Source organism: Oryctolagus cuniculus, chromosome 17 (genome assembly GCF_051225735.1).
Source record: "Oryctolagus cuniculus isolate XC-2025 breed Fujian yellow rabbit chromosome 17, ASM5122573v1, whole genome shotgun sequence".
NCBI lineage: Eukaryota > Metazoa > Chordata > Mammalia > Lagomorpha > Leporidae > Oryctolagus > Oryctolagus cuniculus.
Window position 1 is genome coordinate 32459779 of NC_142883.1, and position 129455 is coordinate 32589233.

The 129455-nt window shown below is 49.1% G+C and overlaps 3 protein-coding genes and 1 long non-coding RNA gene across 7 annotated transcripts; 2 read left to right on the plus strand and 2 right to left on the minus strand.

The window, feature by feature from the left end:
* Positions 1–12738: 12738 nt before the first annotated feature.
* Positions 12739–31406, minus strand: TRIM25 (tripartite motif containing 25). Of its 2 annotated transcripts, none has more exons than XM_070060915.2 (9): positions 30706–31406; positions 27763–27858; positions 25434–25667; positions 22712–22883; positions 21146–21211; positions 20339–20362; positions 19649–19750; positions 19459–19557; positions 12739–16913 (listed from the first exon to the last, which is right to left on the minus strand). In XM_070060915.2, the coding sequence occupies exons 1-9, from the start codon at positions 31297–31299 to the stop codon at positions 16390–16392; spliced, it is 1911 nt and encodes a 636-aa protein (XP_069917016.2). In that variant the 5' UTR covers positions 31300–31406; the 3' UTR covers positions 12739–16389. The 2 variants fall into 2 exon arrangements, with proteins under 2 accessions (XP_069917016.2, XP_069917015.2); XM_070060914.2 differs by having other exon boundaries at positions 19649–19753; positions 30706–31405.
* A 7953-nt stretch (positions 31407–39359) lies between these two features.
* COIL (coilin) lies at positions 39360–58093 on the minus strand. Of its 3 annotated transcripts, XM_089318596.1 has the most exons (8): positions 57827–58093; positions 54514–54636; positions 47158–48268; positions 46952–47038; positions 46355–46402; positions 43916–43985; positions 41181–41269; positions 39360–40336 (listed from the first exon to the last, which is right to left on the minus strand). In XM_089318596.1, the coding sequence occupies exons 3-8, from the start codon at positions 47992–47994 to the stop codon at positions 40247–40249; spliced, it is 1221 nt and encodes a 406-aa protein (XP_089174722.1). In that variant the 5' UTR covers positions 47995–48268; positions 54514–54636; positions 57827–58093; the 3' UTR covers positions 39360–40246. The 3 variants fall into 3 exon arrangements, with proteins under 3 accessions (XP_089174722.1, XP_002719145.2, XP_017204611.2); XM_002719099.6 differs by lacking the exon at positions 54514–54636; XM_017349122.4 differs by lacking the exons at positions 46355–46402; positions 54514–54636.
* Positions 58094–65028: 6935 nt separating this feature from the next.
* Positions 65029–93745, plus strand: SCPEP1 (serine carboxypeptidase 1). The gene is made up of 13 exons (XM_008271257.5): positions 65029–65148; positions 68238–68386; positions 72330–72419; positions 73913–74068; positions 75155–75229; positions 76112–76184; positions 81977–82014; positions 82879–83007; positions 83624–83717; positions 85048–85161; positions 87183–87320; positions 88321–88484; positions 92977–93745. The coding sequence occupies exons 1-13, from the start codon at positions 65055–65057 to the stop codon at positions 93037–93039; spliced, it is 1377 nt and encodes a 458-aa protein (XP_008269479.3). The 5' UTR covers positions 65029–65054; the 3' UTR covers positions 93040–93745.
* A 3861-nt stretch (positions 93746–97606) lies between these two features.
* Positions 97607–102835, plus strand: LOC149121168 (uncharacterized). Its single transcript, XR_016224412.1, has 2 exons — positions 97607–100688; positions 101379–102835. It is a non-coding gene; the product is annotated as an uncharacterized LOC149121168 (long non-coding RNA).
* The last annotated feature ends 26620 nt before the right edge of the window (positions 102836–129455 follow it).

Genomic DNA, 129455 nt, shown 5'->3' on the forward strand with positions numbered 1-129455 from the left:
GTGACCTGGGGCCTTGGGAGGCCAGCCTGACCCACACACCACTCCCTCACTCTAGCGAGTGAAGCTGTGAGGAGTGGACTTGCAATCCTCAAAGTAGGAACAAAGGAACTGGAAGCTATAGAAGGGAAGCTAAGTCGGCATCAAAGGCACTGAGGAGAGGGGGCTTGGTTTCCCATTCACCTTATTTTTTGACTGGTTGGACGTGGAAGAGAATAGAATTTATGTGAAATGTCTATGTTGGAAACCCAGCCACCAGCACTGTTTGACATCAGGCAAGTTAATGCCTGACCCTCAGTCTCTTATCGAAGCAGGAATCAACCACCAGGGGCTGCAGCCACCAAGGCTTGTGGAATCTAGGCCAGCGACGATGGTGGAGATGTAGGGTCTGTGTACACTAAAAGCATCTGACCACAGGAACGGGCCCCGTGGGACACAGCTGATTTTCCTAGAAAAGATAGAAAGTCAGACTTTTTCTGGGACACCTAGTTTTAAAATATTGGTTGGCAACTTATTGACTACTTCTAGCCTTCCATGGGGTTATATGCTGATAGTGGGGAGGTGGGGAGTGGTGAATGCATATTAATGTGTTTTCTTCCATTTGGATTTTCATAAAACTTTATGGTTTATCAGATAGGGCTCGGGTTTCACATAACACTGTGTGGCATGTAACTTTTATTCATTTCAGTTGGTATCAGAGGGAGGTGATTCTGTGATTCCAGGTTATTCTGTAATCTTTACCCAGAAATCTGTTTTTACAAAATTGGTTGAAATAACTAAGTTCTCAATCACTTGCCTGCTTTTTTAAAACACTGACAAGCACGACATCCCTTTTCCTGATCCGTGATTTTAAACATGAGTGATACATGGCCATGATGGCCACTAAATGAACTTCACCAGGAGGTCTCTCATTTTAACTAAACAACTGCGGGACAATCCCATTCCTAAACAGCATCCACACACACGTATTGGGCCCTAGGTGTTGTGCTAGATGCTGTCACTTCTATCAGGTAATGGTTTAGGATTCTGTGAGGTAGGCATTCTTAATTCCATTTTATAGGCTTTTCATCAGCAACTTAAAAGAACTGTTATGTATTGGGAACCACATCTTTGTCCTGGGCACTAGGGATGCTGCGGTTGAGGACACAACCCTGTACAGGGAAACAGATGCTATGCAAAGAAGGAATTTGGAGATTTTGGTGAGCTGAAAGTAAAACATTACCTATAAATAACCATTTTTTTCTGTAGAGTTTTTTTTAAAAAAGATTTATTTATCTATTTGAAAGTCAGAGTTACACAAAGAGAGGAGAGGCAGAGAGAGAGAGAGGGAGGTCTTCCATCTGCTGGAATTGGTTCACTCCCCAACTGGCTGCAATGGCTGGAGCTGTGCCCATCTGAAGCCAGGAGCCAGGAGTTTCTTCTGGGTCTCTCATGTGGGTGCAGGGGCCCAAGGGCTTGGGCCATCTTTTACTGCTTTCCCAGGCCCTAGCAGAGAGCTGGATCAGAAGTGGAGCAACCAGGTCTTGAACCAGTGCCCATATGGGTTGCCGGCACTGCAGGCAGTGACTTAACCTGCTACACCACATCACCAAACTCTTCTGTAGAGTTTTGAGACTAGGAAATAAAAACATTTTTCTCACCTTTGACTAGACAGAAAAACGTGAATTCGTGAGAAATATGCAGACCCAGAGCTTCTGGAGGGCAGAGAATTCACTTTGGGCACCTTTGCATTAAAATCGATGACTTCTCTGTGTTGTGCAACATGCACTCCTCAGGACATTAAACTAGGCCTCCAGTCGCCAGAGCTGGGAGGAATTCAGCAATGTTTGGATCACTGAAGGTGCTGTGCACTGCATTCAAACAGCAAGGTTGCGTGCCTGGGTCTACTGCCATGTTCTCTGGGAAGTGCCCCCAACTAAAGACTGCTAGCAGGCTCTTTTTATACCGTGTGACCACGCCTACCTTGTAGCTGATTGGACCAGGGGAACTCATCTATTGAACTGCAATCAATCAGATAATCCATGAGGCTTCATTTCATGAAATGCTTTTTTATCCTTTAAATCTGTATGACTCAAGGTATGGCATGGATGCTAGGCTTCTAATCAACCAGGAAATAAGTCCAGAAATTGAGAGTATGTGCTTAGAGATTTTTGATAGTTATTTTGGCTGTTGAGTCTAATCCTTTAAAACTGTAGCACAGATTGTACATGCCTCTTAATATTAAAAAAAAAAATGTATTTATTTGTTTGAAAGGCAGAGCAGCAGAGAGGGTGAGAGAGAAATGCCAACCACATCTAGGGCTGTACCAGGCTGAAACCAGGAGCCCATAACTCCATCCATGACTTTCGTGTGGGTGTAGCCCTCATCCACTGCCTCTCAGGCACATTAGCAGGAAGCTGGATCGGAAGCATGAAGCAGTCAAATCCAGGCACTCACATGGGATGCAAATGTCCCAACCAGTGGCCTAACCCAATGTACCATAACACACACCTTTCTTAATTTTCATGGCATTTTTTAAAAAAGATGTGTATTGTTTATTTGAAAGTCAGAGTTACACAGAAAGAGGAGAGGCAGAGAGAGAGAGAGAGAGAGAATCTTCCATCTGCTGGCTCACTCCCCAGTTGGCCACAATGGCCAGAGCTGTGCTGGTCTGAAGCTAGGAGCCAGGAGCCTTTTCTGGTTCTTCCACACGGGTGCAGGCTTTCCCAGGCCATAGCAGAGAGCTGGATTGGAAGTGGAGCAGCTGGGACTTGAACCAGCACCCATATGAGACGCTGGCACTGCAGGCAGTGGCTTTACCTGCTACGCCACAGCGCCAGCCCCAAATTTTCATGGCATTTTAAATGTGATGTTTCAGAAAGTAAAACAAAAAATAAAAACCACCTGGTCCCTTAACAGCTGGTTGGAGAGGCACCATTTGTAAGTAATCTGCTCACTTCCTGCAAGGAGTGGCGGCCCAGCTGCAGGAGTTTCTAGTCCTTATAGACAGATCAACTCCACCCAGAACATCACGGGAGACTTGCTTTGCTTTGGTAAGAGGAAAAGTGACCTTCAGTGTCTGATACCAAAGCTTGTCTTGTAACCGTGACTCAGGTCATGGCAATCAACTTGGACCAGTGCACACCCAGAGGCCCAGGAGAAGAAGAGAAGGGACTAAAAAGAACCTATTATTTCACAATAAGAGAGATACCATGTAAACTGGAACATGGGAAGTGAGAACGGTGTGGTGTGAAGTTAAATTTCATGGTAATATTTATAGGGCATTTGATCATTCGCAAAGCCATTTTATATAAAGTATTTTACGTATTTCTCTCAAAAATCCAGTGAGTAGGCAAAGCAGATACGATTTCTGTTTTCCAAAAGAGTACATTATAATTCCAAAGGGCTAATGACATGCCAGTGTTGTACAGAGCTAGGGTACCAGTCCAGTCCCGTGGCTCTGAAGTCTGGGTGGAGGGCACGCATTTGGTGTAGTGATTAAGACATTGCTTGGCCACAGACAGGGAGGAAATATTTGCAAACCCACCTAGCAATAAACTATTTATGTACAACAACAAAAAAGACACCGCTCGGGAGGGCCCGGGTTAGTTTCCCTGCTGTGCTCCCACTCCAGCTTCCTGTTCTTGCGCTCCCTGAGAGACACCAGATGTTGGATCAAATGCCTGGGTCCCTGCCACCCACTTGAGAGACCCACATTGAGTCCCAGGCTCCTGGGTTTGGCCTGGCCCAGCCCTGGCTGTCGCAGGCACTTGGGGGGAGTAAAACTGTAGATGAAAGATCTCTCTTTCTCTCTTTCAACACAAATACAATCAGTTAATTAAAATTAAAAGAAAATTTAAACAAAATCTAGTGGGAGTTGTTTTTGTCTTTTTTCACTAGGTTTACCATCTTCCGTCCAGGTCAGGGGGTCCTAGCCTTTGCTGGATCAAAAGCAGACCTGTGCAGGAAACCGGCTACAGAGGTAACTCTTCCCTCGCTTACACCTGCAGAATTTTCAGTCAATTTCAGCAGCCTCCCAGACTCCAGTAAAGAACCTCTGAACCAAGAACACCCATCCTAACTGGGGTACCTCACATATATTGAGTACAAACTGGCCATGAGCCTGTTCTGCCTGGTTATCTTTTGCTATGTCCGGTTATTCTCTATGCTGGCCTATCCACAAGCCCACAGAGAACTCAACAGTCTGCAGGTTCAGAAAGGCCAATGGTGGAGGAACATTTTCAGAGAGAGAGTGGGACTTAAGGCTGTTTATCAAAAGAGCTGCTATGGGGCTGGCGCTGTGGCGTAGCTGGTAAAGCTGCCACCTGCAGTGCCAGCATCTCATATGGGCGCCAGTTCAAGTCCTGGCTGTTCCACTTTCGATCCAGCTCTTTGCTACAGCCTGGGAAAGCAGTGGAGGATGGCCCAAGTCCTCGGGCCCCTGTACCCACGTGGGAGACCCAGAAGAAGCTCCTGGCTCCTGGCTCCTGGCTCCTGGCTTTGGATCAGCACAGCTCCGACCATTGCAGCCAATTTCATAGTGAACCAGCAGATGGAAGACCTCTCTTCTCTCTGTGTAACTCTGACTTTCAAATAAATAAATCTAAAAAAAAAAAAAAAAAAAAAAAAAAGCTGCTGGTGCTGGAATATTGAAAGAATGCCATGTTGGACAAGGTGGTAAAAAAGATAAGATTTGAAAAACAGAAAATGCAAGGAATTAAAGATGGTGAATTTGGATAAACAGCAACCAACCAAGTGATAGGATTTTGAATAAGAAGCTAACGCAGGTCAGCCTTAGTCTCTGACTTGCAGGGTGACATATACAACCACGACCTTCTAAGAATACTCCAGGAGCACTCTGGGAATGATTTGTAAGGGGAAAGCTTGGAAGCAGGAAGAGAGGCAGGAATGAGAATATTCTAAATAATTTATTCAGCCAGCGCCGTGGCTCACTAGGCTAATCCTCTGCCTGCGGCGCTGGCACAGCGGATTCTAGTCCCAGTCGGGGCGCCAGATTCTGTCTCGGTTGCTCCTCTTCCAGGCCAGCTCTCTGCTGTGGCCTGAGAAGGCAGTGGAGGATGGCCCAAGTGCTTGGGCCCTGCACCCGCATGGGAGACCAGGAGAAGCACCTGGCTCCTGGCTTTGGATCAGTGCAGCGCACTGGCCGTAGCGGCCATTTGGGGGGTGAACCAACGGAAGGAAGATCTTTCTCTCTGTCTCTCTCTCACTGTCTAACTCTGACTGTCCAAAAAAAAAAAAAAAAAATGTGAAGGAAGAATTAAAGAATTGACAGAGATACAGACCTAGACGAAAGAGTTATGCAATTTTTTTAAGATTTGGAGCCTTGGAAGAATGAATTTGTTCAATAAATATTGACTGTGCACACTCCATGTGGTGACAAAAAATAGGGTAGCACCCAGAGTGTCAAGTTTACACATGCAAGACTGAGGCCACGTCTGACGGAGACGAGCAAGAAAGTCACAAGGGGCCTCTGGCAGCCACTGCTGAACAGGCAGCAAAAAGACGCCAAAGGTGCCAGCTCCCCATGGCTTCTTCTTTTTTTTTTTTTTTTAAAGATTTATTTTATTTATTTGAAAGACAGAGTTACAGAGAGAGGTAGAGACAGAGAGGTCTTCCATCCGCTGGTTCACTCCCCAGATGGCCACAATGGCCAGAGCTGCACCAATCCAAAGCCAGGAGTCAGGAGTTTCCTCCGGGTCTCCCACGTGGGTGCAGGGGCCCAAGGACTTGGGCCATCCTCCACTGCTCTCCCAGGCCGTAGCAGAGAGCTGGATCGGAAGTGGAGCAGCCAGGACTTGAACCGGTGCCCATATGGGATGCCGGCACTTCAGGCCAGGGTGTTAACCTGCTGCGCCACAGTGCCAGCCCCATCCCTGTAGCTTCTGTCTCCCACACCAGAAAGTCCCACAGGCAGATAGAAGGAGATGTGGGACCCCGATGCTAAGGAGTGAAGTCCAAGTGACCACGTGATGTCCTGCAGCTCTGTTCTGAGGCTGGGGCAGGAAACTGCTGGCTTCACCAGGTCACCCAAGAGAGATGACAAACTGTCCCAGGACCGCTTCCCACGGGAGAGGAGGCAAATGGAAGATGGCCTCGTAGGATCACCTGACAGGCCTCCCAGCTTCCCATGTCCAGGAAGCTTACAGCCTTCTGCCAAGACCCAGATGAGCCGCAGTCCGTCTTTGCATGCCTGGATACGTGCAAGTTCCCCACGAGGCCATGGGGAGGTGCTGTTCCCCAGCAGAGCAGTCAGCCGTGCTCTTTACACTGGGACATCAGAACATGGAGAATGGATCAAGGCTGCTCTGATTGGAAGGTGTAGGTTCCTGTGTGGTTCTGTGTTGTTTGCCTAGAGGTGTTGAGTGACAGTTTTACAGTGCTATAGTCCTAGGTTCCAATCCTGGCTCCACTACTTACGAAGTGTATCTTTTGGTTACCATGGCTGTGTGACAAATTACCTGGAAACTTAGTGGCTTAGAATAACATTTATGGGGCAGGCATTTAGCCTAGAGGTTAAGACGCTCATGTCCTACATCCGAGTGCCGGGGTTCAACACCCAGCTCTGGCTCCTGATGCCAGCTTCCTGGTAACGGACCATGGGCGGCACTGGTGACAGCTCACATAGTTGGATCCCAGCCACTTTCGTGTTCACAGCTCCTGGCTCCAGCCCTGGCCCAGCCTTTTGGGTATCAGGGGAGTGAATCAGTGGATGAGATTCATTCTCTCTCTCTCTCTCTCTCTCTCTCTGTCTCTCTCTCTCTCCTTCCCTCCCTCTTAAATATATAATTTTTTAAACAAAATGTTAATTAAAACAAGGAGATAGATTCTTGGAGAGCAGAATGCTAAGGTGGAAAGAGCTGAGAGCCTGGGCCTGGGCGGGCACTCGCTGTCAGCAGAGCAGACAGGCGGAGTCAAAGAGGAAATGACAAATAACCAGGAAAAGAAAACAAAAGTGAGGCCGGCGCTGCGGCTCACTAGGCTAATCCTCCGTCTTGTGGCGCTGGCACACCGGGTTCTGTCCCGGTTGCCCCTCTTCCAGGTCAGCTCTCTGCTGTGGCCAGGGAGTGCAGTGGAGGATGGCCCAAGTGCTTGGGCCCTGCACCCCATGGGAGACCAGGAAAAGCACCTGGCTCCTGGCTCCTGCCATCAGATCAGCGCGATGCGCTGGCTGCAGCGCACCGGCCAGGCGGCCATTGGAGGGTGAACCAATGGCAAAAGGAAGACCTTTCTCTCTGTCTCTCTCTCTCACTGTCCACTCTGCCTGTCAAAAAAAAAAAAAAAAAAAAAAAAAAAAAAAGAAGAAGAAGAAAAGAAAAGAAAGCAGAAGTGAGACTTGAAGCAGACAAGAAAATGAGAACATCAACACTCAAGGAGCGGTTCTTCTGCAGTAGAAACCCCAGGAAGGCAGGGCTGTGGGTTTCATGTTCAGTGCTGTGTCTGCAGCTTGGGAACAATGCCCAACACACAGTAGGTACTCAAGAAGTATTCCCCCTGGGCCAGCATCATAGCACAGGGGGTTAAGCCACCACCTGCAGTGCCTGTCCCATATGGGTGCCAGTTCATGTCCCAGCTGCTCCTCTTCCTATCCAGCTCTCTGCTAATGCACCTGGGAAAGCAGCAGAAGATGGCCCAAATCCTTGGGCCCTGCACCCACATGGGAGACCCAGATAACACTCCTGGCTCTTGGCTTTATTGCAGTCATTTGAGGAATGAACCAGCAGACCAAGTGACCACGTGATGTTCTGCAGCTCTGTTCTGAGGCTGGGGCAGGAAGCTGCTGGCTTCACCAGGTCACCTGTGGCTCTGTCTCTGTTCCTCTGTCTCTGTGCAACTCCGCCTTTCAAATAAATAAACCTTAAAAAAAAAATTCTTCACGCCTCCAGGGAGGGGCCAGTCAGTGGTCCGAGTTCCAGGCAGGGAACCACAGAGGCATACCTGGGGCAAGGGGAAGGAAAAGTCGCACCAGGGACAGCCAACCTAACAACACAGCTGAAAATGACCGTGCCCCCGGGAGGTCACTCACACCCCACCAGGTGCAGCAAACCGACGGCGTGGCATCTGCTAGGGAATGCAGGGGCATTATCAGCCACACAGGAGAAGGAGATGCTGAAAATACAACGAGAACGCTGCAGACTAGAATTCCAGCCTTGCCTATCTTTTTTTTTTTTTTTTTAAATATTTATGTGTTTGTTTGAAAGGCAGAGCAATAGAGAAGAAGAGGAAGAGATCCTCCATCCACTGGCTCACTCCCCAAATGCCCAAAACAGCCGGGGCTGGGCCAGGCCAAAGCCAGGAGCCAGGAACTCCATCCAGGTCTCCCACATGGGTGGCAGGGGCCCACGCTGAGCCACGATGCCAGCCACCACCCCCCATGCTTACTTTCTCTCTCCTTTTGGTCTCTACCTTGCCATAAGGCTGGAATGATCACTTCTAAGTCTTCTCTCCCCCCAGCACAGCGCAAACACTGCTGCTTCCATCCGTGGACAGCAGCACCTACCCTGCCAACCTTAGTTTCTGGTTGTTGGCTACCTCCCCAGCTGGTGATAGATAAAAGGTCATGTGTCATTGTCAGGGCGTCTTTTAAATACCTCTGACTTGAGGCCTACTGAACAGTTAGGCACAGAGAGAAATGTCTCATGATGAGTCATGGGGAACAGGCAAGAAAAATCAAAACAGAAACTGCTCCACCTTGAAGGCGGAGCTCCTGTCCACAGGACAAAGTCCAAAACTGTGCAGCACCATATATTGGGTAATACATGCAGAACCTTTTCTGTTTACATTTCATTGATAGTTTTTTTTTTTTTTTTTTTGAGAGGCAGAGAGAGAGAGTGGAGGAGAGAGAAACAGGCAGAGAGAGAGAGAGGGAGAGGGAAGGAGGAAGAGAGGCCCAGAGCTCCCATCCATTGGTTCCCTCCTCAGACACTCTCAGAACTCAATCCATGTCCCACATGGGTGGCAAGGGCTCATTAACTTGAGCCATCACCCACTATCTCCAGGCTGTGCGTTAGCAGAAAATTGGAATTGATAGTGGAACTAGGACTTGAACCCAGGCACTTCAATTGGGATGCAGGCCCAACATCTTAAAGCTAGACCAAACAACTTCCCCCAATTTTAAAAAAATACTTATTTATTATTTGAAAGGCAGAGTGACGGAGAGAAGCAGAGACAGAGACGGAGCGAGAGGTCTTCTATCCACTGGTTTACTTCCCAAATGGCCACAATGTCTGGGACTGGGTCAGGCCAAAGCCAGGGGCCAGGAACTCCATCCAGCGCAAACACTGATGAGAGCTGATCGCAGGTGGAGCTCCGATATGGGAGCTGGCACGGCAAGCAGCAGCTTTACCCGCTATGGCACAGCACCGGCCCCATCCTTCTTTAATTCTACATCATGAGTAAGCAAAATCTTAGAAAAGCATTGACGTGACTGCAGGGGGAAAGGTGGTCTGATCCACCTTAGGACACTTCCTGGCTGTATTCACATTTATGCGATGACTGCATTGATGAAGGCCCCTAGAGGAGAAGGAGCAGAAGCGGTGGTTGGGGAGAGCAGGGAGAGGCCTCTCGTGGCTTTAAAGCCACCAGGGGAGGACAACCGTCTCCTTGGCGACCCCTTATCTGGGACAAAGGTCGTGGAAAGCAAACAGGGATCAGCACAGCCTGGGGATGAAAATGTCTTATCTGTGGCTCCCAGCACAAACTCAGCAAGTCAGGGATGGGAGCTGGAGGGGCGGGGAATGCAGTCAGGAGGAAGAGAAGGCGAAGTTTGAGTGCATATGCACAGAGAGGGAGCAGGCGGGACTCCCAGAAGGTCAGGAGAGCTCAGGTGCAGGGACTCTGTGTGGGGCGAGTCTAGGAAGGGAATGGTGGCAACACCCATATGCCTTAGTTGAGAATAGAAAATGGCCTTGTAGCTACCATGCTTTGCTCCAGCCTCCAGGGTAGTTCCACTTGAATTTCCCTGGGGGCAGGCATTTGCCACAGTGATTAAGACACTCCTTGGGATGCTTGTATTCCACACTGGAGGGCCTGGTGGGAAGTCCTGGCTCGAGGCAGTGGCTCCAATGGAGAGGCACAGACCTAGCCGGATGGGGGACCGGAAACTGAGCATTAAGGATGCTGTTCCATCCTATGCAGAGCTCAACACCATCCCAGGATTCAAGGCCAGCACACACGCATCAGCACAGGGACCCCATTTCATTCTTCATTCATTCATTCATTCTGGAACCAAGCCCCAGAACAGTGCCTCAAATGCAGATGCTAGCTCCCATCAGGCCCCAGCGCTCTCTAGCCACCCTCCCTGGCTGAACTCCCTGCATCGAGGGAGTGGTACAGCCAGCCCTGAAAGATTCCAGTCACCAGAATCCCCAGCTCATTCACTTCTCCAGTAAATAACAGTATTGTCCTTGGGGGGTTCGCTCAGGGGAATTCCAGATCCGGAGCAGAAAATAACTACCATCTGTGTGTAGCTCCCGGCTACATGTCCTATGTCCTAAGGCACGGATCACCCTGCTTCTTGTAGAAACTGCTTCTGCTAAGCTGGCGTCGCGGTTCACTAGGCTAATCCTCCACCTTGCGGCGCCAGCACACCGGGTTCTAGTCCCGGTCGGGGCGCCGGATTCTGTCCCGGTTGCCCCTCTTCCAGGCCAGCTCTCTGCTGTGGCCCGGGAGTGCAGTGGAGGATGGCCCAGGTGCTTGGGCCCTGCACCCCATGGGAGACCAGGAGAAGCACCTGGTTCCTGCCATCGGATCAGCATAGTGCGCCGGCCGCAGCGCGCCAGCCGCGGCGGCCATTGGAGGGTGATCCAACGGCAAAGGAAGACCTTTCTCTCTGTCTCTCTCTCTCACTGTCCACTCTGCCTGTCAAAAAATAAAAAAATAAAAAAAAGAAAGAAACTGCTTCTGCTGACAACCAGAGCATGAAACCGAAGGAATGTACAAGTCTTGGCACCCAACACCAGAGCTCAATTTCAAGCGCCCCACTCCTGTTTCCTTGTACCCCTTTGTAAATCCCAAACACCCCCCTTCAACACAGCAGCTCTCAAGACCCAGAGGTCTGCAACCCTCTCTTCTGCCGAGGTAAAATGTTCTCTTCTCTTCTCTTTACCCCCAAATCCACTCTTCATTTTCTTGCTGTGGCACCAGCTTTTGGTGACAATTCCAAATTCCCCCTCTAAGAGCTTCTTTCATGGGATCCCTGCCATCACTCTCAGACCTGTTTCTTTAGAGCCTTTCTATATTTTACATAGGGGAGTGCCCCTACACAGGTAGGCGGTCACGCCCAGGTTAACAGCAGTTGGGGTTCCTGTTAGGAAACTGGCGCAGTTGTAGCCAGGTGGCAGCATGGCCCTGCTACCCGAGCCAGGCTCCATCCCCAAGCTAATGGGATTCGCTGCTCCTGCTTCCCTGCCCGCCCTCAGGCGAAGTTTTAAAAGGGCCTGTTCCTGCACACGTGCTCTCTCAGTCCTTCTCTCCTGCGCTCTCTTGGTTTCTCTCCTCTCTCTTCTCCCTCCTCTGTCTCTCTCTCTCTTACAGTCTCCTTCTCTCTTTTTCCTTCGCCGCCCCTTCACTCCAGTCTGTGAAACCCTTTCCCTTACTCCGGTGTCCGGTGTGTTTTGCGACGGCTAACATTAATATATAACAGTTCCATCCATCATTCATGATGCTAGAGCATTTCAAGATCTCCTGGGAACAGGTGCAAAAATGCCTGGAAGGGCAGTACTAGTCAGTGCCTCCCTCCCACAGACCCCAGGGGACTTAGAAATCAGCCCCCCCCCCCCCCCCCGCCCTCTGCATGTACACACATACACACACTCAGCTTGGCTTTCCTAAGAAGTCACAAGGGACCATCCTGAACATTTCGTAAAAGCGTGTCCCATGACACTAACGGGGTGTCTCTGAATGGCTGGACTGTCTGCCACAGACAACCAGCTTCCCCCATCCTTTTTCACTGAATTTAGTTCAGAGATCAAAAGTAGGGATAGCAAAAGCAAGTCTTATTAAAGTATGTCCCAAGAAACAGAGTAGTGGAGAGAGCAAGCGACACCTTTTCTTCCCAGTCAGGGGCTTTTATTTCTAACGTATGAGGGGCGTCAGCCGGTGATGTGGCGGGGATGCTTTTGACTGGCATCGGTGATCAACATCCAGAAGCTGCCTCTCCTTCGGCTCTCTGTACAGGTGGCTACCAACTGGGCTTTTCTGGTCCAGCTGGGCTCCCATTTCATCAGGGTGCTTTAACCACACATTAAAATGCAAAGTGGGGAATATCAGGTGGGTCCCTGGGTCCCGGCCAAGGGCAGGTCCTTGGTTTCAGCCCTGGAGGGAAGTCTTGTGCCCTCCCCCGACCTCCCCATCACTCATGTCTAATTATCTGCCTGACACAATGACTGTGAGAAGGAAACTGCTGCAGCAGGAGGTGGGGCCCAGAGAATAAAACCTCGAAGCTGAACGCTAGGGATTTCCCTCGGGAGGGAACACCTCTGTGTGTGTGCATTCGCAGGGCTCCTGTTCAGAGCAGCAGGCTCAGGCCCCACCACCACCTGTTGTGACACCAGTGCTGTGCCACTCACCCTGCAGAGCTAGGTCAGATGCCACTGGCCAAAGGAAGGTCCCCAACGAGACGGCTCTTACTTCAGACAGCCCCTCTGGGGCCCAGGCCAGATGCCTCCACTACAAATCCCAGAGGCACTGCGCCCTCCCTCAGGTCGTCATCTCCTAGGAGTCACAGAACACAGGACAGCACCGTACTCGTGAGGCCAGTTTTATTCCACAGGACACAAAGGTCTGGAACACAAGAGCTTCTGTAGACCCTCGCGGAATCGGGGCCCGCCACCCTCCTAGCATCTCCACGCGTTCACAACAGGAAGCACCACAGAGCCCCCACGTCCTGAGATTTCATTGGGATTTCACTGTGTAGGCAGGATTGATTGCATTGTTGCCTATGTGACTGAACTCAATCCCCTAGCCCCCTCCCAGAATCCCTCCTTGGAGGTGGGAGAGGCTCGAAGCCCCAGCCTCTCATCACAGGTGGCTGGTGTTTCACAAACCCAGGGTATGATCCAAGGGGCTCATGTTTAACAAAGGAACTCTTAGAGCCCAGGAAATTCCAAGGACTTAGTCTCCCTCAGGAACCAGGGACAAAGATCAGCCCCGTTCTTTAACAGACCTCAAAGCCACACCTCCTCCAACTCCTACCCTTGTTCAGACAGGTATAAAATCCACTAAACAGGGCCCGGGTTGTTTTTCTTCCCAATTTTCATTCCAGAAATTTTCAAACATTACGCAAGAGTAGAAAAAACACAATGAGGGGCTGGCTCACTTGGTTAATCCTCCACCTGCGGCACCGGCATCCCATATGGGCGCCGGGTTCTAGTCCCAGTTGCTCCTCTTCCAGGCCAGCTCTCTGCTGTGGCCCGGGAAGGCAGTGGAGAATGGCCCAAGTCCTTGGGCCCCTGCACCCACATGGGAGACCAGGAGGAAGCACCTGGCTCCTGGCTTCGGATCAGCGCCGGCTGTAGCGGCCATTTAGGGGGTGAACCAACGGAAGGAAGACCTTTCTGTCTCTGTCTCTCTCTCACTGTCTAACTCTGCCTGTCAAATAAAAAAGAGAAAAAACACAATGAACCTTTCCTTCCCATCACTGTCCCCCGCATGTGCCTCGCCTACCAGTCTGAGAAAGCTTCGTGGAAAGCTCCCCAGGGGTGCTGCATCCATGGCCTGCCTCACGTGGACCAATCTGCAGCCCAGGGAGTGGCTGGGTGGGGCCCTGGGCCTTCTGATGATCACCTGTTGTCTCCAGCATGATGGACAGGTACCACTTTCCACCTGCACTGTGATGCCAGAACGGGTGTCACACACTGCTTGGTTGCACTCAGGTCTTCTAAGGCCCATCAGCCAACCTCGGCCCTGTCTCTAACTGTGATTATTTCCTTAAGAAAATCAACTCTAAATAAAATAAGCTCTAGAAATTATAGCTCAAATACTCCTGCTTCATTAAAATCCATAGTGAGAAGGGAAATGAGGCAAAAGAGAATATATTAGCATTATAGTCACAGATCACAGATCAACTTCAGAGTAATTACGGCAGGAATAATCGACCAATCAGTCTCGAATTGGACCTGCTTTACTGGATCAGTCCCCAGTCCCAGGACAGTATCTTGTGTTTCTAGATATTTCTGGTACCAGGGTTTTGCCTTGTGCTAGAAAGCGTCCGCTCCCTGTCGAAATGGTGAGAGTGGAACAGTGACTCTCACGTGTCTTACTCTGTGAGATGAGGACCCGGGTGGATTCGGTCCTCCAGCTCTAGGAGCTGAGGGCCATGCAGGGGTCGTGCAAGGCTGGCCGAGGTAAGGTCTCCCCGTTGCAGGCAGAACTTACAGCTCCAAAGCATTGTGCCCTGGGCTCAGCTTTGGTCTGCAGAAGGACCCCGGCTTTCCTAATCTGAGCTGCACGCTGGCCAGGGGAGAGTCGGCCCTGTTGCCTCCGTTTCTCCACGAGACAGCCACAGCAGCAGCCGTGGATGAGAGCTCTGGCTTTCTACTCCTCGAAGCCGGGCTGCTACCCAAGCATGAATGGGCATCAGGCAGGGCTTTTGTTTCAGGCCATCCATAAGGATGGACCCTTTCAAATGCAGACAAGGATCAGCAAAGATCTTTTCTTCCAAGAAGCAATAGAAGAAAAAAACTTTCAGCCATTGTAGGGATGTGTTCCCTACAAAGATTCTCTCTTCCAAGGAACTCAAAGTCCTTGTTGGGGAGATGACACAGACCAGACGTCTGTCGGGAATACCACGTGCTCTGAGCCCTGGGATTCCAACAAGAGGCCAGAGATGTGTCACATTTTCAAATATCCTCAAGAAAAGGTCTGGGGTATCTTCTTCCCCAGTGGTGACCTATTTGCATATCCTAAGAAGCCCGACCAGTGCTCTCCTCTTAGGAAAGCCCAGAACTGGACTCACGTCCCCAGAGATTCAGTTTCTCACACTTGTCAGGATGGGAACTTGCATCCTGACAATGGCAGGCTTAAGGAGCTTGAGAAAATTGCAGCAGTCCATTCACTCCTATCCCTTGACAGACTGGGTCATTTTCACCGCACAGAAACTCTGCAGGGAACACAGCCATCAGTTCGACCCTATTCGGCTCATTCCCTCCCTGGCCCGTGTCTTCCAGACCTCTAGCCTGCTCAAAGGAGGAAGACAGAAGGGGCCAGGGCCGCAACAGGCCTCTGACTCATGCAAAGGCCAGCGCTGGGTTTGCAGTCTGTCACCAGGGAGGAGCAGGAATGTTGCTGTTTCCCACGGCGCCTGCAGCGAGGCCCTTTGGGCCACCACAGGCAAGTCACCGCAGTGGCTGTCCTAGTACGGTCCCTGTGGCAGCCACCCACAGCCAGCCTGCACAACAGCAGGCTTCAGTTATCTGTGGCAGCTGGGTGCTAGCCAAAGTGGGATCGACACCAGTCAGTCCAGTATCTCACGGTCAGGGGTCGGGGGTTCTGCTGCTTGGGAGAGGCGTCAGTGAGAAGGGGAGACACCGTGCCAAGAGCAAGGCTGCCTGTCCTGTGCTGACCCAGGCCAGGGCCACTCTTACTGGGCAGAGCGCCTCGCCCTAGGTTACAAGAAGCAAGGCTCAGTGAAGGTTGCAGGGCAGCAGCAAGACGCCTCTTGTAACATTTAGGAGTGGGTCATCTTGACCTTGAACCATGAATTCCAGACAGGCCTGACTCAGATCTTAGTTTGAAGTCTTCATTAAAAAGCTGTTGGTTCAACTGGACATCTCAAAACCGTCAGTGGGGTCCTGGGGGCAACAGGGTGAGGACGGAAGCAGGGCCATTTTCCAGTGAAGGAAGAGGCTACACTTCTCTGGGCAACTCTGGTCTGGGAGGAGACCTGCTGTGGACGGTGTCCCTAGAACACAGACAATAACCAGGAGACCGGGCACCAACAGGAGCTGCAGGGGGTACAGCACATCGGGAATCAACGAGTCTGGAACTGAAACTCTGAACAGTCAACAAAACACCAAGATCTGAACCCTGCCCCAGAGATCCAAGAGCCACAGACCAAGGAGCCTGAGAAAGAGCCTGCAACGGACACAGACTTCTAAGAAGACAGGGGCGCTATGACTCCTCCCCAGAGCTCAGCCCAGAGCCTGGAGAACAGTAGGAGCAGTAGGAAAGAGGTCACCGTGCCCCAGGGGGCATAGGAGGAAGAAATCTCTCTTCACAACACAGGGACCCCCACCTCCTTCCCTGGCCAAATCCCTCCACATCCCATCTCCCCTCCCACCCTCCAGCTCCTCCGGTCCTTCCAGCCTTGGGGACTCTGGAAAGTTCTCTGAGGAGCATCCCCCATGCAGCATGTTCATCTGAGTCCTGGACGCCCGAATGTCCCCGGGCTGCCCACTAGAAGCAGATAGAGAGCGTGGCACCAGCAGAGAACACCCAGAAGGCTGGGTACACGGCTTCGGTAAAGTCCACCTTGAACTTATACAACAGGTGGACCTTCTCGGCAATGGCAAAGAAGATGACAAAGCCGTGGTCACAGTTGAGAAGCACGCCGACCTGCGTGGCCTTGGTGGAGGGCAGAGTTTTCTCCACGTTGTCATGCCAGGCTGAGATCTTGGTGTTGAACCACTCCACGCACCAGGAGGCACTGTTGCGACCAAGCCGGCTCTGGGGGCCCTGCCGTCCCATGCTGCCGTAGCAGATGCCTACCCCGCAGAAGTTGTTCTTCTGCAGCTTCACCTCCCAGTAGTGCACCCCTTTCTTGTAGCAGTGCAGGCCCAGCACCTGAGAGCAATAAGTGAACCTCTGGGGATGTGGCCGGTAATTCTGAGACTCCTCAGCCACGGAAGCCACGGTATACTTCTCTGACAGAGCCACCTTGTTGTGGGCAGTGTTGTAGTCCAGGATGACTTTCGTAGAATCTGAGGAAACAGCGCCCCAAGGAGTCAGTCACAAGGGGCCCAAGGTGCTCAGCTTTAGACCTTTCCCTGACTCCTACGATTTATTCGTTCACTTTTATCAGTCCATTCATTTCACCCATTCATCCATCTATCTGTCTGTTCATCCACATGTCCACCTACCTACCATCCATCCATCCAACCAACCAACCATCCATCCATTCATTTCACCCATTCATCCATCTATCTGTCTGCTCATCCACATGTCCACCTACCTACCATCCATCCAACCAATCAATCATCCATTCGTTTCACCCACTCGTCCATCTATCTGTCCGTTCATCCACATGTCCACCTACCCACCATCCATCCATCCAACAAACCATCCATCCATTTCACCTGCCTGTCTACCCATCCATTCATCCATCCCTCCCACTCACCCATTCTGTCCAACCAGCCAGTCATCCGCCCATCATTCTACCCAAATCTATTGACTGAGCACCTGATTCCACATAACATGTACAACCATGAACCAGAGACAAGATGCCTGGCCTCACGGAGTGGACATTCCAACAAGCAAGGCAAATCCATCAATAACAGCAGCACCGTAAGATCCATCTGTGCTGAATGGTGGGCACACAGCAGTAGGGTCACAGAGACCCATTCACAACTGATTCCACTTGAAGGGTGGGAGAGTATGGGGACAGGCAGGCTGGGATCTGAACCACGCCAAAGAAAGTGAGAAGAACCAGGTGGAGGAGGGAGAAAAGCTATTGCAACCTATGGTACAGGGAGCATAGAGCCACAGAGTCAGAGGATGGTGGGCACCTGCTGCTGGGTCAGGGAGGGTTGTGCAGTGGGAAACACAGACACAGGGGTAGGGGAAGAGAAATGGGGAAGGGAGAGAGGCCTGGACTTAACTGGAGGGAGCAAGGAGCCAACCACGATTTGAAAGCACACAAAAGGCCTAAACATGTCCTTGGCTGGGACACGAGCCTGCCCCCCTACCCTTCCTGCCACTTTCAACAAGTTCCAGTGTCGTCCCCACACTCTGCTGCCTCCTGGGACTCCCTGTCTCAGCCCCTCCTCTCACAGGCAGTACAGAACCCAGGGGAGCCAGGCTGCAGGGCAAGGCAGACAGGGTCAATCTCAGGAACCTGGGAACTAGGAGCCCCTGCTGCTGGCTGGCTGGCTGGACGCAGTACTTTTCGATGGGGCCTGAGTTTCCCCAGGGGAGAAGTGAATGGGCTGGGCAAATGTTTGCTGAGGTCCTAAGCTGCTAGACTTCTACTTTCCCTGTTTACGTGGCCCTGCCATGGAGCACCTGAGGCTCTGAACCACTGATGCGGTGGCAGTTCCAGCCTAGCACCGGCTCTGGCCTCCCATGGGAGGGGAGCTCATCCTGGCCCTGAAGAAGGAACTCCAACCACTTCCAAATGGGACAGGAAGACGAGTGTGCAAAGGAGCCCCAGGAGGCGGCGACTGGAGGGGTCATTGGAACCCTGAGGGAGTGTGGTGGCTCGGGGGCTCCGGGGAGAGACTGTGACAAGCAGGAGGAATGCCACTGGGAGGTTAAGGGAGACCAAAGTTTGGGATCGGGGCACAGAGGCCATTGATGAAGCGGCAGGGACAAAGCCTGCAGCAGGACGAGGACGTGACTTGGGGCTGTCACCTCAGCCACCCTTGGGCAGCCCTGAAGAGCACTTGAGGCTGAGTTAGAGCCGGGCTGCGGCCCGGGGCAGGGATTCGGAAAAGCTCCCAGGGGTGGGGGTGGGGGTGCAAACAGGCATGGGAGTGAGCCGCAAGTGCCCCAACTTCCCTCGCAAGAAGGGGCTCCGGGGCAATGAGCCGAACACCCAGCCTTCTGCGCTGGCCCCGGGCCCCTGGCCTCGGAGGACCGGCCTGATGGGATCTGTATTTGTAATGAGTATTCGGGTGAAATACAGAGATACAGCCAAGAAAGGTTTGTGGGGTGTGTTTCTGCGAAGAGAGGGAGATGGAAATGTGCCATGCATAGGCAGGCTCCGCTGGGGGAGGGGAGGACAGAGGGAGGGGCCCCACGGAGAGTGTGACTGTGCAGAGAACAAGAGCGGAGCTCCAGGGTGGGGGCCTTGGGATGAGGCGAGGAGGGCAGTGGGAGGACAGTGAGTGGTGAAGGGTGCCCTCTGGGCATCTGAGCGTGCAGCACTGTGCGGGGGGGGGAGGGGGGGGGGAGGGACACGGCGGCTGAAAGGCTTTGGAATGGAGGCTGGGGTGGGTGATGCGGGAGGCAACGGGACTCCCAGGGCAGGGCTGCTGGCCCTGGGACCACGAATTGCCCTCCTGCTCCTGCTCGGCAGTGCATGTCTCGGACTCAAAGAGGGGCCGGCAGGGTTCAGCCAGGCTGGGCAGCAAGAGGGAGACCACAAGGACTGACCACGGACTCACAGCTGCCTAGGGAGGGAGGGGGGAAGGAGGGAGGCACATAGAGAGGCAGGGGATTGGGGAGGGCAGTCACTGACCACGCAGGCCACTGGGACTGGGACAGAGCCAAGGGCAAGGAGCCACGCCCCTCCCCCACACCACTCACACTCCAGGAGCTCGGGTCTGGACTTGTCCAAGAAGGCCTTCAGCTCGGTGGCCTTGACAGCTGCTGAGCTCGCTGCTGAGAGGGCAACTTTGGCTGTAGCTGCAGAGGACACAGAGGGCTGCGTTCAAGACAAAGTCCAAAGGGATACCCCTGGCTCCTGGCCCCTCGCCCCTGGCCCCCAGTCACTCACCCTCTGCGTCAGCTGGGTTCAAACTCACAACGTGTCCCAGGGCTCCGAAGATGGGAATCTTGGCAGGTGGGCAAGGGGCAGGAGACGGAGGGACAGTGTCAGCTGCTGAGGGAGAGGGAGGAGACTCATGAGTGGGGGATGTGCCGCACAGCAGCCAGGTGGCCTCGACTCCCTTCCAAGCCAACTATCGTGAGCCCTGCCACACACACACCTGCACGGCCAGGGCCACGCAGGACTACAGTCATCTGATTGTCCTTACTCAGTTTTGCTTGTCCTCACCTCCAACCTCAGGCCTGCCTGTGTTACAGAACAGAATCATAAAACCCAAATCCTCTTAAGGTAAGACAGAAAAGACAAAGGGGCTGGCGGGTTAAGCCACCGCTTGCGACACCGGCATCCCATATCAGAGTGCCAGTTCAAGTCCAAGCTGCTCTGCTTCTAATCCAGCTTCCTACTAATGCGTCTGGGAAGGCAGTGGATGATAGCTTAAATACTTGAGTTCCTGCTACCCATGTGGTAGAACCAGATGGAGTTCCTGGCCCGGCCCGGCCTGGCTATTGCAGCATTTGGGGAGTGAACCAGTGAATGGAAGATCTCTGTCTGTCTGTGTTTCCCTCTCTCATTCTGTGTCTCAAATAAATAAATCAATATTAAAAAAGAAAGAAAAAGATGCAGACATGCACAACTTACAAGGGTTCTTGGGTTTCTTGTCATCTGAAAAAGAAAGTTTTAGAATTAAGAAGTTTAAGTACAACCCAATGACACTTTCAAAAAATCATAATAACATTCCTTTGCATGAATTTGACTCATATTAATAAAGCTAGGTGGGGCCAGAGCTGTGGCGCAGCAGGTTAAGCCACAGCATGTGGCACCAGCATCCCATATGGGCACAGGTTCAAGTCCCGGCTGCTCCACTTCCAAACCAGCCCCCCACTAATGCGCCTGGGAAAGCAGCGCAAGATGATGGCCCAAGTGCTTGGGCTCCTGTACCCGCATAGGAGATATGGATGGATTTCCTGGCTCCTGGCTTCAGCCTGGCCCAGCACTGGCTGCCATGGCCATTTGGGGTGAACCAGCAGATAGAACATCTCACTCTCTCTCCCTCCCTCTTTGGCACTGTGCCTTTCAAAAAAGATGAATCTTAAAAAAAAAAAAAAAAAAAAAAAAAAAAAAAAAAAAAAAAAAAAACCCATGCTCACAGGTTCATGGAAGCTGCACTTCCAGTAAGCCAGGGGGCTCCAGATCATTGTTGCCCAAGTTTGACAGACAGAGCCTGAGGACCATCTTCCCACCCCAGCGCCTGCCCTGCCGGTGGGGGGCAGAAGTGGATGCCCCTCCACTCTAAAGCCAAAGCTTTCTCCAGTCAAGGTTGGGCTCCCCGTGGTGATGGAAGGAACTGTGCCCATCTGGAAGCAGCAGACCCCGTGAGTGTCTGAGCCAGGGCACAGGCCAGCCACGGCCTTGCTGTAGCTATGGGGACACAGCAGGGCTACTTACATGACACCTTCTTCCCAGGGTGTGAGGGTTTGCTCCTTTCCTTTTTTGTATGGTCTGTAGAGTCACCTGTGCCAGAGAAGAAGGCTCAGTACACACGGCTCTTCCCCACCCGCCCTCGCAGCCTGGTGTGCCAGGGCAGGCAGGCAGAGGGTTTGCAGGCAGCTGCTTCCACTGACTTTCCCCATCCAGTCACCAACAAGGAACAGAAACAAAGGAACAGCATGACCAGATCAGCGTGTTCCTTCTTTTCTCTGGCTTAAGGTGCAGCTGGGGTCAAGTATTACTGCCGCCAGCATCCAGCTCTGTGACCTCGAGACCTCTCTAACTTTGGGGATGACACCCACGTGAGATGAAGGTGCCTGGGGTGGCAGGGAGGTAGGGTCACTTCTGGTTCCCCCCACAGCAGCTGGAACCCCTACAAGTCACTCCCCCAGTAAAGCTGCACCACCACTTGTCTCAGAAGCCCTTCTGCAGGGACACTCAAGTGGCCAAGTTGAAGTTCAAGCCTAGGCCCTGGATGACACATGAGGTTCTGTGTGAGGCGCCGTGGGACAGTGTTGAATGAGAAACAGACATAGCCCCTGCCCTCAGAGACTGCAAGCTGGCAGGGCAGATAGACAGCAATCCAAGGAAGAGTAAAAGGACGCGTGTGCCGGAAAGCATGGTAAGACTGCAGGACCAAGCGTAAGGCGTGGCAGCGGTGGAAGGGACGTCAGCTGAGAAATGTGATGTCTGAGCCACGCTTCAAAGGGTGAGGAGTTAACGGTGAGGGTGGCAGCGTGTCAGGCTTCTGAGAAGTGGGAAGAGAGCACGTACCAAGGCCCTATGGCAGGAAGCTCCACATAGTGGAAGAACTGAATGCAGAGCGATGCATGGGGAGAGGATCGGGGCACCGTAGCATTGGAGAGACAGACAAGGCCTGACCTGGCTTGTGGGCCAAGGTCAAGGGTCTGGCAACCAACAGGAATGGAAAGCCTTTGAAAGGGGAAGAGATAGGTCCCAGGAGGTGAGACCTGAATCCCAACAAGCTCCCTCTGGCTATAGCAGTAGACGCACAGAGACCATTAAGGAAGCTGCCACAGCCATGGGGTGCAGGTGACGGCAGCAGAGAGCAGGCGAGTGAGAGGGGCACTGGGACCAGTGGACTAACTTGGGAAACATTAGAGGTGAAGCCTGCAATGGGTGGACATGGGGGACAGAATGAGGGGGGCTGCTGGGGAGGAAGTCCAGGTTTTATGGGTTCTCAAACTCATCATTCCCTCACCAAACGCACTGACAACCCTGAGTCTATTCAGAACCCGTGCAAGTTGGCTTCGGGGTCACAGACAGAGCCTGTCCTGGAAGTCCTATTATAACATCAAGCCTCATACCATGTTTCACGGCAACATCAATGTCAAGATAAAGCAGGGACTTCACCTGGCAAATGGAAGGCGACCCCTGGAATGCCAACCCCAAAGCTCTGGATCACGTGCCCCCACCCCTACCCCCGCCCCTGCCAAAACACCGAGCAGCTCACCCCGGGCTCAGAGTTCAGCAGGGGACAGCATCAGGGCTGCTAGGGGTTACCTGGGCCTGGGGCCTCCTTGGGCTTCCTCTCCTGGAGCTGCCTGGTAGCCCGCTTCAGCTCATTTTTTAAGTCCAAGGTGCCCTGGTAGACGCAATGTATCAGCTCATGATCCAGCTCCACCTTGGGGACGTACACTGGCTTCGTCACGATTCCTTGCAGTTTTGAGGCTTTCTGGAAGAAGCCAGGGGATTAGTGCAGGCAGCTCCAGGGAGGCCAGTGCCTCGGGAGGAGCTCCCCTGGGCCTACGGTGCTAACTTCAGGCAGCCTACTCCAGCACAGGCCGGAAGTCACCCAGAGCTGAGGCGCCACTTTAAGATCCAGGAACCTCAGAGGTTTCTCATCTTACAGGTGGGGAAGCTGAGCTCTAGGCACGATAAGCGGTCTCCTGGGAAATCCACCATTTCCCGGCACTGACACGACTGGGAGTGAGGCTGCCTGGGCCTCAGGACAAAGCTCTTCCCACTCCTCCTGCTGGGTATGGAGAAGAGGCAGTGGCGGCCAGGGCCAGGTCTATCCTGCAACCTCTGAGAATGGACAGCGCCATCATCCAGCAGGTGCAGAGTTGGGCCAGGACATGTCCTGGGGGAAGGCAGCGTCTGATGGAAGGTCACAAACTTTTAGACCAAACACAGCCACGCAGCATCAAGAGCCCTGGCTGTCAACTCAGAAACCGTCTCAGAGGTCGAGGCAGCGTCCTCGACTACAGGTGTGAGCACTTGGGATGAAATCGAACGCCCGCCAGCCTGGGCTTCATGCACAGGGAGAAGCTCCCACCGCTCCTGTACTCTCCCAGGACCTACGCCTTTCAAGGGCGGTGGCAGGGAACCCAGATGCCCCACCAGGCCCACTGTGCTGGACATTAGAGACGCAAGGAGCGAGGGAACAGGATGGGTTACCATGGCAACAGACATGCTACAATGCCACCAGTGCTCCAGGAGAGGCAGGGGGACGTGCTCCGCAATATCCATCAAGGTAAGAAAAACGGATCCCAAGAAGACGGGGAAACCGGAGCTGGCCTTGGAAGGAGGGCGCGGCGTCCAGGGACGAGGAGGTCAAGTGTGGCCTTTCGCCCAGTGCCCACTCCATCTGGGAATGGTGATTCCCCACCATGGTCATGGCACAGGACATGGGCTGGGAGAGCAGGTGGCAAGACACGAGGCAAGATCTGGTCGCCAAGAACCTTGTGGGCCACATGAAGAGGGATGGAGCCATGAAGGGCAGGGGTCTGGGGGCAGTGAAAAGAAAGGCAGGAAAGAGGAAGAGGATGGGGTGTGAAGAAGGCAGGATTCTGAGACAGCCCCCAAGATCCCCATTCCCTCTGGGGAGCACACCCCATATAATCCTTGGTCTTTGAGGGGGAGGCGTGGGGGATGCGGCAGGATATCACTCCCATGATTGGGTTACAAGCAGAGGCAGGAATGTTACAGGTGTAATTGAGACCCCCACTCAGGGGCCAGCATTGTGGCAAAGTGGGTTAATCACTGATTGTGAGGCCAGCCTCCCATAATGGAGTGCTGGTTCAAGTCCTGGGTCTTCTGCTTCCATCCAGCTTTCAGAGGGGTTACCTGGGCAACAGAGGCTGGCCCGAGTGTGTGCGCCCCTGCTACCCATGCGGGAGGCCTGGAGGGAGTTCCTGGCTCCTGCCTTTGACCCGGCCTACACCTGGCTGTTGTGGCCATTTGGGGAGAGAAACAACAGATGGAAGTTCTCTCTCTCTCTCTCTTTCTCTGTGTATGTGTGTGTGTATGTGTGTCTTCTTCTCTCTCTATCACTCTGCCTTTCAAATAAATAAATCTTTAAAAAGAAACAAACAGGGCTGGCGCTGTGGCTCAATAGGCTAATCCTCCACCTTGTGGCGCTGGCACACCGGGTTCTAGTCCCGGTCGGGGCACCGGATTCTGTCCCAGTTGCCCTTCTTCCAGGCCAGCTCTCTGCTGTGGCCAGGGAGTGCAGTGGAGGATGGCCCAGGTGCTTGGGCCCTGCACCCCATGGGAGACCAGGATAAGTACCTGGCTCCTGGCTCCTGCCATCAGATCAGCACGGTGCGCCGGCCGCAGTGCGCCAGCCGCGGTGGCCATTGGAGGGTGAACCAACGGCAAAAAGAAGACCTTTCTCTCTGTCTCTCTCTCTCACTGTCCACTCTGCCTGTCAAAAAAATAAAAAAAGTAAAAATAAATAAATAAAATAAAAATTAAAAAGTAAAAAAAAAAAAGAAACAAACAACAAGAAGACCCCGGATCAGTTGACCTGGAGTTCATCCAGAGGGGGATTTTTTCGGGTGAGCCAGACTTAATCAGGTAAAAGGAGGACCAGGCCTTCCTCGGGGGAGCAGCTCTCCTGCTAGCTTTGAGGAAGGAAGCTACCAAGCTGGGAGAGGCCTTGGCTGACAGCCAGCAAGGAGGGGGCGACCTCATTCCTTCAACCCTAAGGAAATGAATTCTACCAACAACGGCCACGCCATGTGCGCTCCAAAAGGAACGCAGCCCAGCCAGCCCCCAGATGCTGGCGTCGTGAGCTCCTGCGCAGACGGAGCCGTGCCCACACTCCAGGGCCAGGGAGCCGCTGAGCAGCTCTTCTAAGCCCTGGGGCTGCGGTACGTTCTTGAAGTCCTGTCGCAACCCAGCAAACTCAGAGATACTTCTGTTGACCTCTTGCAGCCCGACGGCACCAGGCCCCACCGTATCGCTAAGAGACCCGGCAGTCCCGGGCCCTGCCACCCACCTCCAGAAACTCAAACTCGTCCCCCTCCTTGAGGCCGTCCTCGATCTTCTCCTTCAGGGCCTGGATCTCGCTCTTCTTCTTGAGGAGCACCTGGTGAATGGTGTCCAACTTGCTGTGCACTCTCTTCTCCTCTTCCTTTATCTTTCGAGTCGAGCTGGCCTCCGAGGCATCGATGAGAGCCTTGATTTCCAGGTATTCTTGTCGCAGCTGCTCTATCTTCCTGTTTGTAGCCTCCTAAGAGGGCCGAGGCAAGAGAAGAACCGTGAGATGGGCAAAAAAAAAAAAAAAATTGCTACAGCTGCCATCCCAAGGTGGGTGAGAGGCAGAGCACCAGAAACTCTGACTTGTGCCCTGTAGCAGTAGGAGCCAGCACAGCCACCCTGGGCAGCAACCAGGCAGTCTAGGAAATTCGGAGGCATTTGTGCCCAATGACTCGGTGGCTGCGATCCTAGGAAAGCACTCTGGGAAAATGCCCTGACACCTGCCTCAGCGACACACACAAGAATGTTCATAAGTGACACGCTTTGAAACAGCGAGAACCTGGGAACAACCCGGAAATCTGTCAGCAGAAGACTTGAGACAGAGCTGTTCACAGGACGGAAAGCCAAATGGTTATGAGGATTAATAAACTGGAGCCATGCAGGGATAAAGCTCCAAGAGAGAAAAACAACTTGAAGAAGACACAGACTTGGAGAAGCAGCTGTTTATGTAAAGCTGAGAAACAAACAGAAGGGCAGAATCGATTGCTACAGAATGCATACGTGTATGAGATAGCACGTAAAGAAATGCATGGAGCGGCTGAGTACTGAGCCTCGCAGCTGAAGTGCCAGTCAAGATGCCCGCATCCCACACCAGAGTGCCTGTGCTCCATTCCCAGCCCTTGAGACGTGGCTAGTCCAAATCAAGATGTGTTAGCAGAGGCCAGCGTTGTGGTGCAGCAGGTCAACCTGCAGCCTGAGACACAGACATCCATGTGGGCACCGGTTCGAGTCCCAGCTCCCTGCTAATGCACCTGGGAAGGCAGTGGAAGATGGCCTGAGTGCTTAGGCACCTGGGCCTGTGGGAGACTGTGATGAATTTCTCAGCTCCTGGCTCTAGCCTGGCCCAGCCCTGGCCACTGTAGCTATTTGGGGAGTGAACCAGCAGATGACAGACCTCTCTGTCTCTCCCTCTCTCTGTCTGTAACTCTACCTCTCAAATAAATAAAAAATCTTTTTTAAAAAAATTCTCCCTTCCTATCTTTTCTCCTATACTCCCTGCAATGGATCCAATGCTGCCTTCCCTCCCTATCCCCCGACACCTGCCTCCCAGTAAAGGGTATTTGCAGATGTAATTAAATTGAGGATCTCAACATGAGATCACCCTGTATTATGCTGGTGGGCCCTAAATCTAAAGACAGGTGTTTTGTTTTTATTTGACAGGTGTTTGGAAACACAGAGGGGAAGGAGGGGGAGACTGGAGCCACACAGCCACAAAGCCATCAGCCTGAGGGGCTGGAGCTGGGAGAAGCAAAGATGGCCTCTCGGTCACAGCTGTCAGAGCAGTGTGACCCCACCCATGCTGCAACTGATCCCGCCCACGTTGTGATTTTGGACTTCCAGCCTCCAAAACCGGGAAAGAATGAGTTTCATTTGTTTCAGTCGCCAAGGTTGTGGCAATTTGTTACAGCGCCCCAGGAAACAACACTCTTTTTAGGGAAGATGCAACTCTAGTGGATATTGGCTTCCTGTTTTTCTCCCATTTCAGATCATAATCATTTCTTTATATTCCTACATTTTAGTTCTTTTTTTTTTTATGCTTATTTATTTGAAAGGCATAATAACACACAGAGAGGGAAAGAGAAAGAGAGCAAGCAAGCTTCCATCCACTGGTTTACTCCCCAAGTGCCTGCAACAGCCAAGGCTGGGCCAGGCTGACACCAGGAGCCCAGAACTCTGGGTCTTCCATGAGGACAGCAGGGACCCAAGCACTTCAGCCAATACCTGCTGCCTCCCAGGGTGCACACTAGCAGAAACTGGATCAGAAGCAGGGGAGCCGGGACTCGAACCAGCACTCTGACATGGGACGCGGGTATCCCAAGCAGTGGTTTAACCACTGTACCACAGCAGCCCCCCCCAGCTCAAGTTCTGAAGGTTCCCCCACGGTTGGGCCTGTGGGTGGTTTTCAACTTGGGTTTGCAAAGGGTCTCTCCTGAGCACACAGTGCTTTTGCTTGTTCTGCAAGGCTGGTGCTGAATTCTGATGCTTGTGAGTGCACCCAACACCAGCCTTGTCAAGGTCAGGGCTGCCCCCCATCCCGCCTGGTGGTGGACAAGGGCCTGGCCACTCACCTGCACACCCTGCTGCCTGGCTTGCACATCCTCTAGCGCTTTCGACGCCCCATTGATCTGACTGTACATGATGGTGAGTTTGTACCTCAGCTTGTTCTGCAGAGAAAACAAACAAGGGTGAGACAGCTCCTCGTCAGCCTCGCCCCCAACACCAGGGGCCATCCCCTGAGTCCATCCCACAGGGGCTCAGCCACCCCATGTCTCGCCTGTGTAGAGCTTTCTGAAGCAGTCCATCATCCTTTAGGGGGGCTGCACAGTAAGGAAGTTCAGAGAACCGGATGTGGGGTCAGACGGACCCAGCTCAAGTCCCAGTTTGCAGCTGTACAGCTCTCACCACCTCAGTTTCATTGGCCATAAAAGAGAAACAACTGCTCCCACCCCATAGGGCTATCAAGGAGGATTACCTGGAACAACACACCTGCCCATACCTGGGACTTCGCCAGGTAGGAAGTTAGAGATCAGCCCGTGTGTGTGTGTGTGTGTGTGTGTGTGTGTGTGTGTGGAGCCTAAAGTCAACAAAGCACCAGAGGAGGGAAGGGGGCAGCCTCCAGCAGCGTGGGTCTCCACACTGCAAAGTCCTGTCCATAGCCCTGAGAACTCTGCAGGTGATCCCCGCCTGCCCTCCTGCCAGCGCCAAGTGGGCCGCCCTGCCTGATGACACTGGGGAATAAAACCCTGGGAGGAACTGTACCTATTTCACCCAGCAAACTCTTTCCAGGAGAAGATGGACGAGCGGAAGGAGACAGATGGGAAGAACTGGACCCCACTCCCTTACAAACCCCAGTCTTCATGTAAACTGGACATTCTCGGATTCCATCTGGAGAGGGGCCCATCCGCTCCGACAGATGCCCTACCTTGCTACCTACCTTACTCACCACTACTCTGTCTCACGTCTGAACTCTTTCTTGTACAAACTTTTATTCCACTCATTACTGCTAGCATCTTCAGGCCTACCCATTTTACAGCTGACAACATCAAGGAGAGGAGAATAAAAAGGTGGCCACGCCGGCATGGAGACAGAGCCACCCGGGACCAGCTGCTGTCAGGGTGATGGCAGAGGTAGTTTAGCTCAATCCTCCCACGGCCAACAACCAGAAAAGCAGACAGAAAACCGAAGGGGGAGGCGGGAGGGGGGGACTGCTAAAGGAGAAGAGATTGTGGAACCACAATCCTGGAGCAGAGCTGGGCGAGCCTTTGTCAGCTTCAGGGCGACAGGGGACAACATTCCAAGGCTCACCTGGCCCCGCTGCGGGCTGGGACCACCAATGTTAGGAATAAGGCCGACACAGCCCACAGAGGCCGAAGTCCAGGCGTCAACAGTGCAGCCCCCGAAACTCAGTTAAGCTCATTCAGAACTGCCTGGCCCCAGCTGCCTCCGGAAACAAAGGCACGTTATGCATCACCAGTCTCCCAGACTGTCACACCTCTGCTCAGACGTCTGCGGCACAGAAGTGGGGAGGGAAGTCACGGCGTTTCCGACCTGCTGCGACTTCCGCGCCGCTTTCCACACGTTCATGTATTTACAGCTCAGAACAACGCCATGCGGTTGGAACAACCCAGCCTCCACAGAGGCAGGCACTGAGCCACGGGGCAATTAAGCGACTTGCCAGAGGCCACACTGCTATTAACTGGCACAGCTCAAACCCTGGGATTAAAATGAACACACACAACCCAATCTGAGCATGCCAGAAATTTCTAGGAAAAACACATTTCCTTCCCTTCGCAAGCTGTATCAACATTCCCTGGCCCTCCCTCCCTCCTTGCTGCCTCCCTCTCCCACTCTACCTGAGATATTTGGGACCCACCCTCATCTTAAATCTAGGACCGATGACGTGTCAGACTCAACCTCTGTGACACTGGCCCTCCTCCTGGCTTGGGACAGCGGCTGAGATAACGTGAGGGCCACAGGCCACACCCAGCCAGATCACATGCCTCAAAGCCAGCTTCTAGACTCAGGGGAAAAGACCAGAGGAGCCCAGCTCAGACCCAGGGAAGCAAAGAAGGGCTGTGGCCAGATGGGAGCCAGGCCTTTACCCTGGGCCCGGCAGCCTTGCCATCCCACCCCCCAGGCTCAGGTCTCCTTTGGCAGCGTGAGGCCAGGCCTTGTTCTTTGTCCTCCTGGATATAAAATGCAGTCAGACCCCGCCGAGGAGCTGGGACTGCATAAGCAAAGTGGGCGGGCGATTCCCCCCCCCCCCCCCCCGCTCTGCTGTGAGTCCACAGGGGGCAGGTATGGTTTCCCCAAACTCCCGAAACCGAAACCAGCACAGGTCTAGGAGGCCCTGAGTGACTCACCTAGTCCCTCCTCCTACCACCCAGGGGGACCCAGGAGCAGGGCCAAAGCCCGGCTCAGTCACACCAGCACAGCGTGGGTCATCTCCAGGGACTCTGCCCACCCTCCCAGGTCACTAGATGGAGGCTTGGGCTACTTGAGGATGTCCCCCACTCTGGACACCACAGACTTGGATAGGAAACTGGTCCATGGGGAGAAACTGCAAACTGTGTCAGACCTACACCTGCTGGGCCACAATGCCTACGCCCCAGCTAAATTAACATCCACGGACCTCGGTTCACTCAACTATGAAACGGAACTGAGAATAATCACCTCCCAGGTGCCGCCAGAAATCCATGAGGGCAGAGAGGTGAGCTCCAGGGTTCTTATATGACAGCTCAAAACCCTCTCCCAAAGACCTAAGCAGGTTTCAAGCAAGCCAGCTTTCCCCCAAGTACTCCCTCTGTTAAATGGGTTTATGGCTGGGGCATGGGCCATGAGCCGGGAGGGCTGCACAACCTCCCAGCTCTTTTCTGCTCTGTCGCTGGGGATGCCTCTACTCCAACTCAGGCCCAGCGAAGCCTCCCTCCCCAGGGGATCTGGGGCAGGGCGGCCTCTCTGCAGCGCCCAGCGGGCCCACGCTACCCACGCCCAGCCCCCCCACAGCCTACCTCCAGGTCAGCGCTGGCCTGACTCAGGGACATGGGCGAGCAGGTCTTGTGTTCTATCACGCAGACGTGACAGATGCACTCGCCGTGCTCCGGGCAGAAAAAGTCCCGCAGGCGGTTGTGCTGGGGACACTTGCGGCGCTGCAGATCGCGCACGGGCGGCTGCAGCGGGTGGTCCCGGAAGGCGGGGCTGTCGAGGTGCGGCCGCAGGTGCTCCTGGCAGAAGGAGGCCGTGCACACGAAGCACGTCTTCACGGCGGGCTCCTTCAGGCAGTGGTCGCAGGCCACCTGGGCGACCGTGCTGGGGGCCGCGGCGCGCACGGGCGGCGTCCAGCCGTCGCCGGGCGCCCGGGCCTGCTCCACTATCGCGAGCCGCTCGACCACGGAGCACAGCACCGTGTTCTTGTGCAGCTGCGGGCGCACCTGGTAGCTGGTGCGGCACTGAGGACAGCGGAACGGCGGGCCCTGGACGGCCCATGTCTCGTCCAGGCACGAGCGGCAGAAGTTGTGGCCGCACGGGGTGGTGACCGGCTCCTTGAAGGGCTCCAGGCAGATGGAGCACGACAGCTCTTCGGTTAAGGGCAGCAGCTCCGCCATGGCGGTCCTGGGGACGACACGGGACCCAGAGCGCCGAGCGACTGCCCAGAGGCTCCCGGGGAAACGAAACCTAGCCGGGGAAGGCGGTACCCGCGCCTACCAGGAAGTCGCTTGGGGGCGTGCACGGGGCGGGCCGTCGCGGCCCCGGGAAGCCCGAGCTCGCCGAGGTCCCAGTCGCCCCCTAGCGGGAGGGTCGGAGAGCGGCGCGAAGGCGTAGGGTGGGGTCAGGCGCCCAGCACTGGGACTTCCCGCGCGCCCTTACGCCCACCTTTGGGTCACTCTACGGTGAGTGCACGCAGGCTGGGGATCCTCGCGCCGTGCACTCCCAGCAGGGCCCGTCGGCCTCCAGCACAGCCTTGCCTCCACCATCAGGGTGGGGTCTCACTGTTTTTTCCTGCCTGTGTCTGTCTCCCTTTCTGTCTCTCACCTCCTTTCTCTCCTGTCTTCAGCTTTCTTGCCCCCTTTCCTTCTTTTCCTTCTGAGAGATAGGGGCCGTTTAGCCGAGTGGTGAAGACAACCGTGTCCCACGTTGGCGACCCTGGGCTCCGCTCCTGGCTCTGTCTCTGGCTCCTGACTCCAGCTTCCTGCCAGTGCAGGCCCTGGTAGGCAGCGAGTGATGGTCCCTGCCACCCACGTGGAAGACCTGGCTGGGGTTCCCAGCTCCTGGTTCCAGCCCCTGTGGGTCATTCAGCAGTTAATCAGCACATGGGAGCTCTTTTCTCTGTGCAAACAAGAGTTAGAAAGAGCAAGTAAGAACAACAGTAGAACTGTTTAAATGAGACTGCCTTATTTTCTTCCCTGTTATTCCACCTGTTACCCTCACCCAACTCTCCCCCTATGAACATGCAGTCCCTGGCGGCTGGTGCCAGTGGTCACAGTTCAGACTGGAACGGGATGACTTCCCTCTAGTGTAGAATACAGCATGCTTTATTTGGAATTCCCATTCCTACATGCCTGGGGCTTGGGGAAACCCAAACTTAACAAGTGTTTTGTCTCACACACACAGAACATCGGAACCTAAGCTCTTTCTTCCTGAAAATCACTTTGTTAGACTTCTTTCCTTATTTTAGCTCTGTTTCCTACCTCCCTGGACTGGGCGCAGGAAATGTGGGTGCACAGGAAGAGGGAAGTGTTCTAGAGGGGATAGGACAGGGGGAGGAGATAGCCGAAGTTTGCCCTGGAGCCAGGTTGGAGCTGTCATCGCCATCATGACTGCTACTTAGGGGGTTCCTGCCATGAGTTACACCAGTCTTGCTTTACCATCTTATAATCCAGACCAACCCTCCAGGTCAGTGTCAGTATGTCCAGCCTACAGGTGAGGACCCCACAACCATCCCAGGCCTGGGACTCCAGCTCAGGACTGCTGAACTCAGCATTCCAACCCCTGGCTTCCCCGAAATCCCCACTTTGTTCTCTTTTCTGTTTTGTTGTTGGTTGAAGGCAAAGGAGAAAGACAGAAGGAGGGGGGAGGCAGGAAGGGAAGAATGGAGAGGGTCCAGGAAAAGAAAGCCATGCAAAGCCCTTTAACTAGTTATCATGAGGGAGGTGGCCGGAATGTGGAATGCACTTTCCCGGGGGAGAGGGCTAGAAGGGCTGCTTAGAAAATGAAGATGACCAGAGGGCCACACCTTGCGCTCATGCATCCATGCAGTGTTTATGGACACCTACCATGCAGCAGACCAGTGCTGAAGGAGGGCATGCTGTGCCAGGAATACCTTTTGGGTGGGGGCACTGTGGGCATGAATAAAGCACACGCAAAGCACGCTGACGTCGGCAGGAATGGGCACCACCATGCATGTTAGCCCTTGCCACGGGCTTCCAGAGGGCCAGGGACTGCCCCTGGGCTGGAGGCTGTGCGATGATCAGGAACCCAGTAGAACAATGTCCTCAAGCCAAAGGTGACCCTGTTGGTCACAAGGGAGCTATGTGGCCCAGACTAGCCCATGGCTGGCAGTGTTAGGCAGATTCCCACTGTGTTGGAGCTTGGGAGAGCAGTGATAAACCTCCTTTGCCTGCAGATACAATCTGCCTTTTATTCCCACCAGTGCCACCCTCATGGAATTGAAATTCAGACTGTGGCCATGGCTCTAGCATCCAGCTTCGAGTCCTCAGCCCCGTGGGAAGGTCATCGGTTCTCGCTCCTGTTTGAAGGACGGCCTGGGAAGTCTAAGTGACAGAGGACGTCCACTGTCCAGAGATGGGGAAGGGCCCAGGATGGAGGCCTCCTGATCTCAGATGCTCCAGTGTGGGAAAGACCATGATGTCCACCTCCCACACCATGAGCCTACTCTTAACCCTAAGTGTAGAGTCTAAGAGTTCTTACTTTCTCCATAACTGCTATGATTATATTTTATTGAGGTACTCTTGATTATTTAATCGTGTTTCTTTCTAGCAAGTGATCCTGTTTCTTCTATATTTGGATAATGTGATGAATAAGCAGGTAGAAGATCAAACCAACCGTGCATTCCTGGAATAACCCCTGGTCCCGGTGTGTCACCTTTCCTGCACTGCTGGATTTCATTTGCTGCTCTTTAGTTAAGGGTGGTTTCAGCTGCTCATGAGGGGCAGGGGTCTCTCGTTTTCTTGCCTTTCTCAGGTTTTGCCATCAAGGTCATGCAGCCTTCAGAGAAATCATTTGGGAACTGTTCTTTCATTTATCGTCTCAGGGCGTGTGTGAATTTTGATCCTATTTCCTCCTTAAATGTTTGATAGAATGCACTGTTAAAAAACTGATGGCAGGAGTTTTTTCATGTGGAGGTTTAAAATTATTAATTCAATTTCTTTAACTCTTAAAGAAATATTCAGAATTTTTATGCCTTCTTGTGTCAGTTTTTGGTAAGGTGTGTTTTTCAAGGAATTTGTCCCATTTCCTCTAAATTAATGAGTTTATTGCCAGAAAGGTGTTTGTAAATCAGACCACATTATCAGTTGCCCTTTTTAATTTTTTAAGTTGAGAAGTAATTCATATCCCATAAACTCACCCCTTAGGGAGAGTGGACAACTCAGCATGTTTCAGTATATTCAGAAGGTTGTACAACCATCATCACTAAGTCCAGAACATTTACATCACCTCAAAGAAACTACCTACAGGCAACCACTCCCCATTCCCCCTGGGTCCCAGCCCCTGGTAATGAGTAAACCACCTCTGTCAGTATGTTCATCTGCCTCTGGCTTACTTTGCTGAGCATGTTTCCAAGGTTCCTCCACGTTGTAACTTTTTTTTTTTTTTTTTTTGTAATGGAGAACATTATTACTGCTCATAGTTTTGTTATTTATTTTTCTTTTTAAAAAGATTTATTTCCTCATTTGAAAGGCAGTGTTTGAGGCTGGCACTGTGGCTCAACGGATTAATGCCCTGGCCCGAAGTGTCAGCATCCCATATAGGTGCCGGTTTGAGACCCAGCTGCTCCACTTCTGATCCAGCTCTCTGCTATGCCCTGGGAAAGCAGTGCATACATGGCCCAAGTGCTTGGGCCCCTGCACCCACGTGGGAGACCCAGAGGAAGATCCTGGCTCCTGGCTTTGGATCAGTGCAGTTCTGGCTGTTGCAGCCAACTGGGGAGTAAACCATCAGATGGAAGACTTCTCTCTCTCTCTGCCTCTCCTCTCTCTGTGTAACTCTTTCAAATAAATAAATAAATATTTAAAAAGGAAAAAGAAAGAAAGGCAGTGTTACAGAGAGGGACAGAAGAAAGATCTTTCAACCACTGGTTCATTCAAATGGCTGCAACTGCCGGAGGTGGGCTGGTCCAAAACCAGGAGCCAGGAGCTTCTTTTGATCTCCTTCATGGGCGAAGAGGCCTTAGAATTTGGGCCATCTTCCACCGCTTTCCCAGGCTACCAGCAGGGAACTGGATCAAAAGTAGAGCAGCTGGGACTCAAACTGGTGCCCATATGGGATGCTGGCATCACAGGTGGTGGCTTTACCCACCACGCCACAGTGCTAGCCCCTGGACTCTCATTTCTATTCCATTTATCTATATCCTTATGCCAGTACCAGTCTTTCTTACTATATCTATATGATGTTTTAAAATCCCAAAGTGGGGGCTGGCGCTGTGGCATAGTGGGTAAAGCCACTGCCTGCAGTGCCGGCATCACATATGGGCACCAGTTTGAGTCCTGGCTGCTCCACTTCCGATCCAGCTCTCTCTGCTATGGCCTGGGAAAGCAGTGGAAGATGGCCCAAGTCCTTGGGCTCCTGCACCATGTGGGAGACCTGGACCCCTCCAGGTCCTGTCTTCAGATCGGCACAGCTCCAGCTGTTGCAGCCAATTGGAGAGTGAACCAGTGGATGGAAGACCTCTCTTTCTCTGTGTAACTCTTTCAAATAAATAAATCTTTTTTTTTTTTTTTTTTTACGAATCACGAAGTGTGAGCCTCCCAACTTTTTTCAAAATTACTTTAACTTAATTATATTTTAATTATATATTTTAACTATTTATTCTGAGTCCCTGTATTTCCATATGAATTTTAGCATCAACTCATCAATTTCTCCAAAAATTCTAGCTCAGATTTTGATAGGGATGATGTTGAATATATGGGTCAATTTCAGGAATATTTTCATTTTAACAGTATTACAATTTTTAAAAATTTACAACATATATTTCTTACATTTATTTTGTTGGCTTTTTCCTAAGAATTACATTCTTTTTGGTGCTGTTATAACGGAATTGTTTCTTCTTTTTTAGATTTTTCATTTCAAGGGGCTAAAATTGTGACTAGCAGGTTAAGCCAACACCTGCAACACTGGTATCCAATGAGTTCCATTTCAAGTCCCAGCTGCTCCATGTCTGATCCAGCTCCTTGCTAACAGCCTGGGAAAGCAGCGGAAGATGGCACAAGTGCTTAGGCCCCTGCCACCCTTGTGAGGGATCCATATGGAATTCCAGGCTCCTGACTTCTGCCTGGCCTAGCTTCAGGCCACTGTGGCTATTGGGGTAGTGAACTAGCAGATGGAAAATTTCTCTCTGCAACCTGCCTTTCAAACTGAAATGGCTGGGCCAGGTCAAAGCCAGGAGCCAGGAACTCCATTCTGGTCTATTCTCCCACATGGGTGGCAGGGACCCAAGAACTTGGGTCATCTGTTGCTGCTTTCCCAGGCACGTTAGTAGAGAACTGGATAGGAAGCGGAGCAGCCAGGACACAATCCAGCACTCATTCGGGATGCCAGCAGCACAGGCAGCACATTAACCCACTGCACCACAAAAGTGGCCCCTAAATAAATTTTTTAAAAGATTAACAATTTTTCATTTCTGTTGTATACAAATGCAATTGATCTCTCAAAAAATCCAGCACAATGCCGAATGTAAATGGCAACAGCAAACATCCCTGTCTTATTCTTGACCTTGGAAGAAAAGCTTTCAGCCTTCAGTCATTGTTTGATGTAGCTGGGAGGTTTTCAGAGATGTCCTTTATTAGGCTCAAGTACCAGGGTGTATTTATCATTACAGGGAGTTTGCCAGTGCTTTTTCTGTTTCTATTTAGGTTTTGTTCCCTACTGAAGTGGTAAAGTACACTGATTGATTTCCATATACATCTCCCTTGGTCACAGAGTATAGGTTCTGAGACTCAGTTCGCTACTGTTTTGTAGAGAATTTTTGTGTCTGTATTCATAAGGGACACTAGGGGGCACTTTCCTTGTGACATCTTTGGGTAATACTGGCCTCAAAGAACGAGCTAGGAGCTCTCCCTGCTCTTTCATGTCCTGCCAGTCTGTGAAGGTTTAATGTTTGGTAGAGTTCACCAGTGAAGTCACGTGGTCCCGGGCTCTTCTGGGGCAGATTTTAATGACTAACTCAATGTCTTTACTTGTTATAGGCCTGTTCAGATTTTCTATCTTTTTAAGCTAGTTTTGGTAGCTTGAGTTTCTAGGAATGAGTCTATTTACTCTATTTGTTGTCATGCAATTATTCATAGCACAGCAGTCCCTCCCTAGCCCCAGCTTCCGTTACCTGTTGTTAACTGCACTTCAAGAATATTAAATGGGCCGTTCCAATAGTAAGCGAGTCGTAAGTTGTAAATCGGGTGCCTGTGTGTAGCACAGAATCTCAGCAGTTCCCCCCTTTCTGCCCAGGATACAAATCACCCCTTGGTCCAGGGCATTCATGAAGTCCATGTCAGTCACTCAGATTGCGGCAGTGTTGGTTATCAGCCTGACTGTCATGATATTGCAGTGCTTGTGTTCAAGTATCCCTTATTCACTGACTAATGGCCCCCAAATGCAGGAGTAGGGATGCTGGAGATTTGGAAATGCCAAGAAAGCCATTAGAGGGCTTCCTTTAAGTGAGAAGGTGCAAGTTCTCCATGAACAGGAGAAAACACAGGGTTTGGCAATACCCAGTTTCAGGCATCCACTGGGGGTCTTGGAAGTATCCTCCCCAGACAAGGGAGGTCACTGTAATTCAGTTACCACCACAGTGTCCAAGATGAGAGGACAGCAAAGAGAACAGTGACGTCAGGGATGTGCTGAAGAGAGCTGGAGGGTTTCACCAGAGGGGGAAAGGCATGGTGGGACACGGCCTGAGCAAGTCAGCGTCAGTCTTTCTATTGGCAGTTGGTGCAGTTTACAATGGTGAGGAGACACTGAAGATGGACCAGGGTGAGTCGTGGGGGCAGGAGGGGGCTACACCAGAAGGTTCAGGTTCCCAAGGATAACGGCAGCGGACAGGAGGGAATGTGAGGCAGGTGCCCTGTTCCTGCCTACTCTCAAGGCCAGGACAAACTCCAAAACATCCTGGGGACAGAAAGCTGCTCTGAGGCTACACCAGGCTCTCCCTCTGCCAGCTGGGTGATCTTTGGCAAGTCGGCATTCAGCACTGGGTTGAGAAGGGTTGGAAGAACTACTTCTCTAAACCCACAGAACAACCCTATAGTAACAGGAGCTGGTATTTGAGTATTTCCCATTTTCCTCATCTAGAAGTGAGCTTCTGGACCACCAGCTCAGGAGCAGTGTAACAAGGTCCCTGGCACATACTTCTTATTTATTTTTCTTTGAGAGGCAGTGAGACAGCCAGCCAGCCAGCCAGCGTTCCCATTTGCTAGCTTACTCCCCAAATGCCCGCAATGGCTGGGTCTGATCAGGTTGAAGCCGGAAGCCAAGAAGGCAGTCCAGGTCTCCTCTGTGAGTGGCAGGGAGTCAACTACTTGAGCCACACCACTGCTTCCTGGGGTCTGCATAGCAGGGGGCTAGAGTCAGGAGCCAGAGCTGGGAACCAGACCCAGGCATGCCTGGGTTTGATGCATGGTGCAGGCATCTTAACTGCAAGGCCAAACGCTCATCCCTGCGTGTTCCTCTCATGCAACACCTGCATTTTCCTCTCCCCTCTCCTCTCAGTGCTGGTATACGGTATTGTTTAGACTCCCAGTCCAAAGAGAATACAACCCTGAGCCCTTGATCTCAAGCAGTGGGAAATGCATTTGCATCTCTGATGGTGATCCAGGACACAGGTGATTCTCTGAATGAAGTGTGAGTACTATACAGCAAACGTCAGTGTTTTGGGTGTGATGCACTTTTTATTTTTCTGAACTACTGTATTTTATTTTTTAAAAAAGCTGGTCATTGCCCCTAAATGGATTTTCTGACCCTCCTAGTGGACTCTTCATAGTTTGAAAAACATTGCGACAGAAGGAAAAGGTAACACACACGCTGAACCTTCACCTGAGGAAAACCTGTCCTCAGGCCAGCACTTCCTTTGCTCTAGTCATGTCTACCAGTGCCCTGAATTCGTCTTCCAAACCCTTCCAAATCCTGTGCTCCATGGAACCCCAGTGCCAAGACCCCACCATTCACATGAATCTCACTCTTTCTGGGGTACCCTTCCATTATAAACCAACAAACCCAATTCTCATACATATGCATGCCAAGCAAATTAAACCATGACGTCATCTTCACTGGACCCATGGCTCCCAGATCTGAAGAACGCCACTGGCCAAACCCTGCAATGCCAGACTCTTGGTCAAAGCAGAGCTTGTTAGAGAAAATCACAATCTACAGCACTACTTACTGTAGAACAGGAGCGCAAGCTGCAACGCTCAACTCAACACGAGGACCCAGCACGGACTTTCAGTTCAATATGATTTTATTTAAAAATTTGCAAAGCTGAAGGAGGGATATGATCTTTTGTTAAAAGAAAGCAATTTTTACAGCATATATTCAGCCTTTCTAGCTTTGTATTGAATAGAAACAGCAAAGGAAGTTTCCGTTTCTGATCCTCACTGCGGCACATGACCCAGGCACTTGGCGTCTTGCAGCACGGGGCCACTGCCTGCTCTGTGGCTCACAGTGAGTCCTCTCTCCAGGTGGAACGCCGTTCTCCTCTAGGCACACACACAGGCTCTGATTTTCACAGCTCTACACAGGGCCCCGAGAATCCTTCATTTAAATTTGGGAAAAATGTAAAAGGATTCCTTCACTCATTGTCTATAACAAACCCAACTAACTACTTGTGAATTCTCAACCATTTCAAGTATAAAATACTTGGAATTTATAAGATGTTCCACATTTAATGGAACAACTCAAATGTTAAAAAATTAGGTCAAGTAACACGCTTCAATACTTTAGAATGTTACTTAACAAAACTTATTGAGACAAGATACGCAGCACGTTGTTGTACTTGGTATTACCAACTCCTACTGAGGACTGCTAGTTGATGGTCAAAAAAATGGAGAAAGAGGAGAAACCATCCACACTGGATTACAACAATGCCTGCAGGGAATGTTGTGTCTGGAACTTTGTTAACCAAAATTAACCTGGGGGACAAAAAAGGAAGGCCTATAATACCAACACCCATGTTACTTGTATGATGAGGTAGATTTTTTTTTTCGTATGCAGTGAAGATAACAAAAAAAAATCCATAGAACTTTCAAATCCTCATTTTTTTTTTTTTTTAAATTTCAGGTTATGGCCACTTTCACAAACAAGACATTTATAGACTAACAAGTGGAGAGGTCATACTCTGACAAGTTCTGAACGCAAGGTGTTACTTGCAGGTTCAATAATCAGCCTTGGATCAATCAACTCTCTCCAAAAAACGGTGATCTGAGGAAAAACATAAAATAGGTCATATAGTTTTCAGTAAGTAAAAAAATTCAGTCAAATAAATTTTCATTTGTACTGAATGGGAAGAACTAGAATCATCTGAGTCCCAAGTAAGCTAAGTTCAATTAGGCTACAAGAACTGACTTAGGCAGGCTGCACTAAATTTTACATTAAACATAACTCATCTTCTTTGATCTAGGGCAAGTGTTGAGGGATGCTGCTGGCAGGGGGAGAGGGCTGGTTCCAGGGCGGTCAGGCATCTGCCCAGTGCGCGTGAGGCCCACAGACCTGGGAGCTGGATGTGGCCCAGCTGGATCACAAGACCCCTGGTGCCCTTTTGTGCAGCTCTACAGTGCTTATTCTTCACTGCCTACAGACAGGAACTATTTTACAACAGGAGAAAACAAGCGCTGATGCTTGGCCATATGGATATATGAATAATGAGAGCCATCTAGTGTCACAAAAGGTTACTACAGGCTTGTGCTTCTATTTCAAGGCTCTGTTTAATAATGGAGTAAGAAAGCCTACAAGGTTGAATTTTCTAATTCTGTTTCCAGGAATGGATTCAACAAAAAAAAGTGGGGCTGCGCATACTGTAAACAAACATGCACAGGAGACTGCATCAAACCTGCTGATCCCATCAAAGCCCTGTTTGTGCCACTTGTTACACAGGCTCTCTGAGGTCAAGATGGTGCCTTGATTTGCACTTAGACCTGTAACTGCCACTCTGCGGGAGGGGCACGCTCCCCTAGGGCTCGGATCCTTTATGGCTTTAACACAGGCGGCTTAGGAAGCTACGTCATGTCCCAGGACCCCAGTAATCAGCTGAGAGAGGCATGCCCACCTTCCTTTCCTGCGTCACGGCATACTCCACTACCTCGGTGCCATTTTCGTTGTGATAAACCAAATCAAATTTCCCAGGTTCTTTCAAGGCTGAAACCAGAAGGGAAGGAGGAAAGACAGTAAGCCACCTCTCAACAGTCCAGGTGTTCTGCAGGGACTTCTATTGCTGGGAGAACAGCTGTGGACAGTTGTGACGGCTGGGCACGTACAGGAAGGGGTGCTCTTCAGTAACGGGAACCCCTTAGAAAAGCCTGTGCCAGTGACAGCAGAGTTTCTTGGTCAGAGATGATCTCTCCTTCATCTAAAAGCAACGAGCTTGATGAACTGTCACCCATAGTCTCAGAACAGAATGTGAAACAAGATAATTCTCAAATATCATTTATATGTTATAATAAGGGGAGGGGTCACATGAAATGTTGTTCTGCCTTCACAAATCATATATGTAGTCCCTGCTTTGCACAGTAGTAAGAGATCAGAACAATGACCATGCAAGCAAAAACCATGCAAAATGATCTCAATGGTACAAACTATGCTGGTCTCATGAGCTTTAAAAATTTTCATCAAAACATTAACAACCTTTACTGTATAGGAAAGTGGAACTGGGATTTATGAGGTATACTTTAATATTAGAAACCGAAAAGTGGAAGTACTTTCATGTCTTTGTAAGAAACATGTCAAGCGTGGCTTGCACAGTGTTTGCCTTCTTGTATGACAGGACGCAGAGCAGGCATCTCCTCTACGCCTTGCAGAACTGCCACACTCCTTCCTAAGCTTAGATCAGCCCTGAACACTTCTATCCCTTGAACTTTTAATGTCATAAAGTAGCTATGAAAGCGCATTCCATTTTCGCTCTGTGCCATCTCTGTGCGGTTGTTTTGCTGGGTGGGGGCACTTCTGGGACCATCTGCATCCTTTTCCTCACAATTACTTTCTTCGTTTATGTCAGCAAGTTCACATTCCCGCCATTAGCTATTTCTTCTGTAATGCCACTAAAATTCAGTTTGATGGCACCTTCAGCTCTATCACTTGCTGTCCCATTTTGCTGTTGACCACACTTTTATCTTTGTTGGGCAATCCCCTTTCAGAATTACCCATTTGTGTACAATGTTGTGTGGGTTTGCCACTGTAAGACAAGGAGACAGCACAACTCCATGCTCTGCTGCGTATGTGAACCAAATGTCGGCTGCACAGCAACCCTTCTCGAAGTGACAAGACTGGTCACAGGTCACGATGCCTGTATATGACTGACACAGCCATCTGAGGACTGAAGAGCAGCAGTACTCTAGGGACTTACTCACACTTAACATTCCCAATGGCACTGGGGGACTGGTGTTATCTGGTTAAAGCATGGTAACTGAAAATCATATATAATAGTATCATGCAAATAGAGGGCTCCTTGTACTTCTACAGGCCAATTTCTTGATGCCCTGGAGAAGAAAAGTTCTGACTGGATGTCATCACCTGCAACAACCTGACTAGAAATGACCAGGTCGGGTCTGTGGAAACTGAGATGGACAAGTTTCTCTGTCCACTGAGAAAAGGGGCTTCTACCAATGAAACTTCACCAGAGGAAAGCTGGAAAGCTCTCGTTGTAAGTTACATCCGAGGTACAGAGGGTTAAACCACTGCTTACAACACTGGCACACCTCATCAGAGCCCTAGTTCAAGTCCCTGCTGCTGCACTTCTGACCCAGCTCCTTGATAATGCAGAGGAAGCAGCAGAGAATGGCCCCAGGATCTGGGCTCCTGCCACCCACGTGAGAGACCCAGATGGAATTCCAGGCTCCTAGCTTTGGCCTGGCCCATCCCCAGCCCTTGGGGCCATGTGGGGAGTAGAGCAGCAGGTGGAAGATCTCTTTTTCTCTGTCTCCCCCTTTCCCTTTCGCTCTGTCACTCTGCTTTTCAAATAAATAAAACTTAAAACAGTTATATCTAATCATTTATTTAATATCACATAGGAATTGAGCTAAAAACACTTGTGACATTTCTATCTACTAGAATTTTGAATCTCCTACTCCCTATCTTATTTAAAAAGAAACAAAAAACAATTAACTGCAGTAGGGTCTGCAAAAAAATAACCAAGAAAAGCAATCTCCCCTGCTCTCTAGCCAGGGACCCTCCGGCACAGCTCAGCTCTCTGTTCCAGGCTTTCAGAACCATTAATGGGTTAATCAGTGATAAAACAGGGAAACATTTTTTTAAAAATTTACTTTGACTTAATACATAAAAGTATGTTCACCTGTCAAACTTCTGAAATAACACTAAGTAGTTCTTTTGAGTTCATTAGGTAAACAATGCCCGTAATGTATTGTCTGCAATTTCCATTGTTTTGTTAATTAACATAAGAATGCAAAACTTTGCAAGGCAATTTAAGTACAGAATCTTCCTAAATTTTTACAGAATGTCTCCCAATCTTTTATAGCTGATCCACCCACACATAATTTAACAGCATTTTTAAAGTAGTGTTCCTAATTCCTGGAAATAATTCTTTTCCGTTTTCATCAGTTCATATAACTTTTGATGAAAGTACATATTAAAGCAGTTAGAATTTGCCCAACTCCTCTTAGACTGCCAGTGATCCAGCTAAGAGGAGCACAGCACAGAGGGGCGCAGATATCGCCAGTCAGTCGGCGAGGCCGGCTAAGTGGCGGCCATAGATGTTTCTTTATTGGCTATTTAGAAACCACCACAGGTATGTACAGGCTAAACGTTTAAATTCATTTCTAAAAGACTCACCAGGTAAGGATGAAAGAATTTCTATATCTACTTGCTGGGTCTCTGGATTGTGGCTTAGTATTTTTCCTTCCTTTCAAAAATAAAAGTCCGAGTCAAATATCAACACATATAACATGGTATGTATACTTAAAACCACTGAATTAGAGACTGTAAACTGGTAAATTCTTTGTTACATGAATTTTAACTCAATAAAAAAATTAAATAAATCAATGTGCAGGGGAAATTAAGCTGCTGCTCATGAAGCCGACATCCCACATCGGAGCACCAGTTCCAGTCCTGGCTGCTTCATTTCGAATCCAGCTCCCTGTTAATGTGCCTGGGAAAGCAGAGGAAGATGGCCCAAGTGTTAGGGCCCTGGCTGCCATGTGGGAGACCAGGATGGAGCTCGTGGCTTCTGGCTTCAGCCTGGCCCAGCCGTTTGGGGAGTGAGCCAGCAGATGGAAGATCTCTCTCCCTCTCTTAACCCCTCTCTCTGATAAACACTTTGAACACACAAAATTACCCTCAGAAGCAAAATAGATACATTTAAATCACAAATGGCAGACACTGACCTAAAGAACACAAAAGTAAAGATTAGACTAGGTCATCAAAGTGACTGAATAGAAGAAAGAGGAAAAGCATGGGCCAGCATGATTAACTCAGATGAGGTTTGCTCGTGACAACATCAGGGAAGGCCACACATGTCCCAACAGGGCCTCTTTTACAAGTGGTAGTAAGCTGCAAGCAGAAAGTCCCTTTGTCACTGACAGCATTAGAGATCCCTTCCTCCAGGTCCCCAGCTTTGGGAGCTGGTTTTCAAATGCATCAAGAGGGTGCACTGCCCTGTGCACGTGGGTGGTGGTGAGACAGACAGGCAGCCTTTGGAGGCACCCAGTGAGGCCCATCAGTCAGTTCCTCCTGCTTCTACCCAGCTTTTCTGGGCACAGCCAACAGTGGTGTTTAAAACCAACCAAATGGTGGCCAGGAGTCTGGGAGACTATATTCTTTGAGGATAGATCTGTCTTCTGGAGATGAGCTTAACGAATAAAGCAGATGATCAAGCTCGATTTCAGCATCTGAGGTCAAAGCAAAAGAGTGGGACCAACTGTAATTCTTAAAATGGTTTTGAATGTGATTTCAAAACTCTCCAAAAAATACTGGGAACTAAAGTAAGCAGACAGCCTCCCAAGGAAATAACTATGGTGACTAGTACCAATTTAATACACAATAAATCATATGATCTAGAACTATAATTGGCAGAGGTTATTAAATTTATCAATTCAATATTCATTGCCATTTCGTCAAATATCACAGAAAATCAGTTATCTATGGTGGGGTAACACAACACCCTGGGCTGTCTAAGATAGTCCAGAACAACTTTCCTTCCAGCATTACTAATTATTACATTAAAAATATAGACTGACAGGCTGGCATTGTGGCATAACGCATTAAGCTGCCACCTGCAACACTAGCATCCCGTGTGGGTACTGGTTCAAGACCCGGCTGCTCCACTTCTGATCCAGCTCCCTGTTAATGCACCTGGGAAAGCAGCAGCAGATGACCCAAGTGCTTGGGTCCCTGCATCTATGTGGAAGACCTGGATGAAGCTCCTGGCTCCTGTTGGTGTGACCATTTGGGGAGTGAACCAGTATATAGAAGATTTCTCTCTATCTCTCTCTATGTAATTCTACCTTTCAAATAAATAAAAATAAATCTAAATAAATAAAATTTTTAATGCTTATAATTCTACATATTATACCAAAAAAGAAAGTATACATTTTAACTTTTTAACTGACATATACCAAAAAAGAAAGTATACATTTTAACTTTTTAACTGACATAAAAATTGTACATATTAGGAGTATGTATTTATTTTAGTAAGATTATATCAAAATTTTGTTGGTTGAAAAAAAGGGAAGGAAACATAATCTCACTGAGACAAGCTTTTACTGAACAATGAAAAACTTGTATGACAGAGTCTCATACAGATATAAAGAGAGTAAATTCCAAGGATGACTGTGAACTACATGGTTAAGTGATGATGCAAAGATACCATATTAGACCATAATAATCAGAAGACATTTACAAATACATGAAATAGATGCTTATAATAAAAATAATCTTTTTCAGGTGAGAGCTATTTATTATTTTCATAATATGTTCTTTCAAAATTTAGGCTCATGAGGGAGTGGATTTTCAAATAAGTATGTGTTGAAATTGATTAGGAAAAAAAATCAAGCTCATCAATTTTTATTCTATATTCTTCTCAAGTGCCAGGAAAACAGCATGGACAGAATTCAGCTGTTCAGAAGTTTATAGGTTGATGTTTTCATTTTCTACATTACTTTATGACACTGTTCACTCAAAAAATTCTATACTATTCATTTAAGTAGCATTATCTACAATTTTCATTTTATTAATATACTGAAAACTTAATTATTTTTAAATAAACAACTTTACCTTGTAGTCAGAGACATCGGGAGAGTAATTGGATGTTAGTTCCAAAAGCTACAGAAGAAAAAAGTCACAAATACCAAGCTCTTGTACACTTCCACATTCCCACAGCTCCTCCCTCCTACCCGAGAAAATCGTGAAATGTAAAGGTGCCCACACAAGCCAGGGGAACTCTATCATCAACCAGTGAGAAGGGCTCTTATAAATATTATTTAATGTGACTAGACGAGTGAAGTTTGTTTGGAAATGGAGTTAACCATTTTGGTTACAATCACTGCTGTTTTAAAATATACCTTGGGGAGAGGCTTTTCATCTAACAGCTAAGACATCATTTAAGACAGTCGCATCCCCTTACTGGAATGCCTGGATTTGATGCCTGACTCTGGTTCCTGATTCCAACTTCCTGCCAATGCAGACCCTGAGAGGCACAGTGACAGCTTAGGGACTGAGTTTCCCGCCACCCACATTGGGTTGAGTTCCAGGCTCCCAGCTTTGGCCTGGCCCAGACAATGGGGGCATTTGGGGAGTGAACAAGTAGATGGGAGCTCTCTGTGTCTCTTAAATACATAAAATCTTTAAATAAATAAATAAAATAAAGCATACCTTAAATGCAATCTTTTCTCCAACCTGAGGGGCAGCTGCTAAGAGTGGTAACAGACTATAATCCTTCTTGTGTGTCTCTACTGGATTCTGAAAAACAGCATTAGTCAAGTGACTGGTACTCGTAAAAAAACGTAAACTCATGACATGAACTCCAGATACACTCCATGGGAAAGTGGGGGAGGTAAGCTACAATCAATCATACCTACCTGGATAAAAGTAGATGCGTTTGTTATCATTTCATTTAATTGCTTCTGCTTCTGATAGTCAGCATTTCTGTTTACAACACCAGACACAGCCTGCCCTCGCCCTCGCCCTCTCCCCCGCGCGCCCCGACCTCTGGCTCCCTTCCAAGAAAGAAGGTCCTCTCCTCGACCCCATCCTCTTCCTAGACTGGAGGGGAGAGTCGCAACAGAGGGAGGACCGGGAGCCTGTCTGCCACCGCTTAAGTCAGAATACTTCCAGCTGGCAGCAGGTGGCACCTGTGAGGACAGCCCTGGACCCGGGCAGCCTCTCCCTGGAAAGAGGCCAGCCGTCTTGAAGAGCCCCGAGGCACTCTCGGGAGTGCTCTTAGACAGCAGGCACTGGTCATCCGACTCTGAACTCGAGTCTGAACTAGACGAGGATGTTCTGGTGGTCTTGCCCTGGCTCGGAGTAAGGCTAAAGCCACCTTTTGCAGGCAGTTTGTTTGCAGTCGTATTTTTTGTAGAGGATCCTTCCTTTGCTAACTCAGTGGGAATTTTCTCTGAGGAATTTCTGGCCTCCGAAGTGACATTGCTGAGCCCATCACTGGTGGATTCGTGACAAGACTCCGACTCCGAGGAGGAACTGGGGCTGTCTTTTGAAACAGTGCCTACACCAGCTTTCCTTCTGGCTTTCGCCAGGCTGTTCTTAGCAGGACTTTTTGGAGTACTACAGTTCTGGGCGGTCCACTCTTTTACCACGGGCACTTTGGGAGACTTGGAATTCTTGGTCTGCTTTTTATATTCGCATTTCTCTTTTTTCTTTGGTGATTTCCTTTGGGTTTCTTCATCATTGTCATCCATCGTGCCACATGCCGCTTTGTTCTTTCTCTTGTTTTTTTTCCCCACAGCCTGCTCTGTGACTGCTTTTGTGTGCGGAACCAAGGCCTTCTCATTATTACTACTGTTTTCTTGCCTTTTCCAATGCTTCTTTGAATACTTGCAATCTATGTCACTTTCTTCGTTCTCCTCCAACTTAAATGCCCGCTTCTTTGCTTTTCTAGGTAAAAAATGAGTACTATCACCATTCCTGACTACTACAGAATTCTCAGCAACTCCTCTCTCTTCTAATTTAACTCTGTCAAAAGAACAAAAGAGAAAGCTAGAGTGAGCACTGCATAAATACATCCCAAGGACTTAGTTATACACCAAGATAATGCTACAAACTTAGTACCACCAGTCCATGAAAAAATGTTGCATCACTTAACACACAAAGGACGCCTTTTGACAAAATGGCCTAGACAGCATCACTTATGGTCAACTTTCAAATGGTTGGTCTTGTTTGAATACTGACTGCATCCCAAACATCTTCTATGGATCACCTCTCATCTAAACACCACTACAGAGGAGAGTCTGTCACGTCACAGAGTCTGTCACACGATTACATCTCAGACAAGCAACCTGCCCAGAATCCACAGCTGACAAGTAGCAGAAAAGCAATTTAATTCTCAATCTAATTTCAACACTCAACTTTCCACTACATGTATGTTACCAACCCTAAAAGATGATTATCCATTTTTGTTTTTGGAATGTTGAGTTGCCTTTTTATGTTGAGGGGCCAGTGTTGTGGCATAGTGGATAAAGCTGTCACCTCCAGTGCTGGCATCCCATATGGGCACTAGTTCGAGTCCCAACTGCTCCACTTCCAATCCAGCTCTCTGCACCCACGTGAGAGACCCGGAAGAAGCTCCTGGCTCCTGGCTTCGGATCGATGCAGCCCCGGCCGTTGCAGCCAACTGGGGAGTGAACCAGCAGATGGAAGACCTCTCTCTCTCTCTCTCTGTAACTCTGACTTTAAAATAAATAAATAAATCTTTAAAAATAAAAAACTTTAGGCAGGGGGCCAGCATTGTGGCATAGTGAGTGGGTAAAAGCTGCCACTGCCTGCAGTGCCAGCATCCTATATAAACTCAGGTTTGAGTCCCAGCTGCTCCATTTTCCATCCAGCAAAGCAGCTCTCTGCTGTGGCCTGGGAAGGCAGTAGAGATGGCCCAAGTCCTTGGGCCCCGAACCCTCGTGGGAGATTCACAAGAAACTACTGGCTCCTGGCCTCTGATTGGCCCAGCTCCAGCAGTTGTGGCCATCTAGGGAGTGAACCAGCAGATGGAAGACCTCTCTCTCTACCTGTCTGTAACTCTTTCAAATAAATAAATATTTTTTAAAAATTTAGGAAGGGCCAGCGCTGTGGCGCAGTGGGTTAAAGTCCTGGCCTAAAGCACCGGCATCCCATATGGGCACCAGTTCTAGTCCTGGCTGCTTCTCTTCGGATCCAGCTCTCTGCTATGGCCTGGGATAGCAGTGGAAGATGACCCAAGTCCTTGGGCCCCTGCACCCGCATGGGAGACCTAGAAGAAGCTCCTGGCTTCAGATAAGTGCAACCCTAGCCATTGTGGCCCTCTGGGGAGTAAACCAGCAGATGAAGACCTTTCTGTCTTGACCTCTCTCTCTAACTTTTTCAAATAAATAAAATAAATCTTTAAAAAAAGTTTAGTAAGATGCTAAACAATTCATGTTCTGAGGGATAGTTACAGTGACCCATAATATTCGATGACTTGTTGTGGTTAATTTTATGTGTCAACTTGACTGGGCTAGGGATGCCCAGATGTTTGGCCATTGCAGCCATCTAGGAAGCAAACAAGTGAATGATGATCTCTCTCTGATGTTTAAATAAATAAATAAATCTTTAAAAAAAGAAGCAGTAGTAGTAGTTTTAGAAAAGGTCAGACTATCAGTTTTCTCCTTTTTTAAAAAATTTAATTTGTTTTTACTTGTAGCAACGTTGTAATTCAAGGTTCAATTCCTTTTTTTTTTTTTTTAAGATTTATTCATTTATTTGAAAGAGTTACAGAGGGAGGAGAGGCAGAGAGAGAGAGTGAGAGGTCTTCCACCTGCTGGTTCACTCCCCAAATGGCCGCAATGGCCGGAGCTGTGCTGACCCAAAGCCAGCAGCTGGGAGCTTCTTCCGGGTCTCCCACGTGGGTGCAGGGGCCCAAGGACTTGGGCCATCTTCTACTGCTTTCCCAGGGCATAGCATAGAGCTGGATCAGAAGTGGAGCAGCCAGGACTAGAATTGGCACCCATATGGAATGCCAGCACTGCAGGCAGCGGCTTTACCCACAATGGCACAACGCCAGCCCTGCAACGTTTTTCATTCCTCTATCTGGATCCCCAACAACAAACAGAGCTGTCCTTTCACAAACAGAAGTGAATTGCTTATTTTATTAGCGATAAGAGATATGATAACCAAAAAACTTTTAAAACAGATCCTCCATCTGGGCAAATTATGTGGTATTAGCAAGATGCAAGTATTCCCTGTAAATCTGCAATGCTACTTTAAGGATTTCGATAAACAGAAACGGACATGTGGGGCTGATGTGAAGCAGCAGGTTAAGCTGCAGCTTGTGATGCTGGCATCCCAAACTGAAGTTGAGTCCTGACTGCTCCACTTCCCATCCAGTTCCTGCTAAAGTGCCTGGGAAAGCACCGCAGGATTGCCTAAGTGCTTGGAGCCTCTGCCACTCACATGGGAGACTCAGAAGGAGTTCCAGGCTCCTGGCTTTGGCCTGCACCAGCCCCAGCCATTGTAGCCATTTGGGGGAATAAACCAGTGGATGGAAGATCTCTCTTTCTCTTTCTGTCCCTCTAATTCCCTCCCTCCCAACATCTCTCCCTTCCTCTACCTCTCCTTTATGTCCCTCTAACTCCCTTCCTCTCTTTCTCTCTGTTGCTCTGCCTTTCAAATAAATAAATAAATCTTTTTAAAAAACAAACATACCCACCTACCCTGCCTAACACTTCCACTCACTGCCTTTCAAGGCCAAAGTGATTACATGGGTTCAAATCCCTCTTCTCAGTGTAATTCGATTATTTTAAAACCATTACCTCAGCCTTTCCTAGGTATACAAAGGAAGATAATGGTAATCACAGTTCTCAGTTGAGCTACTGTATATTTAGAGCACACCTAGCTCAGAGCAAGTGCTATTGGAACACCAGGTCTAATTTGTATTTAACAACCATCAGATGTTGCTGTCCTCTGAAGGAGACGCTAGTAGGTTTCTAATAAACCTGTCCCATCAACCGCGAAGGTCAAGGGGGACCCTTTACCCACTGTGAGTCTCACCTGTTTCCTGCAGCCTTCCTCTGGTCTGGCTACTGCCTGCATTATCACCTTCAGAGAGGTAAAATTTCTTCAACAGGGGCACACAATGAATTAGCTGGAGAGCCAAGTCAAACCCAAGGTTTAGATGGGAGGCCCTGAGCTCTCAATCACTCTGCTCCCCCACCTCTCACATGATAACAAGCAAAAGTAACTCATATTACTGGCAGAAATAGACCTGTACAACTTTTCTGGGGGTCGGTGTGCTGGTACCTATCAAACTGAAGATGCGTCCTCTCTTTGATGAAGGAGTACCTCCTCTTGGGATGTATCCTGCTGAATCAGTGCTCAAGCACAGAAAGATACATGAGAATACTCCCCACAGTGAGGAACCAACCTAAAACATCCATTAATAAGGAGCTGTCTAAATACTGGCATGGTCATATAAAGAAACACTCTACGGCATTTAAAAACAAAGATGCAGATCACCTACTATGTATACAGATGCTTCTCAACTTACAATGGAGTTATACCATGATAGACTCCGTAGAAAATATCATTGCATTGAAAATGTATTTAATAAACCTATCCTACCAAACAGCACAGCTTAGCCTTGCATACCTTAAAAATGTGCTCAGAACACTTACATGAGCGGAACTGTTGGGCAAAATCACCTCACCCAAAGCCTAGCTTGTAATGAAGTACTGCCAGCTCACTTCAGTCTACTGAATACTGTGCTGAAGGTGAAAGAATGGCTGTATTGGCCGGCGCCGCGGCTCACTAGGCTAATCCCCCGCCTTGCGGCGCCGGCACACCGGGTTCTAGTCCCGGTCGGGGCGCCGGATTCTGTCCTGGTTGCCCCTCTTCCAGGCCAGCTCTCTGCTGTGGCCTGGGAGGGCAGTGGAGGATGGCCCAAGTCCTTGGGCCCTGCACCCCATGGGAGACCAGGAGAAGCACCTGGCTCCTGCCATCGGATCAGCGCGGTGCGCCGGCTGCAGCGCGCCGGCCGCGGCGGCCATTGGAGGGTGAACCAACGGCAAAAGGAAGACCTTTCTCTCTGTCTCTCACTGTCCACTCTGCCTGTCCAAAAAAAAAAAAAGAATGGCTGTATGGTACACTGTACCAAGGCAAGTCACACTCAGCTGGGCACTGTCTGCTACTAAAATGAAAGACACTCATGACGTGTTGGGTGAAAGAGGAAGGCGCAGGACCAGGCGCATTGGCGACACTTGTGTTTAATACGCATCTGTGTCTGCACAAGTATGAAAAGGATCTGGAAAGACACACCCAAACTTAACTGAGCATACTCTGAGACTGTGGGGTATGGGAAAATAGAGGACTTTCTACCTTAGACTATTTTGAAGTACAATTTCCTTAACAACAAAAAATTTTTGCTTTAATAAAGTATGGGAAGAAATAGCTACAAATGTTCCAGAAATGAAGGCAGTCAATGGCCAACTTTAAAAAAAATAAAAAGATTTATTTGAAAGACAGAGTCACATAGAGAAGGTCAGACAGAGAGAGAGGTCTTCATCTGCTGGTTTATTCCCCAAATGGCTTCAATGGCTGGAGCCAGGCTGATCCGGAGCCAGGAGTCAGGAGCTTCTTCCAGTGGGTGTAGGGGCCAATGGACTTGGGTCATCTTCCACTGCTTTCCCAAGCCATAGCAGAGAGCCAGATCAGAAGAGGAGCAGGCAGGACATGAACTGGTACCCATATGGGATGCCGGCACCACAGGCGGAGACTTAACTTACTAAGCCACAGTACCAGCTCCTGGCCAACTTCATTGATCTCTATTTATCCATGGGCATTAGACAAGCAAGGTCCTTGACATGAGAGCAGCTCTCGGTATTTTATATCCCAGAAGCCATCAGCATGCTGTAGACAACATCCAGCGTCAGTGACTCAGAGCTGCACAAAGCTGGGAACCTTAATGGCAGCTACTCGAGGCTCCAGGAAACCAAACTGTCTCCTCAGCCCGGGTGAGACTGTCCTCCTAACTCCCACTACCTCCCTGACATGTCCTGAATGGATGTCCAAGGAATCTCTAACTACAGCAATATGAAATGAGAACCCATCCCTGATACCTCAACACGTACTAAATGTCACAGAGTTGAGAGAGAGAAGAGAATGCCCTCAGCTGCCTTCCAGGATGATTCTGCAACCGAGAAATCTTGACTCCACCTTGTCTCTCCAAATCAGCTGCTGCTACCAGGCCTCTGCGGAGCCCTCTTCAGAGTGGGTTATGAGCTAACCCACGTCCTGCTAAAATTCCTGTGGTGAGGTCCTAACTCCCAGCACCCCAGAATGTGCCTGTGTGGAAACAGGGCCTTTAAAGAGGTGATCAAGTCAAGATGAACTCACTGCAGTGGGTGCTAGTCCAACGTAGCCAGTACCAGGGTCCTTACGGGACGCCAAGACTGTGAGAGGACTCACTTGCAAACCAGTGAGAAAGCCTCAGAAGAAACCACGCCCGCCCACACCTCAACTTCCAGTCTCTGAAACTCTGAGAAGCAAATCCCTGTGGTGTAAGCCACAGTCTGTGGCAATTCTGTTTTAGCACCCCTGTAAAATAACATGGGGGCATCCAAGTCAATGGCAGCACTTCCGCCTCCCAGGAGACTCAGAGAACTCCTGCAGGAGCTGCCCGCAGTCTGGGAGCAGGTGAAGTCAAGCCCTCCAGCTTGAGAGAATGGGCTTTGAGCTGGCAGCAATGGCACACAAGTATGGCACTGCCTCTTGGGCCTCGCCCACCTGGCTTTACCATTCCTCACTGAACTTCTCTCAGCAGCCCCTGCACTCCCAACAGGAGCCTTCTGCGGGTCAGACGCATCTTTCACCAAGCCAGGCTAGTGTCTGCCCGTACGACCGCGTCCTGGCCGTCCAGCATCTCCTCCCCATCCTTAACGTACCCTGAGCACTTCTGTCCACAGTCTCTCTCCTTTCCCAACCTTTTCTGCAGTTAGCAGTGAAATCTAGTCTAACTCTTAGGCTAACTGCCTACGTCACATGAGAAAATAATATTTAGAAGCATGACACTAACTTTGGTCTACTCCAACATTAAGGTAACTTTGAGAACAGACATAGTATTGGTCTGTTTTCAGTTACTAAACATATTACCTGAAGTCAGATATTTTAAAAACAAAAGCAGAGAAGGTAATTAGCTTGGTAGTTAAGATACCAATTAAGATACCTGTATCCCATATTGGAATACCTTGGTTTAATACCTGGCTCTGGGGGCCGGCGGTGTGGCACAGCAGGTTGAGTCGCCGCCTGCAGTGCAGGCATCCCATATGGGTGCCAGTTCAAATCCCGGCTGCTCCACTTCTGATCCAGCTCTCTGCTATGGCCTGGAAAAGCAGTAGAATATGGCCCAAGTCCTTAGGTCCTTGCACCCCCATAGGAGCCCCAGAAAAAGCTCCTGGCTTCGGATTGGTCCAGCTCTGGCTGTTGTGGCCATTTGGGGAGTGAACCAGCAGATGGAAGATCTCTATCTGCCTCTGCTTCTTTGTAACTCTGCCTTTCAAATAAATAAATCTTAAAAAACAAAGCAAAACAAAAAAACCACTCTGGCTCCTGAGTCCAGCATTCCTGCTAATGCACACCCCAGGATGCTGCAATGATGGCTCAAATCATTGGGTTCCTTCCACCCATGGGGGAGACATACATGGATTGAGTTCCCAACTCCCAGCTTCAGCCTGGCCCCATCTTGGCTGCTGCAGGCAGGAAATGGGAGCTCTCACTCTCAAAAAAGAAAATTTATTTAGCTCACAGTTTTGAATGTTCAAGGAAGGACACAGCACTAGCATTTAGCATTTGCTGCACCTCACGAGGGCCTGGTGAGCACCAGCGTTAGCTGGACTCTGGCAGCAGGCACCACAGCAGGAGACTGCACAAGTGGAAAAGATTACACGGAGAGAAAGGAAACCAGAGCAGTCGGGGTCACACTCACTCTTTTATGACGCTCACTCTCAGGAGAATTAACTTAGGGTCCCAAGAGAATTCTCTTCATCCTTTTGAGGGCAGTACCGTCGGTGACCTACCAGCTACCACAGGTCCCATGTTTTAAAGATCTCAACCTTCCAATACTGCCACACTTGGGACTACGCTTTCAATATGCTGATTTGGGGGTACACACAACCACATCCAACCACAGCAGAGACTACGTTTTCTTTGGTAGCTATGAACAAAAGGTCAATCGGTCAAGGGAAGGCTGGATGATTGGAGGCAAGAAACAATCCAATATTTTTCAGGATTTTCCCAAGCTTTACCCATTTACCACTGAAGCCAGCTGCAAAAGGCATGTCTTGCCATGAGCTGACACACTCAGGGGAAATTTACGTGTAACAGTTTTCATGAGGTTTCTGACACTGCTAACTTCATTATAAAGAATATTATTTCCCAGATGACTCATCAACTGCAGTACAGCCATGGGTAGCTGGCAGCAAGTTATTAATCATTGGGCAGAGGAGAGTTTAGAAAGTACACCCTCTAGGAGGGGACAGTCCTTACAACTGTAATATTTAAATACTCCCTAAATTGCAGAGGGAATAAAGACCCATTTCACAGACAATAAATAGGATAAAGAACTCTGAATTTTAGGCTTTTTCAAGCTGTCATTTGAAACAGTGGAACATCATTAAATCACAGCATTCTTGATCTGAGAGAGAGCCAAAGAGGCGGTCATGTTCCAAACTGAATTCCCTAGTGTTCGGAAGAAATCCTGTGACTACGACGTGCTCTAGGTAGGAAAAGGAATAGTCAACGATATTCTGGGGAAGGGGCAAGCCAAAAGAAGTGGGCGGGTTCACCACTCTGGAGTTAATTCACCATAAGCTGAAGCTTACAGGGGAAGAGGGAGTGTGTATCCCGTCTAGTGCTTGAGAGCCCACATCCCACCCTGCAGTGCCTGGGCTCTAGTCCCAGCCCCCTCCTTATTTCAGCCTCCTGCTAATTCCTGCAGATTGTGGGAGGCAGTGTGATAGCTCAGGTGACTGAATGGGCCCCTGCCACTCATGTAGGTGACCTAAATCGTACTCCAAGCCCACAGCTTCAGCCCTGCCCTAGGCCTGGCTGTTGTGGACATTTAGGGAATGAAACAGTGGATGGGAGGCCGGCGCCGCGGCTCACTAGGCTAATCCTCCATCTTGGCGCTGGCACCACTGGGTTCTAGTCCCGGTCGGGGCGCCGGATTCTGTCCTGGTTGCCCCTCTTCCAGGCCAGCTCTCTGCTGTGGCCCGGGAGGGCAGTGGAGGATGGCCCAAGTGCTTGGGCCCTGCACCCCATGGGAGACCAGGAGAAGCACCTGGCTCCTGCCATCAGATCAGCGCGGTGCGCCGGCCGCACGCACCGGCCGCGGCAGCCATTGGAGGGTGAACCAACGGCAAAGGAAGACCTTTCTCCCTGTCTCTCTCTCTCACTGTCCACTCTGCCTGTCAAAAAAAAAAAAAAAAAAAAAAAGAAAGAAATAGTGGATGGTGAGCTTGCTCGCTCCCTCTCTGGCTCTCAAATAAATAATTTTCATAAGAAAAGAGAAACAGGAGTGGGTGTTTGGCACAGCAGTTAAGATGCTGGTTGGGATGCCCACATCCCACATCAGACTACCTGGGTTCCAGTCCCAGCCCCATTCTCGTTCCAGCTTCTTACAGTGTTTACCCTGGGAAGCAGCAGGTGATGGCTCAAGTTGTTGGACTCCTGCCACACACATGGGAGACCTGGATTGCATTTCTGGGTCCCGGCATTGGCTTGGCCAAGCCCTGGCTATTGTGGCTGTCTGGGGAGTGAACCAGTAGATGGGAGATCTGTCTTTCAAGTAAATAAAATAAATAAGTTTAAAGAGGAAAAAAAATAATAAGCCCTGAAACAATCAGTCCAAGACACGCATCTGAGCTGAAATGACCGCATCTCCACACCTCGCCAGCAGCTCCTACTGCTCTGGGACAGTCATCTCAGCGCCATCTTCTCTACATTTCCAAAAGCACACCTGGAATGACTCTGCCTTTCTCAAATCCACCTACTTGAACCCAAAAGGACCCAAACACCTATCTATGTGAGTGGACCCCAAAACGCCTGGGCGAGACACCGAATGCCCCCGGGGCTATCACAGAGCTAACGCCGGACAAGGCACACGGTTGAAGAAAACATGCCAGCTCCGGTCTGCCTGGCGTCCTGCCCCGAACCCTGCCCCTGCCCCTGCCCGCGGCCGAGGGAAGGCCGGTCCCTGGCACCGTGCGCACGACCACGGCGCCAGGCTGAGCGAGGGCTTGGGACAGCAAGGCTGCGCGAACTCCCGGCCGGCCGGCAGGCGCACAGCAGGGTTGTCCCGCGTCCCGTCCACCTGCGCTGGGGAGCATCCCAGGCTTGCAGGGCGCTCGTCAAAACGCAGGCTCCTGAGCCCCTCCTCGACCACACCGCTCCGGCCCTCGGGGCCCGCGCCCCGCCAAGCCCACGCCCCCGCCCCCCGCCGCCGACCCGTGCGGCCCCGCGGCCGGAGGCGCCCGGGCAGCGCAGGCGCGTCCCCGGCCCGCCGCCCACGCGCACCTGAGGCAGTCGTTGTCCCGCACCAGGCGCGCGCTCTCGGCTGGGGGCAGGAGCCCCCCCTCCAAGTAGAGGCCCAGGAGGGCCCCCGAACTGAAGCCGAAGCGCTGGCGGATGAGACTGATGAGATCCGTGACGACTCGGCATCGGTTCAAGTCGACCAGAAGCCAGAAGGCTGTACAGTGTGGAGTGGCTGGCGGTGGATAATCAAATTGAAGCCGTAACCTAACCGTGTCGGAAGCTGCCATCTTGCCGTCCTCAACGGAAGCCGAGAGATACCACAAAGCTCCCGTGCTCAGGCGGCCCCCGCCCCCTGGAGCCGCTACCGTGTGCCACCTTTCGGCAGTAAGTGGCTACTGCAGGAGCGCGGTTGATAAGAGTTTTGTTCAGGACAGGGCTAGGGAAGAGTACAAAAGAAATAAATGCTTTTATTCCTTTCTTATCAGATAAATGGAGGGCCCGAATTTAGGCAAGTCGCTGGACGAACAAGCACTTGACAACTCCCAATACGTCTTTCATCCCAAGGAGTTGAGAAAGATGTCATTTCTAGCGTGTCGTCGACATTGACATCTCTCTTCTAAATGTATCCAGTGAAAAAAGTACTCTAGCTGTTTAATGTCCACCACCATCCATATTTTAAAATGCAAAAATAAGTCCTTTTATTTACCTGTAGGTAGGTAAGTGCAAAATTTTACATTATTCCTTTAATATCCATTTTTCCTACAAAATATATACATGTTAACCCTTTAATTGTCATGTCAAAGGTATGAACTATTATCGTCATTCAGAATACATAACAAACCAAGGTTCAGAGAGGATAAGTAACTTCCCCAAAGTAGTAGGTGAGTAGGTGCAGGTTTCGGACACTCAGAAGATGCACTGAAAAAAACAGTTTTTCAAGTTTTTTTCCTAAAGCTCTATGTCTTTTGTATTAAATTATGCTATTATTACTGATACATAATTGATCTAAATAGCTTCAAACATTACATGTAATTATGCATCACTATTATGTAGGAAAAGAACAATGAAAGTATCAAAGGCAAAGCTGTGAGGGATTTTCCGTTAGTCCAAGTATGTAAGGATGAATATCACTAAACAGGGCTCCATATTAATTGTGGGTCTATGTTTTTATAGATGTAACATCCTCAGGAAACTTGCTCATGTAAATAAAATCAGAATGGAAAGACTGAGGTTCTGACAATGTCAGTTCCTTACAGTTTACGTAATGAAATCACATATTTATTTTTAAAAAATGTTTTCAGTACACCAGCAACCAAAAAATCAGTTTTTTGTTCAATATTGTCAAAAAGCAAAGAGTTAACAGTATATTTCACTTTGTGTTTCTATGTGGGTGCAAACTGTTGAAATCTTTACTTAATGTATACTAAACTGATCTTCTGTATATATAGAAAATTGAAAATGAATCTTGATATGAATGGAAGGGGAGAGAGAGCGGGAAAGGGGAGGGTTGCGGGTGGGAGGGAAGTCATCGGGGGGGGGGGAGCCAATGTAGTCCATAAGCTGTACTTTGGAAATCTATATTCATTAAATAAAAGTTAAAAAAAAAGCAAAGAGTTAAGAATCACCTTAAATAAATAAAAATCTTTTAAAAAAGGGGGAGGGGCCGGCACCGTGGCACACTAGGTTAATCCTCCGCCTGCGGCACTGGCATCACATGTGGGCACCGGTTCTAGTCCCGGCTGCTCCACTTCCCATCCAGCTCTCTGCTGTGGCCTGGGAAATCAGTGGAGGATGGCCCAAGTGCTTGGGCCCCTGCACCCGCATGGGAGACCGGGAGGAAGCTCCTGGCTCCTGGCTTTGGATCAGCACAGCTCCTGCTGTTGCGGTCACTTGGGGAGTGAACCAACAGAATGAAGACCTTTTTCTCTGTCTCTCTCTCACACACTGTCTGTAACACTGCCTGTCAAATAAATAAATCTTTTAAAAAAAAGTCACCTGACCTTCAGAAGGAATGTTTACTAACAGCTGCAATCATTCACTGTCTCATATCTGGGAAGACATCACTAAGTTATTTTTTTTTCTAATTTTTAATTCTTTTTTGTTTTGTTTTTTTTATTTATTTATTTGAAGGCAGAGTTACAGAGAGAGGAGAGACAGAAATCTTCTATCTGCTGGTTCACTCCCCAAATAGCCCCAATAGCCGGGGCTGGGCCAGATCTCTCAAGTAATTGGGCAATCTTCCAGTGCTTTCCATGGCACGCTAGCAGGGAGCTGGATTGGAAGTAGAGCAGCCAGGATTTGAACCGGCACTCATATGGGATGCTGGCACTGCAGATGGTGGCTTAATCTGCTGTGCTCGGTGCCATACCCTTAATTATTATTTTAATTGTTTATACTTGTGAGGTACAGTGTGATAATCCAATACATGTATTCAAGAAGTGATGATCAAATCTCATTAGTCAGCATTTCCATCTCAAACTTTTTTTTTTAAGATTTATCTTATAGAGAGCGAGAGAGACAGAGACAGAGTTGGGGAGGGGGAGATCTTCCATTCACTTGTTTGGCCCCCAAGATGGCCACAACAGCCAGGGATAGGTCAGGCCAAAGGCGGGAGTCAGGAGCTTCATCTGGGTCTCCCATGTGGGTGCAGGGGCTCAAGCACTTGGGCCATCTTCTGCTGCTTTTCCCAGGCCATTAGGGAGCTGGATCAGCAGAGGAGCAACCTGGACATGAAGCAGCGCTCATATGGGATGCTGGTGTCCCAGGCAGTGGCTTTACCCGCTATGCCACAATGAAAGCCCCCTCAAACATTTTTAAAATTTTTCCATTTCCTTAAACATTTTTTAATTTTGAAATTTGTTTAATTTATTTGAAAGACAGAGACAACAGAGATCTGCCACCTGCTGGTTCACTCCCCAAATGCCCACAATAGCCAGGGCTGGGCCAGGCTGAAGCCTGGAACCTAGAACTCAATCTGAGTCCCCTGCATCAGTGGCAGGGACCCAACTACTTGAGCCTTCATCTGCTGCCACCTAAGTGGTACATTAGCACGAAGCTGGATAGGAAGCAGAGCTGGGATTCTGATGTGGGATACAGGCACCCCAAACAGTAACTCAACTGCTATGCCAAATGTCTACTAAATATTTTTTTAAATTTTGATTAACACTCAAGTGATTATTATATCATTTATTCTTACATTTATTTATTTATTTATTTATTTTTTGACAGGCAGAGTGGACAGTGAGAGAGAGAGACAGAGAGAAAGGTCTTCCTTTGCCGCTGGTTCACCCTCCAATGGCCGCCGCGGCCGGCGCGCTGCGGCCGGCGCACCGCGCTGATCCGATGGCAGGAGCCAGGAGCCAGGTGCTTTTCCTGGTCTCCCATGGGGTGCAGGGCCCAAGCACCTGGGCCATCCTCCACTGCACTCCCTGGCCACAGCAGAGGGCTGGCCTGGAAGAGGGGCAACCGGGACAGAATCCGGCGCCCCAACCGGGACTAGAACCCGGTGTGCCGGCGCCGCAAGGCGGAGGATTAGCCTAGTGAGCCGCGGCGCCGGCCCTATTCTTACATTTATTAACATTGCTTTTAATAAAGCTGGGGGGCCTGTGCTGTGGCTCAGTGGTTTAATGCCCTGGCCTGCAGTGCCTGCATCCCATATGGGCGCTGGTTCGGCACCCGGCTGCTCCACTTCCCATCCAGCTCTCTGCTGTGCCCTGGGAAAGCAGTAGAAGATGGCACAAGTCCTTGGGCCCCAGCACCCACGTGGGAGACCCGGAAGAAGCTCCTGGCTCCTGGCTTCGGATCGGCACAGCTCCAGCCATTGCGGCCAACTGGGGAGTGAACCAGCAGATGGAAGACATTTCTCTCTCTCTCTGCCTCTCCTCTCTCTGTGTAACTCTGACTTTCAAATAAATAAATAAATCTTTAAAAAAATTTTAATAAAGCTGGATGGTAGGTACACAATACTTAACTGTATTTTTGCAATATTTATGCTCCTTTGTACTTTATAATTTTGCAATATTTTTTATTCTTTGCATTTATCTGTATTTTGCTATATTTAATTATAGAAAGGATCTATTTTTTAATCTTGGATACTTCTAAAAGGTTATCTGACATCACTTGTTTAAATTGTAAATACACAAAACAAAAAAGAAAAATTGTAGGTACATGTGTGCTCTTTTTTTGAAAGGCAGAGTGACGGGGAGAGAGAGAGAGGTCTTCTAACTGCTAGTTCACTCTCTAAATGTCTGCAGCAGCCAAAGCAGGGTTAGGCCAAAGCCATGACCCAGGAACACCATTCCAGTCGCACAACAGATGGCAGGAACCCAAGTACTTGGGCCTCTGCTGCCTCCCAGGCACATTTGCAGGAAGCTGGATGAGAAGTGGAGGCAAGACTCGATCCCAAGCACTCTGATACCAGATGTAGAGATCTCAACTCACTGCGCGACAGCACCCAGCCCTGCATGTACTCTTTGATCCAGCAATTCCACTCCTACAGAGAGCCTGACACCTCTGGGCAAAACCTTCCATGGGGTGTTGGTTTAGAATAGCGACTTCCTGGAAGCAAAGTAAATGCCCAGGACTAGGATGAAATAGGATAAACTAGTGTATGTCTATTTAATAGCTATATAAAATCCCGCTGCGGGGGGAATCATGATCTATTCAACCATCTTCCTGAGATGGTTCAAAATATATGGATATGAAAAGGTGTCCAGGACATGAGAGAAAAGCACAAAAGCCAAAGTGTGGCGAATGTTCTGAGAGCAGATCCTGTTCATTCTGTTTCAGCTGGCTTCCTCTGACACTGCTCTGGCTGGGGGGTGGGGGGACCCTCATCACTGCCTGGTGTGGAGAAAGGTTCATGGTCCCTAACCGGGTGTGTTGGCACCTGAAGAGGTGGGCGGGCTCATTATTGCATCATGGCGGTGAGAGACCCTGGCCCAAGGTCTCATCCTGCCAGTGTGTACACAGGTACTCTCAGACTCTGGTTCTTCATTTACTTAAATTTGAGTTTGGAAATGTAAGAATTAAACTGTGTTCTGATGCACCCACACCGCTTGGTACATGCCTGTTACTGTGCCTACAGGAATTTAAATTTAAAAACTGAAGCCAAAAATAGGGCTCCAAATTTCTTGTACTTGTCGTGGATCAGCATCACACATTGTGTGTGTGTGTGTGTGTGTGTGTATGTTATTCATGATGAATCCTTTTATTAACAGCTCACATTTATCACTTAAGACAAAGCAACCAGGGTGGCCATTGTGGGTGCAGTGGATTAACTTGAGGCTTGGGACACCTGCATCCCATTTCAGAATATCTGGTTCAAATCCTGGGTACTCCACTTCCCATCCAGCTTCCTGCCAGTGTGCATCCTGGGAGGCAGAAGATGATAGCTCAAATACTTGCATCCCTGCTATGCATGTGGGAGACCCAAAATAAGTTCTGGGCGCCTGGCTTCAACCTGGCCTATCTTGGCTGTTTTGGGTATTTGGGGAGTGAACCAGCAGATGGAAGATCTCTGTCTCTCTGTTTCTTTGTCTCTATCTCTCTGTATGTGTGTATCTCTACCTCTCAAATAAAATGAAAATATATTTTTTTAAAAAGAATAAAGCAACAACCAAAAAGCATATCATTTTTCAATGGTTCATGAAATGAGGCTTCTGCAAAACTGAGAAGGAAGAGGCACACAAAGCCCCACTGGCCTTCCTGGGTTTCTGTGACTCCCAAGAATGCTGTCTAATGCATTTCCTTGCCCAAGTATTCCCGCCCCCACTCAGCTCTGTCCAGCAGTTTCATCCTGCCTCCACCTCAGCCTGGGGGGCTTTGTGATTTCACATCATGGCTATTAGCCTGTTGGGGTTCTGATCATCCCTGTGGCAATTAGCCCTGAAGAAGAGGAAGGGCACCTTGTTTGGGCACCTGCACAACAAAATTGACAGACATACAGTTCGGGCTGTGTGACTGCCCGGATCCACATCACCTTTGCTAAATGCTGAATTGGTGGTGTGACAGCCTGTTGTACTCAGGACCCTGCATCCTGGTCCAGACTTACCCGAGTCCTCTGACGCTTTATTCCCCAACAACTTCCCCCATAACTTACTGGTCCCCAAATATGCCAGGGCTTCTTGGGCTCTGCACACCATAGAAGAAGAATCTCTCCCAAACTTGGTGACGTTATGGAAGATCATTTTCCAAGGAGCCTGCCTGGCTCACGTGTGACACTCTCAACGTTGCCTTGTGATCACAGTCTGTTTGGCCAACTGTCACTGACGGCCTGACCCTCAACCTCACGGAGCTGACAGTCTAGCAAGGAAGATCAAATGAGATAAATAGCCACACACATGATCATTTAAAAACAGTGGTGATGCGCGTGATGAAGGAGAGGTCAAGGATGCTGTGAGCCCCGCCTTAGCTGAGTCTGCAGCCCTAGGGAAGTCTTCCTGCCCAGGGCGCTGACAGCTGCAGGTTCAATGGCAGCTTGCCAGGAGGAGGGGGAGGAAGGATTTGAGGAAAGTTTGTTTGAAATTCCAGCATAGCAAAGTGCAAAGAAAGAGAACAAATTCAAGACATATTGATTTGAAAGAGAGACGGAAAGAGAGGGAAAGATCAAGAGAAAGATCTTCCATTTGCTGTTTGATTCCCAAATGGCCTCAATGGCCAGGGCCGGGTGAGGTGAGGCCAAGAGCCTGGAACTCCACCCAGGTCTCCCACATGGGTGCAGGCTTTGGGCCATCTTCCTCTGCTTTCCCAGGCACATTAACAGGGAGATGAATCGGAAGAAGTGTAGCTGTGACACAAACTGGCATTCACATGGGATACCAGTGTTGCAGGTGGCACCTTAATCCGCTGGGCCACACCAGTCCCAATACACATATCTTAAGGGTACCTTTGTTGAGTTTTGACCAATGCATGGGCTTATGTAACAAAAACACCTATCAAAAGACACAAAATATAGCCACAACATTACCAGAGAAGGGCGGGGCAGCAGGGTTATTTCTCTGTAGTCTCTCAGAGCCGTCGCACAGCCTTCAACTCGTCAGCCCCGCACCCGCACCCGCGGCCCTATAAGGGCCCTACAAGGAAGATGCCAAGGCCAGGCCTGCGGAACTGCCCCGGCCTGCCCGGCAGAGGGCGCCCGCGGCGGCGAGCCTCGGCCCCGCCTCGCCCGCCCAGACCCCGCCCCCGGTCCGCCCCCCGGCTCCGCCCGCAGCCGTCACGTGGTGGGACCCCGGGTACAGCCTGTTGCTGATGCTGCCGCGCGATATTCATCATGGAGCTGGCGCCGCCGAGCCGTCCCGGGCCTCGGTGGCTGCTGCTGTTGCTGCTGCTTCTGCCGCTGCCTCTACTGGGCCAGAGCGCGCTAGGTAGGTTCTGACAGAAGGTGCATCAGCGACACGGGCCTCGTCTCTCCTCTCGCCTCTCTCCAGAGCTGGAAGTTTGCTAGTGGGTTCCTACCTTGCATTTTTATAGTGCTTTTAAACCTTGCTTTTTTTTTTTTTTTTTTCGTATTTTTCATTCCAAGGGCTTTTTCTACCCTTTTCTGCTCTAGGTATTCTAGTGCCTCCTTCTCCCCTGGGCCTCGAAAGCAGCAGTTGTGTGAAAATGTCTGATTTGGGAAAGTGCTGTTAAGTGGCATTTCCACAGCGCTAAGCCCACGTCCCTTTTCTGCCACACTTGGCCATGACTGCTTAGTGAGGCTAGAGCGCCTTTTTATTTATATTCCGAAAGACCTTTAAAAATCCTACCAGGAAGGGCCCATTGTGTTGAGACAAGGCCTTTCTCCCCGTGCTGCTGGCACAGAACTGGGAAGACAAAACAAAAAAACGTTTTTAACAGGATGACTTGCAAATTGACTTTCACTCTTCATCCAGCAAAATGTTTCCCTGGTCTGAAACAAGAACAGAGACTTCCCGAGGGCCTTGTGGTCTTAGGCAAGTCACTCACCAGTTTTGTTTTCCCTCTTGTGCAATGAGGGCCGTCTCAGGGTCTTGTGTTTCAGCGGTAGGCATCCTCAGAGAAACATGCAGACAGAGGGGGTCTTTAAAATCCTGCCAGGAATGGGGCATCGCGTGGAGGTGAGGCCCTTCTCTGGGTGCTCCAGCTGGAATGACAGGGAGCTGCCTCCACCCACTCCACCCCCATCCGGGGTTTAGGTGAACACCTTCTCTGGCTTCCAGGGGCACTTGTGATTTCATGTGCTTAGAGAACTTTGCTGCCACACCTCCGGTTTTCTGGTCTTCTCACGCTTCGTTCTTATTTCCAGGACGGAACTGTCTCCTCGTCCAGTCACATCTCTTTCCTCTTGAGATCAATTTTTTTTTTTTTTTTTTACTTGCCAGAGAGGCTTGAGATTTGAGAAGGGAGGAAGCAGAAGGCAGACAATCCAGATGCTAAAGGACTCTTTCTTCCCCTCATCTTTGAAGGTGCTTAGCCTTTACACTTGTAGCCCCACAGAGTGATTTGTGAGGAAAAGAAAAGACACTGTAACTTGGACTTTGTTACTTGAGCTGATTTACTCTACTCTTTTGCAGTACCTATTTTTTTTTTTTTTTTTTTTTTTGACAGGCAGAGTGGATAGTGAGAGAGAGAGACAGAGAGAAAGGTCTTCCTTTTGCCGTTGGTTCACCCTCCAATGGCCGCCGTGGCTGGCGCGCTGCGGCCAGCGCACCGCGCTGATCTGAAGGCAGGAGCCAGGTGCTTCTCCTGGTCTCCCATGGGGTGCAGGGCCCAAGGACTTGGGCCATCCTCCACTGCCTTCCTGGGCCACAGCAGAGAGCTGGCCTGGAAGAGGGGCAACCGGGACAGAATCCGGCGCCCCGACCGGGACTAGAACCCGGTGTGCCGGCGCCGCAAGGTGGAGGATTAGCCCAGTGAGCCGCGGCACCGGCTGCAGTACCTATTTTTGCAAAGGCTGTAGAAGTTAAGGTAAGGAAAACTGAAGTTGGGAGGTGCAAGGAGTATAGATATATATCTATTTATATATGTATGTGTATACAGACATAGATATCTATCATATACATACGTATATGCAGATAAACATATATACACATTACACGTACACACACACACAAAAAAATCTCCACTGGAAAAAAATTGTTCTGAATGAATAAGGAAAATTACCCTTTTTTAGATTTACTACAGCTCTTTCATTGCTTTTTTCCTTTCAATTTTATGTTTGATGTACAGGAATTCTGCTACATAGAAATTTGACAAGTTTCTGTTCTCACCTCTGTTGATATTTTTCTTTACAATTTCTGAGATTTGCTTAAAACTTTTCCTCACCCAGAAGTCAGAAAAATATTCATCCATGGCTATTCCTCGGTGCCTCTGAGGGGGAGCTTGTTCCAGAACCTTCCTCAGTACCAAAATCCAAAGATACTCATGTCCCTTGCATAAAATGGGGTAATATTTGTACATGACCTACATATATCCTCCTGTGTACTTTTTTTTCCTCCTATATACTTTAAATCATCTCTAGGCAACTTATGATCCCAAACATGTAAATGTGATGTAAATAGTTGCTGTACTATATTTGTATTTTTATTTTATTTTTAGTTCCAAATTTTTTGAAGATTTATGTATTTACTTATTTGAAAGGCAGAGTGTCAAAGTGAGAAACAGAAGATCTTCCATCCACTGGTTCACTTCCCAAATGCTGGCAAAAGCCCGGGCTGGGCCAGGCCAAAGCCAGGAACCAGGAACTCCATCTGGGTCTCCCACATGGGTGGCAGGAACTCAAGTACTTGAGCCATCATCTGCTGCTTCCCAGGTGTACTAACAGGGCACTGGGTTGGAAGCAGAGGAGCCAGGCTTCTAACTGGCACTGCAGTATGGGATGCAGGCACCCCAAGTGGCAGCTTAACCCATGTGCCACACCTACTCCTTCATATATTCTTGATCCAAGGTTAGTTGAATCCACGGGTGTGGACTGTGTGGATTTAAAGAGCTAGCTGTATATTTTTGTATTATTTCTAATATTTAAATTTTAAATAGTCGATCCACTTGGAATTCATTTTAGCTTATAGTGTGATGGAACCAAGGTTGTTGTGCTAGAACCATGTATTGAATAGTCTCAGCTCCACTAATGGGTGATAAGTCTTTAACCACATAGTCAACATAATATTAAACACTAGTATATTACATTTTGAGGTGTTTATTTTTTTCTCAAAATGTCAAGCGCTCTCAGTTTTATAAAATTCTATTAAGTGTTCAGTGATTACAGAAAGATGGAGAGAAAAAAGTGAAAAATCAGCTGTCTTCCATGTGCTACTTTTTGGTTTCTTTTCTTGTAGCTTAGGTTTCTTTATTTCTATATCCCACATAATAGATTTGGGTGGGTAAGTTGTCTGAAATATAAAACCAGTCACATCCAACCTGGCATGGCCAGGTCTACCAGGCTTGGACTTGCCCTTGAACCTTTCTTCGGGAAAGTGAAACTGAGTTTCCGTTGCAGGAGCTGTCACTGATGAGCCCACGGAGGAGGGCAAGGAAGTGTGGGGCTATGTGACTGTCCGCCAGGATGCCCACATGTTCTGGTGGCTCTATTATGCCACCCACCCCTGCAAGAACTTCTCAGAACTGCCCCTGGTCATGTGGCTTCAGGTAATGTGGCTTCCCTGTGCAGCCTCGGGTTGAGGCCAGGTCTCCCCCTATTTATTCTTCAGAGCTGACAGCTCAGCAGGGAAGGGCTGATCTGGTCCAGCAGCCAGGCCCAGAGGGTGGCGGTGGGGGTCAGCATCTCGTTGACGCAGTGGAGATAGCCTAGGAGGCCAACCCAGAGGGTGAGGGGCTCTAGCCTTTTGCCACAGTCTTTTTTCTGTGAAGTGCAGATGGTTGCAGGAACCCTTATGGAATGATCCCACTGCTGTATTGGTGTATCCTTACTGATAAAGCTGTTCTGAAAGGTTCTGAAGCCAAGGTTGATGCACAGTAACCCTCCCTTCCTCTCTCATTGCCTATAATCCTTTGCTGGGCCCTCGACTTTTTTATTTTATTTTTATAAATGTTTATTTTTTCATCTACTTGAAAAGCAGATAGGGAGAGAGAGAGATCTTCTATCTGCTGTTTCATTCCCCAAATGCCTGCAACAGCCAGAGCTGGGCCAGGTAGAAGAAGTCAGAAGCCCAGAACTCCATCTAGATCACCCACGGAGATGGCTGGGACCCAGATGGCCATCATCTGCCATCTAAGACACACTAACAGGAAGCTGGATCGGAAACAGAGCAACCAGGACTCGAACTGCCACTCTGATATTGGATGTGGGCATCCCACGCAGCAGCTTAACCCACTGCACCACAGCACCTGCCCTGCACCTCGCTTCTTGACCCCAGAAAGCTCATCTTGTGAAAGGACCGCCAGCTCCCAGCCTTGTTATCTTAGTGTACATGTGAAGCTCTACCCTTCTCCCTATATGTGTTTGCATTTTAGCCTTGCATTCTGATTGTGGGACTGCAGGCAGGGTGCTGGTTGAAGGGCACTTAGAGATGGGCATAGGCCCCTTCCTGGCATTACTGCAGTGTGTGTCCGAAGGTGGCTCACATCTGCTGGAAGACCCGTCTCCAGGGAGGGGTTGCTTCAGCCTCGGGCCCAGCCTGGCTTCCAGGTCACTCACCAGTAAATAGGGCAGCCCTGCTCCTCACCTGCCTGGGGTGGGAATGAGACTTCCCGCCCGAATGCCAGTGTCCACAGGCAGCCTCCCAGGCCTAGGCTTCCGGGTGAGACAGAGTGAAGATGAGCATTCTCAGGCAGGGCCTTTCTCTCCTCCGCTTATCGTAGGTGACTTACTGAGGGCTAGAGGGGAGGCTTAGCCCAGGAACAAAGGTAAGAAAAGGACTCAGGGAGCCCTGTCCACCCCAGGCAGCTGGAGGGGGAGGTGCTGCTTGCCAGGGCCACGCTTCCTTCTCTGGGCCTTGGGTTTCAACCTCGTTATTTATTAATCAGAACAACTGTCTTCACACTCAGACTAAAGTCCACATCGGGAGCCAAAGCAGAGAAAAGCAGAAGTGCCCCAGCTGAGGTGGCGGCAGGATGCCCAGTCCCTCCCACTGGGCCTCCCCCTTGGTCCCTGGCTGCCCTGGGGACGCTTTCGGAGCACTCTGGGAAATAGTTTGAAGAACCTGAATTTTGGAAGTTGTAACTGTACTTTGGATTGACGTGGAGTGAGATGGTGGTTTTCATGGAATTGGTTGTCAGCATTTTCAAGGCAGGCCATTTCCTGACTCTTTCCAAATATCAAGATATCCGGCAACTCTGCCTTGAATTCACTGTCCCCAAATCTGACCAGTGATGGCCCCTTCCCAGAGAGAGCGGGAGAGCCTGGAGGTGGGGGAGGCGAGCCCTACCCATTCCCACTTGCTCTGCAGCCTCTACCCAGTGCCCCCGCCCCCACCCCCCAGCCACGTGCAGTTAACATGACCTTCTGCGTCTGAGGTTCTTTGAAGGTTATCAGCAGACACTCGGTCGCTCTCCTCCGGTTCCCTAGAGCCACAAGGAAAAAGGAGGAAAGAATGTTATGATTGAGATAGGAACAATTAATTTAGATGAAAAGGAGGTCTGTCTTCACAGCCTACTGAGGACTCAAGCACTGACTTCTTTGGGGGGAATCTGAGAATCTAGGTCGCATCATCTGAGTGGAGTAGAAGGCTATTTTAAGGACACTTCAAGTCACGTAAGCATTTTTGTAGTTCACTGCTACATTTACTGTATTTCAGAGTCACAGGATAGCCCCAGCTTAGGGTACCACCCCCTCCCAAAGTTTGAGTCAGAAACCGTTTGTAATGGGATCTGTTCATCAAGAACAACCACACATCTTTCAGCCAGCTTCCTCTTGCCATGGTGGTGGTAGTGGGGAGCCTGGGTCGGGGGAGTAGGGGGAGGGGTCATCTGCTGCCACTGTGGTCTCAAAAGCAGAACAGGAAGTGGGATTTCTCCACCAACACCAAGCCTCCCAGGATTCCCAGCTCCTCTAGCCCTGACACTTTGCTCCGGCCCCATCCTGTAAGTCTGCTAGGGAAAAAGTGACCCAGCTGCCATTCAAGGATACATCTGAGTACTCGGTTTTAATTGATTGCTTATCACAGTAGAAGCATTTTGCAACATTGTCTCATAGCTTTTGAGTCTGTGAGTCTACATGGCAGCATTATGTTCCATCCTGTAGGCATAGTTCACTGACATTCCAGCTACCTGTTACTGTTGCCGTTGATCTAAGTTGCTGTACCATGCGTAGCTCCATCTGGTGTTGCCCCGTGTTAGGAAATCTTGAGTTGGAAGCACACACAGTAGTGGGCTATACAGCCGTCCAGTTTTGATCTGAGGCTGCTGCAGGTTCTCCGAGTCAGGGCCTCTTGCAGTTGTCTCATCCCCCCTTAGCCCTGACTCCACCTTGTCTTTCTCTTTAGATTTCCTTCCACTATTGCCCTGGCTTCTGCTTTGCCTGAGCTGTTGCCTTTCTTCTTTCCTATCGCCCTTTGCTACCCATGCTGCTGTGCACTGAGGTGCTGTGTCCTTTTGTTCTAGGCTCCCTGCAGCTGATCCTGCTCTCCTCATAGCCTCCTAGATTTGTCCAGGAAAGCAGTCTCCTTTCCCCTGCCCAGCTACCAAGAGGCCCCCTCCTGTCTCCGTCAGGAAGTCCATCTGGGCTGCCCCACTGTGTCTCTTGTCTGTCCTGCCCTCTACTCTGGGCCTCTCACAGTGTAGGGCCCCCCGGCACTTCTATGTTGGGTATGTTGTATCCAGAGAATCAGCTTGACCAAATTGCCCCTTAGTCCGGGCACCCTAACAATCTGAGGTGACAGTCCCCCACCCTCAGAGGAGTGGGTGGAGGTGGAGTCAGGAGATTCAGGCCCAGTCCTGTGAGAGCTGCTAATTGCCCAGTAGCCCAGGGCCAAGCCACATCCCTTCTCGGGCCTCACCACACTGTGTGAAGTGAGAGGGGTTGGGTGAGACGTTTGTGAAGGTTGCTCCAGTGCTGAAGGTCAGGGGTCCCCCAGACAGGTCATGGCTCCCACTCCCCAAACCAGAAGGCAGCAAGTTTTCCCCAGGGCCCTTAGCTCAGCCCTGTTCCTTTCTTTCTCTCCCTTTCTTTCTTTTCTTCCTCTCTCCCTCCCTCCCTCCCTCTTTCAAGATTCATTTATTTGTTTGAAAGGCAGAGCATCAGCGAGAGAAACGGAGCTTGGGATCTCCATGTGCTGGTTTACTCCTCAAATGGCTGCAACAGCCAGGGCTGGGCCAGGTCAAAGCCAGGAGCCAGGAACTCCTTCTGGGTTCCCCACCTAGGTGGCAGGGGCCCAAACACTTGGACCATCATCGGGTGCCTTCCCAGCTACATTAGCAGAGAGCTAGATCAGAAGCAGAGCAGCTAGGACTCAGACTGCCACTGATACGGGGCTTGGTCTGTGCAGAAGCCCGAGGTTCACTGAGCAATTGCCTCTTCTGTGCAGGTTCACCCAGCCGTCACTAAATCCCACCCCGTTTATAGTGAATGCCGGCATCAGCGTAATGACTAAGGTTTGGCTAACGTGGTCTCTGTGCTTGTATTTTTCCACAGGGCGGTCCGGGTGGTTCCAGCACTGGATTTGGAAACTTTCAGGAGATCGGGCCTCTTGACACCGACCTCAAACCTCGGAAAACCACCTGGGTACTGTGAGGACAGCCCTTACCTGCAGTGCATGTGGCCTCTCTGGGGCTGGGCCCCACCTGCCTTCCCCACCTCTGGGTGGGGTGATGTGTTTAGCAGTTCACCCTGCCACACCTTTTCCGGGTCCTGGAGCTCCTGTCCGTAGGTCTTCCCATTTCTCAGGACAGCCTGTCTCACTCCAGTCTCTCTGGCCTCCGCACTGGGGACTCTCTCTTCACCTGCCTTTAGAAATGTGTCCCTGTAGACACCCAGGACCCTCCCACTACGCACCCTCATGTTGGCCCTCTGCAGAGCCACAGCCAGAGTCCCGCCTTGTGGTCACAACTTCTGACCCCTAGACCTCATGTCCCTGGGCCCCACCCTTTCTGTGATGCCTCTAGTTCTCTGTCTCTCCCCCTCCCCCTCACTCTTTGCATCACTTCCTCCCCTAAGCCCTCTGCCAAGTGCTCTGACTGCTCCCCCAACCTTCTCCCTTTACAGCCTTGACAGCCCCACCCTTGGGCGACTCCCACCATTGTCCACTGGCTCAGCCCCTGCTCCCAGGCTGCCAGATGCCACAGGCGTATCCATAGCCAGCAGGTGGGGGCTTGGGTCAGCGGTGGGCCTCCCCAACACCGTGGCCCTCCTTTGCCCTGTGCTGCTTGGCTCCTCTCCCAGCTGCACCTGCAGCTGCTGCTCCCCACCATCCTCAGGGCCCCTCCTGCAGCCTCCCTCTCTCGTCACCTGCTAACCCACCTGGTCTTTGCTAAGTGCATCTCACCATTCTCTTGGCCTGGAATGTTTGTGTCCATGCCACTTCCGAGAGCAGTAGCATGGCGCCCTGCTGGCTCGTCTCCAGGCCTCCCCAGGCTAAGGCAGTAGTAAGGCTGGGGCAGAGGGCCTGAGTGAGGAGACCTGGGTGCTGGTCCTGGTACTGCCATTACCAAGCCACAAGTTTGTGATCCTGGACCCGTCTGTGCCCCTCCTGGGATTTCATAGTTCGTGATCAGTAGAGGGTGTGGCTGGACTCTGTCATCACGAAGGATCCTTCCAGCCATGAAATTGTACAAATCTCAGCCTGTTCTGAAAAGGTAGTGGAATAAAGTCTGTTCTTGCTGTGCACAGGGAGCCCAGGGCAGTGTGGAAGCCAGATTCACCAGGAAGAAAAGTGCTGCTTGGTATTCAGACCTTGAGCTTGCTGTCAGGGCTTGGTGTTACTGCTGGCTGACACTGCGGGGTTCTGCCTCCTCTCGTGTGTTGTGTCTCCCTGGGATGTGCGTGTAGTGTGAAAAGCCACAGCCCAGAGTCCTTGATCACCGTGTGTGTCTTCATCTTTCCCTCTTGTCTCTCCTTCTCAGGCTGCAGTCTCTGTTTCTGTCCTGTAGCTTTTCACAACCCCCTTGAGCAGCGGGGTATCATCAGCTCGCTGGTCTCATCTCCCCGGAGGGCTTTGCTGTACTTGTAGGAGTTGTCAGCGCTCACTGCAGCATCTGCTTTTCCTCTGTGCCTCCTAGCTCCAGGCTGCCAGTCTCCTCTTCGTGGATAATCCTGTGGGCACAGGGTTCAGTTACGTGAACAAGAGTGCCTCCTATGCCAAAGACCTCGCCATGGTGGCTGCAGACATGATGGTCCTGCTGAAGACCTTCTTCGATTGCCACAAAGAATTCCAGGTACGCCAAGACTCACACAAGTAAGAAAAGGCCTGGCAGTAGCAGCATTGCAGCTCTCAGAGTAACCGTGAATTTTTCCAAGAGTTTGGTGCCCAGTTGTTTTTTTTTTTTTTTTAAGGTTTATTTTATTTATCTGAAGGTTTATTTTATTTATCTGAAAGGCAGAGTTACAGAGAGAGAGAGAGGGAGATACAGAGAGAAAGAGAGAGAGAGAGAAATCTTCCATCCACTGCTTTACTCTCCAAATGGCCACAAAAGCCAAGGCTGGGCCAGGTTGATGCCAGCAGCCAGGAGCTTCTTCTGGGTTTCCCACGTGGGTACAGGGACCAAACCACTTGAGCCATCCTCTCCTGCTTTCCTAGGCCATTAGCAGGGAGCTGGATTGGAAGTGGAGCAGCTGGGACTTGAACTGGTGCCCATGTGGGATGCTGTTATTGCAGGTGGTAGGTGGCCTTACTCACCATGCCACAGCACCAGCCCCCAGCTGTTGTTTTTTTTGTTTTGTTTTGTTTTGTTTTGTTTTAATGCTTATTTATTTATTTGACAGACAGAGACACAGAGAGATTGTCTATCCACTATTCACTCACCAGATGCCCTCCATGGCCCGTGCTGGGCCACGCCAAAGCCAGGAACCAGGAGCTCCATCCAGGTCTCTCATACGAGTGCAGGGGCCTAAGTCTACTTGTGCCATCTTCTGCTGCCTTTCTAGCCTCACTAGCAGGGATCTGGATCAGAAATGGAATAGCCAGGACTCATATCAGCTCTGGAAAAGGGATGTGGGCATCCCAAGTAGTGGCTTAACCCACTGTGCCATGACACCAGCCACTGCACAGCTGATTTTAAAGAAAACTGTTTTACTTCCAAGATTGGGTCATGACTTGTTTCTATCATTTCTAAAGATGGCTTTTGGCTTGAAAAAATGACCCTAGAGCCTGTATTATAAACATACATAATAATCACCTATCGAGTCAAAAGACAAAGCAGATTTCTTTAGTCTGGCCATTACAACAGAAATTTGAAATCAAGTTGTGCAAATCAAGAGGTAATCAGAATATTTAATTCTTTGTAAATTCCTTTTCTTGCTAGACAATTCCATTCTACATTTTCTCAGAATCCTATGGAGGAAAAATGGCTGCTGGTATTGGTCTAGAACTTTATAAGGTAAGAAAGAATATGACTTTTTATGATGTTGGACAGAAAACTAATTTTTAAAAAGATTTATTTATTTATTTGAAAGGCAGAGTTACAGTGACAGAGGGAGAGACAGAATGAGAGATTTTCCATCCATGAGTTCACTCCCTAGAGGGCCACAACAGCCAGGGCCAGGAGTGTCTACCTGGTCTCTCACGTGGGTATAGAGGCCCAAGCATCTTCCACTGTTTTCCCAGGCCATGAGCAGGGAGCAGCCAGGACTCGAACCAGCACCCACATGGGATGCTGGCATTGCAGGCAGGAGTGTAACCCACCATGCCACAACGGCAGCCCCTAATTTTTTTTTATGTTCACTTGCTAATGAATAAGGCCTTATACATGCACATGAAAATTAAGTCTGTAATAATCTTGAAAAGTTTTAAAAAGAAAGTGGACGTTACCCTATTGAACAAGCTATAAAGCTGCAGTGAGTAAAACAATGTGGTACTAACACGGCAACAGACAAATGGATGAAATGCAACAGGGTAAAGAATCCAGAAGCAGATTTTACATATATGGTTGTGTATGGGTCATACATATATATATATATAAAGAGAGAGAGAGAGAGATTGATCCTATATAAATTATAAGATGGCATTTCCAATCATTGGGGCATGGAAGGAATGCTCAAGAAATGGTTTGCAGACTTCTGCTCACTTTGCAGATGGCACCAATGAGAGGCAGCCTTGTTCTCTGGGGTCTTCTGGTGCCCGGGGAACCTGGGAGAGGGCAGTCGGCAGTGTTCTGTGCCCCGGAAGGGCACTGTAGCAGGCTTGTCTCTCGCTGTGGAGGAAGAGATGGAGGCCCTGGGGTTTCCTTGCTGAAGATATATTCTTTTTGTCTTCTCTTCAGGCTGTGCAGCAAGGGACCATCAAGTGCAATTTCTCTGGGGTTGCCTTGGGTGACTCCTGGATCTCCCCTGTTGGTAAGTACAGAATTTGGGGGCATCTCTTTACACCCTCTCTCAACCATCCTTTCCTAGGACTTTGGGCTGAGTGTTCCAGATCAACCAACAGGCAACAGAATTTTCTGGATCCTTGGAGAGGTCAACACAGAAAGTGTTGGCTCCCGAAGCAGTGAGAACTCATTCCCAGAGCATGTACCATGGGCTGCTCAGGACTGAACTGAGTTCTCTGACTTGATTCTTATCAAAGAGTCACCATTTAGAGTTGGAGACATTCTAAAGACCGATGATAGTGATGACATGTTTGCCTTCCGACATACAGCATGAGTGGCCCACAAGGAATCAAACCCAGGTCTGTGTGACTCAGCATGAGGGCCAGCCTGTCTTCTCAGCTTGTCCCCTCCACCACCCTCTGCCGGCGTGAGCATCTGGGGTGAAATTTCCTGCACGTTGATGGTTGCTGACACAAGGTTGTCATAAGGTCTTGCAAGCTCATTGAGTTTGCAGTTTCGTAATTGAGCATCCTTGCTGGCAGCACAGGCTGCAGTGTTTCTATTGCAAGCCAGGGTGTGTCCTTGCGTGGCTGAAGTAATCATCTTGGGGTTAACTCTAACACAGGGTTTCTCAACCTCGGCACTGCTGACGTTGTGGGTTGTCTAATTCTTTGTGCCTCATAGGATATTTATCAGCAGCATTCCTGGCCTCTACTTATGAGCTGCCATTAGTGCCAGCCTGGTGTGACACTGAAAATGTCTCCAGATTTGGCCAGCTGTCTGGTCAAGAACTACTAATTTTTTTTTCTTTGAAAAGCAGAGTTACAGGGTGGGTGGGGAGAGACAGAGAGAGAGGTCTTCCATCTGCTGGTTCACTCCCTAAATGGCTACAACAGTCAGGGCTGGGCCAGGCCAAAACCAGGAACCAGGAGCTTCATCCAGGTATTCCATGTGGGTGCAGGGGCCACGTGCTTGGGCCATCCCCTTCTGCTTTCCAAGGCACGTTAGCAGAGAGCTGAATTGGAAGTGGAGCAGCTGGGACTCGAAGGTGGTGGCTTTACCTACTATGCCACAATGCTGGCCCCAAGAACTGCTATTCTAATCCAACAAAAGCTGACTTTTCACAGACAAAACCCAATGACAGATTTAGAAAGCAGAAGAGAGACTGCCTGTGGAGGGAGGGGAATAAGCCGAAAAGGGAACTTCTCCAGGCTAGCAGGGCCACATGGCTCACTTTATTGGGGTGGTGGTACATGAGTTTATGCATGCATCAAATCTTACAAAGATACACTATGATTTGTGATCTGCGATGATAACTCACTTTTTAGAAATATATATTTATTTTCATCTACTTAAAAGCAGAGGGGGTGCGGGGAGATAGAGAAATATCTTTCATCCATTGGTTTACTCTAAATGCTCACAACAGCCAGGGCTAGGTCAGACTGAAGCCAGGAACCCAGAATTTCATCCATGTCTCCCACATGGATGGCAGAGACTCAAACACTTGAGCTACCTTCTGTTACCTCCCAGGAAACAATAGCAGGAAGCTGGATTGGAAGCAGAGTAGCTGGTGCTTGAACCAGCACTCCAGTATGGGAAGCAGGCATCCCAAGTGGCAGTCTAAACTGCCATACCACGATGCCTACCCATCTGTGTCTTTTTTTTTTTTTTTTAAGATTTATTTACTTACTTGAAAGAGTTAGATAGAGAAGAAGACAGAGAGAGAGCGCGCGCTTCCATCCGCTGGTTCACTCCTCAAATGGCTGCAGTGAACAAGGCTGGACCAAGTTGAAGCTAGGAGTGAGGAGCTTCTTCCAGGTCTCTCATTGGGTGGAAGGGCCCAGGGACTCAGGCCATCTTCTGCTTTCCCAGGCGTATTAGCAGGGAACTAGAGCTGAAGTAGAGCAGCTGGGACTCTAACCAATGCCCTTATCAGCTGTGGCATTGCAGGTGGCAGCTTAACCCACTGTACCACAGCGTCAGTACTGCATCAGTTTTTGCTTTTTTAAAATATTTATTTATTTATTTGAAAGTCAGAGTTATACAGAGAGAGAGAAGGAGGAGCAGAGAGAAAGAGAGGTCTTCCATCCACTGGTTCACTCCCCAATTGGCTGCAATGGCGGGAGCTGTGCCGATCTGAAGCCAGGAGGCAGGAGCTTCTTCCGGGTCTCCCACATGGGTGCAAGGGCCCAAGGACTTGGGCCATCTTCTACTGCCTTCCCAGGTCTTGGTAGAGAGCTGGATCAGAAGTGGAGCAGCTGGGACTTGAACTGGCATCCATATGGGATGCCAGCACTGCAGGCAGTGGCTTTACCCGCTATGCCACAGTGCTGGCACCTAAATTTACTTTTTAAAAAGATTTATTTTATTTATTTGAAAGGCGGAGTTACAGAGAGAGAGGGAGAGATAGAGAGATTTTCCATCTGCTGGTTCACTCTCCAAATGGCTGCAACAGCCTGGGCTGGGCCAGACAAAAGCTAGGAACCAGGAAATCTGTCTGGGCCTGCAACATGAGTGCAGGGGTCCAAGCACTTGAGCCTTCTTCCTACTGCTTTTCCAGGCAGATTAGCAGGGAGCTGGATTGGAAGTGGAGCAGCCAAGACTCAAACCTGTGTCCATATGGGATACCAGCATTGCAGGTGGCAGCTTTACCTGCTGCCTACAATGTTGACTCCCTTCCTCCCCACCCCACCATCAGTGTTTTTAAATGACAGTTTATAATATGTAATATTTTCCTCCCGAAAGATGGGAATTTGGTTTGTTACAGAGCTGTGTCCTTACCGGTTCATCATATTCTCTCTCTCTCTTTTTAAGATTTTACAAAACATATTTGGAAGAGAGAGAAAGAGAGCACTCACTTCTGTCCTCTGGTTCACTCTGCAAATGCCTGCAACAGTTGGGGCTGTGCCAGGCCAAAGCCAGGAGCCAGGAACTCTGTCCTGGTCTCCCACATGAGTGGCAGGGATTCAACTGCTTAAGCCATCATTTGCCTTCTGGCACATTAGCAGGAAACCGGATCAGAAGCAGGGTAGCTGGGAGTTAGAACCAAGTATTTCAGTTTGGTATGTGGGCATCCCAACAGCAGCTGAACCTGCTGTACCAGGGTGCTTGCCCCTGGATGAGGATGTTCTGTTGCTACTTGGGGTGTTTATTTCTTGCCTTGGATGTGGCAGCCCCAGGGTAGGGCTGACACAGCATAAAGCTGAGTCAGCACAGAGAGGAGGGCCGCTGTGTGTTTCTCCTTCCTGGGTGGGCCTTATAGGACGTCACGAAGCTGCAGAAGCCTTGACCAGGGGCTGGAAGTCCTGCAGGATTCTTGTCCGATGTTACTCTGTTGCCGCTGTTAATGGTAAGACAGGGTTATCATCAGGTCTTGTAACACAGAAGTTTGTCATTTCACAACCGAGCATCCTTGTTAAGGCACAGATAAGAGCTGTTTATGATCCAGAATTACAACGTCAGCACCTAACAGTTGCACTCAGGGTCTCGCCATCATTTCATAATAGCGCTGAGCACTTTGCATGTGCTAATTTCATTTACTCCTTACAATAATTATGGGATGGATGCTGCTATTACTCTGATTCTGTAGATGATGAACCTGAGACTCAGAGAGGTTCAGTAACTTTCCTAGAGTCACACAGCTGAAGTTGTAGAGCTGGGATTCAAACTGAAGCAGCAGGTGCTTGAATCCATGTACTTAACTACTATCAAATCAAGGAGTGTATCCCTATGGCTTTGCAAGTGCTGTCACCCAGGCCGGAACCTATGCTTTTTTCCTTGTCATAGCCCATTTCCTTTTGTGCATCTGCCTGTCCAGATCTCAACCCAGCCTTCCAGATCCAGTGGAAGCATCATGCCTCGTCCCAGAGGTGTTCCCTTATGAGTGCGTAGAACTGTTGATGTCCATGAGCAGCTGTTCACTGCTTGCTAAATGATAAGCACTGTGCTAGATTTTAGGCGTAGGTACAGATACACTCCTTATCTTCAAGAAGGTTGTGACCTGCACTGTCACCAGCCACATGTGACTATTTTAATATGGTAGCCCCGAGCCACATGTGTCTAGGTAAATTTATAGTAATTAAAATTTTAAAACGGTAGAATTTCAGTTTCTCAAGGGTGCCATCCATGCTTCATGTGCTGAGTAGAGACTTCAAGAGACTCAGTAGTGGCTGCTAGCTGCTTGGGCCATACCAACTGGAGCATTTCCACTGTTCCAGAAAGGTCTGTTGGACAGTGCTGGTCTACATCAGAGGCTGGCACGTTGCCACCCACAGGTCAAGAATGTCCTGCCACCTGCTTTGGTAATTAAAGTTCTTTATTGAAACCTAGCCACACCCATCATTTACATATTATCTGTGGCTGTTTGGAGGTGGCAAGCTAAGAGCTGAATAGTTGTAACAGACTGGCAGGCCCACAAAGCCAAAGTTACTTACTGTATAGAAAATGATGGCCAATCCCTGGTGTAGAGCAAGCAGAGCATGGGAAGCACTGACAAACTATGAACAGTTCAGTAGTTCAAGAAACTAAGGCCCAGGCATGAGGGTAAGCTGGAGAGCTGACCAGGAGGTAGGTCACGAAGGCTGGCGTGCCTGCACACCTCAGGAACACCAATCCAGTGAGGTGCTGTGCATAGGGCTCCCTGGTCTCCCAAGTTCTGGAAGTGCTCAACACTGGCTCCACCTCTTCCAGATTCCCAGGCACAGTAAAGGCTCCGGGAAGCCCCATAGTAAAGGAATGTGCTGCGTTTTGTGTAACTCCAAAGCTGTTTTCTCAGGGAATCATTTCTGTTGTCTGAGAACCTCAGTTAAAATGCTGCAGAACTGTGGTTACTGGAAGCCTACTTTGAGATACTAGGTCTCGGGAAGCCATTGAGGCCTTTCACACAGAGGCATGACAGTGCAACGTGCTCTAGAAAGTGAGCCCCTGATGCTTTCTATCGGCCGTCTCTCACTGGTGCCTCTCTTCTCGTGATGCAGTAGTTGTGAACATGTCCACACCAGTCCCACTGTCCTCTTTGACAGTAGGCATTATCCTACTCTATCTCATCTTCTCAAGCTTTTGTTTTATGTGTTATTTTCACTTTTTTATTTGAAAGACACAGAAAAGGAGATCTTTCTTTGGCTAGTAAACTTCCCAAACACCTGCAGTATCCAGAGCTGGGCCAGGCCAAAGCCAGGAGCTGGGAACTCCGTGCTGGTCTTCCAGATAGGTGCCAGAGATCCAAGTTCTTGAGCCATCACGTGCTGCCTCTTAGGGTGCACGTTAGCAAGAAGTTGGAAGCGGAGCTAGGACTTGAACTAGGCATTTCTGCGTGGCATGTAGGCATCCCAACAGCATCTTAACTGGCTATGCCAAACGTCTACCTCTTCTCAAACCCTTAATAAATTCTCAATGTTTGTGGAACAGAACTGAATCAATTGGCAGTACAGCCACCAACACTTGGCTCACAAACTCATTGGTCTCCTGGCAGAAGCTGATGTCGCCAAGTTGGAGGTGCAAACAGGATGCAGAGTGGAAACATGAGGGTGGGGACATACCTAAAGCTTTCAAAAAGCCTAGAAGTCTGAAGATCAGGGCCTCCCCAGACACACCCAGCCCCTGCCTGGCGGATACCATTGCATCACTTGCTGGGCCAGAATCAGGCCAGGTTGATGTTTCATTAGTCCTCCTGTGTGGGCAGTGGTGAGTTATGGAGGCTCAAACCTACGGCCACATAGTTTCTGGCTTGGGTCTCTTTCTGCTTTGGAGGGAAGCCGGTTGGGTTTTTCTTTGGAAAGTTAAAGCCATGACACATAATTGGTACACATGTGGTTTTTTCAGATTCAGTGCTCTCCTGGGGACCTTACCTGTACAGCATGGTAAGTAGATGGGTCCTCTCCTCTGCACTGTCCATCACAAATGACCCAGCCCGCCTCCTCTGGCTCTGTCCCCAGCAAGAAGGAAATTCAGTGAGTTTGCAGAGGCTCTAGTCCACGTCACGTTGGAGACCCTAAGAAACAGCTGGCTTTGGGGACAAATTTTAAGCAAATCAATGTGCTTACTCCATTTTTCATTTTTCCCTTATTATTATATTTTCAAATATACAGTAAAGTTGAAAGGTGGCTGTGAGCACCCACATACCCACCATCTTGACCCAGTTAACATTTCACTGTCTTTCTTTTATCAATACATACAAAGAATCTTCAAAGAGGTCATAAAATGCATGTTATGAAATCCATGCATGGATTTAAAAAAATTTTTGCACCAAAATAAACATTTTTTAATCTCATTTTTTTCCCATAAACTCTATGAAGTACCCTCATGTGAGACTTATAATGATGCATTTTGTGTGTCCATGTGAGACAAACAGAGAGACAGAAACTCAGAGAGAGAACTCTCACCCACGATTTTACTCCCCAAATGCCCACAGCAGCTGGGGCTGGGCCAGGACAGAAGTCAGCTATGCAGTTCCAGTCTCCCACATGGGTGGCAGGAACTCAACCACCTGATCCTTCATTGCTGCCTCCCAGGGGCTGCATTCATGTGAATTTATTCACAAAGCTGGAGTCAGGAGCCAGCCAGGTATTGAACCCAAGCACTCTGACGTGGGACAAGGCAGTCTTAATCACAAAGCTAAATCCCTGCTCCTGGGTGAGTTCCTCTTTCTCCTTCCTCCTGCTCTTTCTCCTACCAGTCTTACCTTCCCAAGTCAAGTGGGCCTTTCTGTGTTGGTTTGCATCTAGTCTCTCCTGGACGACCAAGGTCTGGCGGAGGTATCTCATGTTGCTGAGCAAGTCCTGGATGCCGTCAACAAGGGGCTCTACAAGGAAGCCACTCAGCTGTGGGAGAAAGCAGAAATGGTCATTGAGAAGGTAAACAGGGACACACCGGGTCCTTTTCCGTGGGTTCAGGGCCAGTGGCTGGTGTAGTCAGAATTGGGGTCTATCCTGAGTCTTCCCATGAGTCTGGAAATGACTGCATCTTGCAGGATGAATCTCGTGGGTGAGAGCAGTAATGTCGTGGCCCTTTACAGGGTCAGAATGGCGCCCAGGCCCGTAAGACTAGCTTGTTCTTGACTGAATGTCTGGATTCCATAAGAAAGGCTGTGTCTAGCAGAGGCGAGTGTCAAATTTGGAGACATCAGTTGCCTTCTTAAGATCCTTTCCATACAACATTCTTATTTCAGTGATCCAGAAGGGAAGGGTGCACTGGCCATGGACTTGGGTGTGTGGGATCGTCCTCAGCTCTGTGCCCCATGATAGTTAGCACCTGGCCCTTGGTGAGCTCTGCTCCCATGGGCGTGCACCACTTAGAGTAGAAGGGACTGATGCAGATGGCTCTTGGGCTTTCAGAGCTGCATTTCCTTGTGGTCCAAGCAAATTTACAAAGTGGAACCTGTCCTTGGATAAGACAGCCAGGTGCTTGCCAGTATCACAGCACTGGTGATGGAATGATAAAGCAACAGGAACGTGCACTCCTGTATTTCAGAACACGGACGGGGTGAACTTCTACAACATCTTAACCAAAGACACTCCCATGTCTTCCATGGAATCCAGCCTGGAATTCATGCGGAGCCACTTGGGTGAGTGAGCCTCGTCGTCGTTATCCTGTACCTGCCTCTATGTGAGAAGAAACCCACTGTTCAAAGCTTCATTGGGATCTAATTAATAAGTCACAAAATGCAGCCATTTTCATTGCGTTGATTCAGCGGTTTTGAGTGTATCCACAGAGTCGTGTAATCATCACCACAATCAACTTTTAGGACTTTCCATCACTCCAAAAAAGACCCCACGTTTGCTGTCAGCTCTCCCCCTGGCAAACCCGAACTGCTTTCTCTGTCACTAGGTTTGCCCTTTCTGCACATTTTATGTAAATGAAGCTATTACAGTAGTCTTCTGTACTTGGTTCCTGTCGGCATGATGATTTTGAAGTTCAGAAACCAACACTTGCGCACTGAATTGCAGAGTCTTTGTCATCAAAGCTGACTGTAGTGGTGTTGCGGCTTTACTCGGAATGCACGGTGCCTGGCTCCTCCCTCCGGGAAAGGCGTGTGATGGTTGCCCCACATTCCACTTTCCAGCTGATTTTCTTTTTCTTTTTAAAGCTGATTGATTGATTGATTGATTTTTATTTGAAAGGGAGACACAGAGATCTTCCATCCATGGTTCACTCCTCAAATGCCCACAGTAGCCGGGTCTGAGCCTGGAACTCCACCCAGGTCTCCCCTCTGGGTGGCAGGAACCTAACTACTTAGGCCATCACCTGCTGCTTCCTGGAGGAGGAGTGGAGCCAGGACTTGAACCCAGGCACTCGAGTGTGGGATGCAGGTGTCCCATGGCTTCTTAACAGCTGTGCCCCTTGCCCACCCCACAGCTGATTTTCTTTGGACATTCTAGATCATCTAGTGGCCCCCAAGTACATAGAATGCAGCCATCCACTAACCAGCCTCTCCATTTCCAACACAGGCCTGACTTTCTTCTTCCACCTGGGGTGAATCAAGGTGATGCTTTCGCTTTTTCAACCAGAATCCTCTGTTTACTCCATAGCACCCCCAGCTGCGTGGAAAAGATGCTCCGCTGGGGCTGGTGTTGTGGCACAGTAGATTAAGCCACTGCTGTGACACTGGCATACCATATTCTAGTGCTAGATGGAGTCCCGGATGTTCTGTTTCCAGTCCAGCTCCCTGCTAACACTCCTGGGAAAGCAGCAGAAGATAGCCCAAGTACTTGGGCCCCTGCCACCTAGCTCTAGTCCTAGTAGCCATTTGGGGAGTGAGCCAGCAAATGGAAGATTCTCTCTCTCTTTCTGTCTTTCAAATAAATGAAAAAATAAATCTTTTTAAGATGCCTCATTAGTCCCACTTTCAGTCCTTCAGCTCACCACGTCCAGTTTTTCTTTTGTTTTCTTTCCAGTTCGTCTGTGTCAGCGTCACGTGAGACACCTACATGGAGATTCCTTGAGTCAGCTCATGAATGGTCCCATCAGAAAGAAACTCAAAATTATTCCTGAGGATTTCTCCTGGGGAGGTATTTGTGTGACCCAAATAAGTTCCTCTTGCAGAGTTGGAGGGAGAAGAGAGATGCAAATTCAGAGGCCTGAATTTGTAGGATGGGTTTTCATGGTGGGGATGGTATGTGGGTAAAATAGTATCCCTAGCCACATTGCAAGGATGAGTAAGCAGATACCGAGACAGCAATGGGCCCAAATTGGTTCAAGGTTGCTAGGGTAGTGAGTGGGGAAAGAAATGACACACGACTGGTTATGAGTCAGTAATTGTTGGAGCCCGCTTTGGCACATAGGGATTCCCATAGTCTTCTCATTACCTTTCTATCAGTTTGACATTTTCCATAATAAAAGTTACATTACGAAAGCCATGCCCAAGGCCACAGCTAGCTGCAGGTGAGATTTCCAGCCAACTCCCTTGCAGGATACCAGACTGGCCTGTGTACCCGGACAGGTTTTGAGCAGTTCTCTCGTGCTGGCCTCTCCAGAAACCCTGAGGCTGGGTGTGGTGGGGCATCTGCCACATTGTGCTCTGAGGGCCAAGGTGAGGAAATACTGGAGTTACTAGAGGCCAAGGCCAGGTGGAAACGCTGGATAAGTTCCTAATTCATCCTATAGAGAGACATTATGCAAGCAGCAATTCCAAGCTTCTGGAGGGAAAACCTCCAAAGGAGGGTTTTGCTTTGTTTGTGTCCAAGGTAACCAAGAGCTGTGGAGTTGGGTGGGGCCCTTTCTAGGGTGACCCCTTGGCAGCTGCTGAGTGGTGACTTGGTCCTGGGCTTTCCTTCTTAGGGGAGATGGGCCATCCTGTCTCCACTTGCAATCACCAGAGGGCTCATCTTACACCTGGCCTCCTCATTTCCCCTCACTTCTTGGAGTTTTTTAGAAATGAAGAAAAGTTAATTAGATTGAATCAAAGGAATATGGTGTCAGGAGCTTCAAAGGGCAGGTTTGCTTGGGGGCTGCCATGCATCGAGCCACGTGTGGACGCACAGGAGGCCAGGGGGAGGTCCACCTTTTCAGCTCACCTCTCTCCCGCCTGGTAGTTAGGATGATCCTTTCCAATCCTACCTTCTTTGGTCCAGGGACCCTCCCTGCCCAGTGTGGATGGATGGGCATGGTGATTACATTTTTGGAGGTAACTGCTGATTGATGAAACTCATTTGGCTCCAGATCTATCTTTGTACAATCAAGAAAGAACAAACTGTCCTTGACCGGTACCCTTGGGCTCCTGAGTTTATAACAAAGCATATGTGTGTGGAGTCACCTAAGTCTTGGTTTGCACCCTGGCTGTGTTTGTTCCTTAGCCTCTCTAGGCTTTATTTAACTGTTGTACAAATTAAGACTTTGAATATCCCAGGGTCGTGATGAAGAGCAAATGGGACATTGCATATAAAATGCAGACTTAGCACAGAGATTGGCAATCAAGTCAAGAGTGTGGCTGCTGTTGTTACTGTCATTCAGGATGATGATGCTAATGAGGATGAGGATGGCGGTGGTGGTGGTGGTCAGGAATCCAGCATGATGGCTGTGCTGATGGCTTCCTCTTTTGCCTGGGACTGGCTGCTGTTTCGGCTTTCCCAAGGGGCAACTTTGGATTGGTTTGGGTCTCATTTGTTTTATTATAAGGTGATTCTCCTTGACCAGAACTTGAAAGTTGGCCCTGGTGTTGCTCAGCCCAAGAAGAAACTAATGCTGGCCCAAAATACATTTTATTCCCTGAGTAGACCGGCCTGGAGAGTGTTTTCTGGGCCTCTGCCTCCCCGTTTCCTTGGACAATAGCCTTCTCCAGGTTTCAGGTCCTTGTTAGAAATGGCATCTGCCGTCCTCACAAGTGCACCATTGAATGGGCCACGTGCACCATTTGTGCCTCCCTTCCACCCAGCTTGCTCACGGCACAGGTTTCTGCCCTGGCTGGGGAAGCCCCTGTGCATCGAGGCTGTCTTAGGTCCTGCACCAGGGTTACTGTTAGGTGTTGGAGCCTGGGATACTTCATGTTCTGGCATATCTCAAGCTGCAGCTTCATCTCCTTCCTCTCGTGCAGCCCAATCTTCCAACGTCTTCATGAACATGGAGGGGGACTTCATGAAGCCGGTCATCAGCATTGTGGATGAGCTGCTGGAAGCCGGGGTCAATGTGACCGTGTATAATGGCCAGCTCGACCTCATCGTGGACACCATGGGTAGGAAGTGACCTGGTGGCACATGTGCAGGCAGTTTCATGGGGTGAGCTGGAAGGGAACTGGCCTCAGACATATCAGTCTTGAGGCTGAGATGTGGCAGGAAGAAGGTCATTTCCTGTTACATCCATTCAGCCTTGACCTTTATTCTTCAAAGAAGTCGGGGAGGAAGCTGCATGCAGCTGTGACCCCTCAGAGAAGCCTGGGCTCTTCCAGGTTTTGAGGTCCAGAGGTATGATTAAAGGGAAAACCACACCTGCCCCACTGAAAAAACAGAGACACTTTCCTGGCTATTGAGCGAGTGCACCTTGATTGAGGGAGACCGTGTTGCTGTGCAGTGTTGCAGTAAATGTGGCAAAACACTGCAGACTGCAAACTAAACCTCACCCCTCTAGCCCCAGGGGCCTAGGGGAAATGGTCTCTGTGGATTCCTGACTGCCTGCTGCCTGTTGCCGGCCTGCCACGTGCTTGCTTTTGATTCCAGTGGGGCCGGCAGAGGCTTGGGCACAGGTTCTCAGAGCCGTCAGGCACATCAAGGCGCGTGGTCTTGATGCTGGCAGTATTGGCTGTTCTTGGGACTTGTGATCCAGGGCACTAAGGATGGTCGAAAGCATCTGCATTTTTTCCACAGCCTGCCCAGGTGTCATTCATGTCCTGGCTCATTGCTGAGATGTCTTGCTCTTCCTGCCAGCTCTGTCAGCTCCAGAGGTCCCTGGGTCCCTTCCTCATGAGCAGATAGTGGTAGGAAGGTCAGGCAAAAATAGCTCCACAGCTGTTAGATTTCTGAACGCCAGCCTCAGCCTCACCAGGGACCTGTTGGAAATGCAGCTGCGCAGGCCCCACCACAACCACTGAGTCAGACTCTGCATTTTATCCAGTTCCCTGGGCATTGTATGCACCTCATTGTCTGGCAAACACCAAACTATAGGACCTAGATTTTTTTTCCCTTCGTAATTCACCAGCTGTTAATATGGGGTCCTTTTCTTTGTCTCTTGACAAACAGGTCAGGAGGCCTGGGTGCGGAAGCTGAAGTGGCCAGAACTGCCCAAATTCAATCAGCTGAGGTGGAAGGCCCTGTACAGTGACCCCAAATCCTCTGAAACATCTGCTTTTGTCAAGTCCTACAAGAACCTGGCTTTCTACTGGATTCTAAGAGCTGGCCACATGGTGAGAAAGAAAGTGTCAGGTTTTGTCCCAAGCTTAAAATCATCCCAAGAGGCAAGCAGTGGGCAGTTTATTATGTGTGTGCCCACTGTCCGGCATGGTCTCATTAAAAATCCTTCAGGCGTGGGAGTGTTCTGAGTTCTTTAACAAAATTCTGCTTACAGGGTGAGAATCCGGAATCTGAAAATTCAAAATGCCAGATGCTCTAAAGCCTGAAATTTCTTGACCACAGACGTGATGCCACAGTGGGAATTCCACACCTGACCTTATGTGACAGGTTTCAGTCAGAATGCAGGCACACAAAAGGCATTGTAGAAAACTCCTTTTAGGCTATGTGTATGACATAGGTGAGCACCTTGGTTAGATGTGGGTCCCGTTGCCAAGACTTTCATTATGTGTAATGCAGATATCCCCCAATCTGGGAAAATCTGAAACATTTCTGGTCCTGAACATTTTGGATAAGGAATACTTCATCTAGATAGTGCCTGATTCCTTTGGGATTGAATAAAAACCCTCATTTTAAAAAGCAAACCCTCCAGAGACAGTTAAACTGGGCTATCTATCCTTTACACTTTAGCTTATGTGAATTAATCAGTTACTTTCCTTTTAACCATCTGTCCTGAAGGAACAGTTTGTCTTGGGGCAAGGAAAGGGGAGAAATTTTCTGTCCTTGATCATTTTCAGGCAGTGGAAATCAAAGTTGGATGCTCTGAAAAGCCGAGTCACAGAGCAGGGCACAAGGCAAGGGGTGTCTCCAGGCACTGGGGGCTTCAGGATTTCTTTGGGTGCAGAGATGGGCCAGGAGGCCACCTCCCTCTGCATGGTTACAGGCTGATGAGTAGCTTTCCTTGGGCTAAGGGAGATGAAGGGGACCTCAGTCTTGCTCCCTTCCCCACCCCACACTCACACCTGCAAAGGAGAAGGTAACATGGGAGCTGGCAGAAAGGCCCAGATGCTCCCTTCACTGTTACACCTGGACTGGCCACTTGTGTACATATTCTCTCTTCTTTTTTAAAGTTCATTTGTATTTACTTAGGAGGTGGAGACACAGAGAGCAAGAGAGACAGACAGAGCTCCCGTCCTCTGGTTTACTCTCTCAATGCCTGTAATGGTTCCTGGCCAGGGGCCCAGATTGAGAGCCAGGGACTCGATTCAGATCTCCCACATGGGTGCATGGGACTCAGCTACTTGAGCTATCAGCTGTTGCCTACCAGAATGTGCGTTAGCAGGAAGCTGGAAGCAGGAGCAGAGCTAGGACTTAGGCCCTTCAATATGAGAGTGGTGTTTACTACATCAGATGCCCATCTAGCAGGGTCCCAGGATTTCTGTCTCCTGTATGCTGTGAGGTTCCTACCTTCTGGCCTCCGCTCCCGAGCCCTGTATGCCCAAGGACATAATGTCCATCTAGAAGGGACTGAGGAGCAGAAACTAGGCTCTGACATGTGGCTGGGGAACAGGGCTTACAGCTGTGTTTGCACAGTGAGCACAACTGTGTTTACTTGTTTGGCAGAGGAGATGCAAATAGAGGTTATGGGGGCACCACAGGGCCTGCTCCAAGCCACTTCTTAGGGACACAGTGCTTCTCAGCCAAAGTTGATTTTGTCCCAGGGGACTTGAATGTCTGCAGATACTTGCATACTTGCTTGTCACAGCTTGAGGAAGGAGAGGTGGTGCCACTGGCATGTACGGGTAGAGGCCAGGGATCCTGGTGAACATCCTAGAGTGCACGGCGAAGAACTGTGCAGCGCAGAATATCAGCAGTGTCAGCCTCGGAAACCCTGATAAGAGAGGAGAGCAGAGGTTGGCCTCACAGTGTTTCCTAGACCATGGATAACTCATGATTAACCTCTCTGATCCTTCAGCTCTTCTTAAGATTCCCCAGAAGTGAAGATGCCGCAAGCCTAATTGCCCTTTGAGCAAATGTCCGAGTGTCCCTAAGTGCTCCACGCTGTGTGGTGCTGGGCATTGGGAGCGTGAAGGGGAACAGTGCACAGTCCCTCTCCTCAAAGGCCCACTGTCCGGAGCGGGGGCAGGGAACATCAGCCTGTGGGCAGTGTAAGACCCATGGAATCTTTGGCTTGACCCTCTCCAGGCAACCACAGGCAGGACTTGAAATTCAATAACTCTATAGCAAACTAATTTTTAAATTGATAATTCTGTGTAGTTGACAAATGAAGTTATAAACATCCAAGTGGCCATTGGTGGAGAAAAGGTTCCCCATCCCTGGTCTAGACAGACTGACTCTTAGTTCCTTGAAGGAAGCAATGCCCAGGTGGGAGCTGGCCCAGGGAAGTGAGGCAGCCCAAGCTTGTAGGTACAGAAGACAAGGCCCTGTGTGATGAGCAGGAGTGAGTTAGGTAAAGAGGACAGGTGTGGGAGCAAGGGGAGCAGTGAGTTCAGGGGTCACAGGAGCCTGCAGCCATTGAGGCCATGGGAGGGGGGAGGAGGATTGAGGGTTTAGACAGGAGGTGCCATGGAGCAGCTGTAAGCAAAGGAGTGAAATTATTACATTTGTCTGAGAAATAACATTCCAGAGGCAGAGGACATGGAGAAAGACGGGCTGGGGCCAGCACTGTGGTGTAGTGAGTAAAGCCGCTGCCTGCAGTGCCAGTATCCCATATGGGCACCAGTTCGAGTCCTGGCTGCTCCACTTCCAATCCAGCTCTCTGCTGTGGCCTGGAAAAGCAGTAGAAGATGGCCCAAGTCCTTGGGCCCCTGCACCCACATGGGAGACCAGATATGGGATGCAGGTATCCTAAGTGACAGCTGCCCCTACATGGTATCTTTAGTGATAGTGCCAAGGGTTTTTAGTGAAATGGGAGGCTCAGGAGGTGGGAGTGGAGAGGTTAAAGATGATGAGTGAGGGGCAGGTGTTTGTCACAGTGAGTAAGATGCCCCTTGGGGAATCTGTGTCCTGAGTCCGGAGCACCTGGGTTCAAAGTCCAGCTCTGTTCTCCATTCCAGCATTCTACTAATGCACACTCTGGGAGATAGCAGGCGATAGTGCAAGTTCTTGGGTCCCTGCCACCCACGTAAAAGACCTGTATTGAGTTCCTGGTCCCTGGCTTCATCCTGGTCCAGCCCTGTCTATTTATCGACTTTTGGGCAGTGAACCAGCAGACAGATCTCTGTTTCTCTGCCTTTCAGATAAAATGAAAATAAGTCACTGAATTTTTAAAAAAGATTTATTTGTTTATTGGAAAGGCAACATGATAGAGATCTTCCATCTGCTGGTTTACTTCCTAAATGGCCACAATGTCCAGGCCAAAGCCAGGAGCCTGGAACTCCATCCGGGTCTCCAACTTGGGCCATTTTCCACTGCCTTTCCAGGTGCATTAGCCCGAGGCTGGATTGGAAGAACAGCCAGGACTCAGACCAGTGCCCACAGGGGATGCTAGCATCGCATGTGGCAGCTTAACCCACTGCGCCACAACACAGTCTTGAAATATTATACTGTATTTCAGAAATAATGTACAATTATAGCCTGTTAATGTAAATATATATATTATATATATATATAAAATAAAATGAATGAGCAGTGAAAAGAAGCAGATGACAGCCTCCTTTAGGGTGTGGAAGAAAGACGTACACCCTTTGAAGAAAGCCTGCCAGGAGAACGAGCAAGCAGCAGGCCATGGGGTTAGAGATATGTGCTTTATAGTTCTGCATATCTGAACCTTCAGTACTGACCAGGAAGGAGCTGGTTGGAAGCAAAGCACCAGGCTGGTGGGAGAGCACAGGCCAAACTAACCCCACGCTCCTCTGCTCACCCAGGCGCCGCAGTTCCGGCCCATTGCCTCTTGTTAAATACAGAACAACAGATCAGTTGGGGGGAAGCCTTAAAATAGCCACTTCCCCTTTAGTTGAACAGATGTCATCTTCGAGTGGCCCACTGCTGCACTTGTGCCTCCTGGGGACTCTGGCTTGGCCTCAGAGTCCAGGATCCCAGTGCACCTCAGAACGTGGAACTGGGAGGTTTCAGACTTGGGACACCACCTACCTTACCCTCTTTTTGTCAAGGAGAAACTGAGGCCTGTGGCCTTCCCTCTTGATGATGTTCAGGAAGAGAGTTTCTAAAGAATTTATTTCAGGGCAGGCATTTGGTACAGTGGTTAAGACACAACTTGAGATGTCCACATCCTGTAAGCGAGTGCCTGGTTTGAGTCTTGGCTTCTCTATTTCCAATCCAGCTTCCTGCCTAATGTACATCCTGGGGGACAGTGGATGATGGCTCAAGAGACCTCCCAAAAGGGTAGCAAGGGCCCAAGTACTGGGGCCATCACCCACTGCCTTCCCAGGTGCATTAGCAGGGATCTGGGTTGGAAGCAGGGAAGCCATGGCTCGACCTGCCACTCTGATACGGGATGCCGCATTATCACAGTCATTTAACTTGCTGCGCCACAACACCGCCCCGTAGGAACAAGGTTTCAGGATGTCACTCCTGACTGCAGTCCCAGGGATGTCACAGGAGACTAACAGATGTGCTTGCTTCCAGGTTCCCTCTGACCAAGGGGACATGGCTCTGAAGATGATGAAGTTGGTGACTCAGCAAGAATAGGACTGACGGCTGGAGATGAGCTGGGTTGATCTCAGTTCAGGAGCTGAGCCCGCGACCCTGGAGCAGTGGGAGTCAGCCATGTTCCTTCAGCTTGACCTAGGCTGTGCTTGGGAAGTTTCCCCCAGCCTCAGCAGAGGATAAAGTGTTGCCCCAGGACAAGCTGGAAATCAGTTCTGCTTAAGAAAACTGAAGTTCTTGCAGAATGGGCTTGTTTTTATCAAAATGAAGGATTATAACAGATTAACTTTTCCTTATTACAAAAGCAAATGATGTGATTTGTACAAACAGTGGGAAATTAAGGTAAACAAAGAACAAAATAAACACTCGTGTGCAGGGACAAGCACTGTTACCAATATGGTAGAAACCATGGCAGGTCCTTTTTTGCTATGTAGACATATATATTTTTTACAAAGATTGAATCGTCATATCCTGTATGCTATTGTGCTGTCTGCTTTGTTCACACATCACTGTGCCCAGGCGCCTTTCGTGGCAGTAAGTGTTCTGAGACAGCTGAGTGGCTGCTGAGTGCTCGGTTTCATGGTTGTGCATGTTTATTTACTGCAGCCCCAGCTGTTTCCCACAAGTAATTTCTGGTTCATCCCAACCGTAAACAGTGCTCTGTGATTCATTCTGATGGTTACGTGTGTCTGCACATTCCTGTTACTCCCTGACGGTAAACTCATAAATGTATAATTGTTTAGGCAAAGGATTTTACAATTATTTATTTATGTATTTTCATTTTTTATTTGAAAGGCAAAGAGAAGGAGAGAAAGGTCTTCCATCCACCACTTCACTCCTCAAGGCCAGAGCTGAGAGTCCAGAACTCCATCTGGGTCTCCCTCAGGGGTGGCAGGGACCCAGTCACCTGTCGCCTCCCAGCACGCACACTATCCAGGAGCTGGAATTGGAGGCAGAGGTGGGAGTCAAACTCAGGTGGTCTAATGTGAGATGCAGACCTCCCAAGTCCTAACGGTTACTCCAAACACCTACCTCTACCCAAAGCATTGCCACATTTTAAGATTAATGTTTAGGACTTTTTTTTTTTAAAAGGCTTTATAATTTTTTTTTTAATATGACAGAGAGGGGGCTACCATTCATTAGTTTACTCCCCAAATGCCCACAATGACCACTGCCTTGATACTGGGAGCCAGGAACTCAGTCCAGCTCTCCGATGTGGGTGGCAGGGTCCCAAGTACTTGAGCTCTCACCTGCTGCCCCCAGGTTGTACGTTAGCAGGAGGCTGGAATCGGGAGCAGAGCCAGGACTGGAACCCAGGCACTTTGATATCCCAAGCAGTATCTTATCCACGAAACAAAACACTGCCCCTGCAGTCAGTCCTGGTAAATCACCAAATCAAGCCCTGAATTCCAGCACAAACTGGATTCCCAGGTGCACTGGGAGCGCTCTCTTCTGTTGGGAGGAAATGTGATTCTGGGCATTGAGATGGGTCATAAGGGCAGTCTGCAGTGAAGCTGGGGACTGCAAACCCTTCTGGCCACCGGAAGCAGCCCTTTCATCCTGCCTGAGGTCAGTCTTGCCCCAACACCCTATGATTGATTCTTGGACTTGCTCATGAACTCTGTCCCTGCTGTAAGACACTGTCAACCTACACTCATGCCTTCATGGGGAAGATCGCTCTTGGGCTTGGCCTACTCTGCACAATGTGCATGTATGTTTCGAGAGTACTCAACTATGGCCCCCATTTCCCACTCTAGGACAGTCCTGAAAGAGGTGAGGGGAAATTCTGTTAGTAAACAGAACCTAGAGCAATGGCTGTTCATTTGGCCTGGAATGGGAGATGGCCAGAATGGGTTTTCACCAAATCATGGTTTGGCTGGGTAGTCAGAATTGGGAGAAATATGACTGGGAAATTGAGGACAAAAGTATAAGGATAGACTGCTCTGAAAAGCAGAATACGAACATATTTGCATCTCATGTGAATGCTCACCAAAGGATAAAGGGAGATTTTTTTTTAAAGTTTATTTTATATATTTGAAAGGCAGAGTGATAGATCTTCCAATTGCTGGTTCACCCTCCAAAAGCCCTGGCTAGGCCAGGATGAAGCCAGGAGCTGGGAACTCCATTTGAGTCTCCCACATGCGTGGGCCAGCATTGGCTGCCTCCCAAGTGCGTTAGCAGGAAGCTGGATGGAAGCAGAGTAGCTGGGACTTGAACCGACACTGTGAAACGGGATGTGAATGATACAAACAAGGGTCCAATATTAATAATCAGGTGGATAGGGTGAACTATCTGTGGACATCAGTCCCTTCCAGCCACTCGTATGGACTCCTGAGCCTTGGAAGCAGGGATGGAGGTTGTGCGTGGGCTCAGCAACATAGATGTCCGCTCTTCAAGACTTACTTAATTCCTCAGTGTGGCTGTGTTGGGAGGTGGTGCCTAGTGGGAGGAGTTTGGGTCATGGGGGAGGAGCCCTCATGAATGGATTAATGTTGTCTGGCAGTATTGAGTGAGGGGTCATTCTGGGACCGGATTAGCTCCACCAGAGGGCGCTACAATAAAGGGAGTGTGGCTTCCAGGGCTTTCTCTCGGGTCTTTCACCATAGGATGCCTGGCACAATGCCCTCACCAGAAGCTGAACAGGTATCAGCACCATGTTCTTGCACCTCCAGAATTATGAGCCAGAAATAGACCTCTTTTCTTTGTAATTGCTCACACTCAGGTATTTTGTTACAACAACAAAAAATAAACTAAGGTAGTTAACAAATACTAGCTGTGATCCCACGCCTTGTCGAAACAAGGACTGTTTCTTCCTGATTTTGATGTGAATCTATTTCAGCAAATATTAACCAAGCATTTTTGCTTTCCTCTCCTTTCCTATTCTGTAATAATCTAAGATGGGCTAAGAGCATACAATTTTCTGTGTAAGCATTCATTTTACAAAATGTCAAGGAGGGATTGTCAATGAATCAAGAAAAGAGTGATCATTGTCCAAAGACGAAAAAAGGAATTCTGGTGCTCTTTTAGGGAGAAGGATAGTTTTAAGAGGGATAGTGGTGGTGCTGGCATTGTGGCAAAGAGAGTTCTGGCTGCTCTGCTTTTGGTCCAGTTCCCTGCTGATGTGCCTGGGACACAGCAGATGATGATTCAAGTAGTTGAGTCCCCTCCACTCATGTGGGAAACCTGCATGGAGCTACAGGCTCTTGGCTTCGGCCTTATCGAGTCCTGACCATTGTGGCTATTTGGGGAGAGAGTCAGCAGATAAAAAGAGCTCTCTCTGTCACTCTGCCTTTCAAATAAATGGGAAAAAATGTATAAAAGGGACAGTAGTATCATGTTAAACAGAAGTGTGACTCTGCTCATAAAATGTGGAGATAAAGTATGGTTTAAGGGGACAGGGATGGTAGCGCATTGACAAGGGGTGAATTGTGGGGTCTTTATCACGTTTCTACTTGCCTCAGCTGAATTACACAGTCCACAATCACCTTTCCTGTATGCTTCTGACTCGGGTGACCCACAGAGGGGTTCCTGTGGGGATGCGGAAGATGGAAGGGAATAGCCCTTTTTAGCTCAGATGAGTTGTCATCTTTCTGCTGGCTCAGCTTGTCAGCAGCCAGGTCTGCACCTGCTCCCTGTTCCCTTGGCTCCTCCTGGGCCAGGTGAGCGTGCTTAGCGCTGTGAAGCAGCGCCAAGACCTGGCACTCGCTTCTGCTTCGTGGACGGTCCCAGGGACTCCGCTCGTGCATGAGAGTCACACTGCACTTGCTCCTTTCCACGTTACATTCACGGTCCCGCCTAACTGCTGGCTCTGTGGACTTCAAGCTCCCACATCTGATTCGGAGATGCCAGCTGTACAAAGACTGCCTAACAGCTTCCACACAGTCAAGTCCCTGTAACACAAACAGCACACATGTGCACACACACACACACACACACATTCACTTACAACTTAATTCTACTTCTCTGATCGAATCCTGGTTGATCTCACTATTAAAACCTAATCATTGGCTGGCGCCGCGGCTCACTAGGCTAATCCTCTGCCTTGCGGCGCCGGCACACCAGGTTCTAGTCCTGGTCGGGGCGCCAGATTCTGTCCCGGTTGCCCCTCTTCCAGGCCAGCTCTCTGCTGTGGCCCAGGAAGGCAGTGGAGGATGGCCCAAGTCCTTGGGCCCTGCACCCCATGGGAGACCAGGAGAAGCACCGGGCTCCTGCCATCGGATCAGCGCGGTGCGCTGGCCGCGGTGGCCATTGGAGGGTGAACCAACGGCAAAGGAAGACCTTTCTCTGTCTCTCTCACTGTCCACTCTGTCAAAAAAAACAAACAAACAAACAAAAAAAAACCCTAATCATTATTAACAGATTCAAAATTCCCCCCAGATGGAACCTGCTTATTGGGTCGTGCCCTGCTGCTGCCTGCACGCATGAGCAACAACTTGACCTGATCTGGAACCCCGCAGCCACAGCTTTCCTCATGGCTGCATCAAGTGTTGCTGAGAAATTTGAAACCAGCTCGCCTTCCTTTTTGTTTTGTAAACAATCAGTTTATTTTAATATCTGGAAGTTGGGAACGTCTGTGTTTAATCTTGTCACGTGATAACTTCAGGTGGGCACACTGGCGGTTGCAGTTTTTAATTAACTTCGCCTAATATGTGTGAGGTTTTGCTGCTCAGGTTGGCGCTTCGGTTCAGCGATGTTTTCCAGTATACAGACTCAAATGTTGTTTCAGATTGTTCCCCCACTTTTTTGTCTTGCTGCTTTCATTCTGGATAGCTTTTCTCAAGACTGCCAACAACACAGCTATTTCATGTTCAGTAATGTCACGGCCATGCTTTGAGTTTCTCCGGTGCTTTTAAATTCTATAATTACTTTTCTCCTTCATTTATTTTCTCTAGTTACCCCAGCTGCTGTTTCATCTCATCTCCTTTTGTTATTTTATCAACTCCATATTTGCTTTAATTTCCTTGACAGGGAGTAAAGTATTTACTGTTTGCTAGTGCAAATCATCCAAACAATGTTCCTCAACCATTTTTTTTAAAGATTTATTTATTTGAAAGAGTTACAGAGAGAGAGAGGGAGAGAATTTTTCATCCACTGGTTCACTCCCCAAATGGCTGCAATGGCCGAAGCTAGGTCAGTCCGAAGCCAGGAGCCAGGGACTTCTTCTGGGTCTCCCATGTGGGTGCAAGAGCCCTAGCACTTTGGAAATCTTCCACTGCTTTCCCAGGAGCATTAATAGGGAGCTGGATCAGAAGTGGAGCAGCCAGGATTCGAACTGATTCCCATATAGGATGTCTGTGCTGCAGGTGGTGCTTTACCTGTTATGCCACAGTGCTGGCCCCTCAACTAATTCTTTTCAAGATTTATTTATTTACTTGAAAGGTAGAGTTACAGAGAGGCAGAGACAGAAGCAGAGAGAGAGAGAGAGACAGAGGTCTTCCATCCATTGGTTCACTCCCCAAATGACCACAATGGCCAGAATTGGGCCAATCTGAAGCCAGGAACCAGGAGCTTCTGCATGGTCTCCCACACAGGTGCAGGAAGGGGCCCAAGCACTTGGGCCATCTTCTACTGCTTTCCCAGACCATAAGCAGAGAACTGGGTTGGAAGTGGAGCAGCTGGGTCTTGAACCAGCACCAATATGGGATGCTGGCAGTGCAGATGGGGGCCTTACCCACTATGCCACAGCGCTGGCCCCTCACCCGAGGCTCTTGACATGAGCTGCCAAGACTATAGAAGCCTTTTGAGTCCACAAACTCCATCAGTATTTAGACAGGGCCATAAGCAAAGTGGAAATTCTCTCCTCCCTTCAAAGAAAAGTACATCCTTCTTTGATGCCCCCATCTTTCCACTGGGGTCTCACTCACAGACATCCTTCATGTAGATCATTTTTTGCCGCAGTGTCTTGGCTTTCCATGCCTGAAAGCAGCTGGGTCTTGAACCAGTGCCCGTATGGGATGCTGGCACTGCAGGCAGTGGCCTTACCTGCTACACCACACACACAGCGCTGGCCCCTCAACTGTTCTTTCATACCTTGTGTTAATTTCCTCTGTTTTAGATGCAGGTTTTTCTATTTTCATGTTAATGTGTTTGCTTATTTATTTAATTTTTTTACAGGCAGAGTGGATAGTGAGAGAGAGAGAGAGAGACAGAGAGAAAGGTCTTCCTTTTCCGTTGATTCACCCTCCGATGGCCGCTGCGGCCGGGTGTGCTTCGGCCGGCGCACCGCACTGATCTGAAGCCAGGAGCCCGGTGCTTCTCCTGGTCTCCCATGGGGTGCAGGGCCCAAGCACTTGGGCCATCCTCCACTGCCTTCCTGGGCCACAGCAGAGAGCTGGACTGGAAGAGGGGCAACCAGCACAGAATCCGGCACCCCGATCGGGACTAGAACCTGGTGTGCCAGCGCTGCAAGGTGGAGGATTAGCCTATTGAGCCGTGGCACCGGCCAATGTGTTTACTTTTTAAGGATACTTTTTTTTCAGTTTTAAAAATATTTCATTAGATAGACAGAGACAGAGACAGAGAAAGGTTCTCCCATCCACTGGTTCACTCCCCCAGATGCCCACAATGGCAGGAGGACTGAAACCAGAGTTGGTCTCCCACATTGGAGATAGGAACCCAATCACTTAAGCCATCAGTACTGCCTCCCACAGTCTGCTTTAGCAAGAAGCTAAAGTCAAGAGCAGAACCAGGTATCAAACCCAGGCACAAACCCAGATTCAGAGAGTTTCCAGGTTGGTGAGTACATGGAGGCACTGGGCAGGGGCATATGGAGAAGGCAGGGATGCTCCACACGCTTTCTCCTGTACTTGGTCTGTGCATCTCTTTCATCTGGCTGTCCCTGAGTTGTATGCTTTCATAACCAATTGGTAATTTAGTTAATGAACTCTTTTATTTGTAAAGGTTTATTTATTTATTTATTTGAGTTACAGAGAGGGAGAGAGATAGCTTTTAACCACTGATACACTCCCCAAATGGCTGCAACAGCCAGGGCTGGGCCAAAGCCAGGAGCCAAGAGCTTCAACTGGGGTCTCCTTCATGGGTGACAGGAGCCCAAGCACTTGGGACATCTTCTTCTGCTTTCCAAGGTGCATTAGCAGGGAGCTAGATCAGAAGTGGACCAGCCTGGACTCAAACTGGTGCCCGAATGAGATGGCGGCACTGCAGGCAGTGTCTTAACCTGCTGTGCCATAGTGCCAGGCCTATAGTTGCGCACTTTTCCAAAGTTCTGTGAGCTGTTCTAGCAAATGATTGAACACAAGAAGGAGGCCATGGGACCCTCCAGAAATACACATGACCACCTGGACTTTAGAATGGTGCCTCCATGGTCTACTTTATTAGAGACCAGGAAAATGAGGAGCAAGCTAGCAGCAGAGGATAGGCAACAGACCAATCAATGGCTGCTTTACACGGTGATTGCCATCAAGGAGACCCAGCAAGGCCAGTGCACCCCAAACGGCACCTGTTGCTAATATAAGGAGCCAGGGCATTGGGCAAGCAGCTGTCGTGACAGCAAATGCCTTCTGTCAGCCCTGCCAAGAGCACGGCCACTGGACACGGAACTGCCCTGGGTGTCGAAGGACTCCTGGTTCAGAACCACTGACCCTGTGGCCCCGAGCTAAAAAGCCTTTGGCTCTGTCCAGCCTCTGCCCAGCTTCCAGCTCCAGCCACTGCTATTGAGGGGATGGCCTAGGGTCAGTGAAACGCAAGTTGCCTATTTCCATCAGCCTCCTATTCAGCTCTCCTCCTAGTCCATCCATGTAATGCAAGTCAACAGGGTGCCTCCCTTAAAGGAGATTTGCATCTCTTTCAATTCTCTTCCAGCACCCCATGGATAGGTCTGGGCCTCTCACACCCAGCCAGGCCTTCAAAGTCTATCCAATAACATTAAGCTTAGAAAGCCCTCCCTGCCAGTTCCTAAAAACAGGGCTTTCGGTAACAGCTAACTCACATAGCCCTACACCGATTTGGACAGGTCCTCACTGAGAACTTAAAGGGCCTATCTCTTGAGGGGGGGGTGCACAATAATCCATAATATAAATGGTTAAATGTAAATAATTCATTAGTCTGTCCTTTTCCCAGCCTGAGACTCTAGTCTTGTACATTGGCTTAACTTCCTAGTAAAACTGGCTACTAAAAACCAAAAAAAAAAAAATTGTCTCTGGGTCAATCAGACTAGACAGGCACAAACCCAAATTTGTACTTTTCCTGGAAAAAGCCAAACAGCTCCAGGACCAGGCCAAGCAGGGCTGGGATTTCTGGCCTGCCATCTGGTCACGGAAATCCTGGCTATTTCCTCTCCTTGGCCCACTAACTTCTGCAATCTTGATGCTTCTCTTTGCACCGTGTGTTTTTAATGCCCTTGTTCGTTTTGTCTCTAACAGACTAAAAGCTGTTGAACTCCAAATGGTCATCAGGCAAGACTTCCAGCCCATTCCACTGGACGACTTGAGCAGCCCTCTGGACCGAGCAGCACAGTCTTTCCAAGGCCACTGTTGCACACCATAAGACAGGTAGCAAGAGGAAATACCCAAATCCCCCTCGACGCCCACATGCCAGCTTCGAAGAAGTTACAGAAAACGGAACTCCATCCATAATCCCAAAGAAGAATTTTGGGTATTACCTCTTGAAGGGAAAATATTAGGCAGAAAGTCAGTTATGAGCTTATGTGTGTGTGACATAAAGGCCTAATGTGTCCAGCATATGCATCTGCATCTCAGTCATCCTGACAATGTTTCACAGGCAGCCTGGCCTTCACATCCTGCCCTGCCCCCTTCTACCTGATACTACCTGATAACCTGCCAGGTGGAGGTCCCCGCCCCTTCTGCCTGAGAAATCTTCCACAATCTCCCAGATGCAGCCCAGTATCTGCATTTCAGTATTACAGAACAGGTGGGGGTTAAATCTCATTTTCATGGTGGGTGGGTGGGGTTATGCACGGCCCTAAAAAAAAATGTTGTCTTTATGCCGACTAAACTGGGGTGGTTAAAAACTTCATGGCCAAACTCAGAAAATGACTGAAAAAAAATGGCAATGGGAGAGGGGAACTCAACAGGGATGATTTGAGTCATGGTTTGGCCGATCCCCATGGCTTACTACTCTACTGTCAGCCCTAACAGGACCCTTAATTGTTCTACTCCTAATTGTAACCATAGGACCTTGTGTGTTAAATAGACTCATCACCTTCGTGCGGGAACAAGTTAAAAATGTTAAACTCATGGTCATAAGACAACAATATGTCACATTAAAAAAAAAAAAAAACAATCTCTAAGATTAGAGATCCTTACAACAAGGAGTGGGGAATGAAGAGTTAAAATTGTATATGTGCAGGTGTAAAAAGTTAAGCTTAAGCTTACAGGTTTAAACCTTCCTGGTGCAGCTGTGAAAATAAAACAGAGTGAAGTAGCACCTTGACAGTAGGGACTCCATTTTGGAGCACTTGAGACTGCATTCTGGGAAAGCAACCCCCCCACCGTGAGACTCTGGTCTGAAACTATGATCTCAAATAGTCGGACAATAGCAGTGCACTACATCACCCTTGGCAATGCACAAAACCCCCCTAGCATGATTGCTCAAGCTTAAAAGTAGAAAGGTTGCACCTGGGTTACCTGGGCTAATAATGAAGATGTGATTTGTCTATGTCTTAAGATCATAATTGCTGATTGTAAGATATTAGCAACCGCTTAGCAACTGTGTATTCTCTCCCCGCTCCCGATTTTGCAGTTTTTGCCTTTATAAACCCTAACCTTTAGTTATTCTGGGCTGCTCTGCTCATGATGATCAGACAGCCCCAGCATGCTGGATAATCAATAAAACTTCCCCGTGCTGTTTGCATAAGAGACGTGTCTCTTGGTGACGTTTTTCGGGCGGTCGACTCTAACAGGGTCAGTTTTGTGGGACTAAGCACTTTATCTGTGGGGTCTGTACTAACTCCATGTAGAGAATGTCAGAATTGAACTGGATTAATTGTAGCACACCCAGCTGATGTCTACAGAGGACTGGAATAATTGCTTTGTATGGTAAACAAAACCCCACACATCTGGTGCCAGAAGCATTGAATGTTTTTCTTTTGTTGGTGTACAGGAGGAAATAATTTTTTCTATATACTTTCTGTTGGCTGTTGTTGAAAAAAACATAGGAATCTGATCAGTTCATCAAAAAATACTTTCAGTTTTTTATAAAGCTAAAAATATTTTTTTTTTTATAAGAGAGTTTTATCTTGAAACAGTTTATTCAATCCAGGTCTCACACAGGTCTCAGCAGTTACCTGAACCCAGGCACATTTCTCCCCACCCCCGCCTTCTGCCAATCAGGTAAACAAGCCAATTAAGCCCACCTGGGAAGCTATGTGACCTTGAAGCTGATTGGATAGGCATATTGGCACCAGTGTCCATTCTGCCCTATGGTCAGCGTTCTCCAGAACTGGTTACGCCCCTTTTTCCTGCCCTTTATAATGTACGTGCTTGTGAATAAACATGGACGTGTTCACAGAAGCCTGTCCTCAGTGACTTTGTGGAGGAAAAGGCACCGCTGCCTAGCAGGACTAAACAGCAACACATGGATGACAGGAACCCAACTATGTGAGCCATCCCTGCTGCCTCCCAGGGTGTGCATTAGCACGAAGCTGGAATCATACCCATGCCAGGTCTGAAACTCAGGCACTCCCATATGGGATGTGGTGTCCCTAGTGACCTCTTTAACTGCTGCCCCAAATGCTCAGCCCAAGAAAAGGTATTTTTGAGAATCAAAAAGATCTTGAGGGACCAGGTTGTGGTGCAGTGGGTTAACCCTCTGCCTGCCACACTGGCATCCCATTTGAGCACCAGTTTGAGTCCTGGCTGCTCTGCTTCTGATCCAACTTCCTGCTAATGCACCTGGGAAAGCAGTGGATGATGGTCCAAATACTTGGACTTCTGTCACCCATGTGGGAGAGCAGGGGGGGTAGTTCCAGGCTCCTGGCTTTGAACTGGCCCAGCCTCAGCCACTGAAGCCATTTGGGGAATGAAGCAATGAACGGAAGATCTCTCACTCTGTCTCTTTCCCCCACTCTATGTAATTCTATTTTCAAATAAATGAAATAAATCTTTTTTAAAAAAAAAAAGCCATGAAAGAAAAGGGCAGTGGATGTATTATTTATTTTTTAAAAAAGATTTATTTATTTATTATTTGAAAGGCAGAGCTATAGAGAGGCAGAGGCAGAGAGAAAGAGAGAGAGGCAGAGAAAGAGAGAGAGGCAGAGAGAGAGAGAGCAAGATCTTCAATCCACTAGTTCACTCCTCAAATGTTCCCAATGGCCAGAGCTGGGTCAATCCAAAGCCAGGAGCCAGGAGCTTCTTCCAGGTCTCCCACACAGGTGCAGGGGCCCAAGGACTTGAGCCATCCTCTACTGCTCTCCCAGGCCATAGCAGAGAGCTGGATCAGAAGTGGAGCAGCCAGGACTCAAACCAGGGCCCATAAGTGATGCCAGCACTGCAGGTGGCTTTACCCACCACACTACAGTGCCAGCCCCTGGATGTATTTTTTAACAATCACTGATGTCAACAATAAACAAAGCTGAGCAGTAACATGGTAAGGATCGATCCAATTCAGTAATACTATTGCAATATGGAAAAGAAATTTTTCCTAGCCGGAAATGAACTGAAGTTTCATTTGTCCAGAGATGACAGGGAATTTTGACAAGAGAATGAGGGACTTGGAAGGGAAAATAATGGCAGAGGTTTGAGCAGAGCCAGGCAATCTGAAATTCACAAAAAGAGGGAAGAGGGGGTTGACTGGCACATAACTGGGGAAGTGACAAACTTCTTGGATTCTTATGACAAGAGACAGAGCTCACACAAAGTAGGATAAGACCTGCCCACCAGCTGGGAGCCAGAGCCAAAGCCAGAGCGAGAACCTTGGAAGTTTACATTTCACAGAGACAGCTCTGGGCAGTAAAATTACATCTTCAGGGGGCAGAGAAGGGATTTATAACAAGCTTTCTAAAGGAACTGCTCTAAGAGGGCATTTGGGGCCTCTCACCAGGTTTGGTCAGGAGCAAACAGTGAATCTGTAACAGAGGCGACCTCTATATCATTTTGAGGGTTCAAAGGCCTGAGTGACGAGATCTGACCCAGGACTCTCTACCCACTCTTTGGCTGATGATTCTGTCTGCATTTCCCTGAAACCTGGGCACTGATGACCTCATTACAAGATAAGGACTGGAATGTCCTGATCACAAGGACCCAGCTAGTAATGGAACATCTGGCAGACGTCACCCCTACACAGCTCTTACTTTTGTAGTCATTTAGCTAAATTTGTGTTTCCCTACACAAATCCTGTTTTCCACTTTCCTTTGATTGACAGGTTAAACGTTAAGGCATGGGCCTGCCACCTTCCTGGTTGTCAGCTTCCTAAATAAACTTCCTCCCTTCCTTTTCCTGAAATCCTTGTCCTGAGTCATTTGCTTCTCTAGCAATGAGTGTCTGATTTCAGATTCAGTAACAAATTCCCAGGTAGGCACTTATAAGGGGGCTGAGATCATCCGAGGGATATGACTTTAAGCTTTTGAAAACTTCCAGTGTTTATTCAAGTCTCAGTGCATATGTTGGGGTGGGTGGAAGGGAGGGATGGAGAATGGAGGAAGGCAGAAGTGTAGAGTCTGCTCTCTGCTTATGGCAGTAGAAGATGGCCCAAGTACTGGGGCCCCTTGCACCCTCGTGGGAGACCTGGAGGAAGCTCTTGGCTCCTGGCTCCTGGCTTCAGATCCACGCAGCTCTGGCCATTGCGACCATTTGGAGAGTGAACCAGTGGATGGAAGACCTCCCTCTCTCTCTCTCTCTCTCTCTCTCTCTCTCTCTCTCCCCCTCTCTCTGTCTCTAATTCTACCTCTCAAATAAATAAAGATTAAAAAAAAAGATATAGGGAATAACAAATTTCATTTAAAAAAAAAAAAGAAGAGTCTTTGTCAGTGGGAAAGAGCATGATGGAGACTCAGGCTGTCCGGCCCCAGAACCGATCAATGAGGCCAACTGGGATGGGGGAAGCTGGTTGGCACATGACCTTGAGGGATGTTAGTGTGGCTTAGCATTAAGACAGACTCTGGAAGGCTCCTGGGAGGAGGCTCGAAGTCAGTACTGAGGAGCCACCATGCATCTTCAGTTGAGCCCCAGCAGGGTGAAGCCCTATGGGAGCAAACCCATTGCCCCTCAACCAGTGTCTGTTCTCTGTGCCCTGGGGCCATGAATGTTCCCATAACTCTATGGTGGGGGCCCTCTACTGACTGCTGCTTGTGATGTGCTGGCACTGGGGAGATGACATCAACTGACAGACAAGATCTGATGCCTACCACCACGGTGAGTACACAGAGAGATAGCACACATCCAGGAGTACACTTACAACCGAGATGAACATCATGAATATCTGCATAGGGGGCATGATGCCACCAGAGCACTGAGAGGGGGACCTTGGGAAGAAGATGGTGCTGGAGGCAAAGAGTGCAACAGCATAAAATTATATAGAATTTGCATTGGAGTCACCAGAGGGAATGGCAAGTAAGCAGTTAGATACACAAATGTGGAGCTTGGAAGATATTTGAGATGAGATACAGTTACAAACGTGGGATCAATAGTGTGTAAACAGGATGTTGATTGCTCATGCAATAGCTCTCTTCTATCAGAGCGTTACATTTGTTCCAGGAGGGCAAGGTGCCAGCAGAAGATACCTTCCTTAACTCCCTGAGTGCTATGAAGGACCAGTTCCAGCTGATGAGCAGTTAAGTAGAAGTAGGAGTTCCAGGAACTTTTATTTTATTTTATATTATTTTATTTTATTTATTTTTTGACAGGCAGAGTGGACAGTGAGAGAGAGAGACAGAGAGAAAGGTCTTCCTTTGCCATTGGTTCACCCTCCAATGGCCGCTGCGGCCGGTGCGCTGCACCGCGCTGATCCGATGGCAGGAGCCAGGTACTTATCCTGGTCTTCTGGTCTCCCATGGGGTGCAGGGCCCAAGGACTTGGGCCATCCTCCACTGCACTCCCTGGCCACAGCAGAGAGCTGGCCTGGAAGAGGGGCAACTGGGACAGAATCCGGCGCCCCGACCAGGACTAGAACCCGGTGTGCCGGCGCTGCAAGGCGGAGGATTAGCCTATTGAGCCGCGGCGCCGGCTCCAGGAACTTTTAAAAACAGATAGATTAGGCTCACATGCATTTTTCTTATTACTCAGCTTCTTGCCTGCAATATGAACTTGAGGCTAGAGAAAAACCATCCAACATGTTACATGAAGTTAAAACAAAGCCCGAGAACGAAAACTGCACACACAGGCTGGTGGTGAGGGATACACCAGGGGTCCTAGGATGGTGATGACTGAAGAGTTGCTGTGCCAGCAACAGACCACATATTTTTCATCTTGCTAGAAAAATAAGCACCTGTTTGGCTAGGCTAGCACAGTCACTTTTTTTTCTGGCGTATGTATTCCAGTGCAATCCTGATAACTGATAGCAGCAGAACCCAAGGGCCCTATAAAATTGCCTTGGGAGAGTCTAGACTGAGAGAAGAAAGGAGGGCCTAGGGCAAATCCCATGGGAACTTGTAATTCTTAATGGCCAGGTGGAGGAGTTTCCAGAAGGAAGAAATCTGAAACCAGAGTTGGAGGAGAAAAACTTGGAAACAGCTTCATGAAGCAGAGAGTTTAAAAGAACCAACTCTGTAGCCAGATTCCTTGGGGGCAATCAATCCTGGCTCAGGTCACTACTAGCCAGGTGGCCCTCGGCAACTGACTTAACTGTTTTGTGCTTCAGCTTACTCTTTGTTAAGTGGAGAGGGATAATAATGGGGTTATTGTGCTAATTAATTTTTTTTTTGACAGGCAGAGTGGACAGTGAGAGAGAGAGACAGAGAGAAAGGTCTTCCTTTGCCGTTGGTTCACCCTCCAATGGCCACCGCAGCCAGTGCGCTGCACCGCGCTGATCCGATGGCAGGAGCCAGGTGCTTATCCTGGTCTCCCATGGGGTGCAGGGCCCAAGGACTTGGGCCATCCTCCACTGCACTCCCTGGCCACAGCAGAGAGCTGGCCTGGAAGAGGGGCAACTGGGACAGAATCTGGCGCCCCGACCAGGACTAGAACCCGGTGTGTCGGCACCGCAAGGTGGAGGATTAGCCTAGTGAGCCGCGGTGCCGGCCTTATTGTGCTAATTAATATGAAGGACTCCCTCAGTCAAAGTTTGCTGTTTGTTTGTTGTTGTGGGTTTTTTTGGTAGGTTTTTTTTTTTTTTTTTTTTTTTTTTTTGTAAAGGCTAATCCTTTGGGAAGCTGGCAAATGGTTTTATCCTCCATGGGATGAGAGATGTTAGTCACCAGATGGGCTAATGAAAGAGTCCTCCCTGGGGTATCACAGTTCCTCTGAGCCTGGCTGGCTGGTCTTGTAGTCTTGAACCTGTAAGTATTTCCCATTCAAAGAAGTATTCATTGAACCCAATGCACGTGCAAGGACTGTGTTGACTGATGGTAGAATAAAAAGATGAAAACAAAATGGGCAATAGTGTGTGTGTTTGTGTGTGTGTTACAAAGAGAGAGAGACAGAGACAGAGTGAGACAAAGAGAGAGAAATCAAACTCCCCTGAGGCACCAAACAGCAACTGCTACCCTCTTGTATCTGCTGAGCTTGAAATCAAAAATTTTAAAATAACTTTTAGAAAATAACCATACTATCATTATCACCCTCCACCTTCATCCAAAATTATGAAAAATTCCTTAATATCTTTAAACATCTAAAGCTCAAGAAACTCTGCAAAACTGCTCCCTCCACCCTTAGTCCAGGCCCTGAGCAGGTGCGTTTGCCTTTGCAGTGGGTCTCAGCCACAGACCTGTACAGTGCCTTCCAAGGAGCACTGAGAAGTAAGGGCTAACTCTCTTACAGAGGATTCCCCTGGATACTGGCAAGCAAAGGGGTGACTTTCTGTAACAGGAGGTATTGACAGTAATGGGGGAGAGAGGACAGGATAAACTATTGGACAGAAGGTGCAAACTGAGCCTTATGAGATGAGTAGGATATCTTTTTATTTTTAAAAATCATCTTTATTTACTTGAGAAGCAGGGAGACAGATGAAGAAAGATAGTGAGACAGAGAGAGAACAAATTCTTATCCATTGGTTCACTACCCAAAATGCCCACAATAGCTGGAACTGGGCTGAGGCCAGAGTCAGGAGTCAGGAATGCAATCCCAGGTCTCCCACTTGGGTGGCAGGAACCATATTATTTGAACCATCACTATTGCCTCCCAAGGTCTGCATTAGCAGGAAGCTAGAGTTAGGAGAGGAACTGAGTGTGGAACACAGGTACTTCAATAATATGGGATGCAGGTATACTAAGACTAAGAGAGGCCAAACTCCACCTCATGTTTCTATTTCTAATAAAAATAGTAAGTGTAGGGGCCAGTGTTTTGGTATACTTGGTGAAGCTGCCGCCTGCAATGTCTGCATCCCATATGGGTGCCGGTTAGGGTCCCAGCTGCTCCACTTCTAATCCAGCTCCCTGCTAACGGCCTGAGAGAAGCAGAGGAGGATGTTGCAAGTGCTTGGGCCCTGCTACCCATATGGGAGACCTGGATGAAGTTCCTGGCTACTGATTCCAGCCTGGCCTAGCCTTACCCAGTTGTGGCCATCTGGGGAGTGAACCAGGGGATGGAAGATCTCTCTGTCTCTCTCTCTCTCTGTATATGTCTCTATCTCTGTATCTCCCTCTCTGTAACTCTGACTTTCAAATAAAATAAAGACATCTTTAAAAAATTAGTAAGTGTGGGGCCAGTGCTGTGGTGTAGTTGGTAAAGCCACTGCCTGCAGCGCTAGCAATCCCATATGGGTTCTGGTTTCAGTCCCAGTGGCTCTACTTCTCATTCAACTCTCTACTAATGTGCCTGGGAAAGCAGTGGAGGATGGCCTAAGTGTTTGGGCCCCTGTACCCACATTGGAAGCCTGGAAGAAGCTCCTGGCTCCTGGCTTTGGCCTGGCCCAGCCACAGCTGTTGTGGCCATTTGGAGAGGGGCCAGTGGAAGGAAGATCAATCTCTGTCTGTCTCTCCCTCTCTCTGTGTAACTCTGTCTTTCAAATAAATAAAATAAATATTTAAAAAAGTGTAATGGTAAAAATATTTAGGAAATGAAGAAGTCTAGAAAATTAAAATTAAAACTGTCATTATCCAAAAAAAATGTCATTGAGGTTTACTTTGCAGTGCTATTTCTCTTTCTCCCCTATATTCCTATATTTTAACTTAACAGAAAATTATAAGAATTTATCTATGTTCCTGTGGACATTTATTAACAGATGCATAATATTCCAATAAGAAAATGTCTGACAGTTTATTTGACCAGTTCCCCATATTTTAAAATTTATTCTGAGGCCGGTGCCGCAGCTCAATAGGCTAATCCTCCTCCTTGTGGCGCTGGCACACCGGGTTCTAGTCCCGGTCGGGGCGCTGGATTCTGTCCCAGTTGCCCCTCTTCCAGGCCAGCTCTCTGCTGTGGCCAGGGAGTGCAGTGGAGGATGGCCCAAGTCCTTGGGTCCTGTACCCCACGGGAGACCAGGATAAGCACCTGGCTCCTGCCTTTGGATCAGCGCGGTGTGCCGGCCGCAGCGTGCCAGGGGCAGCGGCCATTGGAGGGTGAACCAACAGTAAAGGAAGACCTTTCTCCCTGTCTCTCTCTCTCACTGTCCACTCTGCCTGTAAAAAAAAATTTTTATTCTGGTTCTCTTTTCTCCGATTAAAAAATGACTATACCTTTTTTCTGATTTTAGAGTTATTTAATTAGTATGGACTATCAAAAGCAAAATTATTGGTAATAATTTTTTTTTGACAGGCAGAGTGGACAGTGAGAGAGAGAGAGAAAGAGAGAGAAAGGTCTTCCTTTGCTGTTGGTTCACCCTCCAATGGCCACCGCGGCCGGCACGCTGCGGCCGGCGCACCGCGCTGATCCGATGGCAGGAGCCAGGAGCCAGGTGCTTTTCCTGGTCTCCCATGGGGTGCAGGGCCCAAGCACTTGGGCCATCCTCCACTGCACTCCCTGGCCACAGCAGAGAGCTGGCCTGGAAGAGGGGCAACCGGGACAGAATCCGGCGCCCCGACCAGGACTAGAACCCGGTGTGCCGGCGCCGCTAGGCGGAGGATTAGCCTGGTGAGCCGCGGCGCCGGCCAGTAATAATTTTGAATATTATAAAGGATGAGACATTTCCAATTTCTTATTTTATACTACCTTATATTGTTATTCAATAATAGCAAGAGATGCTTCAAAAGTCTCAAGGTAAAATTGATAAAAATTGGTGAACTTTAGGGGGCCAGTGTTGGGGCATAGCAGATACAGCAACCACCTGCAGTGCCAGCGTCCCATATAAACACCAGTTCGAGTCCAGGCTGCTCCACTTCTGATCCAACTCCCTGCTAATGTGCCTGGGAGAAGCAGGGGAAGATGGCCCAAGTGTGTGGGGCCCTGCACCTACATGGGAGACCTGGAAGAAGCTCCTGGCTCCTGCCTCCAACTGGGCCCACCCCTGGCCATTGTGGCCATTTGGGGAACCAGCAGATGGGTGATCTTTTTCTCTCTCTCTCCATCTCTCCTTCTCTCTCTTTCTTTGTAACTCTGCCCTTCACATAAATGAATCTTCAAAAAAAGAAAATGGTGAATTCTAAGAACATAGGCCATAGAGTATATGGCATAGAATAGAATTTTTTAAAACAAAGCTTGATTTGAAAGGCAGAGTAACAGATCGAGAGAGAGAGAAAGGGAGAGAGAGAGAGTTAGTTTCCATCTGTTGGTTCATTCCCCAAATGGCCATAATGGCCAACGCTGGGATAAGCCGAAGCCAGGAGCCTGGAATTCCACCTGGGTCTCCCATGTGGGTGGAAGGGGCCCAAGCACTTGGGCCATCCTCTCTTGCTTTCCCAAACACATTAGCCAGGAGCTGGATCAGAAGCAGAGTAGCCAGGACTCAAACCAATGCTCCAATAGGGATGCTCGCATCCCAAGTGGCAGCTTAACCTGCTGCACCACAACGCCTGTTCCATAACTAGAATACACAGCAAAGAAAACATACTACATTGTCCAACCTCCTAGCAGTTATGTGTGACCACGTGCCAAATGCTGACCCAGCTGATATGAGCAGAAATGTCTTCCTGGTAGCAGCTGGAAAGCCTCCCCAGTGCGTGTCTTCTAACTTCTCTTCTCCCTCCTTTCCTTCATTTTATGAGCTAGACTGTGGATGTACCATCAGGGACCCTGAGCGGATCACAGGACCATATCATTGGGGTAGGGGTTGGGAGATCTGCTGAGGATTTCAGCACCCTCATTGTACCTTTTCACCACTTTCCTCTCTGTTCTTAGGAGAGAAGTAACTGCCTATCTTAATGCCACAGTTGCTTTGGGTTTTTAACATTTACAGCCAAGCCTAATTCTATCTAAATACAATGTGGTTTTAGAAACTGGGGAAGGTGTGGCCACATTGTTATACATTGTTACATTCTTCTTTAACTCAGAGAAGTGGAGAATTGCTGCCTTGGGAATAAATGGATTTAGAGACTGGGTCAGGTGGTTTGATGCTATCAAAAAAGAAAATAGTAATGGTAGTAGCAGGAAATTACAAGTAAAACTACAGGATTCATTACATTCAACTTCCAATTTAGATGCCTCAAGTGTAAAGGAATAAAAGGGAGTTGGGGGGAGCCAATCCTCTCAGTTTGTCTTGATTCCAAGGATTATGGCCCCTATTCCAGGAGCTAGTAAAAGGCCCTCTTGAGAGAACTGCAACCAAAAATAAAGTAGTGCTGGCCTCTCTCTGGGAACATGTTTAACTCTGCTCCTAGATGCATAACCTGTTTTAATTTGCTAAAGCCCAAGTCAAGTCCTGTTTTCATTTGGACTAGGAATAAGAAACCACTGAAAAGACATTCTTAAAATTAAAAAATGCTAATCTAAAAAAAGAAAAGCAAAACCAACCAAACAAAAGCTCCTCAAATCCAAAGAAGTTGTGTTAGAGTGAACTTGGTCACAGTCAACCCAGTGTGATGAAAAGGCGGACGCTCTGGGGCTCAGATCTGCCCCATGTTAGGATTGCAGAATCAGGTTCTTTTGTTCTTCAAAAAATGTGGTCACTTGGGGGCAGTCAAGGGAATGCAATATTTTGCTGAGCTATTTGCAAGCAACCTTGACATCTGACCTTGTCTGTCATTAGAAGTTGCTAGCAGTGCCAGCGCCACAGCTCACTAGGCTAACCCTCCGCCTTGCGGCGCTGGCACACCGGGTTCTAGTCCCTGTCGGGGCACCAGATTCTGTCCCGGTTGCTCCTCTTCCAGTCCAGCTCTCTGCTGTGGCCCGGGAGGGCAGTGGAGGATGGCCCAAGTGCTTGGGCCCTGCACCCCATGGGAGACCAGGAGGAAGCACCTGGCTCCTGGCTTCGGATCGGTACAGCGCCGGCTGAAGCGGCCATTTGGGGGATGAACCAACGGAAGGAAGACCTTTCTCTCTGTCTCTCTCTCTCTCACTGTCTAACTCTGTCTGTCAAAAGAAGAGAATTTGTCAGCAGTGAAAATCAGATTCAAACTCAAAAGCAAGAACAGCCCCCAATAAATGCTCTCCAGAATCAAACTATGTCATCAGCGACAGTATTTAGTTTGGTGTTCTCTGGTGTGCAGAGTTCACTCTAGACCAGGCTGCCCCTCCCATGCTCCCCCCTTTCAAGCCACACTGGGTGTGTCCGGTCATTTTCTGTAAGATTCCCTGTTTCCCCAAACTGCCTCTGGACTGAAGCATCAGGTCTTGTATGGTCACCTTCCAACCCGGCAGAAGGGGAGCCATCCGCTTTGTGGTGACAAGCCAGCTTCCTCCTGCCGGCCCACACCTTGGAATATTTCAGTCAGTTGCTTTTCACCTGGGGAAAGCAGACAAAGTTGAGTGTTGTTTTGGGCAAAACCTAAGAGAGGCTGTACCTCTGTTTCCAAAGAAATGGAAATCGCATAATGCATCTGACGCCAATGTGACAAGAAAGACGCATGCAACCATCATTGGCTGTTTTGCTCCAGCAGTGATTAACCTGCAGCTGGTTGAATGAGCCATTTAAGCACAGACTTCAGGGGCCGGCCACAGTGTGTTAAGCCTCCATCTGCAGCATTGGCATCCCCCATAGGTGCTGGTTCAAGTCCCAGTTGCTCTACTTCCACTGTAGTTCCCTGCTAATGCAGCTGGGAAAAGAGAAAATGGCCCAAGGGCTTGGGTCCCTGCAACCCAGAAGAAATGCTTGGCTCCTGGCTTCAGCCTGGCCCAGCTCTGGCTGTTGTGGCCATTTGGGGAGTGAACCAGCAGATGGAAGATCTCTCTCTCTCTCTCTCTCTCTCTCTCTCTCTCTCTGTAACTCTTTCAAATAAATAAATACATCTTTTAAAAAATAACTACAGACTTCAGGATGTTTCTGATGTAAGTTGTTTTTGGTTGTAGAACTTGGCAATGAAATCTCTACTGTCTTGGGGGGCAAGGGTGTGGGGAGAGTCCTATATTTAATCAGTGATCTGTGTTTCTACAATGGACTCTACATGATATTCCTGTGGGTTCCACCGGGGCAGCACCTAGCACAGCTTCTTTGTAAGCCACCTGGCTGCTGCCACAGCTCCTGAAGGCACCCTGTTCCTTGCTTGTGGTCCCTTTAAGAGTGGTGAGTGTTTTAGCTGGTGAAGCTCCAAGTGCCCTCTGGACTCATTGGCACAACGTGGGAATTTTCCAACTTGGATGAGAAACAGCCTGTTCTCCAGGGAAGGCTCTTCAAGGTAATTGCTCTCTGAGAGGTTCCTGCCACTACCTCTGGCAACCTTCAGAGACCAATCCCTCTTGCTCTTAGGAGGAGCTAGAAAGCCACAGAATCGTGTGCACAGACTGTCTCAGGACAGACGTGCCGAGACCTCTGAGACCAGTGACATTTGGAAACAGAGAAAGTGGGACAGAGGCAGCTGGCCCGGACCTTCCCTTCTGAGATCAGCACCATGGCTCTGGCTGTAACGGGCATTTCTGTTGTCTTCGTTTTCCAAAGGACTTCAGTGAAGGGTGATTGGCTGAGGAAGCTCTTTGCAGGGGGAGACGGCCACTTATTTGGAAGAAACACTTCAACAAACCACCTGGGTCGGAGGGAGGCAGGCTGGGGTGTGCTGCACAAGGAAAGAGGATAGCAAGGCACCCAGACGAACTGGTGTGTGTTCCAGGGTGGGGCACAGACCTGGGGGACGAGGTGACAAGCAAATGTGTGTACACTGGAGAGAAGCAAAACTAACGATGAAATTGCTGTTTTCAGCAGGACACTTTAAAAGCCTCCGTCAGGAGTAGGTTGTTCACTGTTGGTGTAAGGATGGGTGGGAGCGTCCTTTTCAGGGAAACTGAGGAGGGGCTGTAGCTGTTGGGCAGGAACAGGAAGGAGGAGAGCCCCAGTGGGGTTGTGGCATGTTTGTTCCCCTGCATATTCATGTCACAATCCTGGCAGATGGCAGAAAAGAGAGAACAGCACTGGTGTTTTGTCTGGAGGCTGAGCTGAGGGGCAGCCATCATCATGAGGTTGCCAGGCTAGGTGTGAATCAAGGGGTACCTGACTCCAGAGCTTGTGCCTTAATTGTCTGGGCAGGCACCTCCCTCCTTCTGCCGCTGGACAGGGCTTTAGCACAGCGGGATGAGTGCCCAAGAGCAACTGCGTCTTATTTCTAGTAGGAGCAGCACAGCACAGGGCACAAATACATGGTGTTTGGTGCAAGACTCCGGGTTTGAGTCCTAGCTCTGCCATTTACTAGTGGTGTGACCTTGGACATGCTCTTCAGATTCTCTGTACCCTGAGCTCCTCAGCTGCAACACAAGACAATAGGGGCAGGTGTTGTGGCGCAGTGGGTTAAGCTGCCATCTGGGACATCCACATCCCATATCAGAATGTAAGCTTTGTGTTCCAGCTACCCTGCTTCTGATCCAGCTCCTCCTTGCCCTTGTACCTGAGAAGGCAGCAGATGATGGCCCAAGAACTTGGGCTCCTGCCACCCACATGGGAGACTAGGATGGAGTTCCAGGAGCCTGGCTTCAGCCTGTCCTCCTCTCCCACCCACAGCTATTGCAGGGGAGAGAGCCAGAGGATGGAAGATCCCTTTCTGTGTGTCTTTTCCTCTCTCTGTGTCACTCTGTCTTTCCAATAAAACATTTCTTTAAAGCAAGACAATACCAGTACCTTCTTTGTATGGTTATTAGGGGGAGAAAATGAAATGGTACACATGGTTTTTTTTTTTTTTAATTATTTATTTAGTTAGTTAGTTATTTGAAAGGCAGAGTTAGGCACAGGGTTCTAGTCCCAGTTGCTCCTCTTCCAGTCCAGCTCTCTTCTGTGGCCCAGGAGGGCGGTGGAGGATGGCCCAAGTCCTTGGGCCCCTGCACCCACATGGAAGACCAGGAAAAAGCACCTGGCTCCTGGCTTCGGATGGGCGCAGCTCCAGCCATAGCGGCTATTTGCGGGGTGAACCAACAGAAGGAAGACCTTTCTCTCTGTCTCTCTCTCTCTCACTGTCTAACTCTATCTGTCAAAAAAAAAAAAAAAAAAAAAGGCAGAGTGACACGGAGGGAGGGAGACAGACACAGAGAGAGACAGGTACAGAGAAAGAGAGAGAGAATCTTCCATCTGTTGGTTCACTCCCCAAATGGACAGAACAGCAGAGGCTGGACAAGGCTGAAGCCAGGAGCCTGGAAATCCATCTTGGTCTCCCACATGGGTGGCAGAGGCCCAAATACTTGGGCCATCTTCCACTGCTTTCCCAGGTGCATTAGCCATGATGCTGGCCCATACACATAGGTATTTGAGCATGGTACAATGTTAGTATTCTTTTTTTTTTTTTTTTTTTTTTTTTTTGACAGGCAGAGTGGACAGTGAGAGAGAGAGAGACAGAGAGAAAGGTCTTCCTTTGCCGTTGGTTCACCCTCCAATGGCCGCCACGGCTGGCGCGCTGCGGCCGGCGCACCGCACTGATCCGATGGCAGGAGCCAGGAGCCAGGTGCTTTTCCTGGTGTCCCATGGGGTGCAGGGCCCAAGCACCTGGGCCATCCTCCACTGCACTCCCTGGCCACAGCAGAGAGCTGGCCTGGAAGAGGGGCAACCGGGACAGAATCCGGCGCCCCGACCGGGACTAGAACCCGGTGTGCCGGCGCTGCTAGGCGGAGGATTAGCCTAGTGAGCCGCGGCGCCGGCCCAATGTTAGTATTCTTATTTGATATCAGCAGCACGAAGCTGTGCAATGAGCAGCCCTGTAGCTCAGCAGTGCTGCTGTTTCTGTTTGTCCATCTTTCTGATCTCCAGAGACTTCAGGCCCCAGAAGTCAGACTCCATTCCCACTGCAACTCTGCCTTTTCCTGTCTGTGTGGCTCTGGGAAGATTATTTAGCCTCTTTGTGAAAGAAGTATCTAACACCTCACCAGTGGGGTTGAGAGAGCGAATGAACAGCGCAAGTGCCTGGCAGAGTCCTGTCCACTAGGCCTGACCATGAGATGGCCTGGTGGCTCCCCTGCCCTGCGCCACTAGATGCATTTGTATTCTGAACAGTTTTCGGGTCTCCTAGGAACACTGGTCTTTTCCCATATTCAGTGAAGTTTGGCTGAATTAAATGAAGTGGGTGGGAAGTGTTCCCTGTGTTACCTGGTAGCTGGGTGACCTCACCATGGCTACAATGGAATAAACAATGTCAAATTTATTTATTATGAACTCAAGGTTTCCCTTTTCTCTCTAGCATTGGGTGGATCTCCATGTGAGCAGACCCTCCCCATCCCCAGGGGCCTGCCCAAGACTTTTGCCACTGATGCTGTCATGTGTAACATTCCTCCTTCTGGGTTGCCAAACCCCATTTCAGACCCTCCAGGAGTCCCAGTCACTGTCACACCCTCTCTCATCCCTATGACAGATATGGGCGCAGCTGCCAGAAGGAAACACAGTGACAGAGCAGGTGTGGGTTCTTGCCTGTTCAACTGCCACAGGAAAGTCGTAGTGAGAGGACAGCAGTGCTCACTACCATGGCAAGGTTAATGGCAGCTGTCCTGATTCTGTGCATGCTAAATGCCACACTGTTCAGAGTGCTTTGTGGTTGTCCATTTACTTAATCATCCATATACAAGCTGGGACTGTTATTATACCATTTTACAGATGGGAAACGTGAGGCAAAACAAGTTTAAATAATTTTTCCAAGATGACACAGTTAAACAGTGGCAGTTATGAGATTTGAACCTGTGTAGTCTGTGGCCAGGGCCCGCATTCTTGCCCATTAAGTGCAAAATGGAGCACATATGTGAAATTACCTTAAAAATTCTAAAGTGCTTTGGAAAGAGATCAGAGTATATGTTTCATCAACAATAGACAGTAGCATTATACTTTCGAAATCACTACAGGGGACATTTGGCCTAGAGGTTAAGCCACTGATTAGTATGCCTGCATCCTATAGCCAAGTGCTTAGATTTATGTCCTGGGTTTGTCTCGCAAGTCCAAGTTGTTTCTTAAGGCAGACTCTGGGAGACAGCAGAGGATTGGGTCCCTGCCACTCAGGAGGAAGGCTTGGACTGAGTTCCCAGCTCTCACCATTGGCCTGGCCCAGTCCTGGCTGTTGTGAGCATTTGGGGAGTGACCACTGGATGAAAGCTCTCTCTGCATCTCTTTCTTTGCCTTTCAGGTAAGTAAAGAAATACAATTGAAAAACAAAATAAAGTCACTACATTTTTTTTCAGAGTCGCTTCACCCACTGGCTCTGAAAAATTCTATCCTCTTGGATGTCTCAGAAACTCAGTATTTCTAAAAATGCTTAACTATTCTTCCCATAGTATCTTCCAATCTGTTCCTTTTCTTTTGAACCACAGGGTCGCCATGGCTCTGTCCAGGCATCCACGTCACGAACCTAAGGATCTGCTTAGGCTGGATGTCCCCCTGCCCCTTCCTCCTGCAGTCAACCAATCACCAAATCCTATTGATTGCAGGCTCTCAGTTTGTCTGCCCCCTCCCTGGGCTCCTTCCTTGGCTGTGTGTTCCCTCAGATCTGCCCTGGATCCCTCTAACTCCCAAAGCTGGCGGCTCTCCTTCCAGGCTTGCCCTCCCAGCCATGGTCTGTGCTGAGGCCACAGAGGTCGATCTGGAGCGAGTCTATTCCTGATGCTCCCCTTACAGCCATGCACAGCGCCCGAGCACTGCTCCTCCCTTCCCAACTCTCAGTACCCAGAAGGCAGCAGCTCTCAGTGCTGACCTCTGTCTCACCCCTCCCTCTCTGCCTATGCTCTTGACCTTTCTGAAGGGCGGACTTCTCCCACAGGCCCAGTGGGTTCAGTGCTTAGGGCCCCAGCTTGGCCCAATCCCAAACATGTCTTAATTCGTAGAGCTCCCCAAACAGGTTTTAATTTCTTTAAAGTCCGAAAGAAACAACAGATTTTAAATCAAGGACAGTTGTGTAATCTATAATAGTAATACATATGTCTATACAATGCAGTCATAAATACTAGTTTTAATATATTCTTTTAAAGGAAGGATCCTACAAAGGGTCCACTCTGATGTTTTGATTTCATTTCTGCTGTCTTCTCTCTCCTGCCATCTCTCTTCTCTACCAGTCCTGGTCTTCATTTATAAATCTCAGCCACCCAGGAAATCTTTTTTTTTTTTTTTTTTTTTTTTTGTGGAGGGGAAGTGTTTACTTTCTTTTACTATTTATTTTATTTTGTTATGTATTTGAAAGAGAGAGAAAACGCCCCCATCTACTGACTCACTCTTGCAAATGCCTTTAACAGCGGGATTGGGCCAAAGCTGGGGGCCAGGAACTCAGTCCAGGTCTCCCACACCAGTGAGTGGCAGGAACCCAAACCCTTGAGCCACCACCTCTGCCTCTCAGGGTCTGCACCAGCAGGATGCTGTAGTCAGGAGCTGGAGGTAGGCGTCAAACCCAGGCTCTCCAGTATGGGACGGGGACACCTTAACCATTAGACCTAATGCCTGCCCCAGAAGTCTTGTTTAACCCACAAACTGGACTAAGCATGACTATAACTGCTCCCAGGATCCCCACAGCACGTATGGCCAAGGATGGTGCTTGTCCTTGTTATTAGAAACTCCTTGACAGCAGGCTTGTGTCTGGCTCATCCACAAGGTGTATACAGTAACTGCTGAGTGAATACACAGCTGGCAGAAGCTTAATACGGATGACAACCTTCCCGAGGGCAACTTGGCCATGGGTTTGAAACCTTCCAGTATACATACTCCTCACAATTTTACCTGTAAGGAAAGGCAGTGTAGCAAAGGTAGACAATGGCCTCCAGGAGGGCTGCCAGCCTTTTGGTCGGGGGGGAATCTCTGCCAACTGTACCTACACAACCTGGAGCAAATTACTGACTTTCCCTCCAGTTTTCTTATGTGTAATGTAGGGGTAGTCATGGTGCCTAACCTCATAGGACCCAAGAAAAATGAAATGAGTTAATATTTTCAAGGTCCTTAGAACAATGCCCAATACATAGTGAGTGCTTATAGAATGAAAATTTGCCATAAGGAGATATTGAGGGGTCTGGATTATGTTTAAGTTCTTTGGCCAACTGACTTCTCCAAATGTCCAGAGACAACTTTTCCAAGTGTTCCTCCACTTTTCCTGCTCCCTCACTGTAATCTAAGGTTGGTTTGCTCTCCTCTCTCCTTGTGAAGAACAGTTGCTGGGCCAACAGTTAGGTAGGGTCTAGAGACTTCCCCTTCTACCTCCAAGGGGAGACATCTGTTCTGGGGAATGATGGGGAGAGAGGAGAGATGATAGAGGCAGGAGAGAATGAGGAGGAGGAATCCGAGCCCCAAAGGACTCTACGGAGGAGCAACTTCCATTGCATGATGGAGCAGTGAGAAAAGAGTGAGAAAAGCACCCAGCTCCCCACTGCTGCCTTGTCTATTGGCAGCCCAACAAGCTCAGGACTTTTGCAAGTCCCCCTGTCTGGAACACTAGACTTAGCCTGAGGGAAGCTTCCACCACCTTCATGAGGTAAACTGGGACAGAAATACCTGGGAGTTTCTTTCTGAGTCATAACAGCTCTGGGCATGTCACTACAACTCTCATTACAAGGATGTTTGTTAAAGTATTATTTATTACAGTTAAAAAAATGAAAGCAAGTTAATGTCTAATAATATGGGATCAGTTAAATAGATAATGGTATTTTCCTACAATAATAGAATATTAAGCAAGCATCTAAAATAAAGGAAGAGAAAAATATATAAGGATATTTAGATGAAAAGGGGCAAATAGCATATACCATTAAAACATTAAAATATTTTCTATATATGTTAATATATATAAATACATGGATATTTTTAAAAAAATCACAAAAATGAAATCAAAAGATGTTTATTTGGGAGGCAGGCATTTAGCCTCATGGTTAAATGCTGGCTGAGACTCTTACATCCCATATGGGGGTGCCTGGGCTCTCCTCCTGATCCTAGCTTCCTCTGATTGAGCACCCTCATAGGCAATAGGGATGGCTTAAGCAGTTGAATCTCTGGGGTTGGCATTGTGGTGCAGTAGATTAAGCCACTGCCTGCAATGCGGGCATCCCACATGCACATCAGTTCAACTGCCAACTGTCCACTTCCAATCCAAGTCCCTGCTAATGGACCTGGGAAAGCAGCAGATGATGACCTGAGAGCTTGGGCTCTGCCCTGCCACACACATAGGAGTTCCCAAGCTCCTAGCTTTGGCTTGGCCCAGCCTTGGCCATTGAGGCCATTTGGGGAGTGAACCAAATAGTGCATGGAAGATCTTTCTTTCTCTCTCTCTCTTTTTTTTTTTTTTTTTTTTTTTTTTTTTTTTTTGACAGGCAGAGTGAACAGTGAGAGAGAGAGACAGAGAGAAAGGTCTTCCTTTGCCATTGGTTCACCCTCCAATGGCAGCCGCGGCCAGCGCGCTGCGGCCGGCGCACCGCGCTGATCCAATGGCAGGAGCCAGGTACTTATCCTGGTCTCCCATGGGGTGCAGGGCCCAAGCACTTGGGCCATCCTCCACTGCACTCCCTGGCCATAGCAGAGAGCTGGCCTGGAAGAGGAGCAACTGGGACAGAATCCGGCGCCCTGACCAGGACTAGAACCCGGTGTGCCGGCGCCGCAAGGCGGAGGATTAGCCAAGTGAGCCACGGTGCCGGCCTCTCTCTCTCTAACTCTGCCTTTCAAACAAATAAAATATAATCTTTAAATAAATAACAACAACAACAAAAACCCAGTTAAATGAAACCTTTGGAAAAACAAAAAAACAAGTAGTTGGATTCCTGTCACCCACACAGGAGTCCTGGATTGGTCATTGTAGACATCTGCCGAGTGAGCCAGCAAATGGAAGCTCTCAAAAGATATTTGTTTTGATGCAAAAACAAAAACAAAAAAAAAAGGAATATATGCAGTTTTTAAAAAAGATTTATTTATTTATTTATTTGAAAGGCAGAGTGACAGAGAGGGAGAGGGACACACAAACACACACACACACAGAGACACAGACACAGAAACAGAGAGAGAGAGAGAGAGAGAGATTTTCCATATGCTGGTTCACTCCCTAAATGGCGTTGACAGCTAGGGTTGGGCCAGACTGAACTCCATCCAGGTCTCCCACATGGGTGGCAGGACCCAAGTACTTGATCCATTATCTGCTGCCTTCCCAGTGTGTTAACAAGAAGCTGGGTTGAAAACAGCAGCCAGGACGGATACACAGCACTCCAATAAGGGATGCTGGTGTAGCAAGTGGCAGCTTAACCTCCTATGCCATAATGCTGGCTCCTATGCAGCTTTTCATAACACATTTCCCATGCATAGTTTTTTCTTTTTTCTTTTTCTTTTTTTTTTTTTTTTTTTTTTTTTTGACAGGCAGAGTGGACAGTGAGAGAGAGAAAGGTCTTCCTTTTCCATTGGTTCACCCTGAAATGGCCGCTGCGGCCGGCGCGCTGCAGCTGGCGCACTGCAGCCGGCGTACCGCCCTGATCCAAAGCCAGGAGCCAGGTGCTTCTCCTGGTCTCCCATGGGGTGCAGGGCCCAAGCACTTGGGCCATCCTCCACTGAACTCTCGGGACACAGCAGAGAGCTGGCCTGGAAGAGGAGCAACTGGGACAGAATCCGGCGCCCCGACCGGGACTAGAACCCGGTGTGCCGGCGCCGCAGGTGGAGGATTAGCCTAGTGAGCCACGGCACCGGCCCCATGCATAGTTTTTTCATAATAGACATTTTCCTTGAATTTTTTGTACACATGGATATCAAAGTTTTTAATACCAGAATAAATTTATCTTCTAGTTCCATTTTCCATGATTGTTTGAAATGTTCCTGTATATTTACATGTATGCTCTGTATCTATAGATAGATATAGATATAATATCCTCTGAACCATTTGAATTTGCTCTGGATTGCAGGGGAGGGAAGGAAGAATATAGTTTTACTGCCCTGCCTTCTCATTACTGGGTAAATAAACTCTTCTTCATACATTTAGTCTGGAGAACCTAGAGAAGAACTAGTATCAAGCTCTGATTTTAAATCACAGCTGAGTGTGTGTTTGTTTCTTTGTGTTCAGTGGGAGGTTAACTCAGCAAGTTAGAGGTGTTCAACTCTGCACATTTCAAAGTTCTGGCCCTGGAAAGGTTGCTATGAGACATCCTCTGAGCCCCCGGAATACGCCGCCTGATCAAAGCATCCTTGTGGATCTGGGTCCTGCTCACCTGATGGGTTATGCTAACAATGGGATTTGTAGCAGGGACCCTAGACCAGGCTGTATTGGTCTGAACTCTGGAGGGCCTGGGGACTGTGTGAACACCCAGGTGAGCTGACAGGTTGACAATGCATCATTTGGGCTGTTACACACTCTTGCTGGGAACATCATGCAAGGCCTGCACAATGCACTGGGAAAGTGCAGGAGGGGCCTGATGATCCTGGCCGTGCCCTAGGTACCCTTTGCCTCTGCTGATTTTAATCTGATTCCTTTTGATAAGAGAAAAATTCTACAATGTTCTTAATTTAGTTATGCCCTGGAGGATGGAAGGGAGAAGAAGGGAAGTTAATCAGTGAACACTTCCTGAGCAAACCAACAGGAGACATTCCTGAATGCATGCTGAAACCTTGACTCAAAACCTCAGGTGACCAACTCCCTGGGCGCTGTTGTCTGCACCAAGTGCTACCTGTGGACTGTCCAAATTGTACCCTGCTTCTTCTGATCTGGCCTCTTATCTCTAGTCAATGTAGATTCAATGTAAACAACTCTTGCATTACTTCTCCAAACATCTGTAATGAAAATGTTGTTAGCTCTACAGCCAGCAGACATATTTCCAACTGCTCTCTGGAGTTAGGATGGGGTCTCCTTCCATAAGCCCACACTCCAGTAAAGAATCTGTTGCCCATTTTGTGTTGGTGGGCTTTGGGTTAGAGGACTTCTGGGGATGAAGGAGAGAAAGACAAAGTAGAAGATGCAGGCAGAATGCAAAGAGAGAAGACAGCATCTTTGGGAAGTGAATGTGGCAATTCAGATGAACTAGAATTGGAAAGTTACCAGGAGGCCGGTGCTGCGGCTCACTAGGCTAATCCTCCACCTAGCGGCGCCGGCACACCGGGTTCTAGTCCCAGTCGGAGCGCCGGATTCTTTCCTGGTTGCTCCTCTTCCAGGCCAGCTCTCTGCTGTGGCCCAGGAAGGCAGTGGAGGATGGCCCAAGTGCTTGGGCCCTGCACCCCATGGGAGACCAGGAGAAGCACCTGGCTCCTGCCTTCGGATCAGCGCGGTGCGCCAGCCGCAGCGCGCCAGCCGTGGCGGCCATTGGAGGGTGAACCAACAGCAAAAGGAAGACCTTTCTCTCTGTCTCTCTCTCTCTCACTGTCCACTCTGCCTGTCAAAAAAAAAAAAAAAAAAAAAAAAAAAAAAAAAAAAAAAAAAAAAAAGGAAAGCTATCAGGAGAAAGCAAGACCCAGTGAGAATGCAAGGAGATGTCAGACAGGACATACGATGTCCCAAGCATGTTGCACGGAGACCAAGACATTTTATTTGTCTGTTACAGAGAGGGCGACCACAGAGAGTTGCAGGACTTTGGGTGTACATGTCCTAACATCTATGTGGAGAGAGATACATTGAAATCACGTTAGAAAAATATGTCTGAATGCAAATGGAGGCTATCTCTAAATGCGGAATGGGAGCCGCAGCTGTGGCTCAGCAGGTTAAGCTACCTGCCACCTGTGATACCATCATCCCATACGAGCATTGGTTCAGGTACTGGCTGCTCCACTTCTGCTCCAGCTCCTGGCTAATGTGCTGGAAAAGCAACTGAAGATAGCCCAAGTGGTTGGGCCTCAGTCAACCACGTGGGAGACCTGCATGAAGTTCTAGGCCTGTGGCTTTGGCCTGGCCAGCTCCGGCCATTGCAGCCATTTGGCAAGTGAACCAGAAGGTGATGATATCTCTCCCTCTCTCTCTGTAACTCAGCCTTTTCAAAAAAATAAATCTTTTTTTAAGATTTTTTTTTTATTTGAAAGGCAGAGTTACAGAGAGGCAGAGGTAGAGAGAGAGAGAGAGAGAGAGAGAGAGTTCTTCCATCTACTGGTTTACTCCCTAAATGGCCTCAACAGCCAGAGCTGAGCCAATCTCAAGCCAGGAGCTTCCTCCAGGTCTCCCATACGGGTGCAGGGGCCCAAGGACTTCGGCCATGCTCTACTGTTTCCCAGGCCACAGCAGAGAGCTGGATCAGAAGTGGAGCAGCCAGGTCTTGAACTGGTGCCCATATGGGATGCCAGCACTGCAGGTAGTGGCTTCACCCACTACACCACAGTGCTAGCCCCAATAAATATTTATTTTAAAAATAGTTTAATTAATTTTAATTTTTTATTTATAATTGTGTATCTAATCTTTTCTACAATGACAGTGTATGGCTTCTGCAGTAGGAAAAAATAACAATGATAAAAGTAATATTCTCAGCTAGAACATTCATTAGGCAGATATTAAACAAGGAGGCCAACATTAGGGTTGGCACTGGAGGAGGAAGAGATAAGACCCCTGCACTCAAAGGAACTGTAGCAACCTAAGGGGAGCCATCACTAAGCTAATTGACATGCAAAGGAGGCAGAGAAGTCTGAAACTAATGGGAGGCTGCTTGTGAAGGAACCTATAGGAGGAGAGGGTTAGCAAAGGCCTCCCTGTGGAGGGGATGCTTATTCTCAGACCTGAAAGAGAAAAGGAGTGGGAGCAGGAGGGTTCCAGCAGCCCAAGGCAAGAGTGAGGTTGGTGGGGGGGGGTGTGTGGAGGAGACCTGGGGAGGCGCAGAAGCCAGTGTGAGGCCTCAGCAGTTCAGATGAAGAGGGTAGCCTTCACTCCACATGCAAGGAGAAGCTGCCAGAGTTTTGAATTGTGCAAGCCCACACTCTTGTTTGCTTAATTGATTGATTTAATTCATATTTTGTTCAAGAGGTTGAAAGAGAGCTTCCACCCGCTAGCTCACATGGGGCCAAAGCTGGGAGCCAGGAGTTCAACCCAGGTATCTTACATGGATGGCAGGGAACCAATCACTTGAGCCCCATCACCTACTGCCTCCCAGGTCTACACTGGCAGGAAGTTAGAAACAGGAGCTGGAAATAGGAGTCAAACCCAGGCTCTCCAATGCAGGACATGATGTGGGATACAGGCATCATAGTTGGTATCCCAACTGCTAGGCAAAACACCCACCACTCATTTACATTTTATTTTATTTTTAAATATTCATTTATTTATTTGAAAGAGTTACACACAGAGAGAAGGAGAGGCGGGGTGGGGGATCTTCCATCCATTGGTTCACTCCCCAGTTGGCCTCAACAATCCAAAGCCAGGAGTCAGAAGCTTCTTCCAGGTCTCCCACTTGGGTGCAGAGGCCCAAGAACTTGGGCCATCTTCTGCTTTCCCAGGCCATAGCAGAGAGCTGGATTGGAAGTGGAGCAGCCAGGAATCGAAGGGGCACCCATATGGGATTCCGGCACTACAGGTGGCAGTTTTACCCACAGTGTGGGCCCCCATTAGCATTTTAAAAAGATCTCTCTAGCTGGTCTGTAGGGACCAGAAGGAGGGTCAGTTGGGAAACTCTTAAAGGAAGAGAGCCTGGGGAGGTACTGGGGATGAAAAGAGGTGAAGGATTCAAGGTGTTTGAAGGGAGAACAGGTCAGATGCTGAGCTGGACTGGAGATGGTTGGGGATGAAAGCGAGAGCAACCTACCATAGGTGGCTCTCCATTTTCTGGGGCTTGAAATTATCCACCAAGGAGAGGCAGACCATGAGAGGAGCAGGTTTGGATCTGTTCAGTTCCCCACATCTGTGTTTATTAAAAAGGTAGCTCAGTCTTCTCAAGTGATCAAGTCCAAGGCACACAAAAGAAACAGTTCACCAAGCTGCTTTAGCGTGATGCCAGCCACCCTAATTTTAACAGCTTTATAAAGGTTTTGGTCCTTATGTATAGAGCTGTCAAGGACCTAAAGGAGTCACGTGAAATCCTGAGTTGTACTTTATTCATTTTATGGGTAACAACATGAGCTATGGTGGTGTTTGGAGGCTTGAAGTTTCACAGAGGTAACGGAGAATCCACCTGAGTGTCAAAGACCGATAATCAACATAATAGACAATGTATTGAGCAAATTTCCAATAAAAATTGGGACATGACAAGGGGTTAATTGCTGTGTTGCCCTGGATACTTAATGATTGTCCTTTAGAACTTACTGTGTGCTGGGCTTTCTGTTATGCATTTGATAAATATCTCACTTCAGTTCCAACATCATTTGCTATCTATTTTACATGGGAGGAAAGTAAGGCTCAGAAGAGTTAAGTAACTTGCTCAGGGTCATAGGACCAGCCACGTGGAGTGTGTACTTGGATTCAGATCTGGGCTAACTAGAAAGCTTGGGTTTCTTCTTCTTCTTCTTCTTCTTCTTCTTCTTCTTCTTCTTCTTCTTCTTCTTCTTCTTCTTCTTCTTCTTCTACTTCTTCTTCTTCTTCTTCTTCTCCTTCTCTTTCTCTTTCTCTTCTCCTTCTTCCTCATCCTCTTGTTCTTCTTTTTCCTCCTCTTCTTCTTTTTCCTCTTCCTCTTCTTCTTCTTCCTCCTCCTTTTCTTCTTCTTCCTCTTTTTAAAGATTTATTGATTTATTTGAAAGGCAGAGTTAAAGAGAGGCAGAGGCAGAGACAGAGAGAGAGGTCTTCCATGCACTGGTTTACTCACCAGATGGCTGCAACAGCGAGAGCTGTGCTGATCCAAAGCCAGGAGCCATGGGGCTGGCGCCGTGGCTCACTTGGTTAATCTCCCACCTGTGGTGCCAGCACCCCATATGGGTGCCAGGTTCTAGTCCTGGTTGCTCCTCTTCTAGTCCAGCTCTCTGCTATGGCCTGGGAGGGCAGTGGAGGATGACCTAGGTGCTTGGGCCCCTGCACCTGCGTGGGAGACCAGGAAGAAGCACCTGACTCCTGGCTTCAGATCAATGCAGTGCTGGCCATTGCGGCCATTTGGGGAGTGAACCAATGGAAGGAATATCTTTTTCTAGTCTCTCTCTCTCTCACTAGCTATAACTCTACCTGTCAAATAATAATAATAATAACACAAATCCAGAAGCCAGGAGCTTCTTCTGGGTCTCTCACGTGGGTGCAGGGGCCCAAGGACTTGGGCCATCTCCTACTGTTTTCCTAGGCCATAGCAAAAAGCTGGATTGGAAGTAGAGCAGCCAGGACTCAAACCAGGGTCCTTATGGGATGCCAGCACTGCAGGCAGCAGGTTCACTGGCTATGCCACTCCACTGGCCCCTTCTTCTGTTTTTAAAGATTTATTTATTTGAAAGGTAGAGTGACAGAGAGAGAGAGAGAGAATATCTTTCACCTGCTGATTTACTCCCTGAATGGCTGCTACCATCAGGTACAATCAGGGCTGGGCCAGGCTGAAATCAGGAGCCAGGAATTCCATTCAGGTCTCCCATGTGGGTGGCAGAGGCCCAAGTGCTTGGGCCATCTTCTGCTGCCTTCTTAGGTGTGTTAGCAAGGAGCTGTATTGGAAGCAGAGCAGCCAGGACTGGAACTGACACTCATATTAGATCATGGTGTTGCAAGCCGTCCCTCAACTGCTGGACCACAACATCGGCCCTGAAAGCAGATGATGTGGTCTTCACTTGCAGAATGGGTTCTCTAGGAAGCAGAGGCCAGGATGGGGCTTGAAATGAGAAAGACTTATTAGGGAGCAACACTCACAGAAGAAAACCCCAAGGCAGACCTGACCAAGTCTGCCAGCCTACCACAGAGCTCTGAAGCAAAGACTACACACAGATGGAGTCCAGCGTGGGCAGAGATGGTCAGGCCCTCACACTACTACCTTGCTCAGCACTGGCTAGGGAGAGTGCCCCAAGAAGAGCATTAGCTCAACTTGAAAGCTGATGTGGACCCTGGAGGCTGTCACTTAGCTGAGCTCCTTGCAGTTGGGCAGTGAGTCCATCCTTAAGTGGGGATCTGA

What these genes read in the sequence shown, in the direction of transcription:
- TRIM25 (XM_070060914.2), bottom strand. Translation starts at nt 31,299, where the DNA reads ATGGCGGAGCTGCTGCCCTTAACCGAAGAGCTGTCGTGCTCCATCTGC. An exon ending in AGGCCAGCGCTGACCTGGAG is followed by an intron (nt 27,859 to 30,705) that starts GTAGGCTGTGGG and finishes TTTTCTCTGCAG; the next exon opens with AACAAGCTGAGGTACAAACT. An exon ending in CAAGGAGGCCCCAGGCCCAG is followed by an intron (nt 21,212 to 22,711) that starts GTAACCCCTAGC and finishes TCTCTGGCACAG; the next exon opens with GTGACTCTACAGACCATACA.
- COIL (XM_002719099.6), bottom strand. Translation starts at nt 58,071, where the DNA reads ATGGCAGCTTCCGACACGGTTAGGTTACGGCTTCAATTTGATTATCCA. An exon ending in CGGGACAACGACTGCCTCAG is followed by an intron (nt 48,269 to 57,826) that starts GTGCGCGTGGGC and finishes TTCTTTTGACAG; the next exon opens with AGTTAAATTAGAAGAGAGAG. An exon ending in CCGTGACGCAGGAAAGGAAG is followed by an intron (nt 40,337 to 41,180) that starts GTGGGCATGCCT and finishes GTTTTTCCTCAG; the next exon opens with ATCACCGTTTTTTGGAGAGA.
- SCPEP1 (XM_008271257.5), top strand. Translation starts at nt 65,055, where the DNA reads ATGGAGCTGGCGCCGCCGAGCCGTCCCGGGCCTCGGTGGCTGCTGCTG. An exon ending in ATTGCCACAAAGAATTCCAG is followed by an intron (nt 74,069 to 75,154) that starts GTACGCCAAGAC and finishes TTTTCTTGCTAG; the next exon opens with ACAATTCCATTCTACATTTT. An exon ending in TTGGTCTAGAACTTTATAAG is followed by an intron (nt 75,230 to 76,111) that starts GTAAGAAAGAAT and finishes TCTTCTCTTCAG; the next exon opens with GCTGTGCAGCAAGGGACCAT.